Below are 144,179 nucleotides of genomic sequence, written 5' to 3' on the forward strand. Positions count from 1 at the left end.
ATGAAAACATTTTAGATTGCTACTAATTAATCAGATTGATCCATATAGTCTCAAAACCACATCTGACAGCTAATGGTACTTCTCAAAAAGCCTGATCCAAAGCCTATTGAAATCAAAGGAATGACTCTCATTGACTTTGATTATGCCACACAAATGTAATTCTCATATGTATAGAGTGCCCAGTAAATGATCTGCATTACAACAATCATGTTGTTATAACAATATTATTGCCTGTTTTTAATGACTAGTCTATTATTTTTAAGATGCCAAGCAGTTGCTGAACAGCCTATACATTTAAGAGACCCATTTGTAGGGCACAATGTAAAGTTAATGAGAGCCTTCACACAGATTTTAATAACTGATTCCATGGGACTAATTTCATCACAGGATGCCAAACATGAATAAGACTGAAGGAAGGGGTTCCTTTGCGGCAAGTCTTATTTTTTTTTATGTTTTTAAGAATGGTATTTTATTTTGCAGAAATATCAAGTTTTTCCTCAAAGCAACCCCCTTCTGTGGCTCCTCCTAATTTTTCTAAAAACGGTCCCATAAACTCAATGTAGTTATGCTCTGTCCAACTCAATGGAGGAAAAAAGTGTTAGTAAAGTTGGAGGGTGTCCAGATATTCTCTTATTTATCTTCTTTGTTCCTTTCCTTCACCCACCCTCCTTTTTCTTAATTTTGCGTATTGAGACTTTTCCTTTCCTTTTTTATAAGTAATGACGTTTCCCAACAGAAAGTCATATTGCGTTAACCTACTGAGAAACTGTATATTATCATTTCTTTGCCTAGGACAAATTAAAGCATATTTATGGAATAATGAATATAATTTGGACCAGCAAAACCAAGTCAACATACAGCATTACTCCATGGAGGAATTTCATGTTAGGTATTTGTAGAAATTATCCATATGTATATTTTGGTGGCTGAAAACAACCAATGTTAAATCATTACAGGTCTTGGCGGTCATCTGTGATCAATAGGTCTCTTAGAAGTTACAAAAGGTCTCACACTCTTAGGATTTCAGGAAGCAACTGTGTTTGGCTCTACCCCATAAGTAGAGGGAACTGTTACTGGCTTTTCTATAAGATGAATATTGGATAAAGCACTTAAAGTGATAGATAGTAATTAAAAAGATGTAAAAATGCGTCATTCCTATAGCACAACAGAATTTTCAGGAGTGCATTGCATTCCAGAATCTCCAATTCTCTAGTTAACTGAGTCAGCACTATACAGAACATCCTATCAACCTCTGAAAACAACAATAAGGCAAAAAAGATAGTATGTCTGTTAACTGACTCTATTCTGAAGTTTTACTCTTGGAACACTGAATCAACCACAAAGTTATAACTTAATATTTCAGTCTTCTACCATTTCAACTTATTACAGCCTCAGGTAGTTTTGCATAACTATAGACAGAATGTTTTATAAGTGTCAGTCAGACAGAAAGGTTTTCAGAATGATGGGGGAAGAACTTTTTTTTTTTCAGTTTTTAATAATCAGCGTCCTCCACAATGACCCAACACAATGGATTACTTCATTTACATATACAGTCAATGACTGCATGACTGCCTGCTTTCTTTGTATGTTCGCACCGTTTGCAATGGTTAACTGAAATTAAACTGTCATAGGCTTAACATAAAATGTCATCTGAAATGAAAAGAAATGTGCTGTTTTACTGGAATGTGAAGCTGGAAACACAGTAGTGGTCGCCTAGTATTATTTATCTAAGACAAGAAGTAAAACCAAGTGAACATTTACTAATTTGTTTTTTTTTTTTTTCTAGGCTGACATCATCTTCCTATTCCCTTGTTTTCTTTTTGCTGAAAAGGTTTCTTCAAACTTATCACTGGAAAACAATTTGGAATACACCCATCATTCAATAACTTGTTCTCCATTTCCATTCTATTGCCAAAGAGTTCATAATTTTTCCAAATATCTCTACTGTAAGCAATTTTTAATACAGCTAACCTAGTCAAGTACTGCCTACTCCTAGCCATGCACTGTGAACAGCAACAAATAAGCTGACTCCTGAAGGCTGTTCCTACCTGGAAGTTCAAACCAGAGCTGATTTGACATGCGTGCTGACATCCCCAGACTGAAGTGTCTTTCTCCTTCAGTTTTTCTCCCTTTCCCCCCCCCCCTCCTTTTTCTCCCTCCCCACCAAAAGATGTGATATGATAACAGTTTATCACAGCACAGGTATCCTGTTGGGTTTGCACAGCCCGTGGGGAAGTTTTTGCTGCTGCAGTTTTGCACCCAGCTTCCTCCAACTAAGGTGTAAAATACATAAACCACATCTACACAAACTGCTGATGGCACAGGCAATACACTGTTCCAACAATGGATATATGGAAAGATTGTACAGGCTTTACTGGAGGAGGTTAGACTTGTCAATAAAACACTTTTGTCTCTATTTCTCAACTGCTTAATTGTCAAAAAATAGAATATCAAATCACTCATAAAATAAGTCTGTGTAGGGTAAAGGTAAATGCACCTATCTGAGCAGTAGTATCTGAAAGAAGTTAGACATTCAAATAGCACTAAAAAAAATTAACTAGAAGAGACATGAGCATTGCTGTATGGAATCACAACTTCACACATCTTGCATCACTCCCCTATATTCCCCCACAATTTTTTATGTCCCATAAATTAGGACCTTTTGGAACATTACATATTAAATATCGTAAGTGGAGTAAAAGTCCTTTCTACATATGTAAGATAGAGGCACTTGAAAAATTAAAATTTAAAGAAAATCAAACGATATTGCTTTCAGTCTTGGGGAAACATTCAGTGTTACAGAAAAATTACATGAAAGCAATTTTTTTCTGTACTTAACTGACCTCAAAATATAAGAAAATTAATAAAAAAGCACACACCTTCATAACTGAAGTTTGTACTGGAGGGGCTGAAGGTGTCATTTCTCACATTGTTATTCAAGAGTCCTGTCTTTTAGCCTCATTACTGGTGATACAGACAGCTAAAATACTGTGCTTCAGAATGGAATTATGCTTTACCTAGAATTACGGAGGGCATTTTGGTTGTATATTGCCATAATGTTACTTTATTGTGTTCAGTCCTTACCTCCATACTTAATTTTATTATTTCGCTTTGACTGTTTCTTTCATGTATTTTTTTTTTATGAGTATTTCTTTACTGTGTGTGCTTCTTTTGTTCTCACCACTGCTCTTTTATTCTATGACTTGCAGAGCTCAACACAATTAAGACAGCTAAATCAACATTACCAACCTACTCAAATTCTCTTGGCACAGTAACTATCATTTAAGATTTGTATGTCCTACACAGCTTTGGGCTTTTTAATTCTGGAAGGTCACTTCAAAGTCATCTCACAATTACTGAACTGTTTATTGATCTCCTAATTATTCTGTGCTTGCAATTCTTCAGCTGTCTCTCTTTCTGTTATTTTGTTATATTAGCTTAGCAATTTAATAAACAAATAATATTTATAAAAAAAGGAAGATTTTATAAAAGGGAAAAAAAACCCCAGAGCTGTTCAAATGAAGAGGAGGACAGTTAATTTCCACTAAACTCTAAGGATGGAGATAAAAATAAGAAGCAAAGCTGAAGTTTGATCTACATGATGGTGCTTTCCTAAACAAAAACAAAAGAAATAAATAACAGATTTAGTTTTTGAGTAATGTGGCTGCAAAAGGTATAATTATACTGCAGGAATGTCAGACGTGTTTTGTTGGCTATATTTTGCAGAAGCTTTTCAGACTTGTTTTTTGTATATAATCCTTGTTCCCCACAAATTGCTCCTGATGATGAATTTAGAGACACCAATGAAGAAAGAGGTACCAACACTGCTTACATTGCAGCAATGTTTGATCTCTGGGTATTTATCCTTAAAGGTATTCCTATGCTGTTGTGATTAAATACATTCAACAAACCAAATGAGACTCAAGTTAGCCTCACAATGCAAATATTTAAAGTTTTTTTTACTAGAATTTACCATCTGGTTCATACAGTTCAACACTGCTTTTTAACAACCAAGAGTTCTGTGCTGTAATACAGACTAGATCTGGAGAGTAACTGTTATTTTAAAGATGCACTGAGTGACCCCACAGGTTAAAGTTAAAATAAATGTCCCTGACCTCATTTGTAGTCTCTAGCTAGCTGCTAGCTGTAACTTTTTGCAATCTCAGCAATCAGTAAAAATCACCCAGATTTTCAATATTCTTCTAAAGGGAAGGAATACGCTGTTCTTTCTCACCTGAGCTTCTTTACTTCCCAAAAGAGAGAAGATATTGTGCTTAATATTTGGTAACCATGGTTCATTGCCGAGTTTGACTTCATTTTTACACAGAGGCTACTCAATACAAAGCTCACTGTAGGACATGACTTAAAATTGAATCCAGATCTTTGCTCTTCGAAAGGTAATCAAAGAATAAAAAGGTTCTTGAACAATCCACAGTCCATTTTCCCCGTACCAACATAACAAACTGCACTCCCTGCCTGCTTGGCGTCTTAACAGATTTAGCAAATATAATCCATATATCTCTATTTGATCCACATCTTTATTGCAATTAACAAGTAATACTGTATGCAGAATAGCTATCCATGGAAATGCCTCTCATCACCTCCTTCTGTTTTAACATTGATAAATTATGATTTTCTTAGCAATTTTGTATGACCCCATACTGGTTTAATCTTGATAATTTGCCCAAACTTGCTTCAAATGTTACTGATCTCTTTGTGGTCTCAAATGTTTAGTTTGGTTATTTGTAGCATTTTTAATTTCTATTGGTTATAAACTAATAGTCTTACAGAGCAGCTCGGGGGGGAAAACAAAAAAAAAGCCCTGAGGATAGGATTCTGAGGAGTCCAAGAAAGCTGCAAAGAACTCCTTTGGGAGCAACAAAGCAATCCTTTGAGGTAAGAAAATTAAAAGCCTCCACATTTGTTTGGCAATTATTTGGAAAACCAATGGAAATGTTTAATTAATTGACCCAGCTAAACATAACTGTCTTCCCAATAAATCAAGATAACACTATTGTAAAAATTAACCTATGAACACATTTGCTGTTAACTTGTATTTGCATTTAGTAGCCATTTCCACACACTATGATATTAAAAAGTGACAAACTGGAGGGTGTTATTATGGTATGTAGAGTGCTGTGATTTTTATTTTTTTTTTCCCCACCCCAGGAGAAGAACATGGGCTTCATGCACTGGGCTTTGGTTTAGGGAACTCTTGCTGAAGTCCCTGTAGAGTGTCATTTACATCATGATCAAACAAAACAATTTTGTTTTTCTAATGAGCTCACTGAGCCAGGATGACTACCATGTGTAGATAGCAAAAGAGTAGCTTTTTTTTTTTTAATGTTCATAATAATTACTAATGGGCTTTCCTGTAGCTTTTGTGGTAGTTATGTGCACAGCCATATATTTTATAGTACATTTGTTCATTATTACTGGTAAAAAGAACTACAGAGTTACATGAAACAACCACCTGGATTGCAGGGCAGTGTTAAAAACTCAATATTAGAATTTCATTTCTCCTTATTCTTTTTTAGTCACTGTTTATTCCCATTCTCCATTCTATTCAATATTTTTATCTTCACAATACCAGGCTCATTTATTTGTTTCCATTCCTTATTTCATTAATACTCATTAGACAAATGTGCTTGAAATTACCCAAAATGTCAATGATATTTCCCTTTGAAATCATGCAAGAATTTATACAGAAATTATTTTTCTGCATTGTTATTTTGCTGGTTTGAATAGAACATTAGAGGGAACTGAATACACATCAGGTTGTTGGAAATACATTCTGTACCCACAGCCCTCCCCGGTCAACCTGGTTCACAGCAGTAATCCTCCTTCATGTGAAAGTGTCTGATTCCTTTGAGCTTGATTGTGAGCATCAACTTGGATACACTTACTCAAGTGCTTAAATTTAAGGATGCATTTATTTTCTTTTGGATCTGAAGTATGAGAATTCTGTGGACACAACAAACAGGATATATAGAAGGGCTGAAACAGTGCTATTCTGGGTCTGAAGTTAGCAGAATGAGTCAAAGTTTTCTGAAAGGCTGATACAAATTTTCCTGCAGTCAATGAAAAGTATTCTCTGCAATAGTCTTTGGATCACAGCACAAACAAATACTTAAACAATAACAGATACGTGAAAACACAATAATATTCCAACAGTATAATAGCAACTGTAAACTGCTCTAAGTTGTACAGTTTTTTGAAAGCCTCCCTAATTCACATTGACAAAATGCAGTGATAATAAGTGAATCTGCAGACACACATCTTATTTCAAAGCAAAGCAGATGAGTCATCTGACAATCTAGCTGTTGTGAAACAAAAAGAGAAATGAGAAAATTGCATCAGTTCATTACTTGATGAGATTTTCTTTCATGTATTTTATTTTCAGTATCTGATTACCACTGTTATTTATGTTTTTATAGAGTGCTTTTATTGGCTCACTTGCTGATTTTTGAAGATAAAAACCCAAATTACAATTAAATTGAAACTGGATTTACTTAAAAACAAACAAGAGAAAGAGGAAGAATTTCCTGTGTAATGGCTGACAAGGAAATTGTTTGAAGTAATGGGGTCCCATTTAAATACCAAGAATTTGGCAGACCTAGCAACACTGAATTTGCATAGGCTGTAAAATCTTAGGCGTACTTTGGAAGCTTGCTGGAGTGCTTCACAGAATATAAAACTTCTTGGCATTGTTACAAATCTTGATAAATTAATAGGAGAAATCAAAACACTGTTTACAGCTAATTTTGTTTTCCAGGTATGATTTTTTCATCTTTCTCCATCTCCCCCACTTCAAATTTGTCTGCCAAATCTTCCCTCTATGCCTTACAATAAGTAATTCCCACTGATTCAAAAGATGCTTGCTAGTGAAGGCACAGCTGATCATCATGGCTTTTCTGCTGCCAAACTTCAGCCAATGAGCTATTCATGGCTCCGGTCACTGTTTCTGCTCATTAGGCCACTGGGAATTGTATGAATCATTTTCATTCCCTGCCAGGAAGCAACGCCAGTGTTTACTATTACTTATGCAAAATTATTTTCCAGAATCACTTTACAAATGCTGAATGCTCAGTTGACTTATAAAGACCGAAATGAATTAATAAGAAATAAATAAGCAGTCCCAACTGCATGGGTTATCAGTTTTATGCACAAGATGAGTAAAAGCCTTACATATTTCCACTAAGCTGGAATTACAATAACCCTGTTTCTCTTGGGAGAAACAATGTCTGAAGTACAAAATTAAGATGTGAGTTATTTTTCTTTCATAAAAACAGGGAGTGGACTTGGTTGAACTGAGTGTTATGGGGTATGCAAATGATGCTAGGCTATAGGTTGCCTTTACCTTCTCCTATTTGCCTCCCTCCTGAATAGTTTCTAATTCCTTTTTCTTCACACAGAATGATAGGACACAGCAGGAAAATAATACCCCTAAAATGTAAAACTGCAACTAGCTTGAGATGTGGAAAGGCTCTTGCAACTGGATTGCTAGACTACTAAGGAGAAACTTGAACAGGCAGCCAAACAACAAAATAAATATCAACATAATTGAAATATATAAATCAGGACAATAATTGTTTATACTAATTTGCCTGTCAGTTAACTTGACTACATTTGATCAGATATAAAGACATTACTGTTAACCCAATAGAAAGGAAATTCTATTGAAAAACAGAAAGAAGTCTTTGTTGGAAAACCAGCAGAAAATTGTGCATAAAACCTGATGGGAGCCTCAGAATAATCTCATTAAAGTGGAACACATTTATTCAAGACAGACAAAAAGGGTTCACAGCAGTCTTAAAATCTGGTTTAGGAATTTCACTTTATCTCCTTCTCAAGTAGAGTTCTCTCCAATTACTCTATATTAAACTCTATGACATTTTAATGTTCTCAGCAGGGTAAGGATTTGTCCAGAGCTAGTCGTTTTAATACTCAATCTACAAAACAGATCAACCCGATAAGGACAGACCCCAAACCATAAATCTGTCTTTCTGTAACACAGAAGGATATATTGGCCCTAACTTCCTCTGTGCTCACCCTCTTCTCACAGCATGCTTTCTGCAGACTTGTTAGAAAAGCCACTCTTTAAAGGAACACTGTCAGGCTAAAAATATGGACAAAGAAAAGAGAGGTTTGTTCAGAATTCCTTACTACGTTACTAGTCATAACTCATTGTATTATTGATGCAGCGATATTTTTGCCCTTGGAGATTTTACTCTTTGGGTGGTTTTGTTTTTCACTCCCTTGGACAACAAATCAGTCAGTTTTAGTTTCAGGACTTAAAGGCTAGTTGAACATGTTTATATTCAAACGTAAGATTATTTTTTTCTTGGTGTTTATGTAAGAATTTATTTCTATTTAACTTGTGAAACCCCACTTCTGCAGATTTGTGTCTGAAATCCCCACACTTCCCTACTTTAACAGTAGGCCCTGGAATCCATCTTTCTCCTGGTCTTCACCAGGTTCTCATCTCAATACCCCCATGTCCTCCAAAGGCTCTCAGTATCCTCAGCTTCTTTTCTGCTTGTCCCTCTGCTTGCTCTGTGCCATGCAGGCCCAGGCAGTGAGTACACATGCTCACCAGCTTGAGCATGGGCCATGAAGAATATCTGACTGTTGAACTCACATCAGCATTGCCTTTACTGTCTCTTTGCGCTCGATGTAACTATTACTTTAAAATGTTATACTGCTGTCAAACTTGGTGGTAACAAGTTAGTGGGCACAGGATGCACAAAATTTAATTATATTAATCTCTATTAGCAAAACTAGGTTAAAACAAAATGCAAATATTTATTTTTAGTCTACTTGAAACCAGATTTAAACTGTATTTTAAATCTCCTTCAACCTCCCTGCAAATAGAAAACATCTAGTGATTTTTATAAAATCTTAAATTACATTAACATGCCCCTGTGACAAGCAAGACAGCTAGAGGTTTAAGAGTTTTTAATCCTTGATGTTATGCCCTCAATACAATGTTTTCTATAATCCAAATGCAGTTTTCAGACTTTGAACAAATTTGCCAATGACATAAATGCTGCCTCTCAATAGGTACTTATGGTAATACGTTATTGGATTGGATAGATCAATGACTGCTGCCAGTCTTAATACTGACAAAATACCCTCAGTTTTATATCAAAGAACAAGAGGTCTGTGGGGCAACTACTATCCTTCCTTACCATCCTTCCTTGCCACCCACAGCTACTGAGGTTAGTAAGGTAAGACACAATTTTTTAATGTCCTCTAAGCAATTGGTTCTAAGATCATCCATCACAGATTTTCCCTCCTTTAGCAACAGAAACAGCTGGAAGCATTTCCCTCTTCCTTGTCTCTATGAACATCTCCTTACTTTGTACCTTCCACATCTTTAGTCTTTCCCCCAAGGCACCCACATTCTATCTCGCACCAATTGATTCAGGGATTAGCTCAGCAGACCCATTAACAAAAAAAGTACCCGCTTTACTAGCAACTATCTAAGACACAAAAGAATATAGCCCAAGACTGCTGTGCCATTTAGAGGAACACAAATGCACTCTATGAAGACTGCAAATTAAAATTGGAGAGGAGAAGAAAAAGAGAGAAAATCAAATCTAAACCTCCTCAGTCAGATTATTCAAGCTTTAAGGAGATAACCCTTGTTAACGGTCTTTGAGAACCTGCCTGATGCATCATATGCAGTTCAAGACAATATTTTCTGCTTTTACACTTCAAATGACATTTTCTACGTGGTTGCAGACAATTTTAATGAGGCAGGAAGAAAAATCCCTTAAGCTCTTTTTGAAGTTATATTTGATAGATGCCCTTCTCTTTGAGCCAACAGAGCTTCTAAAATACTAATAAGTACAGTCAAAAATAATGTGAGATGTAGCTCTCTCCTGGAGGTGTCTTTTTTGGGGTATATTTAGGAATAATTGGTCTTAGGAATGATTTGCAAGGCACGTAGCAGGTAGTACATAAAATCCTATAATGCAGATCTAAATTCAAATGAATGAAATGTACTTCAAGAAGATGTCCCAAAACAATTTAAGGAATAGGAGAATGTTTTCTTACTTTGTTTTGCTTATTTATAAATAAAAAATAAATAAGAATTTATGTTTTTCCCCCGGTTATTCACTCCTTCCTATTTCTTGAAGGCCCTCATAAGGAGAATGTAAATCCAGTAACGGCTGAAACAAGCATAAATCTCACAATATTCAAGCAAATTTTAAATAAAGAAAAACTAATATGTCCAATCCTAATTACCACCTGACTCATATAACTTAATTTGCTATTGACTGGATAGGATGGTGAAAAATTGGGCAGCATCCAGAGGATCTCATTTGCAGCTCAGGTCAGACACAGTACTTTTCAGTATTCATCTATGAGCTGATATTCAATCAGCATTGTAGACTAAAGGTTCTTTAAAAAACACGGCCTAAGTTAGCTCTTATTTAAGAGCTGCTTCATATCCAAGGTGTCTATATTGATTATTGTGCAGAGAATCGAATGCCCTTTCTTACTATTTCTTCTTATTTTTCTTCTAAAAGCATGATGCACAGAATGAGATACACACTGGTATCAACAAGTTTACCTGGAATTTAAGATGAACATGGAATATTTGTGCACAAATAGCATCCAAAGAGAAATAAATAGCTTTATAAGAAGAAAAACAAGTGAAGAGTGATTGAATTTACTAAGAAGAATGTGCAACCAGTTGGTAAAAAATTCCACAGATATTGTCCCATTGTTTAGACATCATTATAGGTTGTCTCATGCCCAGTAAGGACTGAACTCATAATCTCACGTTTTCCTAAATGGGATACACTAGCAGGATATCACTCTGTTCCAAACATTTTCATTCCACGACATTTGTTGAGTTTCTGAGACCAGATTGTCTGGGTTCAACTAAAGAGGGACAATAGTTCTTGAGGAACGAACAAAATACCTGAGACATCTCTACCCATATACATTCCTAAATACCACAATCTCATAAACCTTCATTTCTCTGGAAAAATTGCCACAAGGCTGATGATTTGCTTATATTTATCATTTGTAACAATGTGTCACTTATGTAAACTACAACTCATTTTTAGGCCTCTAAGTACCAATCTGAGTTAAAAAGTAACATTACATTCCTTTTGTTGAACAGTGCATATTGGCAGAGTTGATCTCTTCTGATATGCAGTTTTATTCATGTATAAGATTCTCTACCCATTCCAAAAGCTAGGATTTGAAAAAAACAGGTAATAAGCCACTCTGCTCTGACATGTTCCACACATCAACTGAGCAAAGGACAAGTGCTCATGAAGTAAACATTGAAACATTTTAAAATCACCTTATACACTTATCTTAGTCTATACTCATCCTATCTAGCAGAAATACTCTCATATGAATTGAAGCTTCCAGTTTAAAACCTATAAAGTACTAAGGTATCCAAAATAATTGAAAACAAATAATTAGTAAACCACATGAATTTTCAGAGAAGAGATGGGCTATTGTTTACAGTATGAAAACTCTAAGTGTTCTGCACATTTTCTGTGGTGGAACAATTCTTGTCTTTCAAAGAGCACTTGGTTCAACAAGATATTTCTCCCCTGTTAAAGGCTAAACCAAAAGAAATATCTCATGTATATTTAAAAAAGTATGAGTAAAACAATATAGCCAAAATACCTGACTACTCTTGATCTTCTTTGAAGATGCTTTCTTTTCTCATTTGAAACCTGACCCAGAGTCAACTGCAGTAATTTGTGAACATATTTTTGCTTTAAATGGGTATCAGACTAAGTTTTTACTTTCTTTGTAAGCCAGGAACAAAGATAGATGTTCTCAGAATTCCACAAAAATCTTTAGTTGGTAAGAAACAGATTTAAGAGCTGCTTTAGATGTCACTCCACTATCCAAAATAATTCTTCTCTCCCTCCATCCCATGAGGTAAAATGTGAGAAAACAAAACTAGAATAGTACTGCAAAGAGAGAATAAAGATTCAAAATACTTTGTCTCCTATTCCACATTGTAACCAAATTAATGAGATTCATTGTCTACTAGCTTTTCCCCCATAAATCTCATGAGAAAAGGCTTTTCCCAAGATATCCCAGGATATCCTCCTGTAAGAGTAAAAAGTAGTAAAGTCACCAACATCAAGCTAAGCAATTTGAATAGATTTTCTCAAAAAGTTTTGAAAAGTTATTTTCAAATCCAAACTTAGTTATTAAATAGCAGTAATTGTTCAAAGAAATTCCTTTGAAATTAACTACTCAAGCAACGCCGAAATGAATTTGAACTCTAATTTCTGGGTTTTCTGCATTTTATTGGTCGTACAAGTGTGTTCGACATCTTAGCTCTGAAGATCCTTTAGCTTGCAGAATGTTGAATAATCCCCCGAATAAAAGGACCTTCTACAAAGTGTTAGGAATTAATTTGACTTGGTTAAGCATTATATGACAATTCTACTGACCCCCATGTGAACCTTCCCATATTAATTTACATTCCTATAGTGAGATTTAACATTTCTAATGCCAGAAGATATTATACTAAACTCATACTAACTCTAATTTTCTAATATATCTGACAAATCATGCTGCTACTAAGCAACGAAGGTCATTTCAATAAATGATACTCATCCAAACTATTGACATTTCATCCAGGATTAACTGGGTCTAGAAAAGTAGAATTGGGAGTTCTTCACTATCAAGTGACATTTCTGATGATTAGTCAGAATCTTATATATTAGAAGTAGTGGCACATTTTGTTCACAGAGGTGCAAATGGAAATCCTGAACATCTACATTTAGCTATCGCTTTGTGTTAATAAATTAGTGCCACTGCTCGTATTGGGTTTTTTGTGTTCATACTCTGCAAAAGCAGTCCATGTCAACCTTGATCAGACCTGAATTAATATATTAACCAGCTGAGAATTCATATATTACGAAGAAAAATGATCCAATGTTTGAGCAACTCAGATACTATATTAGTACACAGGTATATCACAACATTCATCTTGTTACATTTATACAGCCAGTTACAGAAGCCGCTACAAACACATATTTTATTCAAGGGTATGAAAGTGTCAAAATTAATACTGTGGTACACACCACTTCCCTCCACCATGGTGCTGATATTCCTAAATGTATTGAGGTACCATGAAGAAAATTCTCAGTTCTGTAGGGCCAGATCCTTAATACACCTATACCAGAATAATCAGAGGAACACAGGAATAGTGCCACAGGGCATACATTTAAGTACCCAGTGTACATGGTGAGATTTATCTCTCCAGGATCATGATATAACCAACTTCGAAACAAGCCTCCACAGCGAATGACTTACTTGATCTGCCTATTTAACTATACTACAGGGCGAAAATAGTCTTCTAATTTAGTTAGAAGCCCAAAATGATGTAGATGACTGTACCAGTGAAAGCATATATAATTTTAGCATCCTTCTAGCATCTGTTAGAGGTTTCATTGATCTGCTAAAGCACCTTTCAAGGACTACAAAGTGTTCTTTATTAGGGTACAAGGCACCATGGATTAAAATACTAACTGCAACATGAGCTGATATATCAAATAATCTCTGATATCTAGAAAGAACCCTTCACATTTGAATACCTGAAATCTCTATATTCTGATGCAAACAAAAGCATTTTCCATAATATTTGACATACGCAATACATTCAAGTGTCATACATCAAACTTTAACAGATTAGTAAGTCCAAAAGAACAGCAGACCTGTCAGCACCGCTATAAGTGTCTCCATATATTACACAGTCACACCATCATGGTGAATAATAGCCCGTGACTTACTCCACAGTCAATTTCTCACTTGTACAATGAGATGTATATTATCTATCAGCTTCAAAACATCAAAATTGGCATTAGTCAAAACCCAAGGCAGAGAATAGTGAGATACTAGATAAGTGCCATCTAAGAAACTGCCTATCAGGTATCTAGAAGGTATCTGCTAGGAAATTTCCTTTCAGTGTATCTGAGTGGTACCCATTCAACATAGCTGAAAAGAAAATTAGGTTCTGCTGTTTACTCTCCTTGTGACTGCAGTGGATAGGAAGTAGGTACCAGAGGGTAGGAGGCTTCCCAGTACCTGTCAGTCAGCAGAGACATGTCAGATATTAACAAGTGACATATGGGACATTCAAAGGCAGTCTGAGAAGTTTTGCCTAATTCAGGACAGAAAACATAAAGATCTGTTCTCATCTAGGGAAAATCCATTTGGATTCTCAGTAAGTACTTCTGCTTTCAAGGCAACCAGTGTTCCGGGATACCAAGGTGCAAAACAGCCATAACAAATTTCTTTCTTCTAGATGACGACATAGATCAAGCTGCCTCCACACAAGGGCAGAAATGGAAAAGCAGCAGAAAGCCTCCCAGACACAATAAACAATACCAAGTCTTCCACCCAGGATATCCATGTAGTTTTCCACAGACAGCTTGATCATCCTTCTTATTCACTCAAAACTAGTGTGTAAATGAGGAGGTATGCATATATCTTATGCTCGCAGAAATGAACAGAAACATTGCTTTGACTTTGGTCACTGAGGGAATAACACAGAGTTATTTGACCTCTTTTTTTGGTAGCACTTGATGAATTTATGGTCTTTGTTTTGGTTTCTCAAATACATATCATACACCAATTATCAGATTTCATTCTAAAGGGGGTAATTCTGCATGTAATAAATTTAACTGTAAATATATACTTTGCAATGAAATTAGCTGAACAGAAAAGCAGTCAGACTTTTTGTCATCCAACTACCAAATAAAAATTGACAGTTTGAGAAAGGTCTTCCTTGCATGTTGAATAGTCTGCATTCAGGTAGTGAAAGAACTTAAGTAAGAAGCTACTATTTTTAAGGACTCCCACAAGTACAGAGCCCTTTAAAATGGTTCCTGTCCTCAAAAATTTCAATTTTGACAATGTTTGATTAAATAAACATCACTTTTCTCCACAACACCCAAAACTAGACATTAAAGCACTCTCAAACAGGAGCTGAAAATCTATGGGTAGCCATAAGTGTGTTTTCAAAATTTTCATAAGCCTACCATACCCTCCCCAAGACTGATGATAAAACCACCAGTGCCATCAGTAGGAGCTGAGTGGTGGTTTGGGGCTCTGAAGCCTGAGAACTATCCAAATCAAACCAGATTCACTTAAGGCATCAGCCCAACATATGTGTCTTCTATCCCCAGTTCACCATGTGTGATCTTGAACAAGTCACTTTCCTCCTCTGTGCTTCACCTCCTAGTCTTTCAAACAGTGATAATAACACTTCCTTACCTCCCAGGACATGCATATTAAGAGTGTTAGAAATCATATATAATAGACTGATGAGGCAGAAATACCTACATAATGTTATTATAGATAACAGATTAAATCTATAATAAGAATCTAGATTAATTTTCAACACCAAGAAGAGAGGAATAGATACATTTTATCATTCATTTCCATTATTCCCCTTCCCTTTTATCCCACGTACTAAGAGTCAAAACCAACAAAGTAGCTACAAACAAAGCAAGAAGCTTGTATTCTAGCATATTTCCTCATATCTGGAATTGGAAACAGCACAGCAAGAACTATTCTTCCTTGGACAAAAAGTACATAACAGATGAGCCCTTTTAGTAACTCACTGACAGCAACCGCCTACTGACTGGACACGTTTGGAGTATTCAGAATGGATGCAGGAGAAATAAAGGGCCTTAGGACTCTGGGAATGTGTGCAAACATCTGGAGTACATACAAGCTATACCTGTAAAGTTAACCAAACAAATCAACTTGCTCTGCTCCTTATTTAAAACACTTTCATTTTACAATGCATGGGAAAACTATAGCAATATCTGTTATACCATTTACGATTAAGAAAATCAGGAGGTAGACAGCTTAGATCTATAAAAGTGATTTCATATATTTGGCAATCCAACTTGGCCTGCCTGCAATGAGCTGTTAAATGAAATTTTGCACAGCCATGCCACCAGGCTTTATTCACTTGCCACATTTTATTCCGAAGGGTAAAACTGATGGCCAGTACTAATCACCTCAATTATTGCCAGAATTGTGTCAAATTTTGGGATGAGATCGATCCCTTCTTAAGTGGGGGGGTGGGGGGCGAGAGTGATTTATTAATAAATCAGAAATCACCAAACTGAAGAGAGAGATGGCCTAAAATACCACCAATTTCCCCTTTCTTAGGGTCACAGTAGGTCAGCAGACAGTTTGAAAAATTCCAGGTGAGATCTTTCAAGATCTTTTAAAATAAATAAGAAAATAAATATTAACAAAACAAACAAACAAAAAAAGTAGGTTTTTTTTCCCCTGCAATAATTGCTTAAACAAATCTTAGTACTTTAGAGGAAAGTTCTTCAAATGATAAACAGAAATGCCCTGGGAACAACAGCAAGGGCACCAAGAGCAGTGCTGGAATAAAGGACATTAAAAGCCTCAAATATATCACAGGTTCTGACCATGAGTTTCTGTACTTGGACAAGCTGCTGAATTTCTCTCACTTTGGTTTCCCTATTAGTTTCACAGATAATAGATTAAATGTAACTCCTTCTCCAATACTTATAGATGAGAAGTAGGCATCAGAGTAACATTAATTCCAGCATTTTCATCTGCAGTTACATATTTTTATAACACACAACTGATTGAAGAAGACATAATGGTGAGATTCCTCAGTACCATATATATATCCACAGCACTACCTGTTCTGTACCCTCAAGAGCAAAGTAGAAAAACAATCAAAAATGTAATAAAGGATATAAACTTTTAGTTATTAAAAGGGGAAGAGAGAAGAGATTTCTTGTTCTGAATGCTGTAGGGTTTTCCTTTTACAGAACCCAGAAAGGACATCAGTGCCAGAACATGGTCTGGTTCACCCAAACTTCTGGTGTTGTTTGAACAATTTATTTCATCATTTCTTGTAGCCAACACTTGGTTGCATTTCTGTTTACATACTCTGCAGGGGCCAACACCTATAGGAAGAAAGATGAGAACATACATTATGGTACCTGTAAGACTCATTGAGTCTTTAATGACTTTCAAGCAGTCTTGCTGTGAAAGCGATGCACAAACTCAACAAAGGGTCCGGGTACAATATTCTTGTAATAAAATTAAAATTACTAAAGCAAACTTGTAGGTGTCTGACAAAGAATTGAAAAATACAACATATTTATATATAACATATCAACTGACACCAAATGCAGCACATGTGAACAAGGCTGCATGCAGTGTAGGCAGGCTGTGCAAATTGATACAGACTCTAAGTGCGTGGCATGCGGATGGTTCTTGTTTCATGAACATATTTTCTTTTCCCAACTTGCTGTTTTAGTGACAAAAATACTCTAGACCCAAGCATAAAAGAAGAAATATCATCTTGTTTGAGAGTCCTTAAAAGCTCCTGGTATTAACAACAGTAGTGACTAAAACATATTTTTTTTCAAATAAAAATTCAGAGATGACAAGAAATTAATTAATGTACATATATACAACGTAGACCCATCATAAGTACTTAATTCTAATTTTCAATCCATAGTGGTATATGGATATTTTTACTTCAAAATAAAACAACTTTTGTTTTAAGATTTATTACTTTTTGAATTTTTTGGTACACATGGATTTGTTTCTAAATAGTTCAAATGCTTATTGTCCAATTGATTTGTTTTGCTCTTGATAAATTTACTGAATAAAAATAGAACGTCACCAAAAAAAAACCCCAAGCTGTACTTGGTTGTATTGTGATGACTTCTATTACAGTAGCAACTGCGGAATCAATCTATCTATCAAGCAGCACCAGAAAAGAGGAGGATAAAAGTAAAAATTTTAGGATGAGTGCAACTGCTTTGTGTCATCAAGAACCAGACTCTGGAAGTTCAATTAGGGATTACTTGCTGTTGTTCAGGTAAAGTGTTCTCCCAAGTGCATCCATTTTACAGGACTCTTGAAAGGCATTTCCAGATGAGTGGATGGCACTCCACTCTACATTCTCATTCATGTGCAGTTTTGCTGGACTCTATGTAGGCATGAAGTTTGCCTTCATCTCTTTCCTGCTTCTTTGGCAGAAAACCCTCAATTCAGTCTCTTCTGCACCATATAGCTGGCAGAGTGTCCTTCCTCATAAAGCCAGATAATTATGTCTCCTTCAGTAATTTAATCTCTTTTTCATTGGTCATGAACAGGTTGGGGTTCTTTTCTTTTCATGATAAAGCCTGGACCATTTTCTTCTATTGCATATTATTTGTTTTCCAGTACTACTTTTTTACTCTGTCACAGCAAAATTCAATGATGCCTGTCAAGTCAACAGTGTAAAACTTATTTCTATGAAGTCAGCAACAAAAATGCAATGGCTTCATGCAGTGTTCAGTGTCAGGAACACAACATCAAATGGATAGCTCTGTAATTAAAAGTGGATGCTGTCAGGGAGATAGAACTCTACTTCTGCACTTTGGAAGAAAAGGATCTCGCCCTCCTTTTACCCAGAAATTGCTCCTGTTCCTGGGAATCTAGACTTACTCTAATGGAATATGATCTTTAGGAGTTATGGAAATTTTTCGTATGTCAAGAAAGGCAAAAATACCACAATAATTGGCATTTCTATCCCTTTCCTCCACAAATTTGAAAACAAACATTTCTATGAATTTTCTCAGAATGTCACTTGTTGATCCACCAATGATTTGGAAGCTGTAATTCATATAGCCAAATAAAATGCAGCAGAATGGCAAAAATCAGACAATTTCAGCAATACAATTAAGAACATTCATAATCAACAACCAAGAATTCATCAAGTTTGACGGTTCGATGAAAATAATAACAATTCAGATGGGTTATTTTTAACTGAAATTTTCCATGATGCTGACTATAAACCACAGATGTGCATATAGATCTAGATGACTGGATTAAAAAGCCAAAGAAAGGAGTAGTGTTTTGGCTAGTAAAATCATCAGGGGAACAAATGGAAAGCAGCCACAAACATTTCACTTTCCTAAACACAGCAAAAAAAAAAGCAGGAAACAGAAGTTTATGAATATATACTTACATAGAAAGATATGCCTATACTTACATTTAGGCCATGATGCTACAATATTACTGGTGCACTAGGATTTACATGGTCTTCCAATCTCTATCTTTGTAATGGGGTTAATTATTCCTTGATAGCACCTATTTATTGGCTTTTGTTATAAAATATAAATTGTCAAATATAAAAACCCACACTTTAGACACCTAAATTGGGATAGATTGATCCTACACTAAAACTGCTAGATTGTGTGGATCAGTAGGGTTTTTAGTTGTTATTGGTGGTGTTTTGTTTATTTGGGGGTGGAGGGGGATGTCTTTTCATTTTGTTGATCCCCTTTTTTCTCTCTTGTAGCTACTACCAAACCCTGGGTTCTTAACTTTATCCCACCCATTTTTATATTCTACCTTTTCCCTCCATCTATCTTTGTCCATCTTTGTTTTTCTGTCATTAAAGAGGGGCAGCTCTTTAATCCCAACTCACCTGACAAATAAAGAGACATTCACATGTGACCAGATCTTTTCTTTCACAAAACAGAAAGGAAAACACATGACACTAATGTGATATTCAGAGAGCAGCGCTTTTTATTTTGTTTGTCTCTTTCTATTGATTCCTTTATCCTTGGTGTGATTTGGTTAAGATCTTCAAGCCTATTGCTAAACACAGCATAACCCACCTCCTTCCTGTCCTGACCCTGCATAGAATAATAAGTATGTCCTTGAGGGAACAGAGACTGAGTGGCTTTGGTCATATTTTACAAAGACACAAAGACAGAAAGACAGAAAGACAGAAAGACAGAAAGACAGAAAGACAGAAAGACAGAAAGACAGAAAGACAGAAAGACAGAAAGACAGAAAGACAGAAAGACAGAAAGACAGAAAGACAGAAAGACAGAAAGACAGAAAGACAGAAAGACAGAAAGACAGAAAGACAGAAAGACAGAAAGACAGAAAGACAGAAAGACAGAAAGACAGAAAGACAGAAAGACAGAAAGACAGAAAGACAGAAATCTTTTGGGTGTCTTGTACCTGTCATTTCCTGAACAAGGTACTGACTCATTTCCCAAATCTGAGATTTCTGCAAACTCCCAAGCCAGGTGAGATGCATTTAGTGTACCCCCATTTGTTGCAGACCTTTTACCTTTCTAGCCACATAATTTTGATAGCTTATGCTCAAAGTCACTTGGTGAATTATGAGAGAATATAAACCAAATGTATTTTAGCTAAAGTTCTAAGGACACGTTATTGTTTTAAAGATCCAAGGACACACTAAGATGTCTGTTTTTTTAAATAAAGCAGTAACTAATTGAGATAACTAATTCATGTTTTCAAAGACTGGTATAGGCATTTCCCACATATTTAGTCCAATCTACAAATAAAAAGTCAATCACAGACTGAAGTATTGCATCACAGATTGAAATAAAAAAATCACTTGTCTACATTCTCTGTAATCTCTATCATATAGCATTTATCTATACTCTCTATAAATAAGAGTGAATCAGCTAAATCTGAGAAAGCAGTACCATAAAACATGTTAAAGTCAAGTACAAGACTTTGCCATACAGGTTTAACGTGCTGCCATAATCTAACCCTCTTCAGAAAACATGACGTCACTTGTTGCTCAAAAGATTAAGATACAGTAGTCTAAGGCTACTTGACTTCTGTGTGAGAGCATCCACAAAGAGATTCAAATATTTTCTGTTTTCAAGAACACTGACTTCACCCCACTTAGGGGATTGACTTCACTTTTATCAAGTACTGCATGTGGATAAATCCCAGTGTAGGCAAAGACAGTAATCTGAGCAAGGGAACAGCCACCTGGCTTTTGTATTCATTGCCTCATGATGAATTTTTGTTGCAGTGGTTAAAAAGGTATTCCAGTACCAAAAGGTAAAAAAAGTGCCAACAAACTTATCACAAATATCTCTTCAGCTGTCAGATTCACTGAATTTAAGAAGGGTCCGTTAGGTTTCAAAAATGCAGAGTGAGCACAGCAACTACCACATTAGTGCAGTACCAGAACAAGGGGATAAGTGGGGACGCAACTTAGAGAACAAAAGTTTTACATGGGCCAGACTGGTCAAGGACTAAACTAGGAAATTAAATTCAAGCAAGTCTGAATTTTGGAAAATTAAATCCAAATTTGGACATAATGACATGGGCCTTTCAAAGCTGGCAGAGAACTTCAATTTTATTTGATTTAGTTATATTTAAATTACCTACATAAAAATTATTGCTTGGCTGTTTAAGTCCCTGCCTCCACAACATTTGTCAGAACAAACTGAAAAAAAACCCAGAACTTAACCAACTCAGAAAAGGTCCATTTGAGGAAGAAAATTTTGTGATGTCTAACAACACCTATAAAAAGTGTGTTTAATTGAACAACCCAATACAAAATTATCGTGGAAAAAGAAAGCTTCAATAGAAAAAAGTGTGCCCATACTCTCATGTAAATGCTAACAAACTTACCTAAATGAATGCAATTATCTATGCCTACAGGCAGTGTCCTTAGAAAAATTATTTCAATAAAGGCATCGTTACTGACTCAGACAGTCATTGTATGATGTATATAAAACACACTTGCCCTCCTATGATTACCTGTTTCCAAAGAGATAAAGTTATTCCACATCGAAATGAAGAATAAATAAGACATTTGGCCAAAATGCAAGATAGTAGTCCCTCCTCTATTAAAAGAAATACTGACATTAATAGCAAAGCAACTGCTTAGTATGTGGTCAGAAGCACCCTTAAAACACAAGCAGCTGCTTCAAGTAAGAGAGCCAGTTGTTTAGGCTGAAGAACAGAATGATGAACTTGAGAAAAGTGCATGCATTGTGGTTGGCAGGATGGCTACCATATGGGTTAACAATCTGAAAATTTAACTCTGAATTGAAAAGAATTACAACAGCTGAAGCTAAAAAATATTTTTAAAAAAAAAAAAAAAAAAAAAGAAGCCTCACAAAGTCCACAATTCTGCACACTAAAAACATCAGAAAGGCTTCCAACACCGATGCCTGTGTTTGCACTGCAAGCCGGCCAGGTACAGACCTGAACAACTGTGCCTGCCTACACTCAGCAGGAGTCGCAGGTTTGGTTCTTGGCAATGGGCATACTCTATCTTCTGTGCTTTTAAATCACTTTTCCAGTTAAGTCATTAGTTTATTAGAAATCTTCATTCTTATTCCTATGGAAGACCTACCATATTTATAAGGTTGTAATTTAAGCAGTTTTGCCTCTCAAAGGAAATTTTATGTCCAACATTAATTCCACTGAATCCATTTCACTAAGAAAATGAGTGATACAGCTGCCAACTTCCATCAGCAAAAGAATTACTTTTTTCATTCTCCTTCTTTAACATAATTTGTGGTAGTCAGTTATAGAGTTATGGGTCTTCAAATACTTCATAAGTATTTTCAGCAGATTTCTTAAAGATATTTTTCATAGCATGTCTTCTATGAAGTATTCATAAGACATGAAATTACTTCATTTCCCAGCAACATAGGACATCAGCAACCACACCAAACTAGCCCTTATAAAAGCTTGTTTAGTAGCGAGATGTAAGGATACAAATTTCTCATAATGTGAATCATATCATACTCAGCAGGAAAAAAACATTTTCAAAAAATGTGTATAAATAACATCATGATGCAGATAAATGACATCTGAATCCTTCAAAATCTGTGTTGCCCGTCAACCTTACAAACTGGTATCAACTAGTGTTTGTCACATGCACAGGGATTTTTTTTAAATAAAACCAACATGAGCTGTGGTAAAATTACATTATTATTCTAGCTCATGTGAACATCAAAAAAGTATCCAACAGGGATGGTTGAAATAAAAACGAAACCCAAACCAAAACTATCATGTGTTATCTTGTATTTGATATATTTCAAATAGTTTTTCAAGTTCTGTAGCTACCCACCTTTTTCAAAGGGAAAAAAAGTTGTTTATATTTTCACTTGTAAACAGGGTATTTTATTTCCCATTCATTTTATATGAATTGTTCATTGTTAGGTAAAACATCAGATCTGTTGCATTGCATTTCAACAGAAGATACTTCAGTTTTCAGAGAACAAGACTATCATTCAAGTAAACTTTGAATTACCACTCTCTTTACTGTATCTTCTCAGTCTACAGAAAACAAAAGGGCTAATATTTTTTATCAGCAATGTGTATGACAGATTTTATATACATCTCTAGTCTTACACACTATTAACACTGATATTTCAGTATCTACATTAACATATGTCCCAACCAACAGTCTTCCACCCTAACAATAAACAGTAAAAGGACAACTTTGGACCAGAAAATATTTCAAGATTGATACAGCACTTTCCTCTTTTATGAAAAAATCTAGAAATATAGAAAATTACCAGAAAATATTAACCAATCTTTGCAACTGATTTAATCTTGTTGTAATTTAACAACAAAAGCTACACAAGTAGGTACAAACAATTATAATAGTGATCTGAGTATTATCAGAAAAGATTAATTTGCTTTGCTTTTTATTTTATTGTCTTCTTATAAAACCATCAGAAATGTTAACTCTGGCAGCAGTTCTAGGCTTATTTGCTAGATTCATTTGCCTTGAAAGTCATTACACGTGTTTCTTACATCTGCACTGAAATGCTCTGCTTCTCAAGCCAGCCCTTTCACTCAACAGTGGCCAATTTCACATCCTGCGTCCTTCACTATATGGCATTTGCTTTCACTTGACCATTAGATTTCAAGTAATAGATTTTCTTAGTACCAGTTTGGACATTGAACAGTTATATAGAACGAACATGTATTTTATGCCTAGATCTTGCTTTCCTTGGTAAAATTATTCTAACACAACCATCCCTATTAGCAGTATTGATTAAAGTCCATTACTCGACCAGGTTCTTTTAGATATTCCATATTTGGATGGAGTAATGTTTAATACCAAATTTACGTATTTGAAGATGGCTGATGTTACACTGGTTTTTTGATTTAGTGGAGTGATACAAAATATATTGCATAACACAACAGAAATGTTAGTTACATTGGCTATATACATATATACACACACATATATAACAATTGTAACACACAATTCAGTCACAATCCCAACGTGATTACAATTACTGGTCTCCAGATTATGCTTACCATCAGGATGCCAGAATGCTGGGCATCCTGAGTCACTGGGAAAGAGTACAAGGGTTGAAGCCAGCTCAAGTCCGTTGCTCTCTTCAGTTTTTATACTCTTACTCTGGGCTGAGTCACACCACCTATTCACTGCCCCCATGCTGGTCTGGCTAACTCAGGAAGACATTCACACTCTTTTAATGAACTTGGGAGAGAAACATTGACACCACCAGTTGACCCACTCAACTATTGATAGCTGTATATCTACAACAAAAACTACCCTCAGGACCCCTTTGCGCTAAGCTAAAGACAGCTCATTGCAAGAGCTGTGATCAGTCATATCCTGTATTATGCCCTGAGCTTCACATCACCCTGGCCCATCTCCTGAACCTTCTTTCACTTTGGGGGTCTATTGTCCAAACACAGTATATTAGCTTTTTCTTTCATATTTTGACAATATTTAGCTTCTCATGCAGAGGAAGTGAAATGCTTTGTTGATCATTCAAAAGCAATGTTCCCTACCCATATATTTCTCTGGTGTCAGATTGCTAGGGTAGGAACCACAAGGCAGGCCACAGTAATTTTGATTTCTGACTACTTGAATTATTTATATAGTTGTAATTTCTAAGAGAAATATCTTTGTACATTCATTATACACTGATAATGTGTGCCTAATAAATCAGATGAAAGACAGATTGAAACACATAGCAGAGCAGATGTTATTTAGCAAAGAAAATTACTGCACATCATTCAATTTTAGTATGCAGAAAACTTTAAACTTCTCTGGCACCCAGCACAGTTTAACTTGGGGAACCAAGAACTAGCTTTTTGTTAAGAATAATGGGGAGCAACAAGGGACTAGGAAACTTAATAGCAAAAAAACCCCAAAAATCTGTGGCTTCAAGAAGTCCTTTGCCTAAAAGCTATTTCCAGGAGTAAAATCAACCCTCCTCTCACTCTGCCCCCTCTACTCTCTTGTGAAGTTTGGGTTAGTAGCCCAGAACTAACATGCAATTAATGAATTTCAGGGTCTGTATAGCAAATCTGGAGAAAAAATCTAGGGCCTAGTAAAAACAAATCAAGCTCTACAAACGGAAGTGCATGTAGTATTGAAATGTTTTCTTGAAATACTTATGAAGGTCTGTACTTCCAATGTAAACACAGGCACCACCAGTCTTAATAATAACTAGGTGTACTTTGCACTGAAAGTAGATTTATAACAGACAACCTCACCAAGTCATGGGCATATTCCTGAAAAACTTTGCATTTGCAAGTAACAAGAGAAGAGGAATTAAATCTCACACTGTACAACTGAAAGAGCAAACCAAGAATTTTTTTTTTTTTTTTTTTTTTTTTTCATTTGAACAACGAGGAGTTGCACTTGGACTTACAAATAAGCTATCCTGTAGCAGTAGCAGCAAACAACACATCCTGATCTCAGGTGCCCTCAACCAGCTTAGACTGCATCTCATTTTGACAGGAACTATGTTCCCTCAGGAATGTGTGTTCAGTTCAGTGGGACAATTCACATCCAAGCTACTACAATTCGGTTTAGAATGATACCTAAAGCTTTGAAGATCACCTATGACTATTTTCTTTTTTTTTTTCCCCGTTAACTACAGTTCACTACACTGCTGTCTGAAATATCACTCAAATGCATTGGATAAGTACATCAAAATAATCATTTGCAATGTTTAAAGTATGGTTTTCTAGAAGACATGAAACACCTATTAACTCTTTACCACAGTCATTATATTTTACTCTGGTTCTATAACTGTTTATTAAATCAAGAGCAAATTTCTTTAAACCTGCCTTAGAGTATCTTTATGTGCCAGAAGGACATAAAGATGATGATGATCAGGCAACCACAAGCAAAATATTCAGCACATCTTAAGAAGTTGTTAAACCTCAGCTGAGACAAGTTAACAGTACCAGCCACCTTCCCAGACCAATGCAAATGCAAAGCATAGTGAGTTGGATCAAACCACCACCACAGAGGGTTAAGGACATCTGTTCAGTTTTGTGTTTTCACTGGACAGGGAACAATCCATGGTACCTGCCATTACCAGGTCACAGTTGAGGGGTGCTAACATTTGAAAATGTCATGAGACAACTGCTTGTGATCCTTTGCCCACTCACATTTGTCCAAAGACTCAAAGACCTGGTATTTCCTTGACATTAAGTTAGGAAAACATTTTCTAAAGTTGCTTTGTAATTAATCAGATATAAAAATTGATAGAAAATAATTTTTTGAAAGGAGATTCAGAGAACAACAGCGCATTCATGAAAGCATCCATAAGAGAACTCAGTACATGCAAGGAGGATCCCTGCTATGTGTCGCCTTTCAGCAAATCTCAAAAGTATTGCATCAGAAAAAAAGAATAAAAATTTTTTAAAAATATGGTTTTCTATACCACAGTTATATTGGAACTGCCCAACACATTTCCACATTTTCCCAATTATCCTGGAATTATCCTACATTTCTGTAGTTCCATCAACTCTCAAGATAATTTTTCCATTTGTTTTATTATTTGTAGTTACCAATTGTTAAAGGGGGCAAAAGAAAGGAAAAGTAAACCTTTCATATGGAAAGAAGGCATCAGCATGCTCCATTGCACTTATGATTTAATGATGTCTTTAGTGCAAAAAAGAAAGAGTGTATGGAAGTCTATAAACTCTAATTTGTATACTTGAATTCATGTCTATGTGTATTTCATATTACACAAGCATAAATTTTTTGGCCTCAGCTAGATGTCCATTACCACCGAAAATTGTTTATTTCTCTTAACTTACAGACAGCCATCCAACAAACGACCCTCCACATACAGCTATGGAATTGTCACCTACTTTTTTTTTTTAATGGCAGATTCACAGGAAAAGGGTTCTCTTTATGACTTCCCTATTAGATGACTGCAGAACTTGCAATTTTATGCTGTTTAAAAGCTATTTTACAGGTAAGTCCTAAAAATGCTTTTCTGCTGCCCGTTTTTCACTAATTTTTGTAAACATTCAAAACATTTTATTTTTTTAACCATGCAGATCACAGAGTATTAAGGTGATGACTTTCTACTGAATGTTCCTACTCCAACTGTGAAACATATTTCCCACTAATGCTCTCTAGTGTCAATTTAAAATTTGTTGTGTCAGTAAAAATTCCTGCCAGCAATTTTCTGCTACTAAATATTCAGAGAGTAAACACCAAACAATTGATCTATACAAATGAACTAAATTTTTTAATTAGGATCAGGAGGAATTCTTATGGTCCTCACCTAACAGGAGGAAATTAAAGTGTTATGAGTATGTGCCATTCCTTACATAACTTTGAATAAATAAAATTCTAACACACCATTTTGAAGACACAGATTCTGAGTGCTGAGAAAAGTCAGTGAAGAGTGAAATCCACTTAGACTGAAGGGAAGTCCAGGAAAGTGCCTAGTATAGCCTTTGTTGCATGTCCTGAAATCAACTTGTAACTTTTGGAGATTACAATATTTTAAATTGAAATAATTCACAGGCACCCCATTAAGCATTCAAAGAGACAAAGCAAGTATTTATTAGAGAGATTAAAAAGTTCTGGGCAAAACATTTTTTTTAAAGTATAAAATTAGCTTGGCATGCTGAATGATAAATGGTAAGTTTATCTAAACTTCATATTTACGTTTACATAATAGTATATTTAATAGTGTTAGTGACTTTTTTCCCCCAGAATTAAATACTTTGATCTACGTTGTTAAAGAGTCCATCAATATTATCTTAAAAATATAAAATTAATCATTGATAGTTCAATAGGTAATGAATTATTTAGTAACTCCATACATCAAACATTTTTGACTCTTCCAAAATTTAGTAATAATTTACGGTGATTCCACCGCCCAATGTTTTTGAACCACCAAAAAGATAAGAGAATTAAAGCAAAAATTATTTCTGAAATATTTTTAGGTAGCTGATCTAGGCTCTGTGAACAAATATCCACTTAAAAAATTGGAATTCTTAATTATCAGCTTCATTCTTTGCTGTTATCTAAGTGATCAAGACCTGAATTAACATTATCAGCCTAATTATCTGCTCAGTCATACTAATGAAAATCACCCTGCTGTTAAACAGGATGTGTAACTCTGAGTGAGGATCCTCCCAGAAATCCAGATCTCAGTTCAGCATCTTTCAGGAAGCCTTAAATAAGTTCACCCCAAAAAGGTAATCAGTGTCAGGAAAAAAGTTTTTAAAAATTTAGATTCTAGTTGTACTTGACAATTCAAAGAGGGAATGAGTTTGGTTTCATACCTTTAGAGATTCTAGTTTTAGAGCAATATATTTCAGTCCTGACAGAATTAATAGATGGCTCAGTCATTTGTCAGGACAATTTTTCCCTTTCAATATGACTCGATTGCAATAGTACCACAAAAAGACCAGCACACATATATAACTCCCAATACTATTTTGTACCATCCTTCTTCAGAAGGCAAAGTACTTAATCAGATGCAATGGGGCTTAATGGAGTATCACAACTGTCCAGCTACTCCCAATTACTAAACATACATGGCTATAAATCAAAATTTGCTGAGATTTTCAACCTATGATCAGTTGCGTGCAGTTGAAACCAGCGGCAATTCCAGCCTGCCTGCCCTTAGTACAACCTATAAACATTATACTACAAAATGTTCTTCTACACCTAAATTTATCAGGAGCTTTCATGAAGAAAAGTAGAAAAGTAATTGGTCTATTAGGTAATATATACAACTACATATTCTCAGAATAGGATCAGTTCAATTTTGATGAAGAGGATTTATTCTATGTTGTATAAAGAGAATAAAATTAATTTTGATCTTTGACCTCTTTTTTCAGATATTTTATAAAGCCTACTGAGGATACATACAGAAAACTAGTTATATACATTGAGAAACTGTCAAACATATAGGATAGTCAAAGTTAAGAGTGATTGTCTACCACAGTGTATTCAAGTGAAACTTTGCGATTTGTGACTTTGATACAAAGGACTAAGAGGATTTCCATTTTAATAAGGTCATTCTGTACTTAATAACACAATAACTAAGGAAAAAATTACTGTAGGTCTAAGCTGTGAGACTGTGACTTAATTTTATAATGTAATGATTAACTTGGAACTAATGCTACAAAAATATTTTCCTTGTATGCCATGCACAGTGACGTTTGTAACATTTTCTCATGTTTTAGTTATACAAGAAAACTGACAATCAAACAACATATTTCCATGTTGCATGCAGATTATTTTTTTCTTAAGTACATCATTCCATAAGTAGGTATTAGATTTTAGAGAGTTAATTACATTAGAAGTGGAAAGACAACAAATTCTAGTTATAAATATGTGGTGTGATCATTTATAAACTACTGAGAGAGCTGAGACATAACAGTTGTCCATCTTCCCTTGTACATGAAAGATACAGAAAGTTTTGGTCTTGCAGAGTAGCCTAAAATAGTGCAGTCCCACAAAAGAAACACTGTAGAAAACTGTGTGAGCTTGCTTCAACTTAAACCTAGTCTAATGAGAGAAAAAAGACTTCTCATGTCTAGCTGCCCAAATAACATTTTAAAGCCTGTCCGTTTGCATACCTCTGACTTTCCAGATAAAGTGAGTTTACACTAACAAAGCTGGTTATGTGCCATGAGAGACCAGGAGTTCTCACATAGGAGCTAATATATGTTTGCAGTGGGACAATGGACAACTATAATAATAATACTTTGCAGTAATAGAGGAAAGAAAAAAAAAACAAAAGCAAAGTATAATTTGAGACAACCACACAACAGTCTTGTGAGCATTAACTCTCTTTTATCCTTCCCAAAATTATTAGAAGTTACTCATAAGATTACCCTCAATATTTTAGACAAATGTATTCCAGGTGGTTTGGGGGATTTTTTGGGTGGTGTTTTTTTTTTTGGGGGGGGGGGGGGGGGGGGGGTGTTGGTTAATTGGTTGTTTTTTTCACCCCCAAATACTTGATTCATTATTTCATAATTCCGTAGGCCATAAGGTGGTGTTCTTCCTCTGTGACTGAATGATTGTGACAAAGGAGAAAGACACACAGGATACAGGAAAACACCATATTTTTTTTTTGGGGGGGGGGGGGGGGGTGTTGGTTAATTGGTTGTTTTTTTCACCCCCAAATACTTGATTCATTATTTCATAATTCCGTAGGCCATAAGGTGGTGTTCTTCCTCTGTGACTGAATGATTGTGACAAAGGAGAAAGACACACAGGATACAGGAAAACACCATAAATCACACTCCTGTGCATATCTTAAGAACATCAGGCAACCACCCAAACTTTCATGAATAGTGAATAGTACCAGCTTCCTAAACAGTAGCAAATAAAAGCTTGAATTGTTTATGATTTTTTTTGTCATCAGACAGACTTCATTCATTTGGAACCCTTAGAATAGTGAAGAGGAAGATATATAATAGTATACTAATTAAGCTAGCTCTATGGATTATTTCAACTGAAACCAAATATTATTTGTTTCATTATTCATCTCTAATAATGGAATGCAATGTTTGAGTTCACAATGCATACGTGAACTTAAATACATAAGCATTGACTCACATATACTAGGATCCACAACTTGAAGATTCTACAGAAACCCGCTTTGTTTTTGTGACACTAAACACAGTATGTACAAGAGTTAAATTGCTAAGTAGAAGCAAGAGTACTACTGAATGCAGAGAAACAAAAAGCTCTTCTTATTGGAGAGCATCTCAAAGGAACACATGACTGAGCACCATGCTATATTGATTCAGTGAAAGTCAGTTTGATCAGGTGCTTAAACATCAATTGTGTGTTTTAAAGTCTTACCCTATGTCCCTTAGATGCTGTACAAGCACCTACATGGCAGATCACCTCGTTAGGATGAGAGGTCAGTTAAACATAGCTAGCTTGTTGTACATAGATTCACTGAATATTTCCTTTGGACTTTTGCAAGTGAATTTGCATCTCCAAGTTTTACTTTAAAGCCTCTGGTTAAAATAAAAAATTAAAAAAATAAATCCCATCAATTATACTGACTTTCTTTGCATGTTTATATAATGCTGCAGAGGTTTTTTGATTTGAACACAAACCCCTTCAACCCAGTCATACTTTGAACTGAGGAAACATGCTTTATTTTTTTTTTGTTAACATTGATTTACAAAAAAATTCAATTAGCATTGTATGTTTATATGTAGGAGAAATCAGGAAATGAGGGGGTTTTTGCATGTCCTCTTATTAAATATACATTCAGTTTAGAAAGGGAGGGGAGAAGTGATTTATGAGGAGTTTGAAAGGACTAAGTAAGAGAGAAAATTAACTTCAGCACAGCTCTAAGACTACAAGGAGCTTACCCAAAAAAATGAGAGAACAGCAACACTTTCCTCTGGTTGTTTCAAATGGTTATTTTAATTTGTTTTGTCTTCCATGACCTTTCACAGTTATTAAGAGAAGTCTTGTTGTTGTTGTTTTGTTTCCCATCTCACACATACAAGTGAGTGAATTTCTGAGAAGGACCGAGTCATGTGTACCAAATTGCTATATGTCATCATCAGCAAATGGAGGGGTATCATCCCTATAACACCAAGCTGAAAAATTTACCAAACTCACAAAACTATAAAAAGTACAGTGGAATGCAGCACAGCAGGATCCCACAGAAATACAATAAATGTTTCTGCAAGATTCTAGCAATTTTTAACAAGGAACACTGAAAACACACTTTCTGAAATTTGTTTAGAGCAGAAGAAGGATCCGGTGCTTTGATTTCAAAAGTGACTGCCCTGTATTCATTACCCCCTAAGCTGAGCCTGGAACAGTTCAAAACCTTCCACTGACAAGACAGAGCAATTTTCAGCTGACCATTTATTGGTGAGACTGAAGAAAAATGACAACAGGGTTGCAGACTTTGACGGTTTTGTCATCCGGAGCATAAGTTTCAAGCAAACACATCTGTACGATAGTTCTAATGCAAATATTACCCAGTCCTCTCCAACTGAAGTGCCTACTGGCAATTCTGTGAGTATTTCTCCACAATCTTTTTATACACAGCCTAAGGACTCCAACAAACTCTCTCTTTCTCTTCAAAGGCTTGTTAAATATGTGATGAATAAATCTGTCACTTCCAATTCTAAACTTACTTTCTGTTTTGGTTGCTGCAGGATCTTGTATCCATGGCAACTTTTCACCACTCAGAATCGATTAAAGTAGTGATCGGTTTATCTAAATAGCCATGCTGATGGAGGTGATTGTTTTTTCTGAAATAGCAACCGTGACAGGTAATGTAAGCTTCCTTGACCAGTTAGTTTTCCAACACAGCAAGTAATGAATTCTCAAAGAACACATTGTGGTCAGCTGAATGCTCAGTTCATTTCTCCTCTCTAAAATAGGTCTCTAATTAAATACCCCTGCAAATCAGTATCTATGCTTCTGATTAATATGACCTGCTCTTTTTTTTTTTTAAACAGAGCACCATAGCATACAGATCTTGTTGAAGGTCTGAGCTGCGTTTGTCTCCAAATACAATTTGCTTTGGAGTTTAGGACAATCAGATTTATTTATTAAAAAATTAAACCATCAAAAGTTTTCAGTCAGGCATAGATGAAAGTTCAAATTATTTACAGAGCATGGAGTTCCAATGTGTCAAGAGCACTGCTACAGGTAGAGGAATGCAAGGCAGAGCAGCACGTGCAAAGGACAAACCCCTTCACAAAGTGTTTCAAGTTCTACAGAACATCTTTATTCTGCACATTTGTCAAACTGTTAACGAGTGCCTAACTAATGTATTAAATGTGAAGGCTCTTGGGACCAGACATTAAAGACCTTAAGCATACACTGGAATTTATAGTGATTAATGTGGTAACGCATCTTGTAAAGTCTACAAAGGCACACGTTCAAAAAATAAGGAAATGCTTGAGGGGACAGAATCAATTCTTAATGCTTAAGTGCAATAAATGGGCACGAAACAGCTTAGTGGGCTTTACGCGACAATATATTTAGATGTGAAAATGGCACCCAGAGAAACACTGCAACTTCAAAGTAAAATATTATAAATTAAAGCACAGAGGACTTCAACCATAATTAAAGTTATCTTGCTTTAAAGACAGAAGCTTAATCTATAATCAATATTAATTATATCAATATTAGCATGAAACAAGCAGTATGCAAGCCATTTCAGTAACACAGGGATTTTGTGCAGATTTCCTAGCTAAAAGCACAGGATTCCAGGTGCAAGATCATTCACGTCGCAGTGAGTCTTGCCAACTTCACCCAGGGAACAAATTAAACAAGCATAAGCATGAAGTAGCTGCAACTGTAACAGGATGCCTGACACTAAGCCATCTTCATTCAGATGATTTGACAGCTGAACAAGAGCTTAGCAAGCCAGTTTGATCACCTCTGCAGTAAGCCATTCTTCTGTGCTCCCAAGCTTAGTAGTATTTATAATGTATATACAATGAATACTGAGATCATTTAGGCTAATTAAGCTCCAAATGGAAATACTATTTTTAGTCTGAAGAATAGAGAAGTTTTGCCTTTTGTTTCACCTACACAGAGAGCTCTTTTGGGTGATACCACATACAGCACTTCTACAGCCATGTTATAAGCATCAAGCTATTAAGATTATGCTGACAGGGTGCTGAAAATACGAAGTCTCCAGTAGTGGGAACTGTGTTGTGAAGGTTTCGAATCCTCTCCCTGAAGTGACAGGAGATGGGGAAAAGAGAGGGTAGAACAAAAAAACTCAAAGAATGAATGAATATCAGGTGAAGAAGAAATGTTGAAATGGTCTGAGTGCCCTTTGCTGTTCCAGGTCTCCTGTGGGAGGAGAAGCAGCTCAGAGGATTTTGATTCTTTACTGCTACATTGTGCAGTATGAGGTTCCCATATGAATATAGTATGAGGTTAGTTATTTGTAATGTAAAAAGAGATAATAGACTTAGATTTCAGTGAATGACACCATGTTGTTGGTTCTGGTATAACTGTGTCTGCCTGATGGATAAGCAGGAGGAATGAAGAGCAGTATTGCAACTATGGTGTTGACAAATGAGCACTGGAGGCCTGGGGTTCCTCTTTGCTGACTTCAGACCTCCATATTTGAGCAAGTTTCCTAAGAGTCATAGGCAAATCAGAGAAACAGCAGGACTGCTCTGACTTTTCTCTCCCCTGCCTGCAACCAGAAACCACCAAGGATATTTCTCCCTGTGGACTATAAACTAGTTTAATCCAGGAACTGTCCTACTTCAAACCCAAAGCTGAAGACAGTATATCAAGTTGAAGTTCAAGTTCATTTCATAAGGCATAGTGAGTGTGAATGTGTTAGACATACAAAATCTTAGGAATATCAGCACAAGCTCAAGTTACATCTTCTGGTGGTGCAGCAGCTGTGATCTGTGATTTGCCTGAGGAGCAGCAGTTCCTCCCTCTGCTGGATTGTGCAGGTCAATGGTGTACAGCACTGGCCATTCTGATTCAGAACAGGGAATGAAGATTCTGCCAGGCTCGTTGTCTCCTTTGAGACATCTCTGAACAGCAGGACTAATGCAACTCAAGGAAAGTTAGCTTGTGCTGGCCCATGACACTTTCACTATATAAACACTGAGATATAAACAGTGATTACAAACAGAGCTTACTCATGGGACCCGTTCCTTTGCATGCATTGGCCATTGCTGCTGTCCCCAGGACTGCCAATGTGACAATTTGTGCTGTCTCTCCTGTTTAGGCAAAATTTGTGTTTTGATGATATACCTCCAAAATCAAAAAGTTTTGAAGCCCTTTTAGTAGAGAAACCTGTCAGAACTTAAAAAACACACCCACAAAACATTCCTCATATTTCTTTCTTGTTTGTCCAAACTGTTGTTTTCAGTGGGATTTCATGACACTATATGGATATTAACCTCCCAAAAGTCTCCATACCTCCAGTTTTTCCTGCCCAGGTCAGTCAGAGCTCAAAAAGTTCATACAGGACACCATACATTTATTTCAACAGCCCCTTGCTATTACACCAAGGCTGCAAGAGCTGACAGTGAAGAGATTTGCTAGGAAGTAAGGCCCCTGAGTGACAATTAATTACCTTTGCTTTTGTCTCACAGTGCTATACCTTCTTAACACTTTTAATTTTATCACTGCTATAGTGTACTGTTCTTATTATTAAAAGACCATATTGGTCAGTGGATGCAAGTTATTTCATTTTCTTTGCTCTTAAGTGCCTGTAACTTAAATGTCTCTGTGTGGTCAACTGCCAAATTTTGATTTTTTTTCCGCAAAACACAAGAGACCATACATTCAGCCATCAACACCACAATCTGAAAAATACAGTCCTGATTGAGCCGAAATAGCTGCTGAGAAAAAACGACCTTGGGAACTACAAAGAAGTGGAAATAAAACTGTTAAACCTAGTATAGATCTTGTTCATAGTGTAAGATACATTATTCTAATATATATACCCATACTTTTCAGTTATGTTTTCCAAACAAAATATACACTAAGAATGAGGATCACAAGAGTTCTGAGCAATCTTTTTTTTTTACAGAATTCCATTTAACTGCCTGAACTTGAAGCATTATTGTCACATCAGCTGACTTAAGGGCAGGACAATTACAATGCTTCAGCAATTAATAGATATTAGTTCAGTGTGTGAAATTTTATCCACAATTTAAAAATCAAAGACACTAGAAAGGGAAGAAAAATTATTAGTAATATGATACTAAGCATATCAACAGTAAATTGAACTTTAGGAAAATTAAAGGAAAAGTACTGACGTCTATTAATGCCTCCTGTGATGTTTGCTGTTTAATTGTGTTCTGATAATTAAAAAGTAGTATTTGGATTGTTAATTTACAGTCTCCAATATTTCAGTTGTTTTCCACACCTACTGTTTTGCACTGAATATAGCCAAGCAAGCATGATCCCTCTTTTTTATACATTGCTGGAGAGAGAAACAACCTTTTTTGCCAATAGAGGTTTGTCAGTGTGGATGTACACTCCTTTCCCAATCATTTGGCATTGGTCCTTGCTCTGCTTTGAGGTTTTTAGACACAGATGAACCAGATCCACCTAATTTAAGCATTTGGCACTGGCGTGCCTATTTGGAGGACAGCTGCCCTAGGCTCCCTCCATAGTCAATGCATAGAGAGGCCCTTCTGAGGACAGCAGGCCCTGGGAAAACACTAGGGTTAAATGAGATCTTAATCTCAGCATTTTAATTATATGATGAGTTGGGATTAAGCTAAATTTTTGCAGAACATGCTTGTCCTTTAGTCATTCTACCTGCATTATGTGCAACATCAGTTATGCTTTGTTCACCCTCATAAGGGAAAGATGACTGAATTTGTTTCCAACTTATATTGAACTTTACCTGTGAAAAACAAAAAAAAACATCTCTTGTCCCTCAACCCCATAAAAACTTGAATGCACACCAGCTGCATTTGAGTTTAAAATAAAAAAGTTCTAATAGCCCCATATGAAACTTTTCACACATTTGCTTTGATCTGCTAACTTTAATATTATATAAAGTTTGGATAACAAACTTTTTCCTCATGATATGAGATTGGACTGTAAAAGAGGAGACCTAATTCTAGTTTTATTTCCTACATAATACTATTTATTCTGGTCAACCTAAGGCACCTTCAGGGCTATTGAATCAGTCTTCTAAACACAGCTGTTCAGAGATCCTGCATGTGCATCAGAGAGCTAAACTTTAAAGCTGACATAGTCAGAGCTTCAAGTCTCTGCCCTGCAGACCTGGGCTCCAAGAACACAAAGAGTGTGGAAACGTTTAACTACTGAAAATCCAGAGTGCAAATCTTCCTTGGATCAATAAAACAAACTGCCACACAGATGAGCAAGTAACATACACGTCATCAATAACATTCTCTGCAAAACATTCTACTTTTGATAAGTTTCCATTTTTCATAGAAACAAAAATCACTGGCCAATTTACTGACGAAAGGGTCTACCCAGATTGAGGCATATAAATTATGCCTAGTACATACCAACATCCTTCAGTGAGTTTATGAAATAAGACTGGAGGAGAGGATAGCAGAGGTAACGATGCCTTTTCTTAGACTCTCCTCTTTGACCCTGGGTCAGTAAGACAACAGAACCAAGGCAGAATCTGAATTTGTTTCCCTCAACCTACAACACAATAGTTAATACAGAGAATCCAGTATTGATACAGGAATGATGTTGAGTAATCTGAGATTACCTATACATGTCCACAGCCCATCAAAAATAAAGGGAAACAGGCAGGATGTCTGTGTGTGTGTGTTTGGAAAAGGTTAAAAACCCACAAACTGATCCAGTTAGCATATGGGTGGCAGAGAGAGAAGTTGTGTTTTAAGACTGAGAACAAAAGCAGATCTACTAAATCCAAATGTTTTCCATATTCCAAGGATATTAAGAGGAAGAGAAGGAATGAGTGGCAGGAAGAAACAAGAGGAAAAAATGAGCAACAAAAATCATTTGAGTTTATGGGGCAATAGAATCTATTACTTTAAGGTGGAAAAAATTTACTTAGCTTAGCTTGTGTTATTCCACATTTAAGTCCTTTTCATGTTAGCTACAGCCTTCACAGCAAAAAAAGCCTTCAACTGTTTAATAGCCTAGGTGTAAACTAGCTTATTAATGAAAAAGAACAAAGCCTTTGAACAACTTGGCTTCCACCCCTCTCCCTCACTACTGTTCATTAATGAAACTATGCCTCCACCTGGCAAATGGACCCAATAGCAAATTCCAAATGCACTGAAAACAATTTGCACATCTAACATACCACAAAGTTTTGGCACATATGCTGTTGGCTTCAGTAAATGAAGGATTTTAAGTAAATGAAAGATTTTACACATGGAATTTGTTGCAAACTGACATAAACATAGTACCTACTTGATGAGTTCAGATGAAACGTGTGGTTTAGTATGTAGAAAAATTACATGTATCTATGGCTGCCTGTTTTTTTGAGCTAGAGTTTAAAAGCTAGAGTAATGGTATTGGGGAAAAAAAATAGCCTTAAGAGAAGTTTGTTGACCTAAGAGAAGGCACAGACCATTTTACGGGTTACTCAAAACCAAATCTGGCTCAGCAGGTTGGGACTGTGCTGGTATAACATGAGCTGCAAATATTCAGTTTTATTGAAAGTAATTGAAGAAGACAGTCCACACAATTATCTCAAGTAAATTTTTGTGCTGTTGTTCTGAGCTGAAAACCATATTTTATGGAAGGCTTCAAATTCATAATTTTGTTCTCAGACAGAACAGAGTTAATTTTATAAGACACTTTGAACTGAACAATAAAATCTTAGGCAACCCTTTAAGAGAAAAAGGTCCTTCCTGACCCTTGCAATTTTATTTAACAAAACACTGTAGAGCTGGATTTAGGATGGGTTGGAGGAAGGAGAAACATTCCTGATAGTATTTTTCACATATAGGTGGCTTTTTCTCATTTCACCTCAGGGAATTCTACCTCCATTTTATGCATTGGGCAACTGAAGCGCCTCCAGCCCCATAACACAACAGATTCAGGGCCATGCAATTCCATCCCCGGGGCTCTGCCTGATGAGCCCAAGGTCCTGCACAGCACTGGCTGCTTCTGCTTAACAAAGAAGTCAATGTACTAAATTTGAATTTGCAAGATTTTAGGACTACTGGTCTAACCCAGCAAGATATGCAAGAACATCTCCAACTAGTTATGAGACTAGTCCTAATTACTCTAACTCTAATTGGGATTATTAGCAGCTATACCCACTACTTAAATGCAAGTCTTTTCCTGTTTATGTTGCTCAAGACACTGTGACCACAAAGACTTTGATAATTTACACCCATTTGGTGGTAATTTGAACCCAGAAATTACACCTAGGACTGGAAGAAGTTTAACCCTCGGCATTCATTCTTTCCTCACTCTTAGTGATACTAGACGGAATAAAATATATTTACCCCCAAGTTAGTAACAGCGCAGTATTCATATATTTGGAGATTTCTGAATCCCAAATAACCAGAAGAATCAAGGGAATAACCTCATACTGACATAACTTCTTTTAGACATACACTAGATTTTTCTTCACACTTATTTGAAAATGCAGGAGTAATTTTTCACAACGTTCCTATTTGCCATGTTTCTGTGACTGCTAACACTGACACAATAGGGATATTTTCTGTTAATCTGTAATTACAATACAAAGTTATTTTGTTATCAATCAACATCTCACAATTTCAGTTAACACTGTTCTGGTTTATTTCAATTTCTCAATCTGTTACCTGAAATACCTTTATATATTGCTTTCATCTCACAGATTTCTTAAAAGTAATAGTCAAAATGTAAAATAGATATTGTCATCCTTAAAAAGCCTCAACAGTCAGTAATGAAACTTCAAAGTAGTAGTTAAGTTATAATACCAATAAAACAGTGATCAGTAAATTCTCTATAGATTTACTGGGTATTTAAAGACCTATAACCCTCTAAAGATTATAAACCATAAATAAGTATAAAGTTACTATATTTTTAACCATTATCCATTAGTAATATATCTGTGTGATTAACCATATAAATATTTTCATAATTTATTGGTCCTGAAAAGATAATTAGATATTAGCTGCAAATGGATAGCTTCTAGTGAACCAATTCTTAAGAAATTTTAAGAATAGATCCTTAAAATTAAAAACCAAAATTGACTGTTTTCTTCCTCCTTTTAATTTGCCAGACTGGATAATTTTCAACAAGAATGAACTATCTCAAAGCATTTTATGCAAGTTTGATTGATTCGAAGTTCCTAAAAAAGGAGCAAATTAAGGTGGTGCAGTTTATGCTATGAACACAGCAAGTCTGGACATGATCAAGGTTAGCATTAGGGTAACTGAAAAAGTTACTATTTAGTAACAACATTTGACAGAGGGAACACTTGTCAGAGATCCCCATATTAGATCCCAATATACAGAACAGGGGTTGGGTTGGACTTAAATGATGCACCAGCACAAGATCTGCATAACACTGTGCTCATGGTCAAAATGAAATACACACAATCATTCATCAAAAAAGCTGCAAATCCTCAATGTATAGAAGTCCTTACCACAGTAAATCTAATTTACCTGAACCTATGCCTACCTTAATTTTCTAGACTGTCCTTATGGTCAGAAGTTAACACTGTTCTTTGCTTCTAGAGGGAGAGTGAACATTTTCTGCAAACTTCTGGCATTAGCCTTTATTCTTTGACTGAGCAAACAAAAGTGATCAGACCCTCAGCAAGTATAAACAGACAGCAGATCACACAGTCATACCAATGGAGCATGTATCCTACAGCAGGATTAACAATTTTGCTTTTTTTTTTTCTTTTAACAGCCAAGACAGTCATATAGCATATGGGAATTGTTCATAAAAAAAAAAAAAAAAAAAAGAAACACCAAAAAACCTGCACCCAACCAAAAATGATGCTTATAAACCACACCTGCTTTACTTCTACAGGTAAATCTATAGCTCTATTCATAGTCATCTGTGTCAGTGCATTTACAAATTACTTATTTTTCATCAAATTTATTGCCTGCAATACATTTCCTCACATCTTCTATCCTTGAGGTTTTTTTATTTTATGGCATCTAATACTTCTTTTCTATTCCCCATTAAAAAAAACCAAACCAAACCAAAATAACCTAAAACACAACTACAAGAAGTTTTAAACAGCCACAACGGGGAAAATAGTCTTATAAAAAGCTTCCCAAAATTATCAGAGATACTAAGCATCATTCAGTTATTTCTAAAAAGGAAGAAAAAGATAACTCTGAAATATGATATTATGTGGTAAAAAGTCTCTATCAAGATAAGAAGTATCCACTATGGAACAAGAGTCAAATAAAAAAAACAGGGATATAGGCAGATGTTTTAAATCACTGCTTTTAATTACATAAAAGACTTCACATTCCACATTGGCTGGCAAAGAATCACTCACTGGACAGCTGTTCATGTTCTGCTTTCTCTTAAAGGTGAGCTACAAAGCTAAAATGAAAATCAAGCTCATTTTAGATGTGTGAGCTGAATTCCCTCCTCCCCCATAACTAGACAAATGCTTTTCTGCTAGCCTCATACAGGCACCAGTTGCACATGCACTCCAGTCTCCGATTAAGTGAATGTCTTTCCCAACGTCCAGCCAAATAACATACCTCCTCCCTCAGAAGTGTTAACTAAGCTGAACACGTTCTCCACATTGAGCTTCAAGTGGCTTCCAGTCCGCACCTCTTCCCATCAAGGCCCTAATAAACCAGAGGACCTGTGATCTAGGCTTTGATACTAATGTGCCAGCTCACTGACTACAGCCCTCAATCTCATTGAAATAACTGCTATTACATGATAGAACGTTATCACATCAAAATTATAATTTTCTAAAGTATTTTCAGCAAACCTTGGATGCCTAGACATTCTCCAAAATGTCTACTGATACTGAAAAACATGCATATTTTTAACATTTCAAAAGTCTGTGAACATGTCCTCAAATTCAATTAATTATGCCTCTGTTGTTTTGCAGTTCACATTAAGAACAAAAAAGAAAGAGAAACCTGAAAAATCCCACATACATTCAAGACTTAGATATGTCTCTAATTAATTTCTTTTATCTTCTTAATGCATTCTCAAGGACTTTCTAGGTCTCCAGCCATAAAAGGAAGCTCTAAACGAAGTGAAGAAATGGGAAACCATATAATCTGCAGCCACAGATGCAGCAGGTCCATGCTGCACATACTCTTCCATTTCAAGAATGTATTCCTTCTGGCAATCTATGTATAAGGTGTGCTGACTGACACTTAGAGCACCAGCTTTTAATTCTATTCTCATTCATAAACGTGCATTATATCACAGATTAGAGCATGCAGCCAGCTATAATGCATGTTCTATTTATCAGTATCTTTAGTTACACGTGTAAAATTGCACCAACTTAATTTCTGTTGGAACCAGACTCCCCACCCTCCAAAGTACCACTTAAATTTTCTCCATTTTCTTCCAAGTGCAAAGCATAATGAGCTCCTTGTGGGAACTTAAGGAGACTGAAAATGTTTAAAAATAAATACTTTGTAATTCATTAACAAGTAGGCTGCTATGAATTTTGTCTTTGAGACTAATTCACACTCACGGCCAAATTCTTCCCTTAGTTCTACATGACTGATCTCAGTTCAGATATTCTACTCTGCTTATAAATGAACCCTTTTAGAGGTTCACATGTGTAGAGAAGATAGTAATTCAGAACCCAGATCTAGCATCTGGTCCCAAAGGAAAGGGCTCATTCTCAGCATCACAGCTGAGTAGGAAAGAACTGCTCCCACACAGCTCTGGTAGATTTTCTATACGATTCATATCCTATATAAGACTGAAACCAAGACCTCTGGAGGCTTTTCCCCAGACAAAGTATGAGAATCATCCCAAAAAAAGTCATTATTCCAAATTTAAGTCACTCCCTTACAAAGTGAGAGATTCAAATCTTTGAATGAGAATTTGGACCCTAATCCCTACATCACAGGCAATAAGCCCAGCTGCTGTTTAGATCATCAGCTATTTTAGGGTCTTTCTTTTACCCTTCTCCATCTTGACCACCATTTTTCACTTTGCATAGGAAGCACCTGCCCTGATAAAAGAGTCATCAGAACTGCTGTATTGCATACGTGCAGTTCTGCTTGGAAAGCACTTCCTCTGCTCAGGCTGGTATAATTGTCACAGAGAGATAACCACAAGAAATTCACACTCTTCAGTACTGCTGTTAAAGAACAGAATGTATTTGTAAAAAACCTCTAAGGAGTATACTTCATGACATGCAAACCAGATACCACATATCATTTCTGTATTTTCAGTGGAATACAAAGAGAAGGCAACCAGACCTAACACCTCCTATAAATGCACATGCCCCCATAGACAGGAATAGACAGGGTCTTGATTCATCTACCTGGTGGTGGAGCTACTACCAAATTTGCTCATGGAATAGATGGAAGATGTTTGTGTTCTTGGCCAGAATTCATGATTTCTACCCTATAAACCATTCACAACTTTGTGTTCATGTACACATCAAACTCTTGTTACTCTTTCCAGTTAGGTATCCTAAAGGATACCTTGAATGTAATAGAAAACATACCACCCTCTGCCAATCTTGAAAAAACAAACTCTCAGAACTGTATTGACTGATGGATGGTACCTTTGTGTTTCCAGAGTTTTAAGGGATCCAGCATCCACTGAGTTGTACAGAAAGGGAATTTATAAAGTGACTCACATTGTTCTAGCTGGTCTGCTAGTTTCTACTGGTCTTGAACAGAAGCAAAAGGCAGCCTCCAACTTGTATTGCAATACATTAATTAAAACCGGATAGACGTAGAACTGAAAATTTACTTTGCTGTTCAGATCCATGGAGTACATGGCTGCTCTTCCACTTTCAAGGACAGCTAAACACTCTGTGCCTCCACTTTATTATGCTTCTACTCCAGTAGCTTCTTGTATCTCCCATTTGTTTAGTCTGAAGATAGAGGTCTACTTAATTAAGTTCATGGGAAATATCTTATAGATGGAAAAAAAACATTCAAGAAAAGGCAGAAGTGTTTGAAATTATGAAGAAAGAAAAGGTGGACATTTATATAAGAAAGAATGAAGGATATAAGCATAGAATTTGAGGAAGAAAGGTGAAACCTCTTCTGACTGCAAATAGACTTCACAGAAATGTAGCTTCTTTTCATCAGGAAAAAACATCAACACGGAACATTTGGATACTTCAGGTAAAACACTGGGCTTTATTTTGCACTTGACAAATATTTTGATTTGGGCGGAAATATTGTTTTGTTAAAATTTTTTTGGAATGTCTTTGAGAAGAACTTAGAATTACTGTAATTTTCTTCTGAGGTGGGATGAAAATCTAATTTGAAATCACACAATAGTGTGATTAAACAGAAATTTTATCTTAAAAAATTTCTATCCTCCACAGAGATTTGATGGCAAAATAGTTCCTGGCTTCTAGTCCTATGACAACATTATAAGATTATGTATCTGTTAAGTTTCCATTATCACATATTACAGATGGCAGAAGCATCTTACAGAAGGCAGAAACAGGTGAAAGGGATTGGTTATACGTCTATTAAAAATTATGTTTTATAGATACATGGGATCTTTTGTTGATAAGTTTTTACCTGACACTGAAAATGGTCAAACATGAAAAACTATTAGAAACAGAGTTTACCGACACTGTGTGAGTCATGCATACATCTTCATCATGAGACCTTCCCCAATAAGATCATGTTTAATTAATGATTCCGCAGGTCTCATTCTTCCTGAGATAACTCTATTAAAGTGAATGGCTGTATCTTGCCTTATATGTTTTTAACCTCTAGAGAGAATGCTGCCAGTAAGGCTAAACAGATAAGCAAATCAGTATATCACACTTTAAAAAGATGAATGAAACACTTAGGATTTAGCAAGGTATTTATCAGATAAATCCCACTAAGAATGTAGTTTTCAGATTGCTTTTATGGTCCATTTTACTGATGGTATCTGGCAAGCTCTCCAGGTACAGTAGTGTGCATCAGGGAATGGTCTCATGAGCTACTATTTTAAATGGCCCACTGTAAACAGCCTATTGCATATAAACAGCATTCCATATAGCTTTTGGTGAATAAGCGTGATGGAGCCTGAAATGTTATTATTCTCACCAAAAGACAATAGTTGGTTTTTTCATTTCTTTCTTTTGCTTCAAAGCTTTGAATAAAAGTTGTTGTGAGACTGTCAAAGCACTTCACACTTGGCATCTGAATGTAATTATGCCATTCAAAGAGAAGTCATGCAACATTGATTACACTTGGGTTTACAACTTCAAACTGCTTTATGAAAGCAAATGAAACAAACAGAAACAAATCTCATATGTCTTGGTGTCTTCAGAAGCAGAATCTTCCAGGATAGGAGAGAACTGATGGGTATTTTAGTAACAGGAAGCTGCAGTCAGAGAGGTACCGCTATTTGCCAATAGCACTGGCTCATTGTTACCACTAACAACAAAAGCATTCAGGATTTTTTTGTTTCCCTCCAACTATATAACCTAATTAAAAAAAAACCCAAAAACAAAAAACCACACCAAGCCCAACAACAACACACACACAAAAATCCCCAACACAAGGTCAAAGAATACAGACCATGATAGTAATACATGTATTTCTAGGAATACATGAAACTGTGCTATAACAATTATGACTATTCTATCTGCACTTCTTGTATATGGACCCTGACGAAAAAATCACCTAGATGTAGAGCATTCTCCTCCTCAGAATTATAATGTCTACCTCTTAAAAACATGGAGTGAACCTTCTTGAGCATGCGGTCCTGTTGTTTATGCTGAACCATAGGATTTTGGCAGGGTTCCCTTGCAAACCTGCTCAGTATAGAAAGTTTTTCACATCAAGTGGGAGAAAAATCAACAAGTGCTACAATATCAGACATCTACAACAAAGAGAGAAGGCCACACTTTGAAAATAAATCAGTCTTTCATATTTAAGAAGATGGGAGTACACCTCCTGTTCAATTATACCATATACAACAGAAACTCTGCCAGTCTCTCAGCCTGTAGATCAGTGTTTCTTCACAGTCTTCTATTCAAACATTTGATGAATACAAAGACAGATATATTTGTTCTCAAACAATGTTATTATTCATCAAGTGATAATTCCAAAACCATAAAAAGTCTTCTTAACAAGAAAAGGTATGCCAGACTGAAAGCATGATGCCATAGCCAAAAGTGTTTGGCAAAAGTGTCTGACTGCAGAAAAAATAAAATAAGATTTCAAAGAGATAGCAAGTAGATGTAAAAACAACAAATACCTTCATTTACTGCCCAGTCTTCCAACTACAAGTGTGAGAACATGGTGGCACTAGGCAGAAACTTACTTTTACAAACCACAGGACGACCACCCACACTCTGGCTACTGGAAATAACTTTATGAATACAACACCTCTTAATTCACCTAAATCTTTATGGTTCTCTCCAGTGTTTTTATTATAAAGGAATTCACTCTTACTTCAAATGGCAGGGGTAAAGTGTTAAGTTTTCCAAATCAGGAAATTGAGAGGAGGGAATAGGCAAACTAAGGTAGGTCTACTCCTTTAAGACATAACCCAGAGCCCATTAAAGACTTCTTTTAAACTTAATGGATTTTGGACCAGGCCCCTGGAACTTTTTCAAAGCGTTGGGTAGGTAATTGCATCTCCGATCTAAGCACATTTAAATTTTAACTTCTTTTCATGTCAAGTCTTTTCCTTCCTTTTAGGTATTAGAGGAGTCCAGTGGGTAATTATATAGGATACCAGGTCCAAAGAGCTTTCCATTCCCCCTCCCCCCCCCCCCCCCCCAAATCTTCAGCAACTTTCTTCTGGTGCAGGAATTCAAGAGACTCAAAAGGAATTTACCCACTTGTCAGAGGACTCAGATGTTGTGACTCCTCTCCCTCTGACAGTTCTCTCTCTTTCTTCATATGCGTTAAGCATTTTTCTCTCAATGCATTTCAAAAGCCACTTTTCTGACAACCAGTGGTCCCTGCTTCTTTTATGCATAACATTTTCCAGAGTTATTAGTGGTTCTTCAAGTATTCAGATTCCAGTCAGTTCCAAAGGCTGAAACTACAGTAGACAGGGAAGATGATGAAAGTTTAGGGAGAAAAGCCCTTCAGTATTTAGTTTCTGCACCTAACCCTGATTTTGCAATGAGCTCTGCACTGGTAGACTTTTGCTCTCAGAAGCTGGGCTCTCTTGATACAGTAAATGCCTCCCAGTGTTTCTTTATGAATGATGCCAGATAGAGGTTTTTCTTCAGTGACCCACACACACCTTCCTTCCAAGAAATCTTACCACTGCCAGAAAATGGGCTGTTGACATTCAAAGCTCTACTGATGAGAAGAATAGGGCAGAAAGATCACACTGTCTTCTCCAATTCAAGTGACAGGTCTCTCCACTTACATTTTAAAAAATTTAAAACTATAATTTATTTTTCTTAACAATGTCACCACCACCACCACCCCACAGTAGTTATTCTGATAGAGTCACTTTGAGTCAAAGGGGGTTCTTTATGCTGAAAATGAGCAGTTAATTGGACAAAATATTTTTTGGAGCATGTTACAAGTAGTACATAACCATACCACAGTAGAAGTCTGCTTAAGTAGTCATAGTATCTGTATATTATGATTCAGATCATGCAGTGGAAACACTTCTCAAACTCTTTGAAGTCCTTCTTTAACAAAAACCTCCATAATGATCAGCTTACAGCCCAAAATACTGATGCTACATGAGAAGAATTCCCTCTTACCACCTTCAGTTGCAGACTCTGGCACAAATGCCTAACCTCAGCTATGACAGGTTTTTAAAGTAGTAAACATCCACCAGATCCATAATCAGAACCTGACCTGTGTGGTCTAGTAACCCCCAGTTTACTGTGGGCTGACAGCCAGTTACATCCAACAGCAAAGCAGACGGGCAGGAGACTCTGGGTTCTCACTCCCATTGAGACCTTGCATAATGGCTGATCATCCACTTTTTGTCTTGAGATAGACAATATCTACCAGATCCTGCAGAGTTTCTGATTTAGGAAAGAAAAATAATGTAACACAGCTGTTAAAATGTTACTGACCCCTTGGATAAGACTACTGTTGGGAAGATTCCCTGGATTAGTTCAAGAGACATATCCTTACATGAAGGGATTATTTCACATTTTTGTAGCTCAGATAGTATTTCTAAATGGTATTTGAACTCCACATGTTATTTCAGATTAATTTCTCATTATGCTTCGTTAGAATTTCTATTTGATGATATAAACACCAACAAAATGTAACATGAAATCCAAGCAGCTGTTTATGCTGCAGAATGACTCAAACGCTAAGTCTAAATATACATTATTTAGCACATGACAACTTCACCTTCACACAGACATCCCACAGCTGAGTTTTCACCTATTGACTCCAATAGAGGTTTATAACTTACATTTTAATAAAGTTGGCCATTTGTTAAAATAGCTTGTACAAAGTCTCTGAAAAATTGACTTCCAAAAGACGGTTGGGTGGATGTGCTGATTGACATAAATCTTGAATACATCCAAACAAAAAAACTAATCCACAATTAAAGTCTGGTAACCAGATTTGATGCCTTGTCTCTAGCGTTAAGATTTGCTCTGGATTTATTAACAGGCTGCCAGAGATAATTGTGGTAACACATCCCTAACAGAGACTGAACTACCACAGCCACAAGCAGTTGAAACTGTAGTAAAATGCTTATAAAAAAATTCACTCAATTTTTCAACCTCTTATTTCCAACCTGTTATTTCCACTTGCCTCCACCCAAGTCAAAAAAAAAAAGGCTTGCAAATACCTACAAGAACACTTTTCAACAAACATTCCTTCAATTTCTTCCTAATTCCTCATGAAGCACAGGATTTTATTACTAGAAAGAATTCTGCAATTCTGCTTATCTTCAGTTTAAGACAAGGTAATTGTGCTTGAAGTAGTATTGCAATCACATTACTAATATACTTCAGGTTTCTTTTGTCATTTGTATGAGAAGGGGTACAAATTAATCCACAAATAGAGCTCATTTTGTATTTTTAAGGTAGGGACATGCAAGATTTATAGAGAAACATTTTTCCTTACAATAATGGAGATTAACTGACATAGGACTAGTATCACAAGAATTTAACAAAAAAAAAAACCCCAACAAACCACAAGTGACCAGAAGAACAGCATTCAGCTCCAAAAAGAAGGAAAAGAAAAAAATCATACACAGCTGATGAGGATAAGGTTAGTTTAAAATAATTAGAGAAATAATTTCAGAATAACAGACTTAAATAGAAAATATAATCAAATAGAAAATGCTAGTTTCCCCCCCTCCCCCCAGCTGCAAGAAAGTATTGAGTGGAGTTTTAACTTGGTCTTATCTATAAGTCTCAGTGGTGTATATCTTTTTATGAAACTGATTTGATTTAGAAAAGAAACTAAGTTTCATTTTCAAATTAATCGAGAAGATGTTCTCTGCTAGGAATTCACAAGGCCACAAAATAGAACCTGTTTGAAAGAAGAGGTCTGTGCTCCATGAGTCATTAACACATTCAAGCATTCTGGGTAATATTCGACAGGAAAAACCCCAAAACAAATCAAAACCTCATAAGACCACTGTGCACACAGAACAGAAACCAGACATGCAGAGGACTGAAAATGGTAAACTTTTTTTTTTTCCCCCCCTCTGAATCCACAGGTTTTGGCCTCAAAATACATTTAAATTTTATACTATATAAGTGTTAGGCACACCTAGTTTGACAACATCGTAATCTTATAATTTAAGTTTTATAACAATGCAGTATTATTTTCTATTCAGAATTAGAAATTTTCTATTAAATGTTCTAATCTCATATACCAATACTCCTGTGCACTCAAGAATTGATGACCCAGATATTACCCATCCCTCTCAAACCCTCCTCCACCAACCCCAAACAAAAATCAAAAAAATCCCGCACATCAACCTTGCTTCACAGACTTAGCATATGCTCTGTAAAACTAAAGGAAAGGAATAATACACCATTTTTGGTTCCTTATTAAGTTTCAAGCCATATAATGTTGTATGATTAAGATTTAGCATGATGTACGGATTTCTGGATTCTCTTAACATCTTAATGTACAGCAATATATTTCTTTATATTCATATTTATACTTACAATAATCAACAGAAAGGTCAAGAATGGGCACAAAGATCCCATTTGTTATGACATTTTCCCAAGGTCATAGAATTTTAACTACCTTCTTCACAAAGAAACTGGTGCTCAGAGAAGCAGGGTGGGTTTTCTGAGGCACATTGTATTTTTAATTGTAACTTAATTGTAAGGTCAAATAAGAGGAAGCAATAAAAAAAGTATTTCCAAAAAAGCTACTCCTGTATCTTGGCAAATAGGCAGATGGCACCTATGTTTTCAAAGATAGCAGACCGTGCTGTATAAATCAAGATGGTTTAATTAGTCTTGATGGCCCAGGTTTAGACTTGTCTTAATTTAAAGGGAACTTTAATTGGTATCAAGAATATGAAATAAAAATCACTTTCCTAGCACAACAAAGATTGGACATATTATGACACTTTACCAGCAGTTTTTGGCCCCAAGAAGGGAAAAGTTTAATATAATAATCTCAACCACTAAAATGAGGGAAGACTTCTCTCTTTTACCTCCATGCCACCAGCAAAGTCGTGTTGTACCCAGCCCTCCTTTTCTCTCCCTGACCTCTCTCATATTCCAAGATAAAAATCTTAGGTTTCTTACCAGGTTCACAAGGCACATCCCAGTGGAACAAGAAATTTCAGTAGTTAAACTTCAGAGATTGAAACCAAGCAATCATAGTTACACATCCATAATGGAAATGCCACTAAGAAAGCAGGGAAACACCACAGAAACCTACTGCACTGGGGTAGAAAGGCTTCACTTCACTCACACCTGCACCACAAGCCTGGGATATGGGCAACACCTGAAGCTAACGCTTTCTCTTTGAGGCAGAAATACTTAACAGCTGCAACTTGATACCCTGATCATCATATCTGGGGGGTGTCATTCCCAAGCTGTGCCGTTTTGTTTGTATTACAGCAGACCCAGAGAGCTACTGAGACTTCTTTATCAGCTTGTCCTGTCTCTGAAAGCCTTAGCAAGCTCCGAGCACGCAGGGCAAAGCTCATCACTCTTGTAGCTGAGCCTAAACACGTGAGATGGTGCTCTTGTCTGAAATTCACACCAGATGTTACACAGGGTAACTAAGTCCCAAGCATTTTCTGGACAGCAGGTTACTTAGCTGTTATTCAGTAGGCAGGCAGGTACATTATCCATTGAGTTACTTACACTGAGGATACTCAGCCACCAGATGTCCCTGCGTTATGCTTGGTTTGGTGAACAGCTGTGATCTGTTTGCCCAAAGGAAGATGGAAGCCACATTCATTTGCTTGTACATCTCCTGTTTTAAAGAACTGTGTTTTAAATACCCAGTAGTCAAATGATTAATAGCCTTCTAAGGGATATTAATAATACTAAAATTAATTAATATTTCCTAAAATATACCATAATTACAACATTCATATTTCACTAAATGCTTTGATAACTGCTAGAAATGCAAGAAACAGTCCTGTTCAATGATGAAGTCACCTTCCTTAACATCTTTAGAAGCATTTGATATGTCTACAATATACCCTAAAAACAACAAGTGGTTAAGTGCATATGATTGTATTGGTCTTTTTCCTAGCATGCAGTCATTCATTTAAAACCCATAGATAAGTACAGTTTACTTTTCTTTGTGCCACTATGAAAGCACTATATTTTCATTTTATTGTTACAATACCTTCATCATCTATAGCTGGTAGCATTCATGTTGTTAATAAAGATTACAGTGATATTTAAAAAAAAAATCCCCATCAGTGCATGCACACTAATTGCTGAGAGCAGCATAAAACCCTGTGTGATGGCTAATGCTTTAAACACATCTCCATTACCTACCTATCAAATAAGTAAAAGATATCATTTCATTGCAGTATAATATTGGAAGCTGTAACAATTCATGCTCACACTTCACTTATTAAGAAAATGGAACAAATATTAACACCCCTTTTTTGTGAAACATATATTTACCTAGGTACATTTCAACAGGTCATGCTACCTACATCTGATGGGAAGGAAGTAATGACACACCTCCTTAAATACTTTGTGTAGTGCTTTTATACCTTCTGCACATTCCCAGTCACTAATTAATTACAATTCACTGATGCAGGCAATCACTCAAGCATGCACACGAAGACCAGAATCAGGGCTAGAACTTAGGAGTATCTTATTCTCAATTATGGGGCTGCTCTGTGAGAGCGCAACACTCATCTGCCTGTTACGCACATGGCAGCAGAGGCTTATTTATAGTTGCTCCTCAGGAAGCTGTAATTTGTATTAAAATATGTAATGACTGAATTACTCTTCAGTGCCTGCACTTGAGAATAACAAAGTGCTCTCACCAATCCCCATACTACCTAAAGCTGTAGATAATACCAAGGATTTGTTTAAAAGGCAGCCTAAATTGGAATGAAACCTGACCTTTATACAGCAAAAAACAACAGTTACCTTTTTTTCAAGAATATTTTACCAGTACCACAAAATAGAGTTTTTGTTCATCCCTGCTGATATACAGGCATCTACTGAGTATTAACAGGGCACATAATATTAGGCAATGGTCAAATGTAACATAGAATCTTGAAGTCATACTTGGAAAAAAATCTGTAAAAACACAACCACCTTCTTTCAGTAGTAGTTCATCCTTCCCTCTCACACACAAGCCATCTTGAACAAAGTACTAATCAGAGGTATGTTCACACAGTGTTTCAAAGCCCACCTTAAAGTTCTTCCTTGCTTACTCCCCACCAGCTACCCCTTCACTCCACCCTGCTGTGCATCTTGCACACCTGGCAGTCAATTACTAGCTTCAGGTAATTAGTCTGTAATCTCTATCAGTTACATTATCACCTGCTCTGCCTACAAATCCATGGCCCTCCCACCTTCTCCAATTAGCAACCTCTTACTTAATCCTTTCTAGCATAGAGTTGGGAAACATAATGTCTGTTAAGAAATTAACTCTTTCCTGAAACACTTTTTAGTTTGTTACATCCAGGTTGTGCTTCCAAACAAAACAACATAAATCCACAGCAAATCCTCACAACATGAGATCAAATGTTGCACTCTTTTTAGTGGCCAAGTGACTCTTGCTCCTTAAGCAGGGATGCACCCTGTTCCACACATGCATTACAATACCTAAGCCTTAATAATCCAATTTGAAATTGTTATGTAAATTAAAATTAGATTACATGAAATGTCCTTGTTAACCGGTTTGTAATAGTTCTGTACAACACAGCATCCCAAGGACATTCAGTTTCCCCCAGTAAAACCCACAAATGATGTGATTGAATAAAGGGAGGATTCCATTCATCATTTAAAGACTTGGGAGTTTGGCAAAGATATTTCTCCCACCTAAATCCCCAGAAAGTTTATGATTCATATACAAGTGCAATGGGGGCAATAACAGAAAGCAGAGTGATACAACACACACAAAATCTGAGTACAGTTTGAGCAAACAGGCCTGTTTGGCCTAAGAAGAATGACAGTGAATGTAAGTTATCAAGTATGTGAAAGTCTGGTGCAAAGAGATATGAACAGTCTGTCTTTGTCTCAAAGTACACAGAGCAGAGAGTTTAAGATGCAGAAAATAAAGATCCAATTTCAGGAAAAACAAAAGCAAAAATCAACTTTCTGATTGAAAACATAGTAAGATACAGGTAGGGAAACTGGGAAATTTCCATCATAAGGAGTTTTGGAGAAAGTCAGCGAAAGCCTTGCTTAAAGGAGAACTCTCATAATCCAGAACTGGTACCATGCAAACCAGAAAGAATTGGAAGAGGCGGTACAGTGGGTTATGCTGGCAGCCTTGTCACTATAGCTGCAGCCCTTGCCTAGGACAATTTTTGGGATACCCAGAGAGTTCGTAGACCTTCAGAGAAACTCAAAAAACAAGTTTCCGTCTGATTATTTTCCCTTGTAGTTAGTTCCAAGGTGTGATGTGGGTGATTTCTCCAGGGCCTTGCAATTTACACTATTACTCTGGAAAAAGCAGTAATCCTTCCAGAAAGGCTGTTACGGGCTCTACTGAAATTAAAGTGCACCTTTCTATACAGATCATTAGGTGTTTTCCTACTGTATTCTCCCACAGAAAATAAGAGGGAATATGCAATAAAAGGAAAATGTGATCCTGAGGGGAGAACATATCCATTAAAAAAGAGTACTAATGAATCTAAATTATGCTGAAATTCAATATGTTGCTCCAGATACTCAAACAGAGATTTAAAAAAAAACACCACAGAATAAGTATTTTTTTCTCCTAGATTTTAAGCATGTGACTTAGCAATTTACATCATCAATTAATTTTCAGAGTTCACTTCAAATACATCCCAAGCCTCCTAAACTTTTCACTAGCAAAAGCACAGATATACCCTGTTTTACCTCATTCTCTTGATTTTATACAGCAGCACATTTCAGAACACTAGCAGTTGTGAAATTCAGGTTCTGCATAACAAAGATGCACCTTACCTATTTCTGGAAATCAACTGATTTTACAAGACCAGGGATTCATTGTGTAATTCATGTTAAGTAGAGTTTGAATATAATTACAATAAGAAGGGTTAGAAAACAGTAAATGGAAAATAAAGAGGTGATGGGTGACAGCCAACATGGCTTCACTAGGGGCAAATTGTGCTTGACAAATTTGGTAGCCTTCTATGACAGGGTTACATTGCTGCTGCCTAAGGGAAGAGCAACTGATGTCAACTATCTGGACTTGTGTAAAGCTTTGTCACTCTCCCACATGACATCCTTGTCTCTAAATTGGAGAGATGTGGATTTGATGGATGGACCACTTGGTGGATAAGGAATTGGCTGGATGGTTGCACTCCAAGAGTTGTGGTGAACAGCTCAATGTCCCAGTGGAGACCAGTGACAAGCGACGTTCCTCAGGGGTCGGTGTTGGGGCCAGTGCTGTTTAACATCTTTGTTGGTGACATTGACAGTGGGATCAAGGCACCCTCAGCAAGTTCAATGAAGACACCGAGCTGTGTGGTGCAGTCGACACGCTGGAGGGAAGGGATGTGTCATCCAGAGGGACCTGGACAGGCTGGAGAGGTGGGACGTGCAAACCTCATGAAGTTCAACAAGGCCAAGTGCAATCCCTCAAATACAAATACAGGCTAGGCGGAGAATGGATTGAGAGCAGCCCTGTGGAGAATGACTTGGGGGTATACTGGATGGAAAACTGCCTATGAGCCAGCAATGTGTGCTCGCAGCCCAGAAAGCCAACCGTGTCCTGGGCTGCATCAAGAGAAGTGTGGCCAGCGGGTCAAGGGAGGGGATTCTCCCCCTCCACTGTGCTCTTGTGAGACCCCCCCTGCAGTTCTGTGTCCAGCTCTGGGGGCACCAACACCAGAAGGACATGGACCTGTTCGAGCGGGTCCAGAGGAGGCCACAAAGATGATCAGGGGCTGGAGCACCTCTAAAAAGAGTGAAACATTTTATCTCATGTTGTGAGGATTTGCTGTGGATTTATGTTGTTTTGTTTGGAAGCACAACCTGGATGTAACCTTATGAGAACAGGCTGAGAGAGTTGGGGGTGTTCAGCCTGGGGAAGAGAAGGCTCTGTGGTGGTTTTTTTAAATCTCTTTTTGAGTATCTGGAGCAACATATTGAATTTCAGCATATTTTAGATTCAGTAGTACTCTTTTTAATGTATATGTTCTCCCCTCAGGATCACATTTTCCTTTTATTGCATATTCCCTCTTATTTTCTGTGGGAGAATACAGTAGGAAAACACCTAATGATCTGTATAGAAAGGTGCACTTTAATTTCAGTAGAGCCCGTAACAGCCTTTCTGGAAGGATTACTGCTTTTTCCAGAGTAATAGTGTAAATTGCAAGGCCCTGGAGAAATCACCCACATCACACCTTGGAACTAAGGCTTCTAGTGGCCTTCCAGTGCTTAAAGGGGGCTACAGGAAAGATGGGGAAGGACTCTTTATCAGGGGGTGTAGGGATAGGATGAGGGGTAACGGTTTTAAATGGAAAGAGGGTAGATTTAGATTAGATCTAAGGAAGAAATTCTTCCCTGTGAGGGTGGTGAGGCCCTGGAACAGGTTGCCCAGAGAAGCTGTGGCTGCCCCCTCCCTGGCAGTGTTCAAGGCCAGGTTGGACAGGGCTTTGGGCAACCTGGTCTAGTGGAAGGTGTCCCTGCCCATAGCAGGGGGTTGGAACGAGATGATCTTTAAGGTCCCTTCTAACCCAAACCATTGTAGGATTCTGCGATTCTATGAAATCCTTCTTATGGTCCACTTTTTTTTTATTGTGTTTCTTAGGTGTCTGTTATGATCATGTATCTCTAGAAATCTGCTCTGAATGTCTTGATCACAGACAGAATGAAATTTCATGGTCAAACCAAAACTTGAGACAAATTTCCCCACATTTTAGTCCAAGATAAATAACTTTATCATTCCTTATAAGTGTGCACATTCACTTCTTGCTGAAATAATCCGAGGCCTGTGTCCTGTACATGAAAGCCAAGCAGGACTAGAAAACATTCACTGAGGTCACAAAGCCCATATTCCTATTTCCTTCTGGTTTATTCCCTACACTATCATCTCAGATACTGTTTTCTAAAGTAATTTCAAATATATTTATGGGTAATTTTCAGATTTTAAAAGTCCTTTTTTTTTCTGAATTATTTCCAGTAACGTTTAAGAATGCCCTAGCTAAACCCCATGATTGCTCTGTTAGCTTGTCTTAAACATGACTATAGATACCAAAAGACAAGTCACAGGCCTGAATTGAACAAAAGGACTGACATACAATTCACCTATTATTTAAATGCCCTTAAGAGCTCCTTTTCATCTCAGTTTTTAAAATCCATAAAACAAAGATAGAAAAACCCCATTACTTCATGCACAACCACTAGAGATATCTTTAATATCAGCATTCCTCTTCTATCCCTTGTCAAAACCACTTACAGAAAATAGGGATAGATAAAGTGATACTCAAAAAGACTGTGAGACTTTGTTGCTGATCCTATTAACTTGTGAGTTTAGGACTACTTATTCATTTTCATATGGATTGTAGGGAAAACGGATGCACCTTACTTTGTAGAAAGAGTAACAAGCAGAGATGCTGGGAAGTTATTGTCGTTATATTTCAAGTACAAAACATGAAAAACATGACAACAGTGACATCTTTGTTTTCCTGGGTTACATCTATCAACTCTCAGGAAAATATGAGAAAACCTGATTCGCAGTCCTGGGTGGAAAATTCCTGAAACGTTTTCCATCCATGGTTGTGAAGTGTTGACACTGACCTGGGGGCCAGTTCTGAAATCCAGTAGCACTTGTCCAAACAAACAGTGCATGCTCACTAGAGCTCTTGTGCAAACAAACTATAAATACTACACCCGTGTTACAGATTTCTCATTTGTTCATCTACTTATACAAGGTTAAGACACATATTTGAACTGAATCAGCTTTCAGCCATATTGCAAACTTCCATCACAGTTTGTAGCTTTATGGGATAAAATATCACAACTTTACTTACTGAATGAATAATATTAATACAAGATAGATCTTATTTTTCTTCAAAAAGAGGACAACAACACTCCAGATCACTAAACCAACTTCACTTCCCTGAACTACATACCAATTTTGTCAACATAGCTTCCTAGTAACTTTGTTCCATTTTTTGTGACTTTGTTTTCCTTGTTTCCATGTATTTAGTGCCTGAAAAAAAGAACACGTCCTACATACTTTTCTGTTTTAGGGCTTCTTAGACATAGGAGAGGAACCTGAACAGACACTAATGAAACAAACTCTCCTACTCAGTGTTTGTCATCACTCAGGTCCCAGTTTGGTCCACCATAGAGCCAGGCACTAGCCTGGAAATTCAGTTGGGTTATAATTACTTCCTGAGCTGTTGGATCAGGGATTTTAATTTAGAGAGATGTGATCAATTGGACCAAGAACTATATTTTACTGTATATTGATGGATGCAGAAATTTTCCTAAAATCTTAGAGCTACTGTAGCAATATTGTTTCCTTTGTTTACATATAAGTCACAGAAATCTTTAAAAGGTACCTAAGTCTCTCATAAATGCCACAGAATTATTCACAATAACTATAGAGATATTATAACTTTTAAATAATATTTTTATTTTATTCTAATACATTTTCCATTTGACTGAATTGTAATCTTTTCTTACATGCAATAGTCTAACATCCTATAAATGTATCTGTGGCAGTTTTACAAATATAATAATTTTCAAAAAAAGTCTTTTCCTGCAAAAAGTTAAATTCATGTATATAAATGAGTATGGGATAAGGACCTGGAGGGCTAACCCTGCCAGATGCTGATTTCAGCAGGGACTTTAGCACTACATTGCTGTTCTCAAGAGAAATTTAATAGGAAAGTTAATTTTAAGGGTTCAAGTCTATTTTCATAAAAGCCATAGACATTTTTGTGATAAATTTCAGAACTGGGCCTTACTTGAACTTTTAGAGACAGGTAACAAATGCTTCAGTCTGCATGATGTAACATTCACCTGATCTGAGACAATAAAAAGAAGACAGAAGATGAGTCAAGTGTTCTCTATATGATTAATCTATGCAGATAAAAATGCATCTCACCCGTGCAAGCTACCTTCTACTCCACTGGCTTCAAATACTCCTACTTCTGCCAGTCATGTTTAGCAATGTTTATATTTAATCTGAGTCAAACTGTGCAGTTCTTTAATAATGCAAAACAAAAACGTCATTTTCCCATGCTTCTGGAAGATGTTGCAAATCAGGTTTTCTAAAAGGAAGGAAAGGGGGATGAACGTGACCTTATCCAAAAAGCCCTGCAGTTTTCCTTCTACCTTAGAAAAAGCTCCTTTCATGTTTTCTAAGGGTAGAAATATGTTAGTTTAACATGATGCCAATCAAACTCTACAGGTTAAAAGGCCATAGTTTGTTTATCTTCAGTTCTGATATTAACCAGTAAAGAGAGTGAAAAGCAGCTATTTGGACTTCAGGGACAGTATCTGAGATATAACAAATTCAATATTTGGAAAATTAAAACACATACTCTAAAATTATTTATTATCTGCCATTTATTTTGACAATATTATTAAACTGCAAATGAGGTTAAAGGCATCTATAAATCATCCTAAAATTTAAAGATTCAGGTGTCCATACATTAAAGGAGAAAGAGCTCAGTTTTAGCTCCAGTCCTCTCTCATTTTCTAATTTGAGAATTCATTGAAACTGGCATTGCTAACCACAAAATACAGTAGGAAAATTGTAGGCTATACAAGAAAAATATGAATCTGATCTGCAAAGGATCAGTATTTTGTCACTTGTTTTTATTATACCATCCATTCTAGGCAAACAGTGCATTCATAAATTACTATGTTTTAGAAATACTGGGGGCTTACTTCCATTCCCTCTCTAGATCAAAAGCATGTGCAGGGAAAAAAAAAAAACAAAAATCTTTACCTTGAGTTCCCATTTCTTCTAAGAGTAACCCAGGAAACTTAACTTGTTTTCGTCTTGCTTTGTTTTGTTGGGTTTTTTTCCTTTATGAAATTAAATAAGATTTATGAACTCCTGTTCCAGAGTTCTGTGTGAAATCCCATCTTGGTTTTAATCAAGATTACACTGCCAAACTGACTAGGTACAGTTTACTAGCTCCTCAGCCATGTCATCAACTTCAAAGGACTGAGAGCTAAGTTAAAGATGAAATTGTACCAGAGTATATTGGCACAGTTACCATCTTTGATCACATACTTAGGGCCAAATCTACTGGGGATATAAATCATCAGACCTCTGTGGAAGCCATTTACATTTTCTATGGCCTAATTAATATTAAGACAAGTTTCTTGTTCAGGTATCTAAAAGGATGGTACTGAGTTCTCCTAGTTTGTCTCAGTTCCCAAACCGGAAGAAAACTACACTAAATACTATAAATATACTAAGTGTATAATGAATTCACCATGTAAGACCCTATCAACAGTGCTGTAGACAGACCTTCAGTTTTAGAAGGACATCAAAGTTATGGCAAGTGTTTTCACCTCCCACTCTGATGACTACAACACAGTATAGTGGAGGGTATCCCCTTAAATTTTTAAAAAGTTTCCCATTTGACTCAAAATCCAGCAGTTATCCTATTTGTAAATGAAACAATGCTCTTCATCCAAGTTACAATACAATAAGCAGCTGGTGTAATGATTCATGACCAGCCTCAAAATTTACATTCTAATCTTCCAAGTCTCCTAAATTGCTTTAGAGACTGACCTGCTGAGATTTTTCAGGAGCAGTTAGGGGTATGGCTTTGTTAGTGACTTGGTTGTTTCTTTCTAGCTGCAAATTTGTTTGTTTTCTGTACCCAGGTGTCAGGCAGTCTACATACGAGCATGCCAGCACTAAGCTTATATCAGCTTCCTTCCTGATGGAACCAAAGTTGAAATCACCTGTGAGGGCACTATCTAGAGCACTCCATTTGCCACATCATCCCAGGGTTTACCCATAGCCAACTCTCTACGTATGTATGGTGTATGCCTAGAATGAGACATTGACAGAAACTCTACCAATGGTAAGGACACAATGTGTGTGAATGGTCCTGGAACAAGAACAGCTTGTGGACAACCAAACCCTGGCCCCTCTTTGTACTTCACCACTCAGTCACATAGATACACTATATGTCCTCCTTCAGAATGGTTTTCTATTTACAATCCCCAAACTCCTCACAACCAGTAAACTTATATTTAATACACAGGAGTCTGGGTCATGGACCAAAAATTATGGATGCAAAGTTAGTTGAAAACATTGCAGTAAATCATTAAAACAACTAGAACCTTTGGCTACATTCCAGCAATCAAGAGTTACGGTTATGGGCAATAAACACAGAGCTGGTCCAGCAGCTGTCTCACCAAGAACCTCATTCCTATAATGACCATGATCATCCGTTTCAAAGCATTTGAAGGTTCGCTAAATACCCTATTTCTTTAGTGAGTGACCAAGTATTTGTCAAAATTCACCAAGTGCTTCTGCAGGTTTGGATGAAACTCTGAGCTTTATAAAACAGCAAAATTTGTCATTCAGTCGTAATTTTGCTAAGTGATCAGCTCTCTAAAGGGTCTGATCAAGTTTTGTGTTGAATCTGTTTGAAAACTAGAGGCCAAGCTTCTCAGTCCCAACATAATATCAAAGTCTAAATGCCTTTAAAGGAAAGCCTCTGACATTTTTACAGCCTCAGCTTTGGGGGGGGGGGGGGGGAGGGGGCGGGGAGTGGCTACCATATTTTAAAACCCCTGAAAACTCAGCTTTCTAGGTCTTCTTGAAAAGTGTTCACATAGAACTTTATGCAGCAGCTGTTACATTATTTATAGCCACTGGGGTAAGGGAATTAGGGTCCAAAGGAAAAAGTTATTGACAAAAACTAAAGATAAATTCCCCTCTTTTTCCTTTCAGATTTAGAGTCATTTGATAATTAAGTATTAACTAGTAACTGCATATGACTTTCAGTTTTGGTGTACAGGTGTTCCATAATATTTAGAAAAAATTATAAAGAAAAATAGCAAGTCTTTAAAAAACCGAACAGAACTGAAATCATAAGGTTCTTCAGACAAATGTGTTGTACACAACACAGTTTGGAAAATTAAGTATGACAAAACTAGAACACATAATAGAGTGGGATGTATGGACAGAGGAAGCTGAAGCAGCATTGTGTCACTATGGTGATGGCAGGTTGGTCTTGGGTTTTAGGCTTCAGACAAGGGCAGCTGCCAGAAAAGATAAAACAAAATTCTGTTAGGGGAAAGACAAGAAGGCAGTTAATAAAGCCAGAGAGAAATTAAAACTTGGTCTTTCTTCTTTTTTTATGAAGAAATTTAAGAGGTTCATATACGGACTAGAGTAACTATTTCTGACCAACGTCCCTGCTTTGAATAGCACACACCCATAACTTAACTTGTCCCTCACTTTTGAATTCTTCCCCACAAAGCTTGTGCCAGGTCTGATACTGTTCCATGCCCCTGGGCCATGGCATGATCTGCTGTGTTCCATCATGTGGGGAACAACCCGTTGCTTCCTCTCTAGCCTCTGATCAAGGCTGAAGCTTACAAGGAGGCTGCCATGGTTCATCAGCTGCTCCATTTGCACTCTCCTCTCTCAGACAATTCTGAGTGGGCCTCACAGCCCCTTTAACAGCAACAGCTGCACTCACCCTGGGCAAGAAAACACATTTATCAACTCAGCTGCCACGCAGAAACTTGTTCATGAATCCTTAGCTACTGTGATGCTCAGTACCCTAGAATGGAAATATTACAACTCTAAATTCATTGTACTGAAAAGATGAAACTTTCAGATCAAGAAAACCTTTTCACCATTGACGCTACTTCATTAACGAAGCTAGATAACCAGTCTATGTTAACCATAACAGTTTGAAAAATGGGGGCCAGCCACATTCAGAGGAAAATGAGTTCACTGACCTGGCTAGTTCATAGAAGCATTTCCCCCTTCATGATGAGTATTAGTTCATTAGTGCCTGAGTTTAGTTGAAACCAGATGTTTCTGATTTTTTGAAGACAACCTCATTGTGATGGCTCTGGCAGCCTGTATTTCCCTTCAGCCCTAGGTGTATGTACAGGTTGGGAGTCAATTAAGCTACAGAACAGCCAGTAAAATTGTTCATAATTCTTGATCTACACTATTTGCTGAGCATAAGATTACATCATTCATTTGAGACACTAAAGATTGCAATGTCTTCTTACATTTATATCAAACCTAACAGCTCTTGACTTTTTAACTTGTCTGTAGAGAAAGAAACTGTTGTCTTGTAGAGGGGGCACGTTTCCTACCTGTGAGAGAAACTCTCAAGTCAGTTAAACCAGCATGAACCTACCATAATCCCTTTACATTAATAGAACCTTCACATTTACACCGTGGTAGCAGAGAGACAGAAATAAGTTAATGACACCCCCAAACTAAGAAAAATCAAACTATAACTTTCATTCTTAAATCCTAAAATGCATCAATTGTAGGAGACTCTCCTACTCTGACTAGATACTGCCAAACCTTTTCATGCTACAGAACATGACATGAGATAAAGAAAACTTACATTTTTTTCCTCCTTGCTGTTGTATGCTTGCCTCATGCTGACCAGAGAGGAAATGACAACCAGATGCCCCTGTGACCCACTGCTCCCCTGAGGTGACCAATCTAAGTGTAACATGTGGTCACCTCATTTGGGAGGGAGCCAAAGCCTGCTCTCTTTAATTGGCCGAATGGTCCCCTACAGCTGCAACAGATTAGGGACAAATTCTCTTCAAATAAAGCTGTGTTTTTTCTCCCCACCCCACTTTTATTTGCAGGGTGTTGGGGAGAACTCATGCCTGGAGAAACATGTGCACATACACACAAAAGTGAAGTTAATAAAAGTGTCAGGTAGGCAAACAAAATACCATTTATTATTAAGCAGCAATAAAAGACCACATTGATGTGTATAAGGAATCAGACAACCAGGGAGCTTGAGAGAGAAGGAGGGTAGTAGTATCTCATGAATCATTACAAAAGTTTGCTCTGATCTTTAATACCAGACTTGGTGACTTTGGGAATGGGGGAAGGGAGCAAAGGTTTATAATTCCAAGTCCTAAGCCCTTTCTTTCCAATTCCACAATAATTCATGTCTGAAAGAGAATGAAACCAGCCCAGCTAGAACAACAATTTGCTGCAAAGAGAAGTCTAAGCTGTGAGAACCATCTCAGAGGGGATGAGACTTTGGCCTGGCCTGGCCTGGCCCTGAGGTCTGTTAGCAGTTATTTTAAAGACTAAAAAAAAATATTTTAAACGATAGAATTTTAAAGATAAAGGCATCTTCAGGGCAGAAGCAGGTTGTCCATTTATTTGGAGACGGGCTATCTGAAAAACTTCTGATGGAAGGGTTGTATTTAACAACCATTCAGCTGGCAAATAGGTGCTCTGCTATTCATTATAATCTCCAATTTTCATGAAACAAAGCTCATTTTCTTAGACTTTGCAGAAGCCGAGTTTTAATGTAGCCTTTTTTTTTCTCTCCTCTCAGATGCTTCTTACTGTGTTTTTCTTTCATTGCTTGATCTTAATCTTGGATATGGAAATTAACACTTTAGGGGACATATGTAGAACATCCTAAGTATATACCTTGGGGGAAGGAGTTGCCAAGAGTTCTGTACCAACAGTTCTAGAGCCCCAAACAGACATCAAACTGTTCTTGCTGCATAGCTTCCTTTGGATCCTCACAAAAAGCATGTTAGTTTTTTGAGATCTGTTCATAAAGTTCAATGTAACATAAAGGTTATTGTTTCTACTTGAGACTGAAGAAATGTTATCTGCCTTTATTGATGTCCTATTAGGAAGTGGAGTGCAATATCAGTGCAGGGTGTGAGAATGACCATATATCTAACATTTATTCTTTTTTCCAAAAGGAGTAGAATGAAATACATTACTCTTTCCAGATGTGCTGTTGTACATAGTTAAGAAAAAATGTTTTTTATTTTATTTAGAGACGGATTTGATAGCCCAGTGCTATCCAGGCAGATTTTATTATAGTCATTACATTAAACATATCCACATACTATACGGTCAGAATAGTTATACAATTATAGCAAATGTTCCAGCTGAATTTTTCCAGATATCTTCCACACCTACTTCATGGATTAGAGCCCCTGAAGACAGGGTCAATCATTCGTAAGAAATAATTCAACTGGAGCTGTTGCTATGCCTTAAATAATATATTTTAAAAGAATTAAAAAATCTGCAGATAGATTTGTTGTTCATTTAACTGAAAGGAAGATTCTTAGTAAGAAGTTGAAAACTCTGAAGTTGAGAACAAATACCTGTATGTGGGTCAACAATATGAATATGTTCAGCTCCTAGTAAGATTTGAAACTGCTCAGAGCTACAGACTTTGCTTGAAGACATTTTCTACCCTCAAAAGATTAGACAGAATGAGAAAGCTCCTCTTGCTTTAGGGTATCAGAATGTTTAATCCTCCCAATTCTTATTAATTATCTGATTTGTTCATTTCTCCAAAAAATATCTTTTGAGTAGGGAGGGAATCAAAGAATAATGAAGGATGAAATAAGTTATTATGGAGATAAGATACTTTAGAAGATTTGAAATGCTTTCAAGAAGCCCTTCTAGTTCTCTCTGTCCACACACAGAGGTATTTTCTCTTCACTGCATACATTAGCATTAATTGGTTTTGAATGTATCAGTTATAAGTACAAATATATATACTAATAAACATTTTTAATTTTTTCCTCCATTTATTTTAGAACAATGCACCATTTCCTCAGCCTGAGAATTCATAGGTATTTACTGTGTATTCATCACATAAAAACCTAATGTAATGTCTTGTATCACTAAATGCAGCCTTTTCCTCAGACAACAAAATGCTTTTATATCACTTTTCAAATAGGATGCCAAAGAGATGGGAATGGGATGAGCCCAGCACAAGCTCACATCATTTTCAGGTTGCTATCATTCCATAAGCAGGCAGAGGAACAAAAAGGGCACTCTGTGCCAGCCAAATTTGTCTCAATTCTTCAAACTTCATGAGACCCTTTGGACAAAACCCATAGGCTCATGATGCTGATTACATGATAACACATTGTCAGTTTATTGTCTCATTACACATCATAAATATGTATCTCAAGTTTTTCCCAATGTTGATATCCAGGTTGAATAACATAAAAAATAGTATAGCTTTGTGCTACCCCTTGTCTTTTTTTGTCTTTTTTTTTTTTTTCTTCCTTTCCTGCAGCCCTGGCTACAAAATTCACACTGTTCTGCTGTGATATTGGTTGGATCAATTTGGTCAAACCACAGGACCACAGAAGAAACGGCAACCTCCATCTGCTTTGTGTTCTCAGGAGACAGCGTTAGTTTCATGCATGCCTTCACTCCACCTGCAGCAGCTGTGCTTCTGCAGTAAGAGCATCAAGAGGGGCATCCACCCCATGACATAAGACATAGGCTATATTTATTTTTCGTACCTCATTCTTACCTCCTTAACTTGTCTGGAGCTTTTTCAGTACTTCTGTTTTACTGTACCGTAGAGAATGACCGCGTGTTTGTTTTGTTTTTTTTTTTTTTTTTTTTTTAGTCCAGAATAGTAAGAGCTTTTCTAGAAATGGTTATCTTGGACACATATGATTCTTGACCCATTTTTTATTACTAATAAAATCAATTTTATGCAAATACATCGATATTTTTGGATTCTTTGAATGTAAAAAATAGACAATGTTTTGCTGACATTATTGCATAAAATACGCTTTTGGGAGCAAATAATTTTGAATAATTCAGAGCATGTGAAAACTGACCTGTATTTGTGGATTAGACTCTAGTTTGACTATTGGTATCTTTATTTTTTTTTAATATATTTCTATAAAACTCCTGATTTTTTAATATTGGATACAAGTATGGTGTAGAGATGGTTTTGTGACACTTTTTGGCTGGTAATGTCCATACTTAAAAATATGGCTCTGCAGTACTGGATGTTAAGGTACCTGTCTTAAATTGATAAATATGCTACCACAGTAATCAATACAGTCCTTACATTACTATCAATAATATCCAGCCTGTGAAAATCCCAAGATTTTTTTCAGCCTGCCTCGCTCAATGGCACTGTGACTAATAATTCTACTGCAAAAGGGTTTTGGTCCTGTCACCACTCAGTTCCTTTCAGCAGGACTCACACAGGATTCAGCCATACAGGCTGAGCTTCAAGTCAAAGGCAGCTCCGTATTTCATTTTAGTGTACAAAGAATTGGCCATCGTTCTTTTTTGGGTAAATCCAGCCATGCAGACAGGTTCTTCAGGGGATTAGGGGATGTCAGTGTGGGCAGCTATGAGGTAAGGGTTATCTACTTAATTCCCCAGAATGGAGGATAAGCCAATAACCATTTGTTAAAGCAGAGTTAACAGATTTCATAGAGTAAGCAGCTCATTGAAGTTGTTATTCTCCTTACAAAAGCATCACAAAGCAAGACAGCATATAATTGAGGATAACTAGTGCTTTGTAGAAAAGTATGGAAAAACTGAATAAATCCAACAGGCTACAACTAATACAATTCTTTCGTGCCTTCTTGAAAAACTATGGAATTCTGCCCAATTCTGCTGACTCTTACCAGTGTCATATGCTGTAACACCCACCCTTTGAGCAGGTTACCGTATAAATGTGGTTTCTCACAGAAAACGTGACAAAAATCTCTCTACAAAATGTCATTACTTTTTGCAGAATTCACCAGTCTGTAACACTATATGGCCATGAAGTTTTGCAGTGAACTCCAGATCAATTGCAGCTCTTGACATTTGTCTAACTTGAATGTTAGAGAATATACTTTTTGGTTTGATTCGTATCTGTTACCAGCTAAATGGATCAATAAGGCTTTTTTTTTTTTCTTTTTTCAGTGAGAGAGGGTCTACACTTGACATCTTCTTTTAAAGTTGGGCAGACAGTTTCATTCAAACTGCAATGCTCAGCAACCACTGATATTCTAGCAGTACCCAGCTGTTCTTCTATTGTTAAGGAATGGCTTAAATCTCTATTATAAACCCTTTTTTTTTTTTTTTTTTTTTTTAAATGAGTTTAAAATGCAGCTGTAAAAATTGCTTTTGGATGAACCTTGGCATGCCGAGCTGACTGCTAGCCTACCTTTCACTTGTCTACCCCCCCACCTCTTTTAAATTTGAATTTAAATTTATTCTGCCTGGAGATAAAGGAAAGTGAGTAATAAAAATAACCTATTCCAAAACTAATAGGCATACACCAAGCCATCAGATATCAGGTATGTGGCTTGACTATATATTAAAAAAACATATTAGATAACATATATTTGCAAGTGTCAGACCCCAAAAATCTTCACAGCGTTAAAGAAAAGATGTAACAGGTAAATTGATGTTAAAGGTCAAACATCTAAAAAAGATCCTACATGACCAAGTCAGGATTCTCCTTCAGGCCATCTCTACAATAGTCCATGGAGCCATTGTGGGTACTGAGGAGGTAGTCAGGCCTGCAAGTACTGTAACAGTGTACTTTAATATATTGCTTTTATCAGCAGCAGATCAATACAATTATGTATCCTGTACACGTTACGCTTCAATAGATCAGAACATACAATCATATGACTGTTTCAGTGTCCCTGCTTCCTCAACAGTGATTTCATTCTCCACAGTAATGCAAAACAGGGCTATTAAGAGGTAGACAGTTAATTGTCATGGATATATTTTAGAAAAAGGGTAATAATATGTGCTGTCAATGTGATGTATTCTCAATGGCTACGGTGCTGATATAATCAGCAAACTAGATAAGGTTCAGACTTAGCCTTCACTAGCGCTGGAAGTAATTAGCTATCGAATTGATCTCCAACTATTAGAGCTCATGGATAGGATACCTTTTTTTATGCCTGAAGCATTAGGATGCACTGGAAAGGACCCTCAGCTTTAATCCAGAATTTCCATGTTATTGTAGATTTAATTAAGATTGAGCTTGTTCTGAAGAGAAATGCAAAGTTTTGTACTTGCTATTCACACCCATATTTGCTAGCACTTATTAGAATTATGAGTATCAAATAACAAATGCTAAATGGTGATATCTTAAGTCTTAAAACAGTCACAGAAGAAAATGGGTTGTTTTGTTTCTGAAAGAAAATGCTAGAAGTTGTATTTGTCCATGTTAGAGACCTCCAAAGATGTTCTGAAATCTCAACACAAGTAGCTGCTTTTACCTGACATGCATGCATTACATACCTCAGGAAAGGAAGCTGTTTATAAAACTTCCTTGGAACCAGGTGGCATGGTGTCCTCTCTCTGACAGCAGCAAGCATGGTTTATATCAGGGTGATACAGGTAACAATACAACAGGCAATTGTAAAATAGTCTGTCAAATAACAAATTCAATCATAATTGACATATGCCTTGTCACAGATAGATCTCAAGTCCTTTGTCTCACCTATCGTATCTCCATTCACTGATAAAAATGATTTGGCCTTTTACAAATGATTACTATGTTCTGTCTTGAACAATATCTCGCAGCAGTGAGTTTCAGAAGTTAATTTAAGATGTACTTCATTTTACATATCACTGTTTTGAACACATTAAAGAAAACCAGAAACATTATCAGTAATATTCACTTCACATTTCTTCATAAATAGGTATATAATCCTGTTAACAGACTTAATCATTCCCTTCCTTCTTTGTATAGGGGACACTTCATAACTTCCCATCTTTCATCATTATTTCCTCCTAAACATCAGAGTTATATTTTTAAAACATATTTTCTTCTGTAGAGAATTTTCCTGTAACTTGTTCTTATGTGATGGAAATATTAGTATTTTGCTAATAGAAGTTAAATGCTAAATTATCAAAGCTAATCAAATGACAGTTCTACAGTGAAGTAACTCTTTAATTGTTTTTTAACTGATTTTGTGCTCTTTATTAAGTTATTCTGAACTATGCACCTGAAATTATGTCTTAAATCAAGGGTCCACAGAACTATGATATTGTGGTGCTTTTGCTATGAAATTCTTATCCCAGAATTTTTATGGCCTGAAGGGATAGAAACATATTCCCAGTCCTTTTCATTTCAGGGACCTAATCTAGGACAAATTTCAGTGGCTTTCACCTTCTATGTAAAATATATACTGAAAATAGGGTGTTTTATGTTCTGTGCAAAGGAAAAAGACTACAGCGCTACAGCATGGCAGCAGCCAGAGCTGCATTCAATGCATACCAAAAACAGCTACAAGGGCATCTCTGCTTTTCTCTTTGCGCTAGAATGTATGAACAGTGCACTCTATTGCTAAGCCCCAAGATGAAAGCTATAGTTAAAAAAAAAAGGGGGAAACCATTACTTCAAACAGCGAAAATATATATATATGTATATTTAGTTGATAAAGTAATAATGTGAAAACTTATAAATGAGTACAGTTGATTAATTTAAAACTTAGCAGCCTTTGAGCCAAAGCTTTGCAGAATAGGTATTCCTCAGAGCAGAAATATAGCATGACAAGAAACACAGCACGCTGAAGTTGCTAATTAAGTTCACTTTAACTTTCCATTAGGAAGCTTCGGTCAGGTACTTACAATCTAAAGGCTTGCCACTATTTGGGTTAAATGAAGTGTTCCTTACAGCTGTAATCATGATGTACAACACAATTTTGGCCATGGCCATTTCCTCTCTGTCAGAAATCCATCCATAGTTATAGTTGGAACCCATGTGCATGCCAGGATTGATTTCTTGACATTTTGTCAGTGCCACTTCTCCCTGCATGACTGCCGATCTGATTAGAAAAAGAAATTTGCTTTGGTGGAAGGCATGTGTTCCATTTCCTGCCCCTGGCAGCAACCCGCTCCACAGGGTTCCACCAGCAGCTCATGTGCAACAAGTCCCTCCTCTGCTTTGCCCTCACCCAGCATGGGGAGAGAGGAAGAAAAAGTTGTTAAAAAACAAACAAAGAGAGAGAGAGAGGAAAATTCAAGTAAACAGTCCAAGAAATTAATAGAGGTTGAGAATAAATCTCCATCCCTAATCCCTTTTCACCTTTTTTTAGAGCAGATCAGATTAGATTAGCCTGATTTTAACACTTTTTGGTGCAGAATGGTATATAACAACAAAATTTAAATAGCAGGAGAGAGAAGAGGGGGAAGGAGACAATGAACTCCCATGCTGGAATTTTAGCAATATTGTGAATGGAAAGTAACACTTTCTCAGATTTTGGTTATTGTCCATTGTAAGTGAGAGGAAGAGGGAAAGAAAAGAGAGGAACAGGGACTGAGAGACAAGGAGGCCCTTGAATTGGCTGGATTTACCATCCAGTCTTACATTTTTTAAAATAAGTGCCCATAGTCATTGCTATGAAAAAAAGGAAAAGGAGGAGGTAGCATACAAATATCAACTAACTTCTTCATGTGTCTTTTTCAGGGGCATTTTTAATTAAAATTTAATAAAGCAGCAATTTTGTTAATCATACATTCATATGTTTAAAATCTGCTTTGTATTAGTACAGAAGATTTAATCACCCCAAGTTTTTTCTATACACAGGCATTAAACAGAAGTCTAAGAACTGTAGGAGTCTGGGCCGCGCTGGGGGGAAGTTAGTGCAGGCAGAAGAATGCAAGGACGAAGACAAGGCCAGCAAAATAAGGCTGGCAAAAACACACAAGATAGCAGATAAGTGAGAAAAACCTGTGGTCAGCAAACGCACACAAGTCTGAGCAAAACAGGGTATGAGATAAGGGAGTTTTGGCAAGTTTTGGGCTTTACGTGTTAATTGCAATTAACCAATGCAAATGCTTGTAGAGGCACATGAACAGCGCGTGTAGATGACCTGTAGCCTATTAGAAGATAGATGCGTGCATGCACGGAACTTAGTAGAATATAAATGTAACCAGGATTGGAAAAATAAAGATGGATGATCTGATCATCACATTGGTGTAGTGTCGTTCCTGTTCCCGCACAGAGAAATAAGGACCCCGGCTAATGGTGACCCCGACAAAGAACTTGTAATTTTTTGATGGCAGGAGGACACAGCAGATGACAGGTGTCCTAAAATGTTCTCCCACGCCAAAGATGTAACTTCTTTAAAGCTAATCTGCAGGTTTCTGAAACAGAGAATGGTTGGGTTGGATTCTGATATGTTAGAACCTCTTTCATGGGATCTAGGCTTTGTAACTAGAGGTATACTGTTCTGGAGAGCATTCCCAGGCAGGTGTCAGACTGATTAAAAGACAGTATTTGGAGCTATAAAGGTCTAATTCAAATCTTGAAGAGAGAGGCAGGGTTTATTATCTACAGGCTTATTTAGTCTTTAATGTACATTATTGGCAGCATTCCCTGCCTGCACTAAATATATCAGATGTATCTGAGATCAAGGCTAGATTGTTTTGTTTATTCAGAGAATGAACAAAAAAACAACAGCAACCACAACAAAAGGAATCAAATCACATAATCTGCTATAAGTAGTAACTGCTTTCATGGAAGCAAGAGGAGAAGTTCTCTGCGTCATCAGATCACAAACTAAATTACAAAGTCCCAAATGAACACCCACTGGCACAAAAAGTTGAGAGAATACTGTTTTGAATTCAGCCTCAAAAAACAATTCCATCATTAGTCTCCATCTCCCATTACAGTTTTTCTCAGGTGTGGCAAATTGGATGGGGTCCACAAGAGCCAAAATCAAGGCTGAGAATACCAGCCCTTCTCATTTAAAATGAAAATATTTTTACTTATCGTTGTCTGGACTGAATGCAAAAGGTAGAAGCCTTCATACCTCATTGCCAATGCAATGAGCCTTGTAAATCCATCTTTAACATGGCAAGAAAAGAGGAAAACAAAAAAGGAGGAAAAAATATTGTTCATCAAGCTAAGGTCAAAACAATACAGAACAATCAAGAAACGAAAAAAACATTTGCTTGAGCTGCACTCTAAATAAAAGAAGATGACAAGGCTGTTATATTACAACCACATCACAACTCAATGACTTACATGCACTGACTTGCTGGTCTCAGTCTGGTTCCTAGAGAAGAGTTGTTTTGTTTGGTACTTACTGCAAATGACAACATTGGGAGCTTTGAGTGGATGGAAAGACTACGCTTCTTCCATCTCAGAGATGGTCCTTTTCATAGTATTTGAAGGACACAGATGAGGTACTTTAAGTAAAGTTTTGCATTTATTTATTCTATAAATTAAACCAATGTTTGTAGCCTCTGATATTTTTAATGAATATTAAATCACTTCGAGTAAAAGACTATTTATATGGAACTATATATGAAAATTGAGAGCCACTGATGAGTTACTGAAACAAGATTACATGTCCATAATTTGGAAGCAGTGATTGTGCTGAATTAAAATAATTCTAACTGGTTTAAAGACTTTCAGAATGAATGGCAAATTGATAATAAGCAATTTCGCTTTGATAGCATTACAATGCCAGGGATTCTTTCAAATCAATTCCTATTTCCTCCACAAAAGAGGTTTGCAGATAGTAATTGCAGAAAACACATCTTTACTGTCAGAGCAGATCAGCTTTTGTCTCTGAAATTGGATCAGCTCACCTTCTTCAATTGTTATTTTCCATTGAACTATAAAGCAGTGCAAATGTTACATAGCTGCATGGTGAGATTGTGCCAGGGGCCCTGGAAAGAAACAATGGGACTGTTGTAGGGTCTGTGCACAGTAAACAATCTGGAACCCTGTTTTTAAGGACAATGCTGACTGAACCAGGTATTTCAGACAAGCCTGGAAAATAAGCAAAAGTAACCAACTTTTATCTGTGGAGGTCAAAATCTTAAGAGACAGTATAACTCCTAAAGAAACAAGACTGTACAATAGGTCTGTACACATTGTCAGTCTGTCAGGCATCTTATTCCTTTCAAAACTACATTTGTTAGAGACTTAAGTTTTCCAGCAGTGAATCTTTTAAAAACTCTGACACAGCCCTTCATAGGCTAACACAAACCATGTGATATCACCCTCTTTGGTGATATGATAGCAATACATCATTTGTGACTTAAACTGTTGCATGTCAGACAGGAGGCAACACAACAAAGTCATGTCATGTAAGAAAGCATTAGCAGCTAAAAAAAGAGAAAAAGCAAATAGCAAAAGGCATCAAGAGAAAAAGAATAAGAAATAGTAAGCACCATGGAGGAAAAATCACGGCCAAAACATGTTTCTGGCAATTATATGGGCACATGAATATTTCCAAGATTACATCAGAAGCTCTCCTCCATTTACCAAAAATCGACAACAGATCTTTTTCCCATACCTCTTCTTGCATGTGCAAGAAATCAAAATGAGATACTTCACAATCTTCCAAATCCGGGGGGGGGGATCCAAGATCATGGCAAGTACAGTGTACAAAATAGGAAATCAAGAACTGTCATTATTTCACTGCCTCTTAAAGATAAGGTTCAGTCAGCTTCTCGACACAGAAAGCTGCTAGCTGCACTAGCTGCTAGCTTGAAAGGGTGCTGGCTTTCCAGAAAGAGAAAACACTGATTGCATATAATGTTTTGGGATTTTGACTGAAAGACAGGATGCCAATGAAGCTTTTGGGACAGAATGACAGAATCATTCAGGTTGGAAAAGACCCTTGGGATCATCGAGTCCAACCGTAAATGTCCAGACATACTGTGATATGGCTGCTAATGTGAACCTCTCATGTCCAACCTTGGCACTGAATGTTTAATGGTAATGTGGGAGCTGATCTATCCCACCTAGATGATTAGTGATTTCTTCCTGTCACCAGCCATACAGGTTGGTCATGACTGAAGCTCTCCCCACATACTCCTTATATATAGTTCTCTGATTTCAGCATTTACAGAAAGACTAGTTTCACCCATAAACCTCTGAGTTCTTGCTTCCTACAAATTTCCATAAAGGCTGTGGCAAAAGCAGTTTCCTTTAAATTGGCCTCCACAAGTGACCCCAAAAAGCCTTTAGTGGTTACTATACCGTACTGTTTGGAGACAGGCCCAAGTCCAGCTGAACCGCTCACAAGCATGTTCCTTTGCACTGCAGTTTTGGCAACTTTACTGCAGCATAAACAATACATCCTTAGTGGCCACTCTTCAAGAAAGGAAAGGCAATTGGTTGAAACGACATAATAAAAATGATATTGGACATCAAAGACTGGGAGAACTTCCTGAATCCTATGTAGGGCAATCAGTGAGAGGTCTAATGGTCTGGTAAGGGGAATAACTGTTTTCCAAGATCATTTGTTGGTAGATCATCACCTAACACAAACCGTAAATATTTTCCTAGAATGACAAGTGTTTGAGGAGACAAAGTATCTGGTCAGACAACAGCTTCAGCACTCAGATATCAGCTCTGTTCAATTCCTGAGTTTGCTGATCTTGTAGCATGTCTACCAACACCACCACTCAGGCTTTGCTCTTCTACTACAAGCTGAACAAGGAACATCATCTACAAAAGTCAGATGATTAAAACCACTTTTTGTTCCTTTCAAATTGAAAGGTGATTTGTCAATGGCAATGTGATAGAATGAGAGGAATGGATATGTAGTAATGGACACTAAGCACTCCCACCTGACAGCAATGCAGGAAGAGTTTCTGGGTGGTAAATTTAGGGAGATACAAAGCTGTTTTTCCATAGGCTCCATTTGCCTTGAAGGGAGCAAAACAGACCTCATACCTTGCAGATTCTAACACAACTTAAATAACAATACTACCAGGAGCAGAATGTTTTATTTTAGTAATACAGGTATTTTTCTGACTGAAAAAAAACTCTGGAAGATTCTGGTTAGGTCTGCTCATGACTTTCATTCCTTCTATATAAAGTTTAAACTAAGCAAAATATTGAAAATTTCTGTTTCACTGCTAAAATGAATAACTCGTTAAACACACTTCACCATGCTTTCCCACTATTGGGTTTGGCAAGAGCAAAGAGGCATATTGAAGACCCCTACACTACTTAAGTGCACAGTGAAGATTTCTCAAAGTAAGAAGAGAATGAGGTTTTCAAATTACAGCACTTAACAGGCAGTGGTGCTCAGTAAATTAACGGCAGTTCTCTCCCAGCTATACCACTGACTGTGTGTCTTTGAGCTGGGTAACTTTTCACTCTCCCTTTTTCTGTCATTGTCAATTTATATTGTCATGCTTTGGGCCACCAACTCTTACATTCTGTGATGGTATAACTACAGTCAAGATCAGTCAGGGCCTGTTGGTGCTACTGTTATAGATACAATAGATAATAATGACTTTGCAGGGTACAGGTAAGCATAGATGGTACAGGAAATTTTAGATAGATGATGCACAAATAGGAATTCTCTTTCTTCTAAGTCTGTATGGTCAATATATCTGAAAATATTGAAGGATAGATTTTGAGTTTCACACATCCCCATTGGTTCTTTTGTTTGAAAATCCAGAGGAGTGTTATTGTAGTACTATGCCACCACAAGCACAAAGTAACCCTACTGAAGTAAATCACATTAGAGTAGACCAAAATGACAATACTTACTAGCTACCACTGAAAGAAGGTAATATTTTTATTAACATATAATCCCAACTCATGATAGTGCTGGTATATTATGGTAAGAGGAATCTTTGAAATCATATTTTGAGGAACAAAAATGTATATGCTGTTGAGATTGAAATACAACATTTCTTCTTTCCCTGCAGAAAACAGTTTAGGAAGGTCTCCCACAGGCTGCAGTGAGAGGAGGTGGTAAAGGCAGCAGTGCCACGGTTTTAACCTACGTTCTTTTTGATCCCTGCACTCACTTTCCAAGTCTTGATTTCCAACTCACACTTTCTACCAAAACCTGGCTTGACCCACGATTTGGGAACAGTTGCTTCCACACTATGAGTCTGCTACAGTGCTGGGAGTGCTGAATGACAAGAAGAAAAAAGAAATCCAAGGCTGAAACACAGTGAAGGAGAACACCTGGGATGTTATATTGAAGGGCTGGTGAAAGAGAGGGAGAGAAAGAAGTGTTATGTGACAAATTTAAAAGCTAACAATACAAAAAGTTCTGTTAGCCTCTCAATGAACACGAAATTAATGTGCAGTATTCTTGTTGGAGCTAACAAGAACAACAGACAAAGAGAGAAAACAACAGACTTCTCACTGCTTACCAATTACCACTGTTTCTTCCCAAGGTCCGTAAACTAGTTGTGCTTAGAAAATTAAAGATAAATGCTATTGATTTAAGCACATTACTAACAGTATCTTTGCTGTAGCAATTGGATTTCACCCAAAATTCTCTTGCACCTAAATTATTCTGTCATACTAGCTGCTCCTGTAAAATGCAAATTTGTCTTCTAAAAGCAGGATATATTGTGCCAAGTATCCCCATAGCATTCATGACCAAAAATATTTTATTAAAAATGTCTGGATATTTTCAAATAGTATGCCAATGGGCTGTCAAATTAATAATTTTTTAAAAAATCATAATTCAGAGCTGTAAGGTAGTAAGTTGAACTGTGGCTATGGACAGTTGAAACCCACCAGCAGATAAGAACACAAATTTGGAAGAAATACAACCCTTTTCAATTGCCTGTTTTCTATGATTGAAATGTGAAAAATGTACTATTTAAACAAAGAAACTACATGGGGCAGGGGATGGAATTTCCCTGAGAGGTTATTTCAATCATCCATCTGTTTAATCAGAAGACTGCCATTCTGTTCGAACAGCAGTACAGACACACACATCAAGGACCTGTACCCCTACACTGGTGTAAATGCAGAGCATTCCACTCCTTTGAGTACAGTTACCCTGTTGTGTACTAGCAGAATTCAGAGCATTCAACAGAATGGTCAAACAAAGCAGCTATAAAAGTCTAGGGGACCTTTAGCACAGGATGAGGCTGCAATTGCAATAACAGTTCAAGAGGATCCAACATTACCATTGAATTGACAATAACAGTGTACAGATGGAAAAGTAATTCTCCTACAGGATGCATGTGGTAAAGACAAAGAGCTGATGCATCAAGATCATGTGGGATAAGAAGTTACTAACTACCATACTTATCTTAATTCAGCAAGCCCCCCTGCTTAGAGGTTTGGGTTCTCTTAATCAGTCTTTGTAGCTGTCTAGTCAGTTTACAGTTTATACCATTTTAGCAGCTTTAAACGGTTTCCAGTATTCTGGAAACATATTCTGGCCAGATAGAACTGACTGAGTTGTGCCAAGCTTGTCACCCTGCCACCAACTTCGGGTGTTCGGGCCTTCTACTTTCAGCAACTCACTGTTGTCCTGGCTGCAATGGAACGATGGTAGGGTGTGCAGCTCTTGACAAGAAAGCAAGAGCCTGTGGAATGACTAGGCTCATACCTATCACCACATAAGACACTTTTCTACCAAGGAAGGAGGTATCTGTTCTTGGCAATGGGACATCACATAGCTGCCCTACAGAAGAAATAATGAGAACATCTTGGCTTGCCAGAGGCTCTTAGGGTCTTGCATTCAACCTTCCCTTTTTGGTAGCTCAGCACCTCCTCACCCACATTGCAGTCACATGGAGATCCCAGTCAGTAGCTGATCCCTTAGCCAAGGGTCCTTAAAGGCAGTGGCACTCCAGAGAAGCAGAGCAGAGGATCCAGAGTTAGTTAGGAAAATAAAAAAAAAATTTTGCAGAAGAGGGAAGGAAGTTAGGAGCAGGATTTGGAGGAGGCATTAGAAAAACAAAGGATACAATATCAAGGTGGGACCGGTGGCCACAAGGATGCTGCAATTATACTTGACATGCAAAAGGAGCAGAGCTAAGGTGATGGGTGACAAGTAAAGCAAAAAGACTGCATAACAAGTGGCACTGAGCCCCTACTGCTGGTAATATAGCTGTAAGGAGCTCTCGGTAAAGTTATTCAGTGACCTACATTGAACACAGTCTGCAAGCGAGCAAATCCCAGGCTAGGCAGCTGAGAGGCAGCACTGTGAGCTGCAGTCAGAACGGGAGACTAGCATGGGACAAAGCATGGAAATTAAAGAACCTGGAATGAAGCAAAGGCAGAGAGTAACCATGGTTTTGGGGGAATGATGCTGTAGTGTGTAGTAAGAACAGATGTAGGGAAGAGCTTAAATGAATCAGGAATAGTTTACCACTGCATACATCACAGAGAAAGACACAAAAAGAATAAAACTTTATCATGAGCCACTTAAAGGAAACTCATGTACATAACTTTCAAAATCCTTTAAAAAAGTATTATAAAGAGGCAGAATTAAATACCATAGACCAGAGCCTCAACCATATTAGTGGATCAACAGCATTTTTGTGGTAAATCTTTCAAATCTAGTTTTACTTGTCTCTAAAGGATCCTTAAAAGATCCTTTTTAAGTTAGCTCTGCTAGCTTTGGCTAACTATACAGAGCAAAGAATTGATTGCATTCCCTCAGAAATACCCCTAATAACTCCTTAGAATGAGCTGTGGCATTTTTCCACTAATTGTAGAAATAACTAATGGGCACCTTGAGCATGTGTTATTAATCTGTGTGCCAATTTTAAGAGATTTCAGTTGTGAAAAACTACAAGGCAGTATTTACTCTAGAGCACACACTCTGCGCCAGTAAAAATAAAATGCCCATTGTGAACTGGAAAAATAAAAAGGAGTCTTTATCATGCAACTGTATTATCATTAAAGATACAAAATCCTGTGTTAGTTCCCCAAAGAACAGGGGATTAACCTGAGTTCAGTTTTCCTTGCACAAGTTCTCAGAAAGGTGTTCCAAGGATCATATCTCTCCAAGGGAGAGATATTAACCCAAGTATATTTGGATTGTTGCTATATATTTTATCCATTTCAATGATCAGAAAATATGCTTTTCTGCTGAGTCACTCCATAGCAAACATATTCTACTCTACCTCATTTCAACTTTTTCCTAAAGATGCAAGATCCAGAACATCAAAACAGAATAAAGCACAAGAACCTGAACAAAATTGCAGATCCCAGATGGAGATGCACCTCCTGTGTGACTAAGGTCTTCTGAAAAACAGTGCTGCATCTTGCACCTTTATTCTTCATTTTCCCTAGAGGCCTGGTGCCAGTTCTTGGTTCCCCACATTCTCATTGTAATGTGTGTTCCTACCATGAGTAAGTTTGACACTTCAAAAAAGTTAACACTCACCTGGAACAAAACAAAGATCTTTCCCATTTTTCACAGATATCACAAAGTCCTTTTCTTCACATAGCTAGATGCCTGGAACATCTAGTAAGGGTATGACATAGCAGCTTCAGGTTCCTGCTTTTGGCCATTTCCCACATTCCAGATTCGCTGTCTTCATTGCCAGGATGACAATTGTGTTGAGGTGACCAACTTCCAAAATTTCCTATTGAAATTCTTCTATTAGATATAAGCAAATATGGAGAAACCAGACCTTGAACCTAGATATGGCTATCTGTGGAAGATTAATGAGTGAAAAATTGAGCAGTGGGTAGCAAAATTTTATCTAAACTTATGTGTTCTTAGCCCAAGTCCAGTTTTGCTAAATCAGCATTTTCTAATTAAAAAAAAAAAAAAAAAAAAAAACCAAAAAACTATTGGCAAATTTATGTGCGGCTTTCTCCATTACATTACCCTCACTCACCTCTAAGTTCTGCTGAAGCTGAATCAGGTCCAGAATCAGCATAACGATAGCTGGGGTTGGCATGAATACTATTTTAAAAGAAAAGAAAAGAAATGAAAGAGGAAAAGAAAAAGAAAAAAACTTATTGCTCTATTTATAACCCCTCCACAGGTTCCATGCCAACAACAATTCAACTGGGCCCCCAGGAAACCCAGTTATTTTTCAATCTGGGAAAATGCCTTTCCATAGCAAAGATGATCCTGATAAAGTGTTCTTGCGGAATTTCTGTAAAAAAAAGGACCCCAAAAAACCACTGGGGTGTGAAAGGAAGACTGTATTGCTGTGTGATAGATGTTCAGGTACCATATTTCTTCATCTGCCTTATTTGAGTGCAGTTTCATAATGAGTGTTAACAGGCCAGCTTTAAATACTAAGGAGAGTACATTTGCGGTGTAATGTGTAGAGATTTGACTGGACAATTTCCCATTAACAGTAATGCGTGCTGCATGGTTAAATCCCTAAACACCACATTGAAAATTTAGTTTCAAAAGTGCCCATTAAGTTTGGGTGTTGGATTTTTTTAATACAGTTGTTAGTCTATTAAACATTCATTGCTCTTGCACTAGTCAGACAGAACTTTCTCTTTTCGTTTCAGTTTAGACAGTTAATCACAAGATATATATTTGCAACAAGTTCACATACTAAATGAAATTTTTAAAATTAATCTTTAGAGCTGACACTGATTAACATCTTCATAACGCCTCATCTAAAGATCTACTCATAAATGCTAAAAGCTTCAGATAAATCTATGATCTAACTACAAATTTTGTTCACAAAGGGAAATGCTTATTTTTTACAAGCACAATAGGTACCACATTTAACATCATTTTTGTCACAATTTTTCTATCATTAAAGATAAAGACAAAGTGAGTGTATGCATATTTGTATTTGTTGTTTAGATTTATTTTTTTAATAGGTTAGGCATTTAATGCATTAACAAGAAAAAACCTCAAGGACTTTCACACTGAAGATATGAATGCACATAAAACCAGGTAGAATACAGGAGCAAAATTTGAAGCATCAGGCAAGATTATGATTATAAGCAAATTCTGAGTGACAACAAGGTAAGCATTAAAAAATAAAGTATGAAAAGAAGTTGGTCCCCACTTTTTCTACCATACAATTTAAGTATGTGTCTGGTTTGCAAATCATGAGATCTTAAATTAAATGTAGCATAGTCTATGCATGAATGGGATAATCTAATTTTATTGGGAAAAGGCACACAGCATTGGACCACTCTTTCTGCTAATTGCATTTATTAAGGAAAACAAATTATCTGAGTTATCTGGGTGTATACTGGGGGAGGGGAGATGAGCAACAGAAACTCTTGAATGTATTTCATAGAGTAAACTGATATGAAATGTCATCTACAGGCAATGGGCGAATTTAAATTTATTCTGTGTGGCTGACATTTGCAAGTGGACATGAACAAACGGAGTCCACCACATTTACAACAATTTACTCACTCTTTTTATTGGCTTTCAGAAGTGGAAGCTTGTCATTACAGACAAGCATTTAATTCTTAAAAAAGCCCAATTTCTTCTTACGAGACAATAAAGTATTTCCTCCTGCAACAGCAGGTAAGCACTGAAGGCATCCTTAAACATCTAACCCCAATGTGCTAAAGACACTTAATAATCTTTAAACTACATACAATACCACTTCCTCCCTGGTACCAGGATGTTGTAAAATGTCTAATTAGTCCTTATAACAGTGCTGACACCTCCACAGCACATAAAAGAGGACTTTTAATTTACAAAATACAACTCTGGTTGTCCTGATTTTTACCTTTAATTAGACTGTAAGACATAGCTCCATGAGACTGCAGATGAATATTCCATTAATTTGGCTGTTAACCAACATATGAGGCATTGGCTTAGGGTACAAGGTAGATTTGTGAGGCTTTTTTAAAAGCAAGATTGTAATATTTTGAATTGATTTTTAATACACACTCTCTCATGGATTATTTAACTCTCTAATGAGGTAGAAAGAAGTATTAAAGCCAATATTTTAAATGTCAGGTAAATGACCCCGTTTAAGTAAAAAAAGAGGACTTTTCTGTTGATTTTCTTACGATGGTACCAATAACTGCCTAGATTTTGGAAATGACTTTATGATGTTTAGATTTTATATTGGTGCAATAATTGCGCGCAGTAGGGTACTGCACCTAGCTATGAAATTCATATAAAAATGAAATAAGAGGCATGATGAAAAATACAGAAAAGTCAGTTACCCCAAAGGAAATATAAATAATTTTGAAAGTAAAAGTGTTTCTGTGGCAACATGAACTTTAATAAGTCAAAATTTGCAATACTAGTAAGCTATACCCCAATGACAGGTAAATGCATGTGTCTGAATAAGGGGACCAGTGGAAATTATAGTCATAGAGCTGTCTAATGAAATCAGAGGAAGTGAGCAATACATGTCTGAGCACTTAATAAAAATCATCATCCAGCTCACAATGTGTAACACAAGCCCTAAAATAAGGGGAAATTTGTGTTGTGATACATAAGGGAATTAGCCTGTCACTTGACATGAGCACTTGCCTCAACTGTCATGCACTCCAAACAGGACAAAGAAGGGGGACAGCCTGACAGGTCCTCCTTTTTGTGTGTCAGCACATCTGGAAGTGGCAAGGAGTTGGCTGCTGCCCTCCTCTAATTCTCTTCCCAAACAGGAGCTTCAAGAAAGCTCTTTACGCATTCCTCTGTAACAAACACAAGACACATGATATAGTAAAGCTTCTGGTGAAGCTGTACTCCACAGAAGAAATCTAAATAATATGTAGCGTCTATCAAAAGCTACCTTAAGACACAAGTTTGGGCACAGAAGTAAAATGACCTGCCTGTTTTGTAAAAAACTGAGACCTTTGGGAAACAGAATGTCTGCCCTGTAGGGAAGAAAAAAAACCCAACAATTTCAATTAAAAAGATTTCAGTGGATCTACAGAATAACTCCATGTTAAATCACTAAGTTCTCTTACATAAAGAAAATAACCAGAATACATAATTAGAAATTATTCTTTCTCACCTTCTTTGTAAATGTCAACTCAGCACTCAAAACAAATAAATTGTGGTCCTTTGGCCAACCTCTACAATCAGGGTATTGCATCCATTCAGATTTAAGGGTTCTGCACAGCTCTTCGATACCCACTCTTTCTATCTCTAAAGCAACTCCCGCCAAGTGTGTGAGAAACTGCACTCAGAGTTAACAGATGGAATAAATAACAGGATGCTGCATAGCAGGGAGCCATACCCATCTCTACCTCAGTCACAGACATCTCCCTTTGTGTATTCATATCTTGACCTACAGAAATTTCAAAGCAAATCTTAGGGTCACAGAAGTAACCATCTCCTTTAGCATCAATACAGGCACATCTGTTCAACATGAGTTCTATCCAACTATGGACTGATAAAACCCAGTCTAGACTAGAGGGGTTATTAAAAACTGAATGTACCTGCCCTTTTATTTCAGTGTATGTATCACTGCCTGGGTAACACCTCCTTTACAACTGTTGTTCCTGAAGTCAAGAAAAAAGTTTGGGTTTCTAATAATTGAAAAACACACTCTAGTCTATAAGACCTAATTAAAAATTTAGAACGTTCATAATGATCACCTATTCATTTCAAGGGAGAATGCTGGAAAAGCGACAGGAGAGGATTAAATATAAATAAATTAAAATATCAAAAAACCTATTCAAAATATGATGACTGTGTTTGTGACTAACACCAGAATTCCACCCTGTATCATATCCTACAAGGATGAATATAAAAACTTCTCATCCCATATTACCAGAGACGTGATGCACTTTAATACTAATCTATGCTTTGGTTACATCTAGACACACCTCCATAGTAGTGGTGAGCCTAGCTTTAAAGGACATTGCCAAACTAGTGTGCTCAAAGACGAAAAATGAAAATAATCAAAGAGAACACTTCAAACATGATGAGACTGACAAGAACAGGAATGCTTTCTCTGAACATGAGAAGACTTGGCAAGGCCTGAAAGAAGTACAGAAAGGTAAAGAATGGTATAGAAAAGATTTTGGGGGAATGGCTGCATTGCCTATATCATTATATATGAAAATAAAAAGTGAGAAACATGGTTAAAAAGGTTTTTTTCATTCCACATCAAGTTACAAAAGTCAAACTTCAGACACCAAATCCTGAAGATTAAGTTTTCTAAAGCTTTCACAAAGGATCACCAAATATGTGGAGAAATAATTAATGACATTTCACATTTAACAAATAAGAAAATAAGTTCTCCCACCACTGAAGACCAGAATGAGACCTATGTAAAGGCAAATCTATTGTAACAAAGTGACTCTCATGTATGATTGGACATTTGCATTTAAAACATATGAAGTAAAGCTTTAAAATGGGACATTAATAATTCCTCAGCTTGGAGTAGTGAGTCAAGTTTTGGAAATTGTTTCATGAGATGAACCAACTAAAGATGTTCCCAGAGAGACAAACAAAAATTACTAGCAATGTTAAAAACATGATCTATGAGAAAAGAACTGAGGTTGTTTAAACTGCAGAAGAGAAGCCCAGAGGACATGACCATATTCTTCAAAACTTAAGTTATTTTAAAGAGAATACTGCTTATCTGTGGTAGACAGGATGAGCAAAAATGGGCTTGAATTGCTACAAGAAATAAGAGAAACTTTAACTGTATAAAAAGTTAAATGCTGGAATAAATTTTCAAGGAAGTTGCAGTAGTTTCTTTCATATGAAGTCTTGAAAATGACTTGGGCAGTATTTGCAAGAGATGAAATAGCTGGAGTTATCTCAGGACAATCTCAAAACGTCTCTTATTTTCTCTGATTTTATATATTCTAAATTCAAACAATAAAGATAGTACTTTGTTTTAGAAATGACAATATTCTAGATCACATGACTAAAACCCTTAACAGCTAGTCTGTGCCCATGCTACTAACCTATCTATTAACTCCTGAGGCAAACAACTAGTACCCTCTGTATTTCTGCTACTTCAATTAAAAATGCTGATTATCTGTGAGTAATGGAAATACTTATTTCCAAACTGTTTTCAGACCAGGCAGACTCTCCTTTTCAGAGAGACAGAACAGAAGAATAAGACTATCTATTTTTTTCCTCTAAAACTGCCTTTTCCACAGACATGTGGTCTTAAATCAGCTACAGCTACCTAGCTTTTACTGTTAAATAAAGGTAGACTGTTAACAGACGTTCCAGAGAAAAACATCTAACAAAAGATAACCCTCTCCTGCTTGGCTGTCAGCCCCAGAAATGCCAGGAACAGTAAAACGGAAACCAGAGCTTTGGCCAAGGCAGTCTACATGGGGTAAAATGAACAGGGAGGGTGGCAGAATATTCTAGCCCAGACCCAACTCTAATCTGAATTAAATGCCTGTCAGTCTATTTAGAAAAATGAGTTCTGTGAAAGTCTCATTCAAATTCACCTGGAACAGAAGTGCCAAAATCGAGCCAATTTAAAATGAGAATCACACTTCATCTTCCTTGTCTCAGTAAAGGCATGCAGAATCCACAAAACTACTTGCCTTCACACTCCTCTTTCTTCTCTCATTCTTACATGTACTGTAGTAGAGTCCCAGACAATCTCAAACCATAACCTTTTTTTTTACCAAAAGTAGTAAGTAAAGTGAATCTCATGAGGCCTCTGTAATTATGTCTGAATTATTCAAACAGCTGCAAGGCCCAGAATACAGGTTTTGTTCAATAAAGATATATAAACTGTAAACTCTGTTTTTCTCTTTCACATCCTTTTAGATGTAGATGAACCAGTTTGTGTCATTGGTCAAAGGATACAGGCATTGTTTCCTCTAATATCCTGACAGTATTCCCTGGGAGACTGGCCTTTTTCACTCTTTTCTTCTTCCTCAAGAACTGAAGTCTCGTTTCTCATAAGAGAGATCAAGAGGGCAGAAACACTTAGCTCTCAGGTGCCATAGCTCATCATCCTATAGTTCTCTGTAGAGACTTAAGGTTAGTTATCATAGCCAAAAAGAAACAAGGAGAATTTCTCTCAGAGCAAAGTGACAATCCACTAACAAACTGGTTTCTGCTCGTCTTAAGTTTCTATGTAGTCTCACATCTCATTTAGCTTGCCATTCAGAACACAAAGCTTTTTAGTTTAATTCAATGTATTGACAGTATATTAAAGAAATATACATATATATTTGATTTTGGTGCTGGTGATTTTTTCATTTGCTTTTCATTTACATCTAGGCAATGTTGTTCACTCCTTCAGCTAGGGATTTTATTCTTACTATCTAAACAGACAACAAAAGTATTCCAATCTCTTTTTACAGACAGGGACTATATTCAGAATTTTTGAAGAGATTTAAAGGAAGGAATAGGATAAAAGGGCCACAGCTAGTAACAGACTTCCCTGCCTACAGACAAGGAGCTGGGACACCTCAGTACTAAGGCAGCTGAGCCTTGGAGCAGGCTGGGAAGCCCCCCATCTCAGGAGTCACCCACAGAAATTACGTGCTATCAGTAAGCCACCAGGTATGGCACACTCAGTACCAGAATATTTTTAACCTTTTTGCAGTATTAGGCTCTTAAAAGCAGTAAGGAAAATACTCTCTGACCACACTTTAGAGTCCTAATTTGGTGTCAAAATACACTCACTTTTTCTGCTTTCTTTTAAAGCCGGTGACTTGGACAACAAAGACGGGAGCCATCCTCGATCCCTTTTCTGTCCAGTCAGGGAGCAATGTGGGCATTCAGCAAGGAAGGAGACACAGTTTTAACTCTCAGGCTAGGGGAGGAAACGTTCTTTCTTTCTTTTTCTTTCACTGGTTGGATAAATACTCTACTTCCTAGGCCCTTATATAAAAAATTATTCACATTCTTAAAAAACAGCCTTTATTGGGGGACCCCCTGGAAGATCTTATACTCATTTTCCAGTTCATTTTTTTGTCTTAAAATTCCTCTCAGTGCCTCCTGTTCTGCTTTTTTTAGCATATTTAGAAGCATCGTGTTGTAAGGAAATTTGCGGCAGCAACACAATTCAGCACTGAGAGGATGGCAGGATTGATTCAGTGAAGACTCCACCCAGACCATGTCTAACAGATGTCTTGACATAAACTACTTCAGAAAAAGTTAGCATGGCTGCTATGGATAATTTTAATTTATTGTTGGTTTGGGTTTTGTTTAGGTTTTGGACCATCTAACTTATATTAGGAAGTAATGTCCTAATTTTTGAAGGAGCTATTTAGGCTCTGTAGAAACTCCCAGCTTCATGATTTATTTGATCATTACACAAAGGTGGTTTCAATATCCTTATGTTTCTCATTGTTTTACATGTGGCTATCCATTACAACAGAAGAAATTACAAAAATCCTAGAAGATATTATCATTTCATATCGAGTAAGCCTGATGAGTTTTCTATGAGCAGGATTCATGGAAAGATGCATAAGAAAACTGAATTACAGGACAGAAATAAAAATACGGAGAAACAGGAGAGGACAAAGAAAGGTGAGGATATTTCACATACTGATATAAAAATGAGGGCAGAAGCGCTCTTTTTGATTATGGAGGCTACAACTCTCCTCTGAGCTCATTAAGGATTCATCGCATATCACAGGATTAAAAACAAGGAACGGGTACATCAGCAAACCTGAGCAGCTAACCAGATTTCTGACTCAATCAGCCAGCATTTGAGAAAGTCTCCTCTCTTTGAAAAACCCTCATTCTTTTCTCAGAAAAAAATCCACGACTATTTTCCTCCACAGTACTAACTTTCAGCCATAGTGATGTACCACAGACCCTTCACCTGAAAACAGAGACTCTGCCTGACAGCCTTCACCGTAGCAAGCCTGTGCTCTGCAGGGCCAAGAGAAAGGTGCCTGAGGCTGGCCTTGGTTACTGGAGACACGTTGTAATCCCCTCCCACCAACTGAGCTGATGCCAATCAGGGCAGAAAAGGAAATGAGTATTCATTGCTGAAAGTTCTTTACTTCGAAGAATACTCAGACGGGCCTTTATTCATAATGTAAATGCTTAAAATTAGAGGTATGTGCATCACTAATGTTTCCACTAGCATCAGGAAGGCATTTGTCAAATGTTTCAGTGGGAACAGAAATTATCCCCTAATGATTTTGCCATTACAAGACTTACCTATTTTGCTATTGCAAATCATAATCCACGGTCAAATCAACAAAATGTTACAAAATCAAGGTGCAGGAACTCAGGAAGTCTTGGGAATCACCGCTTTTGTCTGCCAGAAATGAAATGCACTTCTCCGGTAACAGTTTCTGCTTTGCGAGTCAGATTGTATTGCAGTACATTCCATGAAATCAATCACGCTGTAAAATACATTAACAGTACTCCCCCTCAAAGTGTTGGTTTTCATGTAATTTTAGGATGATAATGACACAAAGGAATCAAAGCAAGACCATCGACTTATACTGCTAATGCTCTACCTTCATCTCATCATATTGTCCTTCAGAGCTATAGCCATAAGGGTACCTATGCATTCTATTGTATTTTGCCTCTTACACCTGGCACCGATGACATACAGAGCAACATGACTAGGATCCGTCACATGCAGCTCAAGCTTTCTCAAAGGGGGAAACCTGCAAGTGCATATTTTATGTTTAGTTTCTAATTACTATCTCAATTTCTGACGCTGCTGTCACAGGTGTTTTTATGACAATTGCAAAAATCAAAGAAACATGTTTTGTTGTTCCAGTAAAAATGGTGAGGTAGGGCATTCAGGAGATTTCTTCTTCAGAAAAGGGTGGTGTTTCTCATAAAAGTTTTCAGCTAAGTCTAGAACAAGACGCAGAAGTTGATACTCAAGATTTCAGGTCTCCAGCGTTTGAATCAGATCCCACCTGCATTCTGGAAGAGAGATATGAGTATATGAAATTTGAATATATCTCATGGGCTCTCTCCACCCCACAGAAAAACAAGATGCTCATAGATTATTATTGTATAGAGTTCTCCAGGTACAGCTAATGATTCATCATGTACCTTGTTCTGATAACCAGTTACTCAGTGCTATACAGTAACTTACCAAAACACTTACTATATATTTTTAGGTGCTTGTTATACATCTGATTGAAATATGGCCAAAAGACAGAGAACTTCTGTTTTTTAAAGTAAAAGAAAAAGTTTATATTCTCAAAAGCTGGACCTGCATGTCTGGAAACTGAGTAAAACACTTATGAATTATTAAAAAAAAAAAAAAAAAAAAAAGGCAAAAACAAACTTACATGAACAAATGGAAATTTTAATTAAAAACAGAGGATGAAGATAGAAGCTGTGCATTTTTCAGGATCAAGTGACCTGGGAAAAAAGAGAGAAAACCTTGAGTGAATAAAAAGTGTTTACAGTGTAAATGAGAAAAATAAAGTTCAAATAACAAATTTAAGTAATTAAAATTGGAAAGGAACTTCAAAAAACATTTTAAAAGAGAAACTCTGGAAATTATATACCCAATGATATTTGACACTTTATTTACACAAAGACACATAATTCTCCCCTCATTAGTGCATATTTCTTCCCCTTCTACAGTCATTTAGCTGCTACAGCATCTCAGATATGATCACTGCTTTTTCCACATTTGGTCATTAGTATCTGCATGACAGTGGCTCCAGACACCTATAGGATGCCCGTATTTGAGATGAAGTACATTCAAAAGACAAGAGATAATCCTGGTTCAGAGAGGCAACAGTCTAAACCCTTTGTCTAGCAGATACTCTCTTTTCAGAAGAAAATGACAGGTAAGTGAGAAAGGCTACTCACAAGTGAAGTCACATAACTTTATTTTGTAGAGGCATTATAGACCTTCCCCTGCCTGTTTTGAATAACTCTTTCAAACAAGGACTATATATACATACCAGTAAAATACTTCCTCCCCCAGGTAACCCTGTCTTTAGACTAGCATGCATGTTTCCGCAGGAGAAGGTTTTCATGTTTCTACCCTCGTACCATTCTGAAATTACTTGGAGTGGTTTCCATACCAATTCAAGAACCTCTGAATTTTGTCTGAGTTTTTGAAAAGAACTGTAAGAATGAAAGCAAGAGATTCAGCTGCAATTTCTTTATCACAGCTACAGAGCAAAGTTACTCACTTCAGTTTTCCCCAATTCTGGCAATTCAGGGCACCATGAGTCATTATCCTCTCTTGCCAACTACTGTTTCAGAGCACAAATCTCCATAAGGGGAAATTAAATGTTTTTACAAGCTCACCCTTCAAGAGCCAAGAGAACTGTCTCACTGAGAGGGCTTCTTGACATGACACACAGAAAAAAACCTAACATAATCACTGCAGAGTAATCAGAAAATGTAATCATATTCCAGACCTGTCACTTCTTCTGTTTCTGAGACAGGCAAGCACATTTCTGACATTTTGGGCCTGTTTCTGGTGCCACTGAAGTCAAAGGCAAACCCTCCATTGGCTTGAACAAGCACAGACCCACTATTATGTTATAGAGAAGAGCTATTGTAAAAGAGCAAGGATCTTCCTCAGGAGGATAGATATACATAGCTGAGTTGCTGCTCTCCTCCAGCTGTTCGACAAGGTAAATTGCAGGGTTTTATAAAATAGAGAGAGACAAGCAGTAATAGGATCAAGAGCTATTCTTTGTGTGAGAGGGACCAAATTACATTTTCCTAAGATTAATTTACCTTCCTTATTTCCCCTAAATAAATAAATAAACAACCCAACAGCAGAACAAGACAAGCTTATTCTAGTGCTTAACTAATTATCAGTACTAATTAGTGTTTAATGGCAATGATAATTATAATCATATCCCTGTGAGTCTATTGAGGCTGCCACATCAGATGAATTGCAATGTTCCCCCTCCATCTAAAAACTTAAATCAATATCACTTCAAACCTGACAGGGTCATTTCATGAAAAGTGATCAGAGAGTCACCTTTAACTTCTATGCTAAACTGAGAAATTCAAAAGTCTTTTGAGTGGTGGGAGGAGAAAGGATAAACACCACTTTGAGCAATGAAATCAATAAATGAAGCTCCTTGCTGTCCCACATAGGCATCATTCTTTAGGTTTTCATTTGAAGTAGTTAAATATAAACAATCCCAAAGACAATATTCACAGGCTCTGTGCAACTAGCATGTTTCTAATAAAAACACAGAAACACAGAATAATTCAGGTTAGGAAGGACCTTTGTAGTCCAATCTAACATTCAAAGTAGGGCTACCCAGATCAATTTACTCATTACTTTGTCTAGCCAAGAACTGAATATCTCCAAGAATGGGGATCCTGCCCTCTGGATACATGTTCCAGTGTTTGATCACCTTCATGATGAAAATTCTTTTTCCTCATATTAAATAGGAATCTCACTGCAACTTGTGTTGCTCAGTCAGAGAGAGGCATCAGACACCCTCTGTAGCTCAAGATCTGGATGGCAGCACCCTTTTATTGGAGTCCTATCTGGGTGCCAAGTCACTCCAACTGGTACAGGACATCATGCCCCGTGGCATGTTGACACTATCACTAGACAGTTTTAAGCAGTCCCATGCTGTCTTGAACAGAATTTCTGGGCCACTCTACAACCCTTCTAACTGCTGCTACAACTGTTACCTCTCTGCTAGGTACAGGCTGGGACCTGTGTTCTTACATAGCCAGTTGAATGGTGCTTGACTTTCCCTGAGCAGCTGTCAGTTGGAGACAATAGCTGTAGCGCTTCCTAATCAAGAAACAGCCAACAGAAACTCTCTGTTAGAGCTGATAGAAGCAAAATCCTCTGGAAGCTAAACCTCACCATCAGCAGCAAGCCAGAAGTTCCCAGCTGATGCAGCTCTCAAATGTTCCCTGAAGCTCTCTCGAGAAGAAGGTTGGAAACTGCTGCAACAGCTGGTGCCTTTCTGTTACCCATCTCTTCTCGCTCTCTCAAGACCCAAACTCTCATGGACAAATGATTTGCTTGTTCTTTAAAGTAAAGGCCAGTGCACTCTTTGGGAAAGATCATAAAAAAATACACAATTGTGTAGCAGTTAGAACAAATCTATTCAGAGTTTACTAACAAAATATAATCAGAGGGGCCAATACAGAGTCTGTGAAATTTCTGAATCATATGGGTAAATATCCAGACCCAGCACCCAGCTAAGAACAACGACAGAGGACATAAGATATAAAGCAGACAAGAAATTCCTCTAAGGAATGGGCAGAACACTGCAGCAATTAATTCTGCTTTACCCAAGGCCATACTTGACCACTGCATGAGAACAGGAAAGAAACATGGGGAAGCTATGGACCAGCTATAAACTAACATAAGCATGACACGGTATTGAGATACATATTCAGATATAGGTCAGGGCTTCACATGCATAATAAACATATACAGCAGTACTCTTATGAGTATTATAATAATGAAAATAACATGTATGAACATAAAAATCTGAGAAAACAGAATTTGGGGCTTCCAGAGGTCAGAACTGAGAGTACAACTGTTATTGTTTTCAATGCCAAAAGCAGAAACACAGTAGAGCTGAGTCTCATAGTGATTTTGCTGTTGTCATTAGGTCTAAACATGGTAGAAGGAATCTTGTAAGGGAGAAACAACTAGCTAGGGAACAGAAGCTTTTGATCTATCTTAGCCAGCCATCCTACCTTATTGTGATTTTTGTGTTTTTCTTTTTAGAATAATCATAAATACTAAGGAAAAAAAAAATCCTGAAGTTCAAGTCTCTCATTTTGCAAGAAAAATTGTCAGTTTGAACAAACACTTGAGGGGCAGGGACTTGTCCCTGTTCCCTGATTGTTACCCTCTCTCCATCTCTTCCCCTAGGAATATATCTTTCCCTATCTGTTATGCTAATTCCAGGAGGAAATCAAATATACATTTCCAATAGTGACTAAAGCTCTGATCCTACAATTGGTTAAACAGAAGTTAATTTTATGCATGTGAGTCATCCCATCAACATTCCCATATGCCAGAGACTTTGTGGGATTGGTGCCTAAAAAGGAAACCATTATGAATGAACTCCATTTCTGAGTTGCAGAACTGGCGTTGGAAAGCACATGAAGAACTGAGATACTGGAACATAAATCCACAGTTTTACATAGGCCAAGGAAGTAAGCATTTTAAACAAAATAAAAAGATTAGCTAATTCCTTATTCTGAAAAAAAATCACACAAGAGTTGATGTTATTAATTAAGAAGTTTCATTCCTGTTACCCAACAGTCAGTGCTTCTCCAACAAAAACATGGCAAAATGCCTCAGTTTAAAGAGCACATGCCAGACTTTGAATTTAACTCTGCCTGGTTTTGGCCACTGCAGCATCATAAATTTGGTACATCTTTCATTCTGGCCCCATATGTTAGAAGTGGGTCTAAACCCAACTCTTTTCTACATATGCAAAAAAAATACTTCAAGGATTCATAGTATCAATGAAAATCCCTAACACGTATTTATCATTTTACATTTGAAAAACACTTTACAAACATTAACTAAGTAATTAGAACTAAATATAACTAATTAATACACTAATTAATTAATCATATGAGTACTGTGTATGCTGCTTAAAATGGCTGCAACATTTTAGTAATGAAATGGTTCATTACAACAGTGGTAAATGTTAGCTCCATTTCAGGACACATGCCAGCATCAGACTTGTAGTTTAAAAGAAGATAGTAGAACAACATCTAATAGCTCAGAGTGAAATTTCAGTACTTACATTGCTGGACATGTCTAAAAGCAATGGGCCCAGAATCTCTCTTCATTGACATTTTTGCAACCTGCTGAAAGACAAGTGTATTGCACAACTGATACTCAAAAGCAAACATGACTTATTACTTCAAAGTTCAGTGGAATCTCATACTATTAGGAAATTGAATCTTCTTCAGCCTTTCCACAAAGTATTTTATAGAATCATTTTTCCCTGTGTACTAAACCCACTATTTTATTATATATTAAAGCATATCTCCTGTAAATCCAGTGCATGCACAACATTTAACATCATAAGCTGTACACAGAGTCATTGTCAGAAGAGAGCAAGTAATTTCTTCACAAATATCACCACTTCATACTTCCAAACTATCCAAGGCTTATCTCCTTCTCTAGACAGTTTGTAAATACACTACTCACAGGCTGTGGTAACTGGGGATTACTCTGATTTGAACTTGCATAGCAATACCTGCTTTATTCTGTTTCTCCTATTAAGCAGATTAGTTGAAATCAAAAATATATTATTTGATTTTACAAGGGAAACTTATAATTTAAAAATTAGAGTGTGCAAATATTTACCATGCTCTCTTCTCACAGTGTTCCTGATAGCAAACTTATCCCTGACAATATTCATCTCCTGTAAACACTGGCAAAGCAATTTCAGAATTGTTATTCCTTTGCATATTCACTAGCTGTTGCTGGAGGTATTTTGTTCAGCTCTAATTAGCACAGTTAGTAAGATCAATATTTTCATTACTGAATGCTGAAGTAAAGCAAAACATGCTTAAAAACTTACATTTACAAAATCCCAAGAAATCCTAGTCTTCTGTTGCAAAAGAAAAAACCCTCAAAAATTGGATGAAAAAACACTTCTGGTGTTTGCTGTTTTGATCAGGACAAAAAATTAAAGCATCCATATCAGTAAGGGGTGCTTTTAGAGAAAATAGGTGCCGTTTTAGTAAGTGCTTTTTTACTATTTACAGGTGTCCAATGGCTTTTTCAGGAGAAATAAACACTGAATTTGGAATCACTCTCACACTCCTTAGTGTTGACACTATCACTCTCTTTGCACCCTCACCCTTGTTAAAAAACAGAAACCTGAAAGAAAAGCAGAGGCACTGCAATCTAGTGGCAGTGTTTAAAACTGGGCTTCGACACTGGCAAATAGAGACCAAGGGAAATTAAAACAATACAGCTGCAGCAGACAAAATGAGTGCTAGGGCTGAGGAAACAGTGTGGCCCTCAGCATCCCTGTCCTGAGAATGGGGCTTTTGGCTGGCTCTTCCATCTGCAGAGAGCATCCACTTCTGCCACAGAAGACAACGGTCTCTGCCTTCTTGGACCTTGTGACAGCTACAACAGCACCAAGAAAAAGAAAGCAAAATACATATGTCAGACCTCCTCTTTCTCAGATATCTGGGCTTTCTTAGTTAGCATTCCTCATATCTAATAATAATAGGTCAGAAAAAGGATCCTGAGCCTATAACCTTCCCCACCCCCCCGGTATTTTTCTCTTCTTTTTAAAGAGGAAAGCTCAAATTTGCACTTGGAAAACACTCTTCCATCCATCCACACAACCTCTACAAATACAACTTTCTTAATGAATTGACAATTCACTGTACCCCTCCCTCTGCAGAAATGTCAGTCAGGAAATTGTCACTGTAAACCACCCTAAAACAATTCCGTGCTCATGTTGAGTAATTATTTTCAAAACTGTTCCTGAAGAAAAATATGATCAAATATCAAACAGATACTGTATAATTAAGCAGCAAGGCACAACAGGGAGTAGAATATAGGTCTAGGTGCTTTATTAAGCATGAGACTGAAGGCACAGTTTGTCAAAGCAGAAAGAAGTGCATTATATTGCACAGCTTGTATCGTAAAGCTGTTTCCTAGGGTTACACATCCTGCACCTGCTGAGGTTTTGCCACCCCCTGTGTCCACTTGAATTGGTTTTCTTCATTTCCATGACCACCTTTTCTACTCAACTAGTTCTACTTCCTCTTCAACTAACATCTAAACTTGCAATTTACAGTACCAGAGCTGACAATATATTTAGAAGCCAAAACCACAAAAAAGACAAATTTGGTATAACACACCAGGAAAGGCAAGTGAATATGCTGATGAAACATGCTAGGCAGTTCCCCGAGCATATTCAGTTTGCTATTAGCTCTATGAACCTTCATAAAACCCTGTTCTTTTAAGGTGACAGTTACAGCAGCATGGCCAGTTTGATATACTGTCCAAATATGAAACACTTAATTTAAGAAATGGAGGAAAGCTATTTAATAGGAGTAACATAAAGAGAAGCCATTTGGGGACTTACCTGATTAGTAAGCTTCACTAATTCATTTTCTAACAGATGCAAATGCAAGCAGTAGGCTTAGAATTATAGGAGGCACTATATGCATGCATAACTTACAGACTCAAATGAGACAATATTTGAACTGTATTGTTGTTTCTCCAGCAGAAAAGAGCTGGCAAAGGGCTAGGAGAGCAGAGGGTGAGGGCAGATAGTTACTGAGAAAACTTAAAACTGAACATGCAAATAGAGTCTCCAATGGAGATCAGATCAAGCCAATATAACCTTTCTATTTCCTTGATTCTTCACTTTCACTTGATTGAAAATGAGTTATATTCTTATTTGCAAGGGGGGGTTAAAAAAATAAAGAGAGGTTTGATTCCTTGTCTGGACATATCACTCTGGCAAGATGCATTATTTCTAAATATGGCAGCAGATATGAACCATCATTTCCAGAAGTAGTCTTTTCTCTTTTTCTGTGGATGAAACAGGGCTGGATTTTGGAAAAGAACAAAGGCATTTATCATTAAACCAAATCCCTCGTCAACATGTGCCAGGAGCCCTGGGAATTCATCAATCACCAACACTATCCAGAAAAATCTCATAAACTACAAGTCTGTGGCTAGTTATGACAGCAGGAGAACACTGGATCATCCTACTGAAGAATCTCAATCCAAAGACTCTTCTGAGAATAACTCAGGTTTATACTGCATCATTTCCCATTTTCATTATGTCACACAACAGATTAGAGACTGTTGTACTCCATTGTCTGTTCTTTTTACTGTCTCTGTCACTAGAATGAGACACCCAAAGTGTAATGCCAAGTGCAGTCTGTGAAAGATAGTGATACACTGAACTCCTTCATATTTTATAAGTCAATTTGCCAGGCACTCCAGTGGGTTCTTACAGGCTGATGCAGCTGTAAAAGGGAACAAAAGTAGTTGGCTGTTCTTATCACAGGGTAAACCGTTGCATGACAGATCTTCCACAGAACTGATGTCATTACCAGGCATACCTTTGAGATACAATCTGTATAAACCACATAGCAAGAAATGGTGCAAACATAACACATTATGGCTATCCGTTTAATACTGTATTTGTGAGACCTTTTGAAAATACAATACTTATGAGTGTGCATATATTATATACATGTACATAAATGAATATATAAAAATATATATTTCCAGACCAGGAAAGTGAAAATTCCTCACTACCTTAGGTGAGGAAAGGTGAGGACAGACCATATGCAGTGTTACTCCAGAAGAGTTCTCTGCCACTGAACAGAGAGAAATTGAGGGCAAAATAAGACTTTCTTACTTGGGTCTAAGATCCATAATCGCTGTTGTGGATAGTATCTAGTCAGGAGACTGTAGTTGTGGTTGAAAGGGGAACAGCATCACCCTCATCTCACAATATTCCTACTCAGGGTCTTATTAGGCATGTTTTGCAAAGGAAAGCCAGAATTTATCCTGTATACAAAAAAGCCACAGCAACTCTACTCCAAATCTCTGGCTGTAGAAACCAAAACCAGAACTACACTCTTATGTTCTTAGAGATATTAAAAAAAAGTCAAAAAAACAGAAACCCAAAATGTTCAGAAACAATTGCCAGGAGTTTTGTATTTGTTTGTTTGATGGTGGTCTGTGCCTAATAAAAAATGCATCCTCCTAAGCCATTCAATTAAATTGAAACCAAACAAAGAACCAAAATCCATCCATCTCTCTCCCCACCCCATTCACAGGAAAACTTTGATCTGTCATGCTGGCAGTAAAACCAAAAAAAACCCCAACCAAAAACATTCCTATCACTCCATTGCTTTACTCAGACTCTGCTAGTTAAACTCCACTCAAGTAATCAGTTACCATTTATTGGTCCATTTATCTCCTAGCCTCTTTAGTGTACTATCTCTACAATCAAATACAAAAAAAAATATACTGTAACTCAGTAAGTGCAATGCAAACACTGTAAGAAAGGGACTGTGCTATTTGAAGGTCAAGTAAAACAGCACTTGAAGTCAAGTGTCAGATAAAAACTTGCCATATTGTGCTGCCATTACAGAGGTTTATGCTCTCCATTACACTGAAATATAACTAGAGTTGCTCTGGAGTTTCTGCTCATTTATACCAGAGTAAATCAGGAAAGGTTTTGGATCATAGGAATTAAGTTCATTGATGACTGAGCTTAGTCACATCACAGAGGGATACCTGCACAGTCTTTAATCAGAGAGAGCTTAGTTCTTTCTTTATATATAAACTCTAGATCTTAGATGATACAATTTTCTGTTCTGCTAGTGAATCACAGCTTGAAGGTTGCTTAATTCTACCACAGCATGCATCTCATGTAATGGTCTCCCCTGCAGACAAAATTTCTACCCAATGTACTAGGGTATTTCAGAAAGAAACCACTCTTATTTGCCTGAATTGGTTGGTATGGTACTAAAATAGCCACATTCACCTAGTGATTTCTCTAAATGCTTGTTTTCAAATGCTTTAAATTATTTCTGGTTTTGTTAAAATTAGAAAAAGGTTAGGGAGTATGGAACACATAAGATTTAGAACAGATTCATATCAATCACATTCAAATTGGGAGCATGTAAAGCAACAGGCATATTAAAAGCTGGACCACCGATTTCTATTTCTAGGACTACTAGTACTATTTTAGTTAGGCACAGAGGCATACAAGAGAAAGTGTCCCAAACGACAGAGGGACTGTGTCAAGCCTTAGATGGCCTTGACATGTAAGTGTATTAATTTTCAGATAAGCCATGGACTTTGTCCATGACATGTGATAAGAGAAGGAAGAGAACTCAGCAATGGAAGTGAAGAATTGGTAGTGTGTTAAGCAGCTCTGTTCCAGTCTGATGGAACCATGTGTTTTTACTGGCCATTTGGCATATCAGGTTAATATGAGAGGGTATCAAACAAGGAAACTGAAAAGCTAATATCTATGAACGTGCAGAAAAATGAGCATGCACTTAATGAAAAAGTAGAGCAAAAACCAATGTCTTGCATCACTACTAAATAACTACTGGAAATAAATTACTTTGATAAGCAATTTCATAGGGCTTATGTATGACAAGTCTCTACAACTCTAAGTGCTTCCATTGGCAGAAGAATTTAATTCAAAGATCATTCATCCTTCCAGGGCTCATCTCATTCCCCGGCACAGTACATTGTCTTTTACAGTTATGCTGAATCCCTCAGTATCCTGAAACCAACCAGAATCCAGGTACTTTGATCTGCATATATTCACAGAGAATCTTAATCTATCAGGTATTTTCACTCCTAGTAAAGCAAGATTTGGACTCCAGATTTTATATTGCAAGTGAGTAGGTAAGAGCACTCAGTCCAGAAAAGGGAAACCTTGTCTGAGTAGAGCTGTGGCTTTGCCTCCCAACTGTCCCCCTTACTAGTGTGCTCTGGCAATGACACTAAAGTACCCTTAAGCTGGGAGCACACTCCACCTTCTTCAGGAATCTGTACCACAGCATGCCACAAAAAAATGCAGGATACGTGGAACCAAAAGAACAGATCTGCACTCTTATGGTTAGCATGAGCGCATTCCTGTCTCTGCTCTTCAACCATGCCTGTATTTTACCTTTAAAGTAAATTAAAGTTAAATGGGAGTCACTACCTTCAGTTTCAGTGCAAAGGCCAATGGAAATCCCTTTGTAGGCTCTAAGGAAACAGAGCTGCAGATCTCATACAGATCTCTACAGTCTTTAGCCATTTGGGGAAGAAATACTGAAGTGTCTTCCATCTCTCTCTTCTCCCCCCCATCTCCACCATGGCCCATGGAGAGGGACCCCAGCTGAAAGTTATGGGTTCTGTTACAGGGCTGCTCACTATGTGGCTAAAACCCTTTCTTACATTTGATCCTAAATGACCTTCAAAACTCTCAGAGTTAGTCTCAGACTCCTAGGTTATAAGGGCACATTTAAAGCATGCAATGGAGCATGTTACAGAAGGCCGTGAACACAGTTCACTGGCAACTGAAGCATGACTTCCATCTGGATGATATGGCACGTGAACAGCAGAGGTGTCCTGAATCCCCACTGTGAGGAACAACAGCCCAGGGCCTGGCCTGCACTGCATTGAGGGACCCATGGAGCAGCAGTGCTGCCCTTGGCCTGAGAAGCACTCCTTGTCCCCATCTCCCCCTTGGTGCTGTGAAACACCATGGGGTGTGTCTGATGACTTACAGCCATTAGGGTATTTAGCAGCATGGCTGTTTGACCAGAAAGATTGATTACCTGGCCCCACAAGCCCCAGTATTTCCAGTTCTGGGGTCATCACAAACTGAATTAGCTTAAGTGATCTTCACCTACTGCACAGACTTGCCCAATGTCTCAGTGAGAGCTGACAAACTTTACTTAAACAGAAGTCAAGGCTAATATTTTCAAAAGCAGGTCCCTGCCTTCTCACCTTTCTCCTTACACTGACAAAACTCAATCATTATATGGGAAAAAAAAGCTCTTACCCACTTTTTTTCTTGTATCATAGGGCTCTGAGAAACCTGATCTAGTGAAAGATGTCTCTTACCATGGCAAGGGTGTTGGACTAGATGAACTTTAAAGGTCCCTTCCAACCCAAACCAGTCTATGATTCTCTCAGTATCGAGCCCTCAAGTCAACTGTGCAAAACCAAACATGAGAATTTATGAAGTTTGCTAATGCGCTGACCTGTTTTTCTTTTTGACCTTTTCTTTATTTTCCAGTGACTGCCTTCCTTCATAGCCTTTAATGACATTTAGAATTAGACTTTTAATTAAGGTACCTAACAAGCAGATAGGCAATTAGGATTTTAACAAATACCTCATAGGCTAGACATATCAGCCCTACCGATGATATGACAGACATCTGCAGCTTAAAGCACCTAATGACCTTAAAAATAATCTAACCCTCAAGTTCTAAGTATTCCTTTTTTTTTTTTTTGATATATGGTATGCACATATACAGAGGGAATATTGTGGGGCTTCTTTCAAGAGAACCACAAACATTTAACAAAAAAAAAAAACAAAAAACAATCCTTTGAGCCTCATAAACTTTCTAAGGAAATTAACTGTCCTGTAATCCTGCTGGTAGAAAATGAGTGCAAGTTGCAAACACTATTCCAAAGCACAGTAGCAAGAGTAATTGGTTTTCCCTTCCATCCCGAAGTTCTTGACCTCTTGCTCCTCATTAGAGACATAAAACATTGGGAAAACAGTTGCATTTGTCATATTTCTTGTAAAATTATACAAGTAGAAATTGAAATGGTTTGGAGTCAGTAAAGTGAATTTGAAAGGCTCCCTGTAGGAAATGGCTAAGAAAATAATTCTTTAAGTACCCTTTAAATAATTCTAGCAACAGTTATGCCACATGCACTTGTACGATGCACTTCAAAGTATTAAAATTTTAACAAAGTGAAATTGTAAACAAAGCTGTAAAATTTAAAGATGGTAACACATCTGTTACTGTTCTGGTATTTAAGCCACAGATTCTGGTGAAAATAACAGTAATCATACAAACACCTGACTTTAGAGACTTTCTGATCCCTACTTTTCTCCCTACAATTCATAAAGCTCTCATTAAGAGAGGATTGCAGAATCAAAACATATTGTCACTACACAGTTACAGATAGGCTTGCTACTTCCAATTTTATGGGTGTTTTAACTTAAACTCAGGATCCTATGAAGGAAAATATCATACCAGGTAGGTCCTACTTCTATTGACAAAAGTTTGTAACTTGCTGCTAAGAGAGATCAATTCTATAGACTTCAAGACCTAGGATTTAAGAAGTGAATAACCTTAGGCAACATCTGACAGCATATTTCAGGTGTACATATTAATATGTACATTAATACGGGAATTAACATTGCCTCTGATAGAAATGTAAGAAAGTAATATTGATAATAATAATTTAATTCCATATGCACCATTAAAATAGCTGATGTGCCAGCACAGAAATGCTGTGCTTCTGAAATTACAATACATCTCTTGATGTGAATTTTCATTCTGTAAATCAACAATGAAAGAAACATACTAGTTGCTATAAAGGACCATGAGAGAGAACTCCAGTCAAGGGTGTAAGAGTAATTGCCATTTCAACCTACCACTCTTGACAAATTTTCAATGGTCAGTCAGCTTCTCTGTCTTCAGAAGCTGAAGCAATAAGGCAAGCAAAACATAACTGAACCTGCAGTTTTTTGCCTACTATAAAGACATATATAGTTATTCTATACTATATTTGTAGAACTAGTATATAGAACATATATATAGAACATATATAGTTCTACAAATACATCTAGAACTAGTGTATAGAACATATATAGTTCTATTAGTTAAATACTAGTTCTACAAATATAACTTTAACTGCAATGAAGGATAACATACAGATACCTAGCAGGGTATTGGGAGACAAATAATGTTTTAATGAAAAGATAAATTACTAGCAATGACATCTCATGCAAAGTAACAAAACATTTTGGAAACCAACAAAAAAGACCTGAGCACAGTTTTAACCTATATAGGATGCATAGTAACACAGTCCTCACACTTACTTTTCCTTTCATACTCTTTATTTATTTTCTGTGTCTTGCTCTGATTTGAGTGCAGAAAATGTCTGCATTCTTGTGTTATGTTTCCTCATAAAATGTCCCATTTCTGTCTCCTGCCCACTGGATGCAGAAAAAGACTCATGTAATCAATTAGAATAAACTTTGTTCTTTAAAAATCTGGCATATTTGAAATTTCACAAGAAAATTCCATGGCAGACACATTTGATAATTATGATTTGGGAATGAAACCTGAGCCAGAAACAGAAATTACCTAATTTCATTGTAACTTGTTTTCTGATTCACAGATAAAGCTATTTATTTTTTTTACAGCAAACAAGTTTACAGTCATAATTTGGCTTGGAAAACTTACCTCCATTTCTTTGGAAAGGCTGGCAGTTCCAAGTATGGAAGCAAATAGAAACGGACAAAAGAACCTATTAAATTTCTTTACAAAAATGATTTTTCAACAAACTTTGATATCGAGGTTGTTTGCTAGTTTTGTTAAATCTAGCAGTTTAAATGTACGGAAATCTTTCCAGAATACACCTTCTGACATTTTGACATTAATTTATTATTAATCAACTTGTGTATTAAACAACTTCTTTATTTTCTGATTATGAAACAAGACTTTTGCATTTCAAAGGTTAATTAAGAGTTTTAGGAATATTTCAATATCCCATGCTGAGATACACTTCAAATATAAATTTATAAATACATTATGCTGCTTAGGTATCACAGCCCATACTCTTAAATAGAAGATCGTTTTGCTACAAGGAAGAATTGTCTGTAACAACTGCTTTTGTACAGCAAGGACTCATGACTCCTGGAGACTGTGGTTACAGACCTCCAGCGTAGCAACATTCTTCTTGTCTAGCCTTGTAATTTTTTGCCAGGTACTCTGTACATTAAGTTGTTTCATTTCAATTGCCCTAAGGGTTTCTTGCTCACTAACTAATGGGGAGCTTGATGCATCATTACTTTAACGTAGCACAATGTGATAAAGCTGTAGGATTCTCTAGTAAAGAAATTACTGGTTCTGTTCTTAATAGATTAGTTCACACAGTATTTAGCCACACATCAGCAAGGCCTTTATATTTAAAATGTTATTTAGAAGAGATATTTTACTGGGTTCAACTAATTTCTATAAAACAAAGCGTAATTTCAAACACAGTTTATTTGCACACACACACACAAAATGGAGACAGGGTGAAGCTATGAATTTGCTTCACGCAAAAAACCACAAAACACTACGTATTCATAAATGTCAAGAACAGTTTTTTTAATAACCTATTTAAACTGAAACAGCATATGAGATCTTCAAGGGGTACAATCCTTATAGTTTACTAAACCTAGAGTTGTTTGAAGATGCAGAGGTTGTGCATTGTTGCTCATTCTATAAGGCCCTGATCAGAAACTTCAGAATGGGTTATGAAGCATTTCTCAGTCACTTATACAGAGCCGAGGCAATTCAGATAAAAGCTACTAGCCTGTAGACAAATCTCATTCTGTATGCATTCTCACTGACTCAATTCCCAGACTACATGCTTTTCTCTATATTTTGCATATTCTTTGTTTAAAGTTTATAATTACCATATCCAGGTTTTCCTCTCACAGCAATCCCAACAGGGAGAGTCTATCTTAAAAAATGTTTTACTGATAGTCCTTTTCCTCTTCAGCTCTGTATGTTGAGATAACAGTTTAGGTATCTCCTATTAATGCAGGCTATCCACCATATACCTTGATCTATTTGAATTTCACTTAACATCCTCCAGCAGTTTCCTTACTGGTTCTTGTGTACCTCTGCCTATAACCTTCTGTTTAAATCTTAAAGATTAAGAGCTTCCGAATTTGTATGTATTACTGCAAATGCCTTTACAGACAAAACCGATGGGGTTTAGAACAGTTCTATGCTAATTGCCAAGTCCTACAACTGACCTAAAGCAATAAAGCAAGCCTTGGCATCGACACCATGAACAAAGTCTCAGTTGTTCATTTCTTTATCATATTTACTCCAACAAGAATCTGGGTGTACAGTACATTCAATAGCACAGCCTGTATGATAGCTCCTATTTCTTAGCAAAAAGGGTGATCATTCTTGTACTAAATTAGACTTCCTCCCCAAAATACTTGTTTTACAATATATTTTATTTCTTCTGAAAACTTCAGCCTTATCCATGCCTGGGAAAGAAAAATTAGTCATTTAAGTAGTTGAAAGAAAAAATTATCAAGTATATTAATAACATATTTGGTAATCTACCTCTTCAGGCCACATGTTTGCAGTGGAGACTCCTATGTACTGTGGTTCAGTGGACTGGAAATCCTGGCTGTGTTTGACCTGTTACAACTCTTTGGAGAAGTCAGTTGCCTTCCAAATTTCCTCTTAAAATGTATGTCAGGATCTGTGCTAGACAAAAACAGTGGTTAATATTGCAGCAATTATACAAAAAATACGATGGTATAAGGTCTCACTGATGTGTAAAGGGGCTGATCTGGTCTCGGTAAAATCAATAACGTTTTGTGATTGACTTTGCTTGGAGCAGAATTGATCTCTAAAGGCAACAAATGCATTGAATTAGATTAGTAAATTACTGTTCCCACGACCAAGTTAAAAGACAAATGAGTAGTTAAGTGAGAGTCTGGTTACAATATCACATCACAGGGCTTCCTGGTTATTTTCTTGTGGAATTCACACAGTGAAATTTCAAAGAAAATGTTCTCCCATCAGTACACATGCGAGTTTTATATAAAATATATAAATCCTTTACAAATAGAAAGACTGTAAATCTGTCTCATACCAAAAGGAACAAAATTCAAAGTTAAAGGTGCCCTGTTTTGAAGTCTGCATTAAGATCAACTGATCTTCTCTTGACTGAGACTTTCACACAGTTCTAGCTAAACACAGAAAATAGAGTCTGGCAGGACTGAGTATTTAATTTAAATATGTTTTCAAAAATTCACACTATATCTTGATTAATGAAGCTTTTCTTGATTAATGGAGCATTGCAGAAAGTCTCTGTGGGAGCATGCCATGTTAAAATGAAGAAGCTTTTTAATACAGACTTTTAAAATTTTTCAGAGTGGATATTCATACAGGTCTTAAGTCTTGCATGATCCATTTATATGCACAGATTAAAAATGATAGCATTTCCTTTTTGTAGGGGTCTCATGTGTCTGCTCCCAGTGATTACATGACACATTCAAGCAGTTCTCAGAATGAAACACTCTATAGAAAAGATGACTTATAATACACTAGGTTATGTGAGCCAGAAGACAGCATATAAATATTTTAAAATGTAGAATACATGAAGAAGCATCTTTATTTTTATTTGCTGTGTCATGCCAAGGGCAGAAGCACCTTCATTGGTAAAGATACTGATTATGCATTGCTTATATATACATAGATATATGGATATTAATATATAATAATATAATGAAATTACATGATCCCTGTGTTTATAAAATTCTTCTTATAGTGAACTCATTGGCAAGCAAGCATTCAGCCAGTAAGAGCTCTGCAGTAGATAAATTCTTAATGATGGAAAGTAGGCTAACACTTTGAAATTCTGGTTGCATATGACCTTATTTTCTTTCTCCCCTTTCCTTAAATTGGTATATTACCATTTTTCTCTGAAATGGCTACATCAACTTGAGTCCTAAAGAGAACACAAGTCAGTGAAAAGCACTTAAATTCCTAAACAAACAGCCTAGACTCAATGTAAAAATTACCTTTTTGATTCGAGAACTTTTTTGAAAATTCAACATGACACACATAAAATCTTTATTGTCAGCAGCCAAGCAGTTCAGAACTAGTTCTGTAATCCCAGTGTGGGACCTAAAGTGCACACAGGAAGCTGGATTCAATTTTTCACTTAATTCCAGAAGTTATCCATTATCCTTCCTTACTGAGTAAAAGGGGTTACTTTTCCTTGGCAAGCTCCTTGGTATGCAGAGCTAAAATTGGGTCTCAGTCACAAAAGACCTGTCAGTAGACATTAAATTATCTAATTACAACTGAACATGTTATTGAACAAGTCATATTTAAACTATGAATGACACAAGTCAAAATCTATTCTTAAAATAACCCTAAGTGATACACATACCCCAATATAGCTTCATCGTTTTGCTACTGTCACATACATGCAGTGTCCAGTATGAGTCATAACTGAGACTTCTGAAATGATACATACTCAATATTTTAGGACTTAGTAGGGGATGTGGCTAGAAGCAACCCAAGAAAAATAAACCCATCAAATCAAGACTATATTTTTTAAAAGACAGCAATTTCAGCCCATGGGGTTCTATTCATCAATAACAATTGCAGTGAGACCCAACACAAAAAGTAGATCTTTAATATCGATAACACAAAATGCTACCTTGCTAATGAAGACATATTAGTTTATTGATCAGTTTTGGTTTATGTTTAAATGTTTATGTTGGTTTTGCTTGTAGTTGCTCATATATGGATGAGCTCTTCAATTTTACTCCATCTGCATGCAAAGACTCATTGAAATGGTTGCAAGGGTTTTCTTACAGTCTGTCCTCCTCCCTCCTATCTTTCTTACAGCCTATATTTCCCCTAGCTGGAGTCTGTTATACTTGGTATGCACTAAGCATATGCAGAATAAAGTAGGCTAATGTTTAGCCTACAGAAATCCAGTTCACCTTAATCAAGCATAGGTTCAGCAAAGGTAAGTTGGTAACCTCCCCCTTACCACCTATATGGCTTCTTCAGCTATGCCTTTTTGAAAGAAAATGCTATTAATAAATAAGTACATATGAATAATAACACAGATCTAACAGCAAGTCCAAAATGATTGTATATGCCTACCCAGTGTTTTGATGAACAGACAGGTGTTTGAAAGGGCAGCTTCTTATTATTCCAGAAGGGAAAAAAAATACATACACATACACATATATCTATCTATCTAGTGTGTAGGATTTGACCTTCATAGCTCTTTCCAGTCTTTCATCATTTTCTTAATGAGGAACACTACCCCATCAAGGCAAATAAACACTGGCCAATCTCCAGTGTCTCTTTACTCTCTACTGCAAGGGACCCGGGCTGCAGTACATGCAAACACGTCCACAGCATCAGGTACCAACAGTTGCCAAGAGGATGCAAATCATTAAAATCATACTAAGATCCTTAAGATCATTTGATTAGGACAGTCCTTTAAATGATCCATAGACATTTGCCTGTACTCCTTATGGCAAAACTATCTGCCTCTAAAAAGCTTGCAATTTAGGATTACTTACGGTAACTTCACTTCTCAGAGAGCAAGTTGCACAATCTTAGGCTTTTGGAATAGGGAGGAATGCATAACCTTCAAAGAGTATGAATGAAATGAGTTTTAATATACACATCACTTCTAAACCAGCTTTGATTTTTTTCTTTTAGGTTGGTTTCTTATATTGGTATGGACCAGATGCAAAGTTCACAGCCTGATCCACCTCTAAACTGATGAAGTTTCAGAGGTGTGCAGATTCAGCGTTTGGTTTTGTCTGACTTCTAGAAGAAAATATCAGGAGAGTTTTTCTTCAATTAGGAACAGCTGTTTCTACTATCACTGTCAATGACAAATTAAGACTTTTGTACCTTTAGAGATGGAAAAACCTGTAAAAAATCAGCTTTGCTCAAGAGTTTATTCTTAACATTTTTCTTACTGAAATCCGCAGAGGAAATTGAGAGGGAACAGCTTTTAATTACAGTATGTTTTCTTGCATGTTGGCCACTTCTAATTTTACTGCCTGTGGGCTATCTGGGAACTAGCAGGAGAGAATATCCTACATTCCAAATCAAAACCAAAAAAAATAGAGCTCGGTGCAAAACTGCATTGTACAAAACATACAGTGTACCAAATTTCAGCTTATAAGCAGAGTGTCTTCTGTCTTTATTTAAAAGCATATGAAGTTCTCCATAACAATGCACAGAACTGTTCTAGGAAAATATGCCCTGCTCATCGTTCACTGCTTCTGCCTACATTGGGACTTTGTGACAAACAGGAACAGATTTCTCCCTTTTAGCCATTTCCAGATGACTCCAAAGATCTCTCTCAGTTTGTCAGTCAGACTGAATACAAGTAAGCAGGGGCATAGAAATACAGATTTCTATAGGTCATTTCAGTCATTACAATACTTCAAAAAGCAGGACATGTTACATTTCTGTCACTGCCTTCCCATACTTGCCTAACCTTGATTAAGATCACTTTGAAGCCTATCAAGACTGCCAAAGTACACTTTGGAGTACGGGGGTACTTGTTTCAAAGTATCGACTCATCTACCAATTTCATCAGTCAATACTTTTATTCAATCATAAAAAAAAAAAAAAAAAAAAGAAACGGACCCCGAAAATAAGACATAACATGATGAAACCCCCATTAGTACTGTGACAGTTAACCACTAATAATTGCCAATAGAAAACAGCTATGTAGCCAATTTTGCATTGATTCTACAGCAGTCTCTTGGGATTCTGGTTCTCTGGCTTCCTTAGGAGGGCATCACAAGAGACAAAAAACTCATCAATTACAAGATATATGACACCTTCTTTTTCTTTCTTATGCACAAGGCATGATACCTGCAGAAAGGATTTGACAGTCTTAAATCCAAGCTGGCTTTGACACAATTCACAAATATTTTGTTTGGTTATTAATATTCTCCCTTTTCCCATTTCAAAGATAGGTGACAAATTTGCCTTTTTCAATTTTTTTATTAATTCATCTATACTCCATACTGAGTTTAAACAATAACTACTAGCAGCTCTGAGGCTATTTCATCTAAGTCTCCATGTACTCTAGGATCACTTCAAATCTATGTGAATAAATGGCCTTGTATTCTAAGAGGAACTATGTATTTTGATATCCTTCAAAATCCCACCATATATTGAGTTATCTTTTACAAATCTGACCCAGGAACTAAATCAGAACTGTTAGGACACACTGCTTTCCTCCTTGAAATTCAGACACAAGCCAAAGATGAAGGTATTGTAAATAATACTGTGGATGGCACTGTTTAACTGAGCTGGGAGGCACCACTGTGCAGAAGAGCTAGCACTTGCTGGCATGTTCAGCTTGATTGTACTACTGCATTGCTTTGTAGAAAATAGAGAAAGGAATAAAACTGGTAAACAACCTTTTTGCTTAAAACAAATTTTAGAGAGAAATTAATATAGAAGTGATAGTGTTTTCTGAAATATTTAAGTGAATACAGGCAGAATAACTTTTGCATACATACATCTTCCTGTTAGACATCTTCATACAACTTCAGTATTAGACTAAATCTGACAAGGGTGGAGGCTTAATGTGACTGTTCTGTCCAAGCTTAGCCAGAAATGCCTGCTCAAATGAAATTTCTCTGAAATTCATTGATGAAGAAGTAGCTGTCAACATTAATTGTCTACTCCAGTTATTAGTCTACTAACATGAAGGTAAAATGTTTACATTAATATTTATCTCATTTTTATTACATGCCATCAGAATCCATAACAATTTATTTCAAACATGTCAATAATATATTAACTTAAATCTGTGATCCTATCTTCAGGATGATAGTGCAAGCCCTCAAGAGGCTGCTTACATTGTATCAGCTAGCTCTGTAGGAGTTTGAATATTCACACAGTTTATTAGTAAATGCTATCCTGTCTCTACTACTCTACTCTAAAAGTGGAAGAGCCATTCCTTTTTCCCTGGACAATAAATATCTGGTCAAAAAATTATTTTCATTCCAGCAGAGAGCAATTTTTTAAAAAAATACCCTGTAAAAATCAAATTTATCATGTTTATGCAGTCATATGCTATTACAAATACCATGATATTAAAAAAAAAATAATAAAAATTTTCCAAAAATGTTTGAAATATTTTTCTTAGGAGTTTTGTTTCATATAGCTATACACACATTCTGGTCTCTAACAAAAAAGATTTTTCAAAGAAAGATCTGACAGAAACTACCAGTAAGTTCTTTTTAAATAAAAACCATACAGATATAGAGTAAAAATCTAATTCTTTGACTTGTTCAACAGGATGAATAAAAGTCATAATTTTCTACAGGGTTCCTTCCTAAGAATGAAGCCCATCTCCTCTCATTCAGTCCCTCAGAAATCAGGCTATGTAAAACTCCACAAGGACTGGCTTTCCAAACCTGTGGTCTTTTTTCTTTAAAAACATTTCTAATATATACATATATCTATATCTCTCATCTTAAAAAGTATATATCCTAGAGATATAGACTAGAAGACCCCAGCATCATTGGCAGATATATTATTAGGCCATTACTTCAGGACTGGATTCATAGGTCCTTAAAATAAGAAAAAAGTTAGTAGAAACATATCATTCAATACGCATTCCAGTTTGCACATTTTAGGGTCTCATGTTAATGGGTCCTTGTAAACTAGTGTAAAACTGTTCTCTTCCCCCTTACTTGTAGAGACATTCACTACACCAACAATATGCATATTTATCATCTGTTAGTTTTCAGATATCAGTCATATTTTAAGCTCAAAAGATTGACTTTTGCAGTAGAAATGATATTTAAATGGAAATTAGCAGTGGGAAAATACTTGAAACTCTGATCTCCTCTCCTTTAAAGATGTCAGAAAATTAATTATTTTCACTGATATCAATGGGGCATTAAATCTGTAACTAATTCCATATGTGTGAAAGTTGTAAGGATTAGAAGTGTATAAGGATGTTGCAGAATAAATCAAAACCATAACAAGTTCTACAAGGTTGTGGAAGTGAGTCATTCTAGGCAATCAGGATATGAAAATTGAATCAATTTATGGGAGGCCAAACCATGTTTATGCTCTAAATATTAATTACTTCTAGTACAGTGGCACCTGGATGATTCAACCCCTTTGTTCATGGAACACATACAAAAAGAAGGTTCTGGACCCAAAGGATAAATACATTAACTGCATCCTTTTTGCTTAGCTTTTAAATACTCAGAAGACTGTTTGAAGAGTCAACACCCACTTTACCGGGTACGTGTTCACAGAGCAGAGTGATTTTTATATATATATTTCTAATTAAACATCTATACACATGGGCTCAAATCTAGGGTTATTTCAGCTAGATCAGGTTGCACCTGTCTAATCTTCTCCATAATGAAAGTGAGAAAATTACAGATAAATAATTGCTGCAATAAGACTACAGTCATTAATAAGGTTCACAACTTTTATTTATGTTTAGCTTTTCAGAAAGACTATCATGATACAAGAAATGTAACAATGGAAAAAATGTTCCAATGGTTAATTTATGTCCCTGTTAAATCTTTTTTCTATGATCAGCAGAATTAGGCTTGATACTCACTGGCGCCCATGTGACCTTGCAAAATCTTTAAGTCATAAACTAAATTTCTTTCATCTAACTGTTCTTTACAGACCATGACTTGCTCTCACCTGTGCAATATTCAGCATCCGGTATGGTGAGGTCTTTGCAAAGCTCATATCCCACTAGCAATATGCAACTGGGAAACTTGACACAATCTTTAGTGTAGTCTGCAACAGCGTATTGCACTGATCAAGGCAAAGACCACAAAAGCTGCCTTCCTACCTTGTCCATTTCTCTGTCTCTGACTTCTTATACAGTCTCTAAGGACACTTCTACTACAGTGATGTGTGCTGTTGCTTCTGCCTAACATGCCATAACTAGCTGTCCTTTTCATTTGCTCATCTTGCCTCATTTTTCTTATCCTGAGCTGTGCACAAGACAGGATAATTGTGCTCTCTGGAACTGACCTTCAACAGATCAGTGCTAGTGGAGACCTACTAAAATCAATGGAGATAGGTTGGTATACACAGCAGCTGAGATATTCTGTCTTTAACCGGTCATGTAGTAAAAAAATACAGATTTTGAGTTCCATAAGAAAGCTCTAGTTTCCTGATACTGCAAGGTTAAGAGAGCAGGCCTCTCTTTTAAAAAGTCTGATGAATTTCTTGAGATGTCTTCTGGCATGCTTCAGCCCTGTGAAACAAATAACTGACGAAGGCTCATAAAAATGAGTAAACAAACATAAAAGACTGGTCCTGAGTGGTATTGTATTTCAGAGCTGGCTCACTGCTCTTGTTAAAGGGCTGCTACAGACATACATAAAGAATCATATGAATAATGCTGGAGCCATCTACCTACAGCACAGAAATGTGATCTTTTCTGTTCAAATGTGTTTGAAATTTGTTAGAACTGGAAAAAAGATTACTCTTTCCTTAAAAGGGCATGATCTCATGCTCACTGCCTTTTTTTGATACAGGACCGGGAGGCGAAAAAGGCCTAAAAATCTATTCAGTCCTTGCTGGCTTAATAACTTTAACATTATTTCTGATGAAGATGAAAAAATCAGACTTGTAAAAACTGAACCTAACAAGAAAAAAGAGGTTTTAACTAACAAGGGAGAAAGGAAAGTATGGGAGGCAGCTTAATGCCTCAACATCGGTTAACAATACAAAAGTCAGAAGTCTTTAACTCATTAATTTGAAAGGGTTTGGCTCCAGCTCTTTATTTTGGCTTTTCATTTCTGTTTGTTTGGTTTTCCCCTCCCAAAGGAAAGCTGGACTGTACATGATTACTTTGAAAACAAAGCAGTACACAACTCTGGCAGAGATTCTCTTCAAAAGAGATCATTCAAGGAATAAAACATGCTTTAAATTAACAATCAGTTGCAACAGTGACAGGCTTCAGGTTTGGTGACACAGCCTCACATTAATTGCTTGCTAAAGGAATGGGATTGTGTGCAATATAACACAAGGATAAATATTAGGATATGTAGTTTCAAGAGATTAGGCTAAAAGAAGGATGCCTTTTTGACATCAACATTGAGAAATCTGGGGAGGTTAAACACAAAGTTTAAACTAATACACATACACACACAATATTCTTTTCTAATTAGCATGAACCTCTGACTATGGATCTGCTCACAGTAGTGCATTAGAGATAAGAGAGCTATTAATGTCCAAAACTAAATAGGAGGGGTTTTAATCTATTGAGAAGGATTTGTACATTTGAAGTAGCAACATTAGTTGATTACTAACTTAGAGTACACTGTGTTGTGCTAAGTTTCCCTAGAACTACAAACCAATTTCAAATTAATCTCCATGGGGATTGGACCTGAATTAGTGAACCACTGCTGATCAAATCGGATTGTTATGGACCATGAACACTCTGTTCAACCTTTTGTGGAAGTCTGATCATTTAGAAATTGTTCAGTGAGATATGCTGTGATCTAGAACTCTGTCCCTAGGGAAAGCTCTCATGGGACACCTCAGATGACCCTGGCGAAGCACTCTGTTCACTAGTTGCACATTAGGTGAGCAACCATAGTGAATTTGATCCATCAGAAGAAGCAGCAGAATTTCAAATTTGCTCTATGATCCAGATGAAGAAATGAAACTATTTTCCATTTAGGTACAGTCACTGACAGCCCATGGCCTAATTATGTTATCACCTTTAGTAATGCGCCTAGTTAGCCAAAACTGCTTTATATTATTTTCTAGTCTTAATAAATACATAACAGTTTTACAAGGGGAAAATAGGTTTTTCTGAGATCAGTAGCTCTGCTTTCAGACCAAAATGGTAAACTGATTTGATTACACTTGCCAGAGACCTGCATTTACTCTACCTCCTGGAAATTCCTCAGCTAGGGAAAAGCTCTTTCAGTATTTAAAGTACAGTGTCCTATTAAAATTTGCATTTTTAAATGTCATGGTTCAACTTCATTTTTTAGTTGAATTTATTATGGATGGCAGCTAAAACAACATTCTCCTGTGAATTAGGAAAAAATATTTGGAGAGTGGGCTGGAAGGAGACAGGATCTATGCCACTATGTGTGGCTTAAAAAAACCATAAAATCACAGTTCAAGAAAAATCATGGTTGTTCTACACTGTGTTTCAGCTGTTTTGTTTCCTGAGGCCATCATCCCTGTTCCAGCTTTTTTTGTTTCTGCTGTCTCAGAGCTAACTAGCCTTAACTTGTACAAACCTCCATGCAATACCAAATCTTGCTCCTGCTTTCTCTGAGACCAGGGGTGGGGTAGGGCGTGTTAAGCCAAATTTGCCAGAGAATGGAAACACAAAACATTTCAAACTCTTACCTCAGCAGTAAAAAACCCTCCTAGAAGATTTCACATACAAGAAAGAGAAGTGACAGGCACCAACCAGCTGAAAAGCATCCTCTTCAAGTCAGCAGCTGTTTTGCTTTGCAAAATCTAAGTGGCTACTCCCAGAACATCTTGATGCAGAGATGTCCCCATAACTATGCAATTCTGTATGATAGAGAACAGATGAAGGCTCTGAAATCAAGAGCTGAATACCAACCATGTATCATAAAGCCTCGTAGAGAGGACAACTAAAAAGACAGTGCTGTCAAGATCAGTTATGACTGACACTTATTACATACATGTAAGACATAAGTTTAACTTTCATGCTTCCATGAGCCAACTAGATCCAGTGTTCTCAGGCAGACATGAGGTGAGATAAATCCCCCACATCATGCATAACTTCCTCTGAAAAGTGTTACCTGGGGCCACCCTGGGACTGCCAAGGACAACTCCTGAGAAAATAACCAAATAAATAAATAAGTCCCAGCAAAATGAAAGTCCATCGCCCATTGGATTTTTGTTTGTGTCAAACTAAAAAGGCATTCAAGAACATGGACAAAAATAAACCTTCCCTGAATGTGGAGGTGGAGCACTCTGACTTCTATGGATTTTTAGAATTAGCTAATAGGTTCAAGGAAAAATTTCCAAACACTCCAGGTGACCTGTGCCAAATGTAACAGCTGGCATTAATAGAGTAAATTACATGATTATATTAAAGATGAATGGCACAGCTTTACAAAAATAAATATCTGACACTGTTTAGAATTCAAATCAGCTATAGCAGGAGCAGACCTATCAGATATGAACGAACATAGCATTAAAGCGTAGAAATGAAAATCAGAGTCTCAATTTATCTTCCCATCATGACCAGGATTCAGACTTTGTGAACGTAGAACAAAGCTGATGGTATTTTCTCAGTGCTTTCAAAGAGAAGTCCCTAACATTGCAGTATTTTAAGCACCTAGTGACATCTTGTCACCTGGGAGAAGAGTATATTGAGATCAGGACAAAGGTATAGTTTGATCTCACTGAAAACCAGAATTTTGTCTATAAAAAGACCTTCCTGCTTTCCTCTGTGGTAGAATGAAAACAAAACCTTTTGTTTTGGGGGTTGGGGAGTAGAAAGGTGAACAGACTTTCTCAGAATTAGCATCAGCCCAATGCTGATGCTAATCCTATGGATAGGATTTTTTCCTGAAGTAAACATCTGAAGCTGCATCTCCATGTCCCTGTGAGAATGCTTTAGTTTGTGCTATTGCCAATTCTGAGCACTGATCTCTCCTGCTTCAGAGAATATCTAACCTTGGCCCAAGAGGCCAGTATGTTTCTACAAAATATTCAAACGTTGACACGGAGGAGGAAAAAGCTTCACGGAAAATTTTTCAGTGAGTTCTAGCTATGGTTCTGCAGCCTTTCTGTAATGGAGTATTTGTGTTGGCAGTAATAGGATTACCTGCATCATTAAAGGTTGCAGGAGCTCTGCCTTGGCAGGTGCAGTAAATGAAGAAAATTATTTTCAGAGTACTTGGTTTATAACAGAAGGGCTTAATTATAGTTCCAATGAGGATGAGCTGCACAGATCATGGTGATCAACGTCAGTTCCAAAAAACCATAATGCAATACATCTGAAAGGTACTGAAAGCAGCACCATGGGCCACAGCATAACAGCACATGTAAGCAGCTTTCTCAGGTTCTGAAAAGGAGAGAGGAGACAGCATTTCATTATTTTCTTCCTCTAAGGACAGGTGGAAAGAAGAAGCATTCTAGGGTGCTTACAATGCCTCATACAGCGTAGTCAAACTAACACAGTGTCACATGGGGTCACACTGTCTACTGAGTGCTAATGTAACACTAAGCCTAAACCTGAGACAAACCTTAGGACACTAAAGAATCAAAACCAAAACCAGGAGATCCTGCTCATTATTATGGACAAGGCTATGGGAGAGAGAAAATAAATTAATTGCTAGCCAATAGAAGACATTACTTTTAACTTGTTCTAAATCCAACAGAGGGCTGAATTTGGGGTGAATTACCCTTCCAACCTCTCAGTCTGAAGCACAACTGGTTTTTTTTGAAGTGTACAAAATATGCCACTTAACTAAGACAGTCTATTTAATACCCTGATTCTAAGAAGTCTTCCTCTTACCGTCAGTCTTATTAAAATCAGTAGTTATTCAATCATGTGAATATGACAATTCAAAGAACCACGACTGGTCTAAGCTCTTAAAGAAAAAAGTTTGCCTAAAGCTAGTGACTGTCAGAGATTGATCTTTATTTAAGACAGCAGTTGTACTTAGGCATTTGGCCAATGGCCAAACTAATAAATATAATCTTGAACATATATATACATGCACAAGTATATTTTTCAGGGTTGTTTACTCAGGTATTCATCATATTTGAAACAATGCCAGTATCAACATGGAAAAGTGACTAAGGACATGATCCTGCACAGATCTGAAGATGGTTATAAACTCTGCTGAGTCCATCTGAAAAGAAGAAATGGAGATTAACTGTACTGAATACAAGTCTGGATTTGTATATGCAAAACTAGGTCAGGCTGCCACACAAATCAATCAGAACAGGAGTAAGCCTTTTACAGAACTCTCGGGCAGAATTCTCTATTGTTTCAAGTATTTTTTGTCTGCAGAAAAGCTTATGCTCACAGGCAAATATTGAAGCATCCGAGCAGCCTGGTGAGGTAGTGATAAGAAATACAGTGGGGAAGACTCCTTTCCTTATCCAGCCCACAAGACATCTGCAGAACTGACACACTGCCATCCCTGGAGTCTAGAATATCCCTCATTATTTACTCTAAACATCTAACACATAATAATGGGTCTGCGCCTTACACTTCCCTTCTGTTCCCCTTCTTCAGGTTGGTTTGTACCCATGAATGTCTTTCACACGGAATTTGCCTGTAGCAGAATCCATGCATACAACATTGTGTGGATGCACACTGCCTTTTTTTTTTTTTTTTACAGATCCTCCCTTTGTGCACACATTTGACGACATACTATCTAGTTATTCCTGTATGCACAGTTAAGTGCAAGGATAGTATTTCCTGTCCTATCTCTGCCAGTGAAGCACACATGCAAAGCTGTCAACAGAGTACGCAACAATAATTCTATATGAACTAAAGGAAATGTAAGAGACACCTTATATAAGCAACTAACAACTATTAATAATGCTAAGTACCTAATGTGGCCCTGTGGCCCAAGGTACTTTACAGAATATTTTGCATCATGTGAACTGGAAGCCAGCCTATACTTTAAATGCTTTGATATTGGGATTCCAATAACTGCTTACCAAAAATAAGGCAGTAGTGTCTGTCTAGCTCAAAGGGACCACCACATAATTGTTCTGGACCATACATTTCTAATCTGATGATCTTGTTGAGAAGAGAAGGATTGAACAAGATTAGGCTCCCTTTCTTTTTTTTTGCAGTTTTTGTGATGATTCTCGCATTTCAGGAGAGGAAATACATGGCTGGGTAGTATGCAATGATTTTCTCATCCCATCGCATCCCTAATAGCAGTCTCTTTTCATTTACAACACCCTGATACTTTTAACAAGTGCAAATAGTCTGACTCAGAGGTTCTTGGAATCAGAACTCTAATTTAATTTTAGTGGATCAGGTGATCAAAGGAAATTAATGAGCACAAACAACACTGGATTAAAAGCAAAACAAGTTTCCTGAAAATTGCTTCAATTTTTCACTTTAGTCCATACCCCATCTGCTTCTGATGACTTAATTTCTGCCTCTCAAGATCTGGAGAGGTCGGTATTCATTAAAAGAATCTATACCAGTTCAAGATTCTAAGACCTAATGCTATGGTATAAAAATATAGACAAATTGAATTCACATTGGTAATGGCAATTAGACAATTGAATTGTTATATATTTATAGAAGCAGGCTCCAGAAAGTCCCAGCTGAAGCAATACTAACAGCAGCCAAGATGGCCTTTATAAGTAACTGTGAGCTGCCTTTTCCTTGTCAGTCCCAAGTCTGCCCGCACTGTCCTGTGGGTACAGCAGCCACCTGCTTCCAGAGGCTGTTGAGGAGTAGCGCATAATTCTAGACAAATGAGAAACATTTATGCAGTTACATTTTTAGTTTTACTGTTAATGGTACAGATTATTATCCAGACTAAAATGGCATAAGAAAAACAGTAATTGATCACACTCACAAGACAATCACTTACTTCTATTTGAGAATTTTTGTCACTAGACATACATGTTGCATGCCAAAGAAGCCCCAGGTCTCCTACTGGAAGTATCTATTTAATTTCAATGCCCTTGCACAGTGACCATGCTGTCTGCTTTTATAAAAGGGAAAAGGGTCATTCAACTATTCTTTTAAATATCCTTTTCCATACAAATGTATTTGAACCAGGCACAAGATGGTATGGTGCAATCAAAGTATGGAGTTTATGCCTTGAATATCAAAAGTATCACTGATTTTTGGATACTGCAAAAATTTAACAGCTGTTCCATCCATGAAGAGGAAGCTGACGTTTTATCCTTAAGGACATTGTATCTCATTACAGAGAAGGTGCATGCTTTGTAGTCTCTCACCAAGACTTTTCAGATACTCTCTGTTTACTGTCTTACTTAATGTAGAATACAGAAAACACACAAATGTTGGGAAAGCAGAAATACATTTCCTATTTTCTCATGTTTCTTCATCTCCAGCTCTACTTCATTTAACCACACTAAGACCATAGCACATACAGAATGGCCTATTTCTAGTAGTGTTCTTGTTACAGCACTTACAGTGCAGAAATAATATAAGCTATGTTTATACAAGGAGACTGGGGGTACTGCACATATAACCCATTTAGAAAGGAAACCCAAACCCTACTGGAGTCTTGATAAGCTCTCACTGGTTTGTCAGTTTGGATAACCACAAGAACAGGACCCTGAATTGACACTCAGATGTTTACTCTGGACTCTTGTATTAGCTTTCAAATAAGACAGAACAAAAAGATGGAAAACCTGTATTTAATACACTATAGCATTTAGCACAACACAGCAGCTGTATTAAACATCCTGTAACAACCAGTCCAGAGCCCTGCCTTTAAGAAAGCAGTGAAAAGAAAGGAGAAAGTGCCCTTTGGCCTTTGAAACAAGTTCTCTTCCTTACACAATCACTAGGACTGATTCATACATCACTCTTCTGTATATCTTGCCAGCCCAGGGCTTGGCCTAAGCCTTGTTTCACATTTTAATAACGTACTTAATATTAGCATCCAGGTGTAAGCAACAGCAAGTAGAAGCTAGCATAGTATTTTGCTCCTGCATGCATTTTAGGGTTTCCTGAGATTAGCACTGTATTGTTAGTAGAAGAAACAGCCAAACTCAATAGTACTACTATTTGACTATTCTCATGAATTCTGGTCCTTCTAATCTTCTTCAGTGCTCTTGACTTCCATCTAATAAAACATTCTAGACAGACTTAGCCTTCATGCTCACATAAACTTTAATGGAGTGACACATACAGCAGGCAAAATTTCAGGTTCAGCATGAGTCTTTTACTGAACTATGGCTGACTTTCAAATGGAAATGTCTTTACCATACCTAAACTTTGCATTCTTTCACATTATAGTTCCAAAGCTTGCTCTTGTTCCCAAAGGAGTTAATGTGCCTTACCCCTTATCTTGTAAAGTCAGCAGTTCCACAAGATCTCAGTCTGCTGATTCTAAAAGAAATGCAACAATATCTGCATCTCTGTTCAAAGGCAACATCAGAGTGTTGCAATCATATTAATGGATTCATACTTTCCCTTAGATCCTGAATGTCCAGACAGTTCTTGCCTAATTGAGAGATCTGCAGCTTCTTCACATTTCAGTCTGAACAAAGCACCTTTTCCAACATCTTGGCAGAGATTCCACCTATTTCTCTCTTGAAAACAAAATGCTAAAGGTTAGTCTGGATTTCCAGTGTCTCTTGATCATTAAGACTGAATCTTCCAGGAATAGGTGTGGGGTGGTTGTTCCCCCCATTAAGATGGTAGGTTAACATGTATCCAGCTGGCAAACAAAAGAAATTTTTGGTCTTGATCATACAGCATGATTGCTGGGGACTTGGTCATTCTAGAGAATTTAACTGACCCTGAGGACAATCAGCATCTTACCAGACTGCACTGTAAGACATTTCAAGTAATTGTTTAAAATTGAATGTGATTTTCAGTTGCCTGAAAGAGACAATAAATTGTATATTTTACAAACACCAGAAAAAACAACCTTATTCTTACTTGCTTTTGAAAGAGGCTCTAAAATAGACTAAGATGAATACATATGGGAATAATTTACCATGGCCATTCAGATGTAATTTCTATAAGGAAGAAAACACAAATAGCTGAACTTTAAGGACATAAAATTGCCTTGAAGTATAAATAACAATTTACATTTACATGCATCTCAATCTCTATAGGAATGAATGCTCCTTAAAGTCATAATTGGAAAGCAAACAAACAAACAATAAAATCATTCTTGTAACCAACCAAGAAATTTGAGGGTATGTTTTCTTTTTTAATCCTAGCTTAAGTAATGCTAGTATCTGTCCTATTTCTTCTCCAGCCCTAACAAAATATAAGCATATGAAGAATTATTTATAGTCAAAAAGGTGGGTTGGGAGAAAAAAAGTTAAATATTTACCTCTAGTCAGAAAAACAGTATTTTAAAAAAGACTCTTTATTTCCCATGTTCCTTCCATACAAAGACAACAGCATACAGTGAAGTGGGACAGAGCTCAGAGAATTACGGTATTCAGGGACTGACATCCAAGGGACTTTATGCGTTTAGAACTTTTTTTGGTTTTTAATTAAATAATCATTTTAACAGGTTTGAGCATTTACATAGCATTCAGGTCTATCTCACTTCAATTCAACTTTCAAATTCTGAGGAGAAATTAATTTATACTAGAAAACACACTATGATATATTCACCAAAATTAAGTGGGCAGTAGTTATCATGATCTCCATTAAGAAGTAAATATTAACAGGGGAGAAAGGTGCTGGGCAGAAAGACACAGCCTCTTACTTCTCTTCTACCACAACCAATACATTGTGGACATTAATCATTATGCTGAAGTCCCAGAGTAGATTTTATTCTGGGTAGTAGTTTGACTCTGGATCATGTTCATGTTCATTCAGTTTTTCTCCTGATACAAAGGAAAACAACATCAACCAGAAGAGAAAGTTAAGCTACGATCCCAGGATGTTCACAAAACCTTGATCCACAACAGACTTGCTGCAGGACTACAGAAAAGTATTTTAAGCCAAAACGTCAAAGATACTAGCTTAAATTAGTACTAATTGGTCACCTATCACATTTTGAAGATAGAAGCCTTCACACCTTTGCTTCATTTTCTCATCTGTAAAATGAGGGTAGAAAAATTTACCTATCTGTGGGGTTTAACTGCATTAAAACTGTAGGGTGCCCTGATAACATTATAACACGGGCATGTAAGAATGTGAGATTATTCATAGGTTTGACTGTAGTACCTATCTCAGGAAAATCAGCTGGGATCTTACTGCAGAAATGAACACTAGATGAGACAGCTAGCCATTGCCTGACATCATATGAAGGCATGTTTTACCACATAGCCTATGAAATTGAGTAATGATTTAACTATATCACCATCACAAAAATTCCAGTCAGTAAGTAACATGAGCTTCTCTTCAGCAACTAGAATTTGAAGACGACCTGAGGTTAGGAAAGACTGAAAGTCTCGTAGAGTGTGAGAAGTTGAGGGTGGTGAGGTTGCCTCTGTGGCTGTCCCCTCCCTGGCAGTGTTCAAGGCCAGGTTGGACGGGGCTTTGAGCAACCTGGGCTAGTGGAAGGTGTCCCTGCCCATGGCAGGGGGTTGGGACTACATGATATTTAAGGTCTCTTCCGACCCAAACAATTCTATGGTTCTATGATTGTAAGTCAGGGGCATAGAATATTCTGTATTTATGACTGTCTGTGCATGTGCATGTGCAAAAGTCCATCAAATTGCAACAAGGGATAAAAGACCTCTTCTCCCAGGCCCATGTGCCTCAGAAGCCCTAGTCTCAAAGACTGTGTGGGCTGTCTAAGGTTTATTTATTAGTCACAAGCATTGGATAACATTTAACAAGATCACCTTGCATAGACACAAAACATGACATATCTATGTAAAGGAACCACAGGTGACTTAATATTACTTGCTCTACACACGGCTAGGCCAAACTATGCAAAGATTACAGTATATAGGGTAAAATAATGGTATATAAAACCAGAGTAAGTTCTTGTGAAAAAATCTTAACCTTGAGAAATTTTCCTCTCCTCCTTCCTCTCTTCTTCCCTAAGAGTCAAAAGAATGTGAGTCTTGGGGTGAGAGGGAAGAGGAGAAAGTACTGTTTATTTATATAAAACATTACAGCTTGGAATAATTAAGTATTTCAAAACTCAACCCTACATTTCAAGGAAAGAAAAATTGCAGCTTCCTATAGCAATTGTCTCTTATTAAATTCTGCCTGTATTTTATTCTGGTTTAGTACAGTTTTGTATGGATATTTTTTATTAAATTGTTATCTGGTTTTGAGACAAAGTATAAAAACCAGAATTCTTTAGAAGGTAGAAATGATCAGGTAAAGGTTTTACACTAGCAAGAACACCGATATTTCAAAAATATTTTCATCCTATTTTGGTATAAAAATAAAATTATTTGAAGCTATTCCCAGGAATGCTTTCCTGAATAGCAAGTGGCTCATGAGAGCAAAGAATGAATCCTCGTTTGAATACCTGCATGTCTAAGAAGCTCCACAACTAACTGGCTATGGAATTAACCTCTCTCTGTCCCCTTAACTTTTAAATTATTTATATTAACTCAAAAAGTTCCACAAGAAACAACTTCCCTCCCCCATACTGTGTTGGTCAGGGGACTCACCTGACCTGTAAAAGGTCAAAGGCCAAATTTTCCACACTAAAAAGAAAGATTTGGAATAAGGTGTTTTACACCATCTTGAAGAATGTCTTGACTTAGCAGATATTCTAGTGGTCCTATTGATTTTTACCATACATTTCTCTCTATTTTTGGACCTTGAAAACACTTTCTTCTGAATATTTCATCCAACCAAGCATGTTCCCATAAAAACTTGCAGGTTTTATCTCAGGGGTTTTTTTGTTATTGGGATTTTTGGAGGGCTTGGGGGTTTTTTTACAGAAAAACTTATGAAAAAGAAATCAGACTAAACACATTAATGTTCTTAAAACCTCTCTGTAATATGAGTAGTTTCTGCAATCCTTTTTCTTCACTTTTCGAAGTTATTCATACAAATAATTGACTTCAGAGGGCTTTGGATCAGAAGATCCTGGCAAGTCTGACTCTAAAACAGCTCTTGAAAGGGAACTGAAAAAGTCTGTCTTATCCCACTACATGTAAAAAAAAAAAAAAAAAAAAAAAAAAAATCAGAATGGCACAAAAAGGAGTGAAAGGTATTCCAGAGGTACATATGTGGCCTTTAAATAGCTGATGGCCTAAAATAATGAGGCATGAATAATGTATACTTTCAGAAAACTGAGCTTACAGGGAAAACCACAATGCAGTTTAGCTTTACCTCCCTGTCGACTGCAGAGCCACATGCATCCTCAGAAAATTGTATCTTCTTTTACCCGTTTTTTGAAGAAAATGAGAAGAAATGGGATTGTTGTCTCCAATATCCACCCAAATGGGATATATAAAGGGAGACAGAAAACCCACTCACATGCAGTATCTGAATTTTGTATGGCCTAATCCCACCGCATATGCCAGGCTCCCCCCACACTTTCCCTCTAAAACTCTGCAGAGATATGTTCTCAAACAGCAACACTGCACCCTTTTCTGATAATATAAAAGCTGCACTAATGATCAGCACTAAGCAGACATCGTGTGACGATTGTCCTCGCTACTTTGCTCTTGTAGACCTTTTCAAGCAGTTTTCTTTGTCTGCAAGAAGCCAAGCGCCTTCTCTCAGTGGGGAGGCCACAGCTCTGCTGCTCAGCCTGGGGCAGGCAAGGAGGCCAGGCTCTCCCTCTGGCCCTGTTTCACTTCACAGAAAGGCAGGAGAATGATATGAACATCAGGTAGCAGGACTGCAGCGTTTTCATCCTGACCATGACAGCAACAGGCCCTTTAGTTGTAGAGATCTAGGAAACCAAAGTCAGCTAGGGAACCTGCACTCCCCTTTATATCAGAAAATGATCTTTTCAGCTCTCTAAAAATGGTATTTCCCTCAGGAAAGTCCATGAGCATCTGAACACATTGCTACTTTACCCACTGACAAGCAATTTTGACATTCAATTTCTACAATCTCTGAGACAGCAAAGACAAAATGATCTGTATTACACCAGGACTAAGATTCACCATCAGGTTTGAATATCTTGTTTGCTTTTCTGAAGTTATATCAAGCCCTTAACATTACTAGCATGTATTCACTGTGGTCTGGTAAACAGAACAGAGAACATAGCACATGTTAGTGATTTAAACTGTATCATTAGCACATGGCAGGGGGGAGGGCTTTACTTGTATAGTTCACACATACCATACAAATTCTTTAAACAAATAAAGAGCTGTGGAGGGAGGGAGGGAAGGGGAAGAGACCTATACAAAACCCAGATTTTCCATGCTCTCCCACTCTTGTTTTGGAGGGCTGGCTTTTTTTCCCACAATACGAGTATGGAATCTCTCCTCTTACCCCATTCATCAGAAATTCCTCTCACACTGCACACATTGAGGTGGCACACTGCCTATATTTCAGGAAGATCTTGGCAATGTGCAAGCAGCTCTAGAACACGTACTGTGGGCAGAGAACACTAAGTCATATATTTTTTAATAGATGAAGTCACCATTTCATATGCGGTATATTAACCCTTTGTGCCTATGAAATCTTGACAGAAAAATACTCCCAAGTAGAGGCAAAGGAGCACAGGTATCACATTAGGGTGGAGAACATGATGCCTTGTCCTTTTTAAAAATTTAATGAAGCATTTTTGTGTATGTTGGAGTTATACAATGAAATGCAACTCAAAAGAAGTATTTGTCAAAGCTCAAGATGGCATACCAAGCCACTAGCAAATCTGTGTTCTCACCTCTCTGTTGGTACACAGCATAAGGCAAGCTGCTGTGCTCTAATGTAAGCAGCAGTCATCTGTTGCATTACTTTCAAGGACACAAGCAAAACCAAAAGGGGAGGGAGAGTACTGGAAGAGGGTGATGTATGTGAAGGTGATTTTATATTGTTTAATAAGACATGACAATTCTTGAATCAATCTAATTTGTCTTTTTTAACACGGTGCTGGTCTACAAAACACGTTTCATATGGATTAAAATTAGTAATACTTCACATATATTATTTAGTCATGGTTTTCAACAATCTTGTAGATAGATAAATAAAATTGCCTCTCTTTTACTTTTAGGAAACCTGAGGCAAAGTCATTCAGGATCAAATTTACTCCTCAGAAGACACAAATATTTCTTCATTGAGTTCCCCAACAACCCCAAAGTGTCCAAGACCTATTGATTTCAGTGGTCCTTGGAAAATAACAAACTTATTATCTTGAGCTCTTAAACAGTTCTAAAAATTAGAGGTGATGGCTTCATTCAGATCTGTGTCAGAAACATGATTAAAACCTAGGAAACTGAGAAGTCCAGATGTGCCCAGAGATACATGGGGTAAAGCTGATCTGAAACAGTTTGTGCCTTTCATTCACAACCATTCTACTTTACAGCCTTTGCTGAACAGGCAGCAACAGGCCCTCAGTAACAGGAGAAGATGACAACCCCAGAAGGATGTGGGGCAGACTCAATAGAATATCTAGATATTTATATGCCACTCAAATCTGCAGGATGTAAGAGGATTGACTTATTATCCTAACAGCTCATGAAATAGGAAGAATTGCTTCTCATACAGGGAACAGAAGCAGAGAGAGAATGAGTGACTTTCTTAAAATCCCACAGGAAGCACACTCTAAGCAGACTGCTGCATCACCTACAGTTTCCAGGTTAATTTTACACAAAGATTAGCAGTTTAGCAGGTCCCACAAGTATTTTCAGCAGCAGTGTATACCCTGTTCTCTAGGATTCAATACCAGCTTAAAGACAGATAAGCATAAAGGAGCTGAGAGAACTTTCCAGAGACACAAGCAGTGGTCAGCTGTTAAAGCCCACCAGTGAAAATGAAGTATTTTCTGAAGTGTCCTCAGTATACATGGAGTTGGAGCACAAGAGGACTGGAGGGATTTTGAGTTTGTCAGATATGATGTAGAGGAGGAGAAATTACTGCTATTTTAACATATCTCATTCCTGAAGGATTTTTGGAACCATAATTTAACCCAGATACATTTCTTACCAGAATTAACACCGTCCTGCACATATAGACATATAGTAAGTAGATCTCCCTTCAGTATTAAGAAGAAAAGAGATTAGCATCAGCCTCCATCCCTGTCACCATTCTTCTGTATTTCCAGCCCGCATCAAATTGACAAGACTTGTCCATATTTAGAAAATATCACCTAAAAAAGTGTGGAGGGAAAGGAGTCAAGGAGAGATGGCAGCTACAGGGAAAGAATGCAGAGCACAGTGGTATGTTTAAAGACTTGTTACTTGTGATCCCCTAGTGCCACCTTTGGTTGAGGCTCATCAGGTATGAAAAAGCTTAGAGTCATTCCCAGGAGAAAATGAAGTTTCATTTGCTTGATATCACCTCATTTTCAGTAAGTGTCCTTCTGGATTCCCTATTTTTTTTCGAGAGAAAATCACTGAATTCTTTTACTATAGTGACAGAACTGTATCTCCTATTCTTATGCCATGACTGTGCCCCCTGAAGTGTTGGCTGGAAGAGGCTCACCTGATTTTTGTGACTTAGCTTCCCATGCACCATGGGGAAGAGGTACATGCAAGGAACGTGCTTTGAGAGGTTTGCACAGTAAGGCATGAAAAAGGAAAAAGGACCAAACAAAACCCTTCTGTTGTTTCAGTTATCAGATATGCCCTGTAGAATTTTGTGTATTCTAGTCCACGGTTACAGCCACAAACCTTTTAGGCCAAACCCTCAGAGCACATAAAATGCTCCAGGAAAGCCAATGTAACCATTTTAGCAGAGTTTCAGTAATTTGCTGTTGCCAAGAATTAGGCCCAGGAGCATAACAAAGACAGTTGTTTAAACCTATTAATAAGTAGTGCACTTTTACCACCTCAGTATTATAGCGGTTACAGACGAAAAGCCATTTCGAACACATATGTAGGTGGTCTACTTCATGATGCAGAAAACAGAGGAGAAAATGAATTGAAAAGAAAAATTAAATAAATTTATATAGATGCACCTATATACATAAAAAATACACAGATATGTGTATATATATTTATGCATATTTGCAAATATACACATATGGATCCATATAAATACAAATACATGTATATATGCAAACACAAGACACAACAGATATATAGAATTGTTTCAACAGGATATAAAGCGTTAACGTATAAAGCAGGCCAAAAGCTTTATAGTACACAAATGCCAATCTTTGAAATATCAAGAAAAACAGTCATTAAGAAGCTCATGGACCTGCCAGCTGCTCTTTTAAAGCTTCAAGTTAACAGTTGCTGAAAGACGCCCTTCAGGCTTCCTTCCCTGCTGAGAATCAGGCAAACTTCACTTCTAGAGAGCTTCAGTTGTCAAGATGTTCTGTAGTGGTAGTATTGTACTGCTGAAACAAATGGGTTTACTTCACAGCTAGTACAACTAGGTATTTAGAGAGAACTTGCTTTTGCAAGGTTATTATCCATTCTGTGTTGTCAGAAACCAATTTGTGGTTTTTGCAGGAATGGTCATACTGCACTGTGATGTTTTCAGACAGGGTTGAAGAGTCAAGTGACAGATCCTCATCTTTCTTATTCTGATCCTCTTCTTAGCATTTTTAATCCCATAGTGGGGAAGAGGAAACAGAGCAGGAAAAATAATATTTTTCACTATTAACATATAGCAGAATGTAATTTGCAGAATATATTACCTGTAAATTAGTAAAAATGGGGATAGTGCTATTACCAGTGTGTCTTTTCACATCCTGACAGAAACACCTTTGCCACCATTTTATCTCCTGACAATTTAACTTTCCACCCCCAGTCTTTTGTCTTTTGCTTTCTCTTTTCTTGAGGCAGTAACTACCTCGCCACTGGGAGCCTCACGCAGCTACCATCCACTCACTTCCGTCTGTTCTCATTCTTACACAGCACTACTGCAAAATGTATCCTAAAGAAGCCTCAGGCTATTTTACTTGGTGCCCTAGTAATGATGTTCTCTTATGTGAGCAGCTGAGAAAGATGACAGGTGGACTCTAATCTACTGCATGCAGGTGTCATTTGAATGTTAATTATCTCTAGCTAAAAAATCTACTTTCAGACCATCCTTCTTTAAATTTGAACTTAAGACGACAAATTTCATATGATGAGATTCATTCCTGGTGGCTGTAGGCAGCTAATAGAGACATCCAGGTTAGGGTCCTAGTCAGCAGAAAGCAGATTATTTGTCTCTCTCTGGTGACTGTGAGTAGGGCTCAGTTAAGGGCCTGAAGTTGGCTCAGGGGAATCCAGGCTGTATTTTCCAGTTCTTAGTTGCAGAGAAAGAATCCTGCTCAAGAAGAGTTGTCCCCTCAGAAGGAATTCTCATGGAAAGTGGAACCTGAAGAAGACACTGTTGTTGTCAGTGGCATGATGGGACATGACAGACGTGATGTTACGTTTTTATGATCAGTTGTAGAGAAGGGTACATCTTTGTTTCACCATCCTCAAGTTACCATGAGTATGGTAACAGGGTATGGTAAACAGGGAAGCACAAACATAGTGCCATTAAAGCACTGTAGCTCATGGCAATTCAGATGCCATAAAGTACTTTTTTTCTCTCTCAGTCCCAGGCAACCTGCTATAAGGTACCTTGCACTGACTGTAGCCCTGCAACATGTGATTATCATCAGATACAGCTGAAATGTAGCTGAAATGTACTATAGTAACTTGTCCACTTCAACCTTAGGGGACAATTTAGATCCTTTAAAAAAAATTTTATTTTAAAGGTAATGCTATTTCTGTAGCCTTGCTAATCATTCTAGTGTTCTATTCAGTATTAAGCGTCTAGGTTCCACTGCTAGATCCTGTATATGAAATACAAGTAGAGGGGGAGGAAGAAACTAAAACCTTGTTTCTTGGCATCTCTTTAAATCCATTTATAATTGTTTGCTACCTGTTTCTGAATATGAATAGGCTATTTCACCCATGAAGGGCGAGTGCTAAGTTTCTTCCCCAGTTATGAAAGATCCATAACTCAAAAGGGCTGCAGGCCAGAGTGACTAGCAAAGATTTGTCTTTTTTTTCTCCAAGCAAGTCAAAGAATCATAATCACCCTTCATGGATGAGACCGTCTATTTATTCTTCTTTGGTTGTATTTCTTTTGAATTAAGCTTTTTAAAAAGCAACTGAACCCTGGCATCAAACAGTAAACAGAAGGATGGTGATAGATCTGGATAATTAGTACTTTGGGGCTTGTTGGATAAGCCAAAAACAGTAAAAAAAAAAAAAAAATTATTTTGTTGCCAAAACTATTTGTGTTTTTCTTTTGGACGTATTTTCACCAAAGTGAATAACCAAAGTAACATTGAAGGAAATGTTTTGTTTGACCAGACATGAAATATACTGTTTAATTAGGCAGAATATTACTTTTAATAATATACATTATATATTACAATTATATAATTAATTATATATTTTATTATGTATATAATATGTTATATTATTTTATATACTTATAGTATAAATATAAAATTTATTTTAAAATAGTTTTAAATTAAAAATTATTTTTAAAATCTATTTTTAATTACATTTCAATCCAACATTTTATGTCAATGACTGTTAAAAAAATCACCAATCCACCTTAGTCTACAAGGGAGATAATGAGAAATGAAACACATCTTTGAAAACACAGAAATATGAATATCAAAGGACATCTGAAAACTGGCACAATCATGAAAAGAGAAATATGTGTAACAGTAGAAGCAAAAAGGGACAAAAACGCAGGAAGACAGAAACAGAACAGGTTGCATGCTTGAGTTTGAGGGTTTTCCTCCTACCTTGACTCCTTGGGAAACACCATCCTAATCCATACAAGCCAGTCACATCACCTTGCAGGAACTTGCACAGGAATGCTGGCAGGATATCTAGTCTGAAGTCTGGGATGTAGCACTGGCCTTTCCCCAGGGTCCACTAGGGATTCACAGCAGAAATCCTTTAAGATGATAGTACAGACAGCTCCCTGCATGATCCCAGGTCTCTTAAAAGATGTACGTGGAAATGTTATCCCTGCAATAAAAATCAGAGACAGGTAATGAATTGTACTTACCAGACACTTTTGACTTTGTATTCTACCTATTAATCCATTTCTGCCAGAAGTATTTTGAAGATGTCAAACATCCAAGAGCTGTAAAATGCTTAGATTTATTTTGTCACCATAACAGGTTTCCTCCTCCTCACCAACATCTCTGTTACAGCATTTCCCTCCCCAAGTTACATAGGCCCCAAATACTGAACCAAAAAGATCGAGCACTGGGTTTAAAAATCAATGCCACTCTGCAGAGCTAGAAATGGAAGCTTTTCCCTATAGTGATTAAATATTGCCAGCTTCCCAATGGGTCTCAGAGCATTTTTTCCAGCCCTGAAGGTCCCAAGGTTTTAAAGCAGTGACATTTTAACTATCCTTACAGGAAATGTGTATTTATCATACGAACAGGTTTTAAAACCTCAGGGAGCAGATCCTGAAATGATATACATAGCTTTTACAGCACAACAAATTGGTTACTGTTAATTATATTATTAGTTGTACACAGTCAACTAGGTCACCTGTTTCTTCATTTGGCATAGGTACCTGTGCAGTAAAAGATCAGGAATGCTTTAGCGTTCGGTGCTTTACAGACATAGCTATAAAGGATAAATGTTCTGATAAAAGTTAAGGTATTTGTAAAATAGTTTATCTCCCAAATCATCTGTTAGATGTAGTATGAATGGAATGTAAATTCTTTAGCCAGTAATAACACTGAAAAGAGTATTGGTAAATCTGTAACCTACATTTCCCCTTTATTCCTTCATGTTCTGTTGTCATTTGTTCATTAGTAACTACAGAAAGCTTTTACACTTTAGGTGAAATATCTTGGTCTAATTTTTACTTGAAAGTACAGTAGTTTTGGAATTTAAAAATAGGAATAGAAAAAAGTATAAAAGAACATTTGCAAATATTTTTAAAACATGCTAAAAATAGAAAAATATTAGGAAAAAACCCACTTTTATTACCTTTTATGCTCAGTAAACAGCAGAACATTGGTTGCACAAGAAAACAGCTCCCGGCTCAGCACAGTGTTTTTCTATGTGCAGAAGAACTAACAAAACTTAGTTTCTTATAGGTTTGTGTCCATTACTGCTGCCAAACAAAATATAAAATGGCTGAATTCTTTCTGCCATCTCCCTGGCAATCATTTGGATTTCTTTCATCTACATAGCTACCAGTTTTCAAATTCTAAACCATTATTACAGTTAAATGAAATTGAAACATGCATTACTGCAAATAAAATCAAAATGTTTTGCTTTAACTCTCTTTCATCGGCCTTCAACTTCAAAGGACTTGTAGTTTCACTGTTTTTACCCTCAGTTCCCAGAATGAATTGGGATATAACTGCCCTTCACTTCCCATAATGCATTTATACTAAAATGATACTAAATCTCAGGTTGCTCTGTGGAAATACATTAGAGATCATATTACAATCATCAGTCTAGGCAATAAGCACAATCTATCCTTTTCTGTTACATACTCCTCACTGCTGCATCAAGCAAATATGAGAAAATTCAAAATTCAAACATGGAAGTAAGATGTTACAACATTTCAAAATTTGTGAATTTAAGCTATTTTTTCTGCTTCTCCCTATTATTATTATTGTTATTATTACATATCTGCCTCATCTAGACAATAACAATTTTTTCTGTATTTCTTAACCAACTCAGATTGTTACAAAGAGCTCATTTTCTATTCATAATTCCCAAAGCTTTCTGAACTGGATGTAGGCAATGAATTCAAACATACCTTGCAAAATATTTTGGAAACTTTCATAGTTAGTCAAGGATTTCCTCAAGATAAATCTTCATTCCTTTCAAAAAGGAGAACAAACATAGGCTTTGTATGTATGTATCACATATAGAATGTGGATTTCTGAATGTCTGTGCCAACATTATGTCAAAGGCCTGCTGAGATCTCCTGAAAAAAAAGATCTTCATCATAATTTATGTATTTATTTCCTTTCTCCATTTTAGCATGAATTATAAGAAATAATTAAGAATTAATTATAGAACTCTTATTTCTATGAAAGACTCTCAAACTCTAGTGAAAACTAGAGCAACTCTAGTTGCTCACTGTCTGTCCTCATTTCAGCTGGGATAGGGTTAATTTTCTTCCTAGTAGCTGATATAGTGTTTTGGTTTGTATTTAGTAGGAGAATAATGTTGATAACACACTGATGTTTTTAGCTGTTGCTAAGTAATGTTTATACTAAGTCAAGGATTTTTCAGCTTTTCATGGCCTGCGAGGAAGAAGGCTGGAGTGGCACAAGAGACTCGAGGGGACATAGCCAGGACAGCTGACCCAAACTGGCCAAAGGGATATTCCTTACCATATGACATCATGCCCAGTACATAAACTGGGGGGAGTTGGCTGGGAGTGGCGGATTGCTGCTCAGGGACTAGCTGAGCATCAGTCAGAGGGTGGTGAGCAATCACATTGTGCATCACCTGGCTTTCTTGGGTTTTATTTCACTCTTTTTTTGCTAACTTCCTTTTCATTACATTTATTATTATAGTTGCTGTTATTTTATTTTATTTCAATTATTAAACTGTTCTTATCTCAACCCATGAGTTTTACTTTTTTTTCATTTCTGATTCTCCTTCCCATCCCACTGGGGTGGGGAGGGGAGGCGTGAGCAAGTGGCTGCGTGGTGCTTAGTTGTCAGTTGGAGTTAAACCACAACACTGTCAAAGCTCCTATTTGTGATATCTCAGCAAACTATAGTGGAAATGACCACACAATGAAGGCAATTATTATTATTTTCTTGACATTATAAACAGGTGCAGGATATTTCCTATTAAAAAAAAATCTTGCAAGCATTTTTATTAGTAACAAACCCCAAAAGATGTTAAGCAGGGGTGTGAAACAAGGTGTTACACATTTACATTCTTCCTCTCACAAGGTATTTCCTAGTGTAATTTTTTTCAACATTACACCAGACATCAATGAGATTGGGTTTAGGCCCTAGAGCAGTAGGCTACTATGCATTTTACAGAATGAAACTGTATGTACTGGGAAGAATTAAGAGTCTCAATTCACTTCAGGCATTGCTTGCCAGAATTCTTGCAACCAGAGCATAATATTTTTTAGATGACAGATTTTAAGTTTGTGGATTTGAAGAAACATATACCTCAGGCAAACATGCACATAAAGTAAAGCACAACATCTCATCTCATTAGAGGACTATATTACTGAATCCAACCACGTCTTCCGTCTGTCATGCCTTTTCTTAAGATAAATATCTATGTTCCAGTCATAATGAGCTAAACAATTCCTAAATGTGACTTTATTCAAATCAAAGATGATCCACATAGAAGTTCAAGCTACTAGCAGCTTTTTTTTATGAGAATGTTTGATTCTTCAAGAGCCATATGACATATGAATCTGATGAACAGATCACAGAAGAACATTTTTTGTTAGTACATAAACACAATGATTAGGAGTTTACTATGTCTAATTTTCTTCCAAGCATTATCCGCTAAGTTTTACTGAAAGAAGCAAATAAAGATGTAAAGATGAAAATGTGTTCTGAAATCATGTCAGGACTTAACATTTCTAATTTTCTCCTTACTATTTATGAACAGAATTACATCTGTGAAAAATAATGAATTAATTTTACATTCCACTTTCAAATTCTCCAGACTGAATTCTCTCAGGCATCGTACATTGCTTTCCTCAACACCACTACATTTTACTGACAGCCCTGGGAAGACCAACATTGTATATAATGGCACAGAGCAGACAGTTGGTATCTTTAATTAGGCACTAAATAGCCCCATGTCTAGTTGTATCAGGATTAGAGGACTAATGTTGGACATTCATCTCATAATGTCACACACACACAACTTATGTGGCACACTGCTCAACTGTCACTGACCTATACCTTCTATGCATTCCCACTGCATAATCCAATTCCATTTCAACACTATCAAGCAAATCCATTTTCACTGCCTCTGCATAAACCAATGAGAGTCTCAGTTAATAAAAGATGTATTTCTGGTTTCCTAAGAATACACATTTCTGATTATCTAGGATGATATTTTCCTACATTGCTTTATCAAAAGGTACTCATCTGAACTGTATCTATCCATCATGCATGACATTGCTTTGCTTTTGATTTATATTCACGTGATCACTGTTACGATTTTATATACACATACATAAAGCATAAATGCTTTTACAGCATAAACAGCACCATTACATGCTATATTTGTCACATGAAACACTTCATAATTGTGATGGCTAAATGCTATGGAGTTAAGTTTTCCTTTCCCCGAACAGAATCAGAAAGTCCAAATACATATTTAAAAATAACAGTACTGCTAACTGTTATAAATAAATACCATATAGCACAAAGTACCTGTTGCTGGCATCAGATGAATTTTACTTTTGTTTAAGACCATGAAAGCTTGGTTTTAAAAATGTAACCAGTTTTAAAGGAATTAACCAATTTCCCAGAGGTCACTCCTGTGAAATAGTACTATGCCAGCCATGAGAATGTTAAGCTTGAAACATTTTAAAAGGATTTAACAAGAAAGCTGAAATACTGAAAACTAATTCTTGGCTGCTACTGTGATAATCTGTATGTCAGACATGTATACAAAAACACACCCATCCACAGTGTCCACACACTAAATTTCCACAATCAGAGTGCTCACAGTTTGGAAGCAGTAAGGAGGCCAGTGCAGGTTTCACTTATTCATGTTTTAGGCACATGGATTTTCATGCATCACAGAGACAGTGCAGGCCTCTCCTTTGGGCAGAACCCCTTTCTGCCTCTCATACCTCACCACAGTCTTCTTTTTCATGGTTACCTATTTCCAAGCTAATCTACTCAGGCATCTTGTTCTGAGCACGCCAGTTCCCTCCAATCCTGCTTCCTTGTCCAGCCAGTTCTCACCCCCTTACATGGATCTAAATTTAACCTCACCAACTCCTCTGTCAATGGGATGCTGATTATTTCTGGATTGGAAAGGGGCAGCTTCTTCCTTCTGATACCTGAAGTTCATCAAAGACACTGCAGTCACCCAAGATAAAAAGGTCCCCGTTCTCCTCCTACTTCAGTGGAGCTGAGGTATAGAAATTCAGTCTCGCCATTTATTACAGGCTGCAGGAACATGCTCAAGTACACCTTTGAAACACACAGCCTGTAGCAAAGTCTCTGTGTTGCCACAGCTAGAACATGAAAGTTTTTGTCTTTTCTCTTAAACATAGTGTCTTAATGTTCTACCGCTGTTGCTGTTTCCTAAAGGAAAATAAGATAACAAGATTTAATATTGCACCTCAACTCCTCAGGTCTTGCACCATCACTGCTTTTGAAACCTGAAATTTTGATGTTGGCCTCTACCATTAAAACAAGGGGAGTAAGTGAATATTTTGGATATGGACAATTATTTCAGACTTTCATGAGGCTAATGAGGATAATGGAAAACACTGGACAACCAAGTGGTCAATAATCCCTCCCTTCTTATTTATATTGCAGTAGCACTTAACAACTTTACCATGGGGCACTGGTTGGTCTTCTACTAACACACATCAATACATTCCAGTTTTAGAATTGTGCAGGTCTGTTACAAACATATTCTTACAAATACAAACTGCTGGTGATTTAACGGCCATCCACTACCACTGTCTCAAAGCACAGCTAAACCCAAATGTTTTAATAATCCATAAAAGTCAGCAAATAGATCTTCACTTGTCTGGTGCTACAGAAGTTGTGTTACACTGGCCTAGGCATTGTTTTACCAGGCAATACCTTGATGTATTTTTATTCGCTGTCCTTTGGGACAAAAAAGTTCTGGTTCAACAGCATAGTCTGACAACTAACAGGTTCAATAAGGCCCCCAGGAAAAGGAAATTAATTGGGAGTCTGAAGAGACTACGTTAAGTCTAAATGCAAAGGTGAGATTTCCACACAACAGTTTCTTCCAAGTTATTGATATTTACCAGAAATAAGGTTGAATCCCAGCCTCTTATTTTGGGCAGTATCCAATACAGCTGATGTTATGGTGAATATGACTACAACTGTTCATTCCTGCACCACAACAGCTGTGAAACAGAAGATTCTGAATAAATGCTATATATACTTTAGAAGGCATTATGGTCCTTCTTTTTGTGAACCGAGTGCTCTACTCATGAAAAACTAATGACATCAGTCAAGTATCTTTATGCTTATACTGGAATTCGGCCCATGTGTCAGAAAATTCAGCACACATGACTATAAGAAAAGACAATAATGAAAGTCTGCCCTTATTCACATAGATATGTCACAGAAGCAAAACAGGTATTTCCTTTCATTTTCTTATGCCCTAAATTCTGTTCTCTTTTCAGAATAAGCAATTGTAAAAACACAAAGAAGTTAATTCAATTCCAGATTGTAATTTTGCTATCACAACATGAGGTATTTCTAGACACAAACACAGAGAAGGCTATTTCTGCCTAATGCTGTTATTATTAGCATATGCTAGCATATTACCTACTGCTTGTAAGTGTTGTCTAAGCTGTCATACTATGTACAATAGCTAAGGTATACAAAACTAGGCAATTTATATATGATTCAACTAATTCATTTCTAAATTCTTTATTATATATTCTGTAAATCACATGCTATTGCTTATTACAATGGATAGTTGCCAGAGGTGGTACCTATAATTAAAAATTGTTTATTTAGTGCAGAAAATTAATGTGAAGCTTTTATAAGAGAATACTCACCACCAGACATGTTAAGCTTATAAGACTCATTTTAAAGCATAATGAAACAGAGAGGGGAAGGTGTTTGTTTTATTTTGGTTTAGTTTTATAGTAAAAAAACGGGAAGGAAAGACAGTTACGTGAGTTACTTAAGATATGTGGTATACAAAGTTTATTTTCCAAAGTACTGTGCAATTTTTTAAGTTAATGGTGCCATAAATCAAAACTGTATAATACATTTAAAGTGTCTAAACACATTCCCAGTGCAGACTCTAAAATAAGTTTTCCAAAATCTATATGCTGAGCCAAATCTATAAATTTATCTCGTTATTCAAAAGATTAAAGTTTAGTGTTAATGTGTGCTTTTTAATTTGTCTGCTAGACCTAGTATCCTGTCAGATAAACTAAATAACATGTATATTGTGCAGATTTCAATTAATACTTCACAGATATAAACTAGGATTAGTTTTAAATCAACTGTGCAGATTTTACTTCACGATTTGAGTCTTCTTGCTGAGGTTTGTTGTACAGATGCTTCACTGGAATACATTTAGCTATTACCCTGTGGAAAATGTGGGGAAGTGCCAGGGAAAGAAACCAGCATCCAAACAAAAATGTAGAGTCAGCAAGCCTGGCATCTGAGATATCTAAGCACCCAAATCTGAATTATGAAATTAATCTGGTTATGCAGAGTGGGATTTTCTAGCTGGACATCTCAACCAGTCTAAATTATTTTAAAAGTTTCTCTCTTGAGAAGCATACAGTCATTAATATTCTTTTATTTCAAAGACAAACTCTGTCCTTGTTTCCTGAATGTTCCTCTTTGAAAGAATAGGGAATATCCTGTCTGAGATACCCATAGCAATCAATGTCCTAATTAGTTAGGATTCTTTCACTGAATATTATTTTTCATTTTAGAAATGCCATTTCTTTAAAAATCAAAGCTTCTCTGCAGAAATGCATTACTTTCAAATAATTAAGGTCTGGCAAAAATTAACTCGGGGCTTGTGATTAGCTGAAGGCCTGATGATCAAGGCACTTTCTGAGGATGTGGAAGATCCGGGTTCAAACCTGGTCTGTCTGATTCAGACCAGGAATTTAAACCCCACAGTTTCTCATGTCCCTAGCAAATACTTCACCTTTTGATCTGGGAAACCAGTCCTTCCTTTATCAAGGGATATTTATTTATACAGAATAGAGCAATGCCAATAGCAAATACTTTGAGAGATTCATCCCTAGACTGTTGTAGGCAACTGTTGCTTATTGAAGAGCCTGCAATATATTGATCATAGCATCCATGTAGCATATAGAAGGCTGAGATAACATTCAGCTGCCTAAATATGGGACTCTGGTGTCATTTCAAATACCTTGGTATGAGACATCTTTTCTGCAGATGTAACAGAGAGAATTGCAGACCTGGAAAATTACTTGTACCCAGCTGGAGTGACAGTGGAAGTCAGATGAGAGAGTTTAACACATCTTCAATGGCATTAATGGCCTATGTTTTGTCAGCTAAATCCCACTCAGTTCCTCATGTAACTCTGAATTGGGCAAGCCAAAATCTTGAAGGTGCATTGCCAATGTCCTGTGTGAATAAAGTGAGTTTGCTGAATACTAGCTGCTCTGAATGAACTTTCTCTCAAAATCTCAGTAGATCTTGGTTAAGTTTCAGTTAGAAACATACTTTTTTTTAAATGCTGAAAACTTTCTGGGATGGGAAAACTATCGATCTGTTAGGTGAAGTCTGGAGATAGGTGGTCTGGAGTGGTCTCCTAGTATGGCTTTGTATAGACAAGAAGGAACGTTAATAGCAACACTCTGTTTCGGGGTAAGCTATTAAAGAATGTTGAGGGAGTTCTAAAGGAGAAATCAATCTGTGGATCTGTAAGCTTTCTAGTCTACCCAAACCCAAAATACATCTGTTTTACTAGGTTAGGCTTCATGTATGCACTAATAGTAACTGTGTTTCATTGCCTGACCGGCATATTCACTCTGTTTTCTCCCGGACAAAATTACCTAAAACAGTGTGTCCTTGAGGATAGAACTGCTGTGACCTCTCTATGGGAATCCTGTGGTATAGTTTACTACCATTTGTGTCATTCTATTTAATTTGCCATTTCTTCCTTACAACATGTGGGTAATAATCACAGCAAATTGATTCCCATGAGCTCCTTGGACAATTAAAGCTATTTGGTTATTGCCACCTGCCTGCTGCTTCCATTAATGTAATTTTTAAGATTTTTTTTTTTCCTTCCTGTTTCTCACCCCAGTAAATTCTTTGTCCTATCTTGACACATTGCTGTGCTGCAATTAATGTAAAATGCTGTGGAGGGCATCTGCCCCTGAATCTGATCATTCATATTGCCAAATACTGCTTTGTCATATGGAAATTTAGTTTTGAGAATTCATGATTTTTTTTTTTAATATACAGTCTAAGGGAAACATGTACCTAGTGACACATGATACTATTTTTAATCAGAACCTGCCTAGCTTTGATATTATTTAAATTGCTTTGTAACCATTTTATTCTGATTATGATATTTACTAAATCACCTGCTATGTCTTAACCTCTTGGTTAAATACAAATATGAGAGTGGAAAACAGGTGCTGTATTTATCCTTTTTTGTGTTATTGCTGTCTTGTCAAGGTCTTTAATCTTTTCTTTCTTGAAATACTTTGCCTTTGCTCCCCTATTTCTCTAGTTCACTATCAGTTTTTTCAGAGATGCATTCTGAAATAAGCAGTATCATATAGACCTCTTGTGATCTCTCTTTCTTTCTAAGATCAAACTGTCCACTGAATTTTGTGGAGAAAAGGGACAAAAAGCAAGATAAGGTTATGGAACAGAGAAGTAAAGACTAAAAGGGGAAGGATGAAATGAAAGGTTCAGTCCCAGTTCTGTTAAGGAGAATTCAAGTTTTGCTTTAAAAACCAGATGGAATAAGAAGGAACCTGAAACTGATTTCATCTTTTAAAAATGCAGTGAAATTGAACTAGATTTACTCATTAACCTACTTCAACTGCTATGTTGGTTACAGTCAGATGCATATGTTATACATAGCCTGGGTTCTCCATACTAAATTACCAAGATTGTGAGGTTGCAGTGGGATAAACACATTACAAGAATCTGGTCCATCATTCTGATAATCACAAATAACTGATTAACTTACTGACAAATTCTGATGGACTCACTAACTTGTCACTGCACAAATATGAGCAAATAGTGTTCTTCATATGGTGGGAGGCAATGAAAAAAAAACCTGTGAAAATAACCTTAATTTTATTCATTGCTATTGCTCATTTTTCAGGCAGGCAAGGCAAGTTTGAACATGAAAATATTTAGACTGACAGCCTAAGCACAAATGTGGATCCAAGTAAGTGTCCTGCAAACTGAATGTGCATGTAGAACACAAATTGGACCTGCAACAGAAAGAACAGACATGAGTCCAACTCCAGCTATGTTCCCCAACAAACATGGCAGAAAACTGATGGATAAAAGAAGCAGCAGGAGTCACCAAAAAATCCCTAATTTAGGAACAAAGCATAACCCATCTTTTTTTATTTGCTTTGATTACCTAATGTGCCACTAGATTTTAAACACCAGGATAGAATTTCCAGACTTTGCAGATTATTTAAAAGCTTAAGGGATTATCAAACCAGTCATTTAAAATGACATTTTCACTGTGCAAATATTTGTCTATTAAATAGGCTGTATGGCACAGGACCTGATCAGCCTTGGCAGTATTACAGGTTCTTCATACACTGCAAACCCCACTGTTTCCTCATAAAGCTGTCAAGTCTCAGTTTAATGAAACATATATAAACTCAATGATGTTAGCCATGTCTCGGGAAGCTAATTCATTTTGCTTTTTTCCTGTTGAGTTCCTTCTATTAGGACTTTTATCAATTTATCATTTTAGGAGCACCCCAGCAGGTCTGCTGCTGGCACTGGGATACAAAATTGAATAAATTTAATTTTCAAACAGCCATATATATTTACATATATAAAAATATCTCTTGTCTGACCATTATTATATTAACTCACAGAGGATGGAAAATTAAGGACCATTAGTAAGAAAAGTCTCCAAAATGACCCTAGAACCATTCATTCTTCCTACTGTCCCATGAATTCTTCCATGCCCCATGCTACTGTTGTCTGAGATGCATTCCTTACCACTTCTCTTCTTTGTAATTAGAGCTGAAGGATTTTACTACACATACCACCAGACTCAGGGTCTGAAGAATCTGGAAGATAAGAACAGTTTTTATAGAATCATAGAATTATTTAGGTTGGAAAAAATACCTCTAAGATTGTCAAGTCCAACTGTTAACTTAACACTGACAAGTCCGCCACTAAACCATGTCCTTAAGCACATCTACATGTCTTTTAAACACCCTCCAGGGATGGTGACTCCACCACTTCCTGGGCAACCTGTTCCAATGCTTGACAACCCTTCTGGTGAAGAAATTTTTCCTAATACCCAATCAAACCTCGCCTGACACAAACTGACATTGTTTCCTCTTGTCTTATCACTCGTTACTTGGGAGAAGGGGCCAAAAAACACCTTACTACAACCTCTTTTCAGATAGTTGCAGAGAGCAGTAAGGTTTCTTCTCAGCCTCCTTTTCTCCAGGCTAAACAACTTCAGTTCCCTCAGCCGCTCCTCCCAGGACTTGTGCTCTAGACCCTTCACCACCTTCGTTGCCTTTCTCTGGACATGCTCCAGCACCTCAATGTCTCTCTTGTAGTGAGGGGCCCAAAACTGAACAGAGTATTCGAGGTGCAGCCTCACCAGTGCTGAGTACAGGGGGATGATCACTTCCCTAGTCCTGCTGGCCACACTGTTTCTGATACAATAGCTTAGGGTGGAAGCTGCAATCAGTCTTAGGAAATTAAGACTATTATCCCAGTTGTGTGGTACCCAGCTCAAAAGATGGATCACCAGATTCAGCAGAAAAGAACATTCCGTAATTTTGGAGTACTGGAAAAAAGGTGATGAAAGCAAGGAAGTGAATAAACAAAGCCACACCATACATGACACTTGCCCTCTGTAAAAACTTCAACAATTCTACTGAAAACTTGTGTTATTCCAGACTATGTTCCTGCTATTTTTTAATTTGAAATCTGGAAGGAGGGCCTCTACATAATACTTCTACCAATAAACAAAATAGCTGATGTCTGCCATTAACTAATTACTTTTAAAAAAAACAAAGTAGTGTGCACAGAACAATAAATAGCATTCTGTCAACATTTGTCTGAGTTTCTGGCTAAACTAACTTTGACTGTTTTTGGCCAGTCCTCCTCCCCACCCCATATTTGCTTTCCACAAATATTCTAGCAAACAGTTTATCTGGCAAAAATACTTCTGAAACAAGTATCTTTAAATGAATATTGCAGAACAGATTTGAAAAGTAAATTGCTAGTATTTTCAGTGGAAACATGATTTGAAGCAGCCAAGTTCATTCAGTTGAAAAATATAAATATACAATGTTCCCAGGTATACAATAAAAACCTGAAAATTTGTGCACTGAATTTGTGATGAACGTATTAAATTTCCTTGAAGATTCTGAACAGACACATTTAAATATCTGAGATAAACAACCAGTCTATTCCCAGAACAATTTGTAAGAGAAGTAAAAAGCCAAAAATAATCCAATACATTAATTCTGTCAAGTTATTTATCCGTCTCATTTAAGATTCTAGTTCAGTTTAATTAGCTCTGTAGAGAGTTTTGAACTAATGAAAGTTTGTCCAAAAATAAGTTCACATGTAATCACACTGTGGCTTTTTTTTACTCTCCTGTGACCCATACAAACAATTGACACTACTCCACACAGAACAGAAAAACAAGACCTGTATACTGAAGACAAAATGAGACAGCCTGTATGATCTCGTGCTATAGGTATCAGGGAAGAGGGCTAGCACTAGCAGTGAGGTTCAGAGAGAAAGTTGCTAGAACTGATCTTATTTTTCTGCCAGAAGCAGGGGGAAAAAAAAAAAATCAGAACTAGCAATAAACCTTCCCTCATTTTCCTTTACCCTTCAGGAGATTACTTTGATGGGAATTAGACAGCCCCCTGCAGGAAGCTCTTTAGTTCTTGTTAAGTCTTTTCACAGCGTGTTTGGCGGAAAGGAGAGCTTGTGTTTGATGCTGTTCATCACTGTTGCTGCTGATTTTCTGAGGTTAAGAAACATCAGTCTGTTTGCACCGCTTTTGAGGGCTGCCAAAGTGAAGATCTCACATGGGTTCCAAGCTTCCGGCTGCTGTGTTACAGCACACCCCCTTAGGCGGGATCCCCTGCGTGCCAGGGCTGAACAAGTTTCACATATCAAATGCTCATTTGAGGATCTTCAGTAGGTGAAGCGGCTCTTTTCTCCAAGTGATTGCATGTGCTTGTGCTAACACTGATTTAATTGCATTTCTAGATTCTATTTGAAAATCATCAAATGAAATTTCCGCTTTTGGACCTGCTGTTACGACAACTATCACAGTATCTGCACCCAAAGGGGAATTCTTGCCCTCCAATATAGGCAGAATAGTTTTGTAGATTGTTGTTTGTTTTGGGGTTTTTTTATTTCCAGTGTCTACAAGCAATAGGGGGGTGGGTACTCCTATTACACAGATTAATAATTTGCTGCTGTAATACAGTGCTTCAGTGAGGAGTGACAAGCACTTTACAAGACATTCTCATCTTCTATTTTATTTAACAGTGTGTCAGTGGCTTGCTCCCCTGCAATTTGC

This window comes from Strix uralensis, chromosome 9 (genome assembly GCF_047716275.1).
Source record: "Strix uralensis isolate ZFMK-TIS-50842 chromosome 9, bStrUra1, whole genome shotgun sequence".
NCBI classification, from domain to species: Eukaryota; Metazoa; Chordata; class Aves; order Strigiformes; family Strigidae; genus Strix; species Strix uralensis.